The sequence below is a fragment of the Sturnira hondurensis genome, unplaced genomic scaffold, assembly GCF_014824575.4.
Source record: "Sturnira hondurensis isolate 20B ecotype Veracruz unplaced genomic scaffold, ASM1482457v3 Scaffold0020119, whole genome shotgun sequence".
NCBI classification, from domain to species: Eukaryota; Metazoa; Chordata; class Mammalia; order Chiroptera; family Phyllostomidae; genus Sturnira; species Sturnira hondurensis.
This window is the reverse complement of record NW_028092750.1, coordinates 5409126-5539645: the sequence shown is the minus strand read 5'-3', so window position 1 is coordinate 5539645 and position 130520 is coordinate 5409126. Positions and strand designations below refer to the sequence as shown.

The following is a 130520-nucleotide window of genomic DNA, read 5'->3' as shown; positions in this document are numbered from 1 at the left end:
AAACTAAAAAAGCAGAATTTCAGGTCATATGTCCTCAAAGACAACCACTATTTTGGTAAAAACAGTCTTGCGCACTTGCACGGAGCATATCTATATATATTCTTCAAAAGAGAATCATGTGCTCTGGCCAGTGCAGCTCAGTGGACAGAGCCGCGTCCCGTGACTGAACGCCTGCGGGTTTGATTCTCAGGGCATGTGCCTGGGTTGTGGGTTCACCCCTGGTCCAGGTGTGAGCGTGTGTGACCCACCCTGGTCTGGACACATGATCCCCGGCCTGGATCCCTGGCCTGGGTACATAGGAAGGCAACCAGTCAATGCTCTCTCCTATCAAGGTTTCTCTTCCTTCCTCTCCCCTTTCATCTCTCCCTCCCTCTCTCCCTTTCTCTCTGTATCTAAAAAAGCAAAGGAACATGTCCTTGGGTGCAGATAAAAAAAAGAACATCATGTTACATAAACCCTGCTGCAACCTGCTTTCTTTTCCCTATATAACACCTTTTTATTTCATAAGCATGGGATCACTTTTCTTTTAAAATTTAATGACCTACTGTGGACCTTCTAAACCACGCAGATGTCTGCCAGTTCCTTCTGGGTTGTGACACGCACTATTCCGTGGTGGGTGGACCGCCATTTTTCGGACCACTGTGGACGGAGAACATCACAGCCCGCAGCGAACAGTGACACGTGATACATTTTTACCGCTGGAGCTTCTGTTTCAGTTGGGTAAGTCGGTAACAGTCGAGGCCACCAGTCGCTTTTCTTGTTAACTCCTCCCCCTTCATCCAGGGGCCATGATCTGAGTTTAGTAACCAGTTCCCTCTTACAGGACATTGTAGTCGCTTCTCACGTATTATAGTTACATGAGGTATTTCCAAGTCTTATTAGTGGATTTCAACTGGGGGTGATTCGGTCCCTCAGCGAGATTGGCCGATGTCTGGAGACCTTCCTGGCGACCATGACTTGGGTGGGTGCTATTGTTACCGAGTGGAGTTAGGATGCAGCTAAGCACCCTGCAGGGCAGAGTGGCCCTGAAGCCCCCAGCGCCCGCGTCGAGAATCTCTGCGCCTAATACCACTCAGCCTCTTGGGGACATGGGCCTCTAGAAGGGTCTTCTTCGTGACATGAAGTGGCTTCCTTTGCTTCAAAATGTCTCTGATTAAAATATAAATTCTCACCCTCTGCCTCCAGACTGAAGGGGTTAGAAGCTTATTGGTGGTGCCCGGGAATCTGAATTTCATTTCGAATGCCCCACCCTCACATCTAATTATCCAACTCAGACCTTTCCTTTTCTCCCTTACCCTCCAGGACAGCCGCATTCTTCCTTCTGTAATGTTCCACATATATACTGTTTTAATGTTACTTTTAATTGAAAAATGATTCATGTTCATGGAAAAAACCTTCAGTTGGTCCATTGGCTTACTGTCTTAGCTTGCTGTGGCTGCACAAACAAACTCCCACAAACTTAGTGACTTAACGCACACTTATTTTCACATGGTTCTGGAGGCCAGAAGTCTGAGATCACTGCTGCTGGGCTGTAGTCACGGTGTCAGCTGGGCCGGCTCCTCTGGGAAGGCCCAGGGGAGAATGGGCATCCCTGCCTTTTCCAGCTCCCGAGTACTGACTGTTGGCGTTCCTCGGCTCGTGACCCCTTCCTGCATCACTCTGACCTCTTGCTTCCACTCTCAAACCTACTCTTTTTTTTTTTATATAAATCCTCACCTGAGGACATTTTTTCATTGCTTATAGAGAGGAAGGGAGAGAGAGAAACATCGATGAGAGAGAAGCATCGATTGGTTGACTTCTGTATGCACCTGGACTGAGGATTGTAGGAGCCCAGACTGGGGATCATATGCACTTGGACTGGGGATTGAACCCACAACCTCTCAGCTATGGGACAATGTTCCAACCAACTGAGCCACACTGGCCAAGGCTGCCAGGGCATCATATACATTTCCTCCACTCCTCTTGTAAGGACCCTTGTGATTGATTACATTTAGGGCCAATATAATAATCCAGAATAATCTCTGTGTCATCTCAAGATCCTTAATTTAGTCCCAGGTACAAAGTTCCTTTATGCCATTGAAAGTAACATTTACAGGTTCTGGACCATAGGACACGGGTCTCTTGGACCACAAAATATGGGTGTACTGTATAGTCTACCACGTTCACCCCTTAACATAGCTACAATTGTCTGGCTCCATGGATGTATCATCATTTATTATGTGTCATAACATAGTTATGCCAGGAGAGGGAAACCACTTTGAGATCTATTAACAGGAAAGGGGTTAATATAGGAAATTTGCAAGGACTCAGTTCTGCCATTGTAGCATGAAAGCAGCCACAGACTGAACTGAATGAATAAGTGGGTGTGGTTTTGAGTTAATAACATGTCATTCATAAAATCATGCAGTGAGCCAGGTGTCACGCAGGGCCTTCGCTTGTGAGGTTCTGGTACAGAAGAGCAGGCCCAGAGCTGGTCCTATAGGAATGACTTTGTAGAACTGGCTCTTCGAGGGAACTGATGCTCCACAGTCACAGAAGGTGTGAAGTCAGGGGGGCGCTTGAAACCTCCAGCTTCAGGCACATACGCCACATCTTTGATTCAAGAATAGGATCCAGCCCCGGCTGGTGTAGCTCAGTGGACTGAGCACGGGCCTGTGAAGCAAAGGGTCCCCGCTTCAATTCCCAGTCAGGGCACGTGCCTGGGTTGCAGACCAGGTCCCCAGTAGGGGACACATGAGAGGCAAACACACATTGATGTTTCTCTCCCACTCTTTCTCCTTCCCTCCCCATCTCTCTAAAAATAAATAAATATTTAAAAAAAGAATAGGATCGAGACTTCCGCCAAGATGGAGGCATAGGTGGAAACACTGTGCCTTCTCCCACAACCAAGTTTGAACACAACAAAGGTTTGGAGAACTAAGACACACCCAAAGACCAGAAAACAGAATTATACGGAAGTCCGACAACTACGAACCTTCAACGGGGATGGTAAGAGAGGCGGAGCCAGCAGCAGAGCTGGGTCGGGCAGGACAGATCCCCTGACCTAGGCACGGAGGCAGCCCGGAACCAGTCGGGGTGTGGGGCAGACTGACCGCGGTCGCACATTCGCGTGCAGTGAGACGGACCACACAGGCCCCAGGGGGCGAACCCAGTGGTGGAGGGCTGATGGCGGTGGCACACTCGCGTGCAGTGGAACAAAACGTGTGGGCCTGGTGACGGTGGTGGCTGTGGTGGTGGCTGTGGCGCCGGGGCCGCGGCGGCAGGTGGCAGACAGGAAGCCATTGTCCCTCTTTGACCCCGCCCCCACATACAACGTCACAACCCAGCGACTTAGTTGCCCTGTTCTAGTGAACACTTTAGGGCTCTGATCCTGCTACGGAACAGGCATGAACAGCCCAAAAGATGGTGCAAGAAGAACTCAAAGTCCCAGAGCCAATAACTCTAAGCGACCGAGAAATTGCCAGCCTCTCAGAAGCACAATTCAAGACACTATTTATCAGGATGCTCACAGAACTGGTAGATTATAGTCACAAATTAGAGGAACATAGTCACAAATTAGAGGAACATATGAAGGCTAAACTAATTGAAATGAAGGGAGATGCACAGGAAACCAATAGTGATGGAAAGGAAACTGGGACTCAAATCAATGGAATGGACCAGAAGGAAGAACAAAACATCCCACCAGAAGGAATGAAGAAATGAGAATTCAAAAAAATGAGGAGAGGCTTAGGAACCTCCAGGACATCTTTAAACGTTCCAACATCTGGATTATAGGGGTACCAGAAGGGGGAAAGAAACAGCCACGAGTGGAAAACGTATTTGAACAAATAATAAAGGAGAACTTCACCAGTCTGGCAAAGGAAATAGACTTCCAGGAAATCCAGGAAGCTCAGAGAGTGCCAAAGAAGTTGGACCCAAGAAGGAACACACCAAGGCACATCATAATTACATTAGCCAAGACTAAAATGAAGGAGAGAATCCTAGAAGCATCAAGGGATAAGGGGACAGTCACCTACAAAGGAGCACCCATCAGACTGTCAGCGGATTTCTCAAAAGAGATCTTCCAGGCAAGAAGGGGCTGGAAAGAAGTATTCCAAGTCATGAAATCCAAAGACCTACAGCCAAGATTGCTTTATCCAGCAAAACTTTCATTTAGAATGGAAGGACAGATAAAGTGCTTCTCAGATAAGGTCAAGTTCAAGGAGTTCATCATCACCAAGACCTTATTATATGAAATGCTAAAGGGACTTATATAAGAAAAAGAAGATGAAAAATATTAACAGTGAAAGGACAGCAAACACACAGTTATTAACAACCACACCTAAAACAAAAGCAAACCAAGAGGACAGCTAGATCAGGAGTAGAACCATAGAAATGAAGAACACATGGAGGGTTAGAAACAGGGGGGTGGGAGGGAGAGAAGGGGGGAGAAGGCACAGAAAATAGCAGAGATGGTAGGTAGAAAATAGATAGGGGGAGGGCGAGAATAGTGGGGGAAATATAGAATCTAAAGAACTTGAGACACCTGGTTATAAGCTAAGGGGGGGGGGAGAATGGTGGGGGAGGGAGTGTGCGGGTGGAGGGGAATGAAGGGGGGGAATAGAACAACTGTAATGGTATAATCAATAAAACATATTTAAAAAAAAGAGTAGGATCCACACTGCTTTTCAATGCCCACCAAGGTTGGCTGCTGGCAGAGCGAAGGGCAGAAAAAACCAAGATAAGGACAGTTCCTTCTTTCTTCTAAAGTCCCACTGGTGCCCCCTGCTGGTGGACCCAAACAGGAGCCTGGCACGCTGGAAGTCTGAGAGCGTGACAGCAGCTTTGCAGCCTCCGCCTGGAAAGGGCTTGGGTGGGGACGTGGGCTGCTGCCTACCCACCACTTCCTTCTCGTTTATTACTGCACAGTGCGGGGATGGTGAGAATAACTGTGTAATTGTGGGATGCATAATCATAGAAACTATTATATGTAATTGCAGGATTAGGAGCAGAGTAATTATTATGCAGTGTAACAAATTACGTAATGAGATGTAAGTTTACAGAGATCACGAATCACATAATTGTGTTACACCCTCCAGGAAACTGAGTGGCGTTGTCTTGGCGATACTGGCGCGTGGCTTAGTGGAAAGGCATGAACGCAGGGAGGTGGGGTGAGGGTAGATTAAGGGGCGGGGTTGAGAATGGGAGAGTGGGGCGAGGCTGGGGCTGAGGGTTCCGGTGACAGTGGAGGGTGGGGTGAGCAGGAGGATGGTGCTGGAGTTAGCCTAACACTGAGAGAGGTGAGGCGAGGAAGCAGAAGAAGAATTGATTAGGCCAAGGGGTGGACAGATTATGGTCCATGGACCAAGTCTGGCCAGACACGGGTTTTCGTTGTTGTTTTTAAATTGAAGTCAAGTTCAGATAAAATAAAATTATCCATATTCAAGTGTACAATCTCACGGCATTTAGTATGTTAATGTTGTTCCACCAGTAGCCCTATCCAATTCCAGAACATTCATCTCCCCCAACTGAAACTCTGTCCCCATTAAACACTAACTCCCACCCCGACTTTCGTTCCACGTTCCGTTTCAGTGAATCTGACTCCTCTACAGACCTTACAGAAGTGGAATCACACAGCATTTGTCTTTTTGTGTCTGGCTTATTTCTCTCAGCATAACATCTTCAATATTTATCATTCTGTAGTGTGTGTCAGAAGGTCCTTCCTCCTTAAGGCTGAATAACATTCCACTGTATGGATGAACCACATTTCATTTACCACTCATTCGTCAGGGGACATTCGGGTTGCTTCCACCTTTTGGCTGTTGTGACTAGTGCTGCTATGAACACGGGTGTGAAAGTGCCTCTTTGATACTCTGCTTTCATCGTTTCCCAGAAGCAGAATTGCCGGGTCACGTGGTAATTCTATTCTTAATTCTGGAGGCACTGCAAACCGTTTCCCACAGCAGCGGCGCTGTTTTACAGTCCCATTCACGGTGCAGGAGGGTTCTGATGGCTCCACGTCCTTGCTAACGCTTAACAAAAATAGTAGCCATCCTAATGGGTGTGAAGTGGAATCCTCAATGTTTTAATCCTTAGCTTCATGATTATTATTATTTTTAAATTTTCATTTTATTTTTAATCCTCACCCAAGAATGTGCTGATTGATTTCAGACAGAGAGAAAGGGAGAGAGACGGAAAGAGAGAGAAACATCGATTGGTTGCCTCCTGTATGTGCCCCAACCGGGGATTGAATCTGCATTCTGGGTATGTGCCCTGACTGGGAATCGAACCTGCAACATTTGGGTGTTTGAAACAACCCTCCAATTAACTGTCCCACCAGGCCAGGGCTATTTTTTTATTCATCACACTTATGTATCCTTAAATTATGTCTGTGGGTGTATCTTGTGGGTGTAAATATGCAGAGCCAGTTTTTGAGCTTTATAAATGTGCGGTCATGTTCTCTGACACCTTCTGGGACTTCCTGTTTTCACTTACTATCACACTCGTAAGATTCATTTGTGCCAGTTGTTGGGGGAAGAACCTCACTCACAGAGAGTGCAGACACACCTGCTGCTGGTCCGCAGGTGCAACGCTGAGACTCAGAGGGTCAGAGCAAGATGGTTTGTTTCTCACAGCCGGGCAAGCAGCGGGTGCCTCGGTCTCCAAGCTCCACCGGCGGCGTGACAGACCCTACACACGGAGGGACACAGGGCCAAGGGCTGACCACGAGCAGCAAACGAGCCAGTTGCCCTCTGCCAGGGGTGAGTAGTTACACCGCAGTCACACTGCGCGGCCCGCGTGTCTCACTAGGGAAACGACTGGGTCTCAGCAGAAAGATAAGGGCTTCGGTCTGGCACAGCCACCAAGGACAGTCAGTCCAAGGCAAGGACACGCAGGGCCCTGGCAGGCTGCCCCTCTTGGCATCATGCAAACAGCTGTGGTTCATCTATTTTTATTTTAATTTTAAAAAAGATTTTACTTATTGTTAAAGATTTCATTTATTTATTTTAGAGAAGGGAAGAGAGGGAGAGAAACATCAATGTGCAGTTGCCTCTCATGGGTCCCTTGTTGGGGACCTGACCTGTATGTAACCCAGGTACGTGTCCTGCCTGGGAATCGAGCTGGTGACATTGGTTTGCAGGAGCTGAACAACACCAGCCAGGGCTATGTATTTATTTTTAGAGGGAGATGAAGGGAGGGAGGAAGAAAGAGAAAGAGAAACATCAACGTGCGGTTGCTCTCATGCTCCCCCAACACCTGGGACCCGGCCTGCAACCCAGGCATGTGCCCTGACTGGGAATCAAACCGGTGACCCTGTGGTTCACAGGCCAGCACTCAATCCACTGAGCTATGCTAGCCAGGGCTATAGTTCATTTATTTTATTTATTTTTTAAAAACTTAAAAAAATATATTTATTTATCTATCTTTAGAGGGGAAGGGGAGAGGAAGAGAAACATCAATGTATGGTTGCTTCCTGTGCATCCCCTGCTGGGAACTGGCCCCTGCCAGGAAGTGGCCTGCAACCCAGGCATGTGCCCTGACTGGGAATCGAACCGCAATCGTCTGGTTCGCAGGCCCGCGCTCAATCCACTGAGCTACACCAGCCAGGGCAGTTCATTTATTTTTATGGCTGTATAATATTCTTGTGTGAAAATACCTTGACACTGAGGCTGTTCCCAGGTTTTCTGCCCACATGCAAGTCTTCGGAGTGGAATTGCTTAGTCATACGTGACCCCTCTGGTTTAGCCGCTATTGTTCCACTTTTAGCCCTTTTTGCTTTTATTTGCAACTGAAAGTACTCATGGAACTCACTCCCAGTGGTGGATCCCATGGCATGGCTCTGGCCACTGTAATACAGAAACAGCCCAGATCTTCAGAGGAGAGTCCCCGAATTTACTGTGAAACCCTGAGCTGAGTGAGACTCAGTTTCTGCTCCCTGGTGGGATGGAAGATCAAAACAGAAATTAAATTTCGCTGTAGAAAAATGAAGTTTCCATCCTTTGCATCTCCAAGTTAATGAAATGAGGTTCTCATCTGCTGCATCCAAACAAAACAAAATGAAAAACCCCAGACACGGATTTGGGGGGAGTGCCCCTCGCTTTTTCATTCTTTTTTTCCCACCCCTTCCCACCCTGCTTTTTCATTCTTCTTTGTTTGAGCTAAGAGCACCCGCTGCTCTTTGTCCCGGATTCACGTTCTGACTCCACCCCTTCCACAAACATCTCACCCTTTCTGGGACTGTTTTCCTGCTCTGTGAACTGGGGCAATGTTACTTGTGGATAGGTCGGTTTGTGGGCAGAAAGCATGTTCAAGTCTGCACATAGCAAGTGCTAGGTGAGTATTTGTGCATTTCCGGGAAGGCAAAGCCACCACCATGGATCTGAAGCTGGGTGCTTTTTCTTTTTTCTTTTTTAATATTTGCTGTTAATAAAATATTTTTACAGAGACCAAAAAGTCAGAATAGTGCAAAACATCTCAACATCATGCATTCATGACCACTTTCCATAGTTTTAAACGTTTGTTCCAAGTCACATATTTACAGAGAAATGGGGGCACTTGTGCAGGTGCTGGGCTGATGGGATGGAACTAAAAGTGTTTTGGCTTCACATCTGCACTCACATGCTGAGGGAAAGGTATGGAGAGGAAGAACCTCTCTGGACCAGGTGGCAGGTTTCAAGGTCGGAGGGGCAGGGCCAGGGGTGGGGCCTGAGCGCACCCCATTGTGTGGCTGGGGATGCGTGGGGAACCCGACGCCTGTGACCTGTGCCTCGAAAGAGCCACTATGGCTGGGTAGTGGTGAGGGGATGGGAGTGGGTCTTACTCAACACTGTCAACTTGATTTCTTTCTAAAAAAAAAAAAAGCAACACGTCAGCAAAGATGACTTTGGTCCCTAACAGTTCATAGGAAAGGATGTTCAGGGGACAGATGGGGTGGTGCTACAAACCAGGTCCCCAGCCAGTTCCTCTGCACCCAGACAGCAGAGTCTGGGGTGACTCCAGGATGTCCCTGCTCTGCCCCTCCCTCAGTGTCCCCATCTGTAAGATGGACAGCGCAGGGGTGGGGGTCAGGGACAGTAAGGTCTCTGAGGTCCCAAGGATTTCTAGTTGGGTGTTAAGTATTTTTTGCATCTCTGATGGGGGCATGGTGAGGTTTCAGGCTCTGGTGCCTGGGTCAGAGGGATTGGGGACATGGCCAGGTACCTCCTCATTTTGGGTAAATCCTTCTAGGTGAGACTAGTGACAGCCAGAATGGGTCCCTCTTCCTTCTAGGTCCCCAATTTTGCCATTTCTCCTGTCCCTCTCCATCTCTGAGTCTCTCCATCTCATGGTCTCTGTTCCCATTGAGGTGTGATCAAACTCTCCCGATTTCTTATCTTCTCTCTCCCTCCTTCTCTTTTTGTTGGTGTGCTTATTCTGCCTCTGGCTCTCCTGGGGAGGGGACTGGCTCTGTCAAAGATGATCCTCAATGTCACACTCCTCTACTTCACCAGGGGCCCACTCTACTTCATTCTTTCCATGACGCATGGAAAACTGGGGCCAGTTCCTCACAGGCCCGTGGCAACCCTGAGACCCCAGCAGGGTTCAGAATCCTGGCCACCCCAGGTGAGGCGGCAAAAGCTTAGAGGTGTCATCCCAGGTCCGGCATGGCATACACTTGCTGGGTGGCCTTAGGGAAAGCCCTGCTCTCTTTGAGCGTTGTTGTTCCAGTACTGAAACTTCCTGATTTCAAATCCTTTCAGCTTCTTGGATGCGTCTCCTGTCTCTTCCATGTCCTTTCTTGTCCTCTCTCCTGTCTTGTGACTCTGTCACAGTGTGGCTGGAATACCTCCTTTGTGCTCAGATCTGTGTGGGAAGGGAAGGCTGACAGGGATGGTCATGGACAGATAATGCATGTGGATGCGTGTGTACAGAGATGTCTCCCATGACATAATCAATCCATACTGTTTCCTCTGTGCTCCGCCTGTGTGGGCCTTGAGAGGCCTCAGACCAAAGTCTGGGGAAAACAGACTGTCACAGATACCTCCAGTCCCATGGCTCCTAGGACAGAGAGTGGGGAAGCCCTGAGGGGAGCAGTGACAATTTTCTGCCGGAGGAGATACTTGTGATGAGTTTTAAGGGATGAGAGAGTTCCCATGGAAAAGAGGGAGGCAACTTCCAAAGCACATGCCTGGGGTGGTGCTGGAGAACCCTACGTCCTCCCCTCTAGAGTTTCTGGTCTCTTCCTGTTCTTTCCTGTCTGGAGAATTCCGGGAGAGGAAGAAATGGGGGGTGGGTCTGGGTCCAGGGAATCCCAAATCCTTACTTATTGTTGAGGGGAGGTCAAGAGTTCTCAGGGAACCCCCATAGCGTCCTAGTGGAAAGGGCTGAGGGCAGCCAGAGGTGAGAGGGGACAGTAGGACCCTTGGCCCAAGGCCCCAATCTCTTGTATGGTTGAGGGAGGTCCCCTATAGGGGGTTAGCAGCAATTGGGAGCACTGTTGGGTCATCTGATCTCAGCCCACCCTTGGATGTGGCACACAGGACAAAGGGAGTGGGGCCAAGGCATGGCATTGGGACTCACAGCAACTCTCGGGGCCTCAGTTTAGCCATCTGTCAACTGGGTGAACTGAACTCTATGATATGAGGACTAGGCATGGCCAAGTGGGATTGAGGTGAAAAAAACCCATAGGTTAATGAGGGTGCCCCAGAGCCGTTCCCTGGGCCCCCAGGGTTTGGGCGCCCAAGGGCGCATGTGCTTTTGAAATCCCATCTTAGGCCCTCTCCCCTGTTTATTTTTTGCACGAACATAAAAAGGGACTCGGGTATTCCGAGTCCCTCCAGCTACTGTCCTAGTCCCTCCAGCCCCTAACACCACCCCAGACCACCCCCACACCTTGCCCAGGGCCTGCCCCTCGAGGGAGCTTAGAGTTCCATACTTGGCAATTGGTCTTGAGCCCCAGGGGTTGGGGACCCATCTTATGGCTTTTCCATGGGACAGGAGGCAGGGGACCAGAGCCGAGGGACCTGGCCTCCTCCATAAGGGGCGGGATTCTCCCATCCTAGCGTAGGCGCTGCGGGCATTGCTTCAAGGAGGCGATGTGGCTTTTTCCTTCCCCGCGCCCTAGCGCATGGCCTCCCGAGGGGGCGGAGCATCACCCATTCACAAGTCCCCAGAGCAAGAAGCTAAGCCAAGGGCGCAGGTGCAGATCGCCCCCTGCGCAGAACCGGAGACTTGCACTCAGAAAGGTCCCGCCCCGCCTTCCCTGCACAGGCGCAGTGCTGCCCACATGCATGCTCCCAGCGCTAGGGCGCAGGCGCAGCACCGCCTTCCTCAGCAGAGCGCGTGTCCGACTTGAGCTTGACGAACTCCTTGGCTACTTCGTCGTTGCTGCGCTGCGATAGGATACGCAGCACCGTGAGGCCCGTGTCGTCCATGTGGATGCGTCGGCCGAGGGGCAACCAGCAAGCGACGCTCCCGCGCTGGACCAGCTCACGTAACTGCAGCACGGCCAGCCCCACTGTGCGGTCCTCACGAGCAAAGCAGTAGTCTTTGACGCACACCTGCAGCTCATAGCACTCAGGGCCCGCTTCCGCACTCAGCGTGCTGCGGAGAGCAAGAAACCAGGGTAGGTCCCACGCACCGGCCAGCCCCGCCCCACACTAGCCCCTCCCACCTGTCCAGCCAAGTGGCCCAGTCTACCATGCCCAGCAACACCTATGTGCAATCCTTCCATTTTCATACCCTCCTAACTCTAGGCCTGCCAGCCCCTGCCTCAAATGACTGGCCCCACAGCCCTTCACAGGGTCATGTCCACATCAGCTGACACCACCTCCACCAAGGAATGTCCCTGTCATGTCTCTCTTCCCTTCGTTCTGCTCTACATCCAACAACACCCTACCAGCCTGGCCAAATCATGTTCCTACCACAGGTAATCCTTACCCCAGAACCCCCTGGCTAGGCCATGCTTCCACCACTGTGATAACCGACATCCACACCTTTAATCCGCTGAGCTGCTGCCCTCACTAACCTGCTGCGCCAGCTGTTACACCCAGAAGCTCCCCACCAAGCTCCCACCTGAACAGTTTTCTCCTCTTGATGTGGCCCCTCCCCATGCTCCCTAGCTGACTCCTTTTATCTCCAAGATGCTCTCCAGACCTGCTCCTGCCTGATGTCTCACCACAACTCCCCCTGCCCTGAGGCTCCATCCCTAGTGAAGCTGGGATCCTGCTGCTCATGCGACTTGCCCTGACACAAGCCGATCAAGGGCCCCTCAGCTTGGCCAAACTCACACCACTCTTCCACATCCTCCTCTCAGGCTTCACTCATAGCCCTTAAGTATTCCAGCCCACCCCAGGAGGCATATGCCCCCCTTCAGACCTGTTCTTGCTCCTAAGCATTGTGTCAGGTGACTTATTATTACTCCAAAGTCCTCTGGCCCTCTTCTAAGGGTGGTCCTTCAGGAGCCCCTACCTCTCCCCAGCTCTGATGCCTTCTGCACTTCTGTCCTCCAAGAACAGCCCCCAACATTTCCCTGCCCTATGAGGTTCACACCTCACCCAAAAATCCATCCATGTAACTCCATGCCCTCTGTACACCCTGATCAGATTTATTTATGGCCCCCAGGGTCTGTGCTCTCTAGATGCCTGATGCCTTGACCAAGCTCACAGCTGCTGACCAGGAAGCCTATCCAGATGTGACCCCACACACCTCAATAACATGCACCCCCATACCTTGAACCAAGCTACACTCCACTCCTGTCCCCGGCAGCAGACCCCTCAGATGATCTGCCCCAACAGACCTGACAAGACTCACTGCTGACTCCATGAATCCTCGTCTCCCACATCTCTTCCCGCACGCATCATGACCCCACAAGCACCTTTACTAGAGTCTCCAGCCCCAGAAATGGCCCTGACCAACACATCCCTCTGCCCACACTTCCCCTCACCTTCCCAAGCCCTTGTCATGATGTTATATCACATTTGATGCCACTCCCCCAGACCTGCCTGCCCCCAAGGTAGTCAACTCCATTCTGGTGTCCCCCTCTCATTCCTGCAACCAGGAACCACTGGCTCATCAGACATCCCTCCTGCCTAGTGGGCTGAATTAACCCAGCAAATGCCTGCTCCCCAGAGCTCCGCAGACTCACAACTGGAAGCTCTCATTGTACTTGGGAGCCCAGCTGTTGTTCTTGGATTTGGTCGCAAACTTGCGTTTCTTGTCACTGAGATGGGGCCCAATGATGTTGACCTCAATGAATGGACGGAAAATGCCAGAAGTCTGCCACTTGAGGTCATTGGCAGCCACCACTATTGGAAGAAGAGGAGGGGAAGATTGGTCAGATTCCCTCATAATAGGGTTGTGGTTTTCAGAGCCTGTCTTTAGGACTACATTTCCCAGCATGCTTCTGAAGCTAAGTGTGGCTATGTGACTAAGCTCTGGCCAATGAGATGTGAGAGAAAGGGACTGTACAACTTTCTTGTGGCTTAAAAGGGAAAATGCCTTAAACTTTTTCCTCCAGCTGCAGGTTAGGATACTGGTCAGCCAGAGTTCTTTGGGACCCTATAGAGGAGGAAAATAACAGTTTTTCTCGAATCATAAGACACACCTAGGTTTTAGAGGAAAATAGGAAAAAAAGTTTGGAGCAAAAAATGTGGTAAACTATTTAATAACAAAGAACACATTATTTCACCAATGTAAACATAAAGCAACACTTGGACTATAAGACCAACCCCCATTTCCTCCCAAATTTGGGGGGTGCATCTTATAGTCCAAAAATACGGTACATGAGGGATGAAAGTGCCCCAAAGATGGCAGAGACCTGGATGGATCCCTAATCCTGTGATGTCTCAGCTTCAGCTCTGGGCTGATTGTCATTGGGAGTCACCTTAGAGAAAAATGTATTCTATCTGTTTAAGCCACTGTTACTCTGGGCTTTGGCTAAAATAGCCCTACCTGTGTTCTAATTTACACAAATAAAAGCCAATGAAAGAATAGCAGAGCTGAGAGATGGAAAAAGAAGAAATGATTCCTGTAACACTTTGTACCCCTGGATTCAGCCATGCCTGAAGGTGTTTACTTCTGGAATTTTCAGTTTTATCAACTTTCTTTTTCGATGGAAAAAGTTTTTCTTGCTAGAGCCAAGAGTTTGGTTTCTGTTTAAGAATCTAGTACATCCTGGCTGAGGCACTCCCCCTCCCATCTCAGGCTGCTCACCTTTCACTGTGACCTTGTGTTCACCGGTTCCTGGATGAGTGAAGAGCTCAACATGGAGGGAGACTTCACCTACAGGGTCTTCCACACCAGAGCCTGGGTGGGGCAGGGGAGGACGCTTGGTGTCAGCTCCATTCTTTCCCACCCACCAGAAGGGACTTGGACTGCCTCCCACCTACCACGTGCTGGCAGCACCAGGTCAACAGCCGTGACAGGGTGGCACCAAGGATTGGCTGGGGTGGTAGGTGCTGTTGGGGAGTCAAGAATCCAGGGCTCAGGCCTTTCACTGCCTTGCTCTGTGATCTCAGGTAGATCTCTGAACTTCTCTGAGCCTAATGTGACTGCTCTCCATTTTTGTCTTTCGACTGACCATCGTGAGGTCAAAACTCAGTCTTCGTCTAATACATCATCTCAGCAGCATCCAACACTCTGGCTTCCTCTGCCTTAGTTTCTCCTCTTGGCTACAACCATGCCACACTCTCTGAGTTCTCATCCTACACACTAGTCACTCCTTACCCTCTTTTTTCACTTCCTCCTCCTCTGTCAATTCTCAAACTGTTGGGGTATCCTGTACCCTAGGCCTTAACCCCCTTCCTTGTCTTCAGTTCCTCCCTAAGTACTGGAACATTAGAAGAGCCCACCAGCTCTACCTTCAAAGTACGTCCAGCGTGTCACCTACCCTCCAGCCTCCAGTCTTCGTCCTGGCCCAGCCCCCCTCATCACACTCCTGGACCATTGCAGTAGACCCCTCCCTGTCTTCCTGCATCCTCCTCTGAGCTGCTCTCAATACGCCAGAGAGAAACCCCATTAAGTTAGATCACATCCCTTCTTCGTTCAAAACCCTCCCATGTCACCTGGAAGTAATCAAGTCCTTTTTGTGACCTGCAATGTCCCTCCTGATATATCTTGCTATTACCTCTATTGCCTCACTTCCCTCCACTCTGACACTTGCTAACTCTGCTCCAACCACAGGGACTTCCTTTTATTTTCCCTGCCCCCACACCATCCCTCTTCTAATCAACAATGCCAGGCTTCCACTGAGAAATACTCCCACCCTCAATGCAGACCTTGTGGCTCCCCAAACAGAGCATTCCTTGCCCATGCTGCACTGATTGGCTGAGGGATGGTCATGTGACTCAAGCCGGGCCAGTAGGAGTTGGCTCTGGGGCTTTGGCTGTAAGTGTTAAGAGAAGATCTTTCTGTCTCTCTGATGCTAAGCTGCCAAGGCTGTTTCTGCCCCATGAGGGGAGAGGCTACCCAACAGAGGTCTCAGAAGAGACCAGTGACCACTGGCATTGTCAAAGACTCTGGATCCAGCTATTCCTGATACTAACAAACCCCTAATCTTTTAGTTCCACAGCTAACAAATTTCTCTGCTTGAGTCAGTGTGAGGTGCGCTTCTGTGTCTGGCCAGCATAAGCATCCTGATTGGTTTTGCTGAGGATCATTGAAGGGCAGCTTAAAAAGTTCTGTCCCCATCACTCCCTCCCTCTGTGACTTTGAGAAGGGCATCCTGTAGGGCCTGGGGACCTGTGACTGCCAGCACGCCCAACCAGGCCCCTCCTTGACCCCCCAGGAAGCACCCCACCCTGGAGCACCCCATGCATGGGGGAGGAACAGGAGGAAAATTGGGAGTGGGGGTGGGGAAGGAGAATGGGTCAGTCCAAGGTTAATTCCAGGTCACTTGCTTGGGGAAGGAAGTGACTGAGGCTCAGGGGGCATAGAAGCCTGCAGACCCCCAGCACCCCAGTACTGGGGCGTGCACCCCCATCTTCACTGCTACCCCAGGCCACTTTCCTTATCATTTCAGGCTCTCACCCCATCCTCCCCCCACCAGTCACATGCTCAGCCTCACCTTCCCCCCCCCAGGCTGATGCTTCATTGCAAGCTCAATCCGGGCCAGAATTAGGGTGCCAGAGGGGAGTCAGATGGTGGTGGGAGAGGTGAGGGGTCAGACCAAGGCCAAAGCTAGTAAGAAGGGGGAGGGGGCAGTGCTGTGCACTCCCCTCCCGTGGTTTGCTGGCTCCAAGAGGAAGGGTCATTTCTGGGCCTCTCTGTGCTTCTCTCAACACCTCCCTCCCCCCACAAGCCTTGGCTTCCCCCACAGGGGAAGGTTCCTGGGCTAGTGGTTTCTCCTTTGTGACTCAGGGTCCTCATTTATAGACTGATGGACCCCCTTGCAGGGCAGCTGGAAGGAATCTGTAAGAATCCTTGAGAAGTGTTTGGCACAAGGGTTCGTTCATAGTTAGAACCTGAAAAAAAGTTTCCTATGCTAGGAAAAGTGAGAGCAAGTATAACAACCACAACAACAACTACACATTGCTATGAGCTATTAAATGTCAGAAACTGCCCTAAATTTAATTCATCACATCCTATGAAGATCCTTGACTGTCTCCAGTTTAGAGATGACAAAAATGAGGCTCAGGGGTGCTGTCCCTTGCCCTGGGTGCCCAGCCACTGAGTGGCAGAGCTGGGATCTGGCTTAAGAGATACACTTAGGGAGAAATGGATGCCAACTTAAATCGCTTCTCCTTCCCCACGTGGAACCAGCAAGCCGTCCTTCCCCCTTGTCCACCTTGGTCCCCATAGCCGATCCAGCCCAGAGGTGGCCCGGGGCGTGGAGGTGGAAGGACGGGCCTTTTACTAGCCGGGGCTGGGAAGGGCGCAGGCACCAGGCACCGGGCACCGGGCGCGGGCGGGCGGCGGAGGCACGTACCCTTCTCAGGATAAATGTCTTCACTAAGGGTAAACCTAGTCCCTTTTCCACCATGGACTAATCGGGGGGGAGGGGGAGAAAGGAGGGAAGGGGGCAGAGACGAGCAATCCGGGGGCGAAGATGGAGGGCGAGTGTGCGTGGGGTGAGCAAGGGAGGCGTGGAGGGGGCGGCGAGTGAGAGGGAGGAGAGACAAGAGAGAGAGAAACGTCAGCTGCAGACGGACAGATGGACAGCTTCCCACACCGGGGGACACCAGGGACATCAAAAGCAGCAGTGTGGACTGGGCACGAAGCTGAACGTAGAGGCCTGACGTCCAGGGAGGGCCAGGGCTGACTGGGGTGGGGAAAGGTGCCCCCGGACCCATAGGGCTTTGCTCCCTCCACCCTAGCCATTCCCTCCACTGCTGGACTTCAGTCTGGGTCAGCGGCCAAAGTTCTCTCCCTTGTTCGCACAATTAGAGCCATTTTGAAAAGTGGGGGGGGGGGTCCCTGGGGAGGGGAACTAGTTGTATCCCCCAGCCCCAACTGCGGTGTGCGAACTCAGAGAGGGACTGGAGACAGGCAAGAGAAGAGAGAATTAAAGAAATGGGAACTTCCTCTCCCTACAACCTCTCTAGTGGGGTCCTACCCATCCCTGGGGTTGTCAATCATTCCTCAGCCCCAGACAATACAGAAGTCCCCTCCTCCCCTTCAACCTTTCATCCAGAGGTCCCTTCCCTGCAGCTGCCAATCACTCAGCAGCCACCCGGAAGTCAGAAGTCCCGCCCATGCCAGAGCTGTCAATCACTTTAGACGCCCCCCACTGTAGAGATCCCGCCCCCAAAGCTGTCAACCTTGTGTTCAGGTCGCGCCCCTAGAATCTGTCAATCACCTTGGTCTTTGACATCAGAGGTCCCTCCCCAGAGCTTTCAATCACCTCCTGGTCCTATGATGTCACAGATTTTCCCAGACGTCAATCATCTCCTGGCCTGGTGATATAAGAGATCCCACCCCCACAAGCTGTGGATTTCATTGGTCGGTGACATCAAGCAGTTCACAAGCGCCAAGGAGCTGTTAATTTGCCGTGATATCACAGAAGAGATAGGCCACTGGCAACTCGTGGCTGGGCTAGGCTGCCCTGTGGGAGGGTGGGTGTTCGCCTGGTGCTGCCCTAGGGCCCCTTACCCTGGGCTGCCTGTGTCTGCACGAAGGTCTTAATGAGCAGGTCAGTGGCCTGCGTGTAGAGGGACAGGGCGTAGCGCAGGGACTGCAGGTCTGGGCTCTTCTCCAAGAAGGTCTTCTTGAGGCCCACACCGCCCGCGTGGAAGTATTGCTGTGGGCACAGGGTGGGGAAGGTGAGGCCAGAGGGCACCCCTGTCAACTCATTGTGGTGGGCCCCCACGCTCTGTCCTCCATCCCTCTGCCCTCTGCAGTGATGGAGGGGTGATCTGGTGGTCTCCAAAACACCCAAGTCTAGTGCTGCTGCTACCTACCTTCACTGCTGCCCCAGACCCTCTAGTGGGCTCCCAACACTCTCAGAATAACACTCATGCCTCCAACCCCTCACTCGGCCCATTGTGGCTCTAACCAGGCAACACCCCTGCCTTCTCTCGAGCTGTCTTCCCTAGAACAAGCCTGCCTCAGGGCCTTTGCACTTACTATGCTCGCTGGTGGTGAGGCCCTCTCTGCCCCTACCCTGGCCCTTAGTCTTACCTGGCTCCTTGTCTCTCTTTGATCAAGGTTTCAAGGAGCCTTCCATGACCCCTGCTCTTTAATATGTTGCCCAACTCCATTTCAACAAAACATTTTTTTCAGAGTAGTTTTCATGCTTTTCATTTCATGGAGACCACAGCCCCTTTCATCCCTCCACATTCTTGCATGGGCTGGGCCTAGAACGCTGTTAGCTTTGCCTTGTGAACTCCTATGCATTCCTCAAAACCCACCTTCCACATGCCTTCTTCCACAAAGTCCTTGCTGCCCCCTCCCTGGGCTACCCCATCTTCTATCCTTCCCTCTACCACACTCTGACCCCACAGGGCTGGGGACGTCTGTACCCACCTGTGCCCCCCAGCCTGGGGCTCCTCTGGGCCTTGCCAGAGGGTAGTGTTTATAAATTGAATGAGTTAAGGTGGGTTCCAACCTAGGTCCATGTCCAGGTCAGCCACACCTTCAGCCTGCCCCACCTGGTATAGGTATGGGTGGAGCATCTCACCTTGATGGTGTCCAGGGCCAGCTCGACGACTGCACACTGTTTTGGGGTCAAGCTCTTGGCTTCCTCTCGTACCATGTGGTCCTGGATGGATGAAGAGAAGGGCCAGGTGGGTGGAGCAAGCCCTTCATTAGGAATCTGCCAATCTATGGTAGAATCCTTATAAAACTGTGAGGAATTAGATAGTGGGTCTGCCTTTTCATCATGGTGTCCCCAGCACCCAGCAAGTAACTGGCACACAGCAGGTGCTCAATAAATATTGTTGACTAAATTATTTGCACCCTTGCAAGATCAATCTACATCTGAAGTTGAACCATGTACATCTTTCCAATACACCAGAACAGATAAATCGTGCTTAAGCCAGTCTGAGTAGTATTCCTGCCCCATGAACCTGCAAAGCACGTCACCGTTCTGAGGCTTCTCCCCAAGGAATCCTCCCTGATTCCCTGCCCCCACCCCTGGCCTCACCTTGAGCTTAGACAGTTGCCCCAGCTCCTTGGCTGCATTGAAGATCATCTGGGTTCCCTGTGGGTAGCAACAGACACAGCCTGGTGAGGGAGGGGGTCCAGCCCAGTCCCCAAGCCCCTGCTGACACCTTAGCCCTGGACATCTTGGTTCTTGTCCAAAGGCTCTGGGCAAGGCAATAGGTGTGTCCTGGAGACAGGTCTGGAGCCTCCCAGGAAGTGCTGAGAGGTGGTGACTTTGTCCCCAGAAATCCCTGTCCGATGGGGATGTTATCCACCCTCCCACCTCCACCAGGACCCCAGGTTTTGGGGACAGAGAAGAGAAACAGAGAGAGAGAGAGAGAGAGAGAGAGAGAGAGAAGGGGAGGAGCTGTGAGGGGCGGTGGGTGGGGGGAGCTCCAGATGGTGTTTGTAGGTGTGGGTGGGCCTTGCCAGCCCAAAGTCAGAGGGTCTTGAGGAAACCATGGGATGGGCTCTAGTGAAACCCCCACTACTCACAGGACAATTCCCTCTGTGGGAGGCATTCCCCAGTAATCTGGGGGGTCTGTTAGTCTGATCTATTAAAAGAACAATCTTTCCCAACAACACACACCTCATTACCCTTCCCCCCCCTCCCCAGACACTGTCAAGATGGTGTCCTGGTTATTGTCCCAACAAGCTGAGTGGGCCTGGGTTCAAATATCAGCTCTGCTGTGTGGCCCTGGGCAAGTCACTTAACCTCTCTGAGGCTTAGTTTTGCCATCTAGATGAGGGAAATCATATCCACTTTGAAGTTTAGCTGTGACTGTGTCTTTCTTCAATGGTTATTGCTACTAGCACTTGATCTAAAGGTTACGGGCAGTGCTGGGGGAGACAGGGTCCAGGCCTGGAAGTCCCATGTCCTGACTCCTCCATCACTGTGCTGGGTGACCTGAGGTGTATCCCAGGCCCTTTCCAGGCCTCAGTTTCTTCCCCTGGCTTACATGAGCACCCCTTGGAGGATGGGGTGGGGCTGAGTATCAGTGGAATGAGCCCTGCATTACTGGGTCCTGAGCCAGTCTGGGGTCCTGGGCAGGGAGGGAGCCACTCACAGCTAGGAGATGTAGAGCTAATTACCACGGACGGTCTACCAGCTGACCCACGGAGGCAACTACTTGTGCTACCACCATTCTGGCTGTCCTCACTCCCTTATTCCTGGTCTGTGATTCCCCAAGGCTGTAGTGAGGCACAGTTACTCAGGAGACCAGCTGCTTGAGCCTCAGTTTCCCTTGCCACCCCTCCTCCCTGCCTGCTGGGCCCCCACCTGCCACCCCTCACAAGCAAGCCAGACAGACAGAGGAAGAAGAGACCGACAGATGGGTTCACAGAAAGACCCCAGACGGCACAGACCACAGGGGTGGAAGGAGGCAGGGGGTGGGGTGGGGGGTGGGGAGGAGCCAGACAGACAGTGAGGGGTCGGTCTTACATCTGAGTGGCTTGGCAGTTTCGCCCTGCCCTGTGAAGAAAATCAGGTGGAGGTCAGAGTTCAGGTGCTGGCTGGGAGGATAGTCAGTGGGATTTCCCTGCCCCCTCAAAGCATAGTCCCACCCCTCAGCCCAAGAGCTCCCTCCCAGTTCCTGGGTCTAATGGTGAGCTCCCTCCCCAGCTAAGCACTTTCTCTTGTCCCTCCGTGGGGGCTTGGGGCCAGGCTCCTGACTGCCATGCCAAGAGCCTAGAACCAGCCCATCGCCTAACACAGATGTCCCATCCCATAGTCTACTTGCCCCAGGATGGGGCACCTTGGGGAAGGGGAGGAGAGACAGAGCTTGAGGCCTATTGTCTCCCAACTCCCAAGACCTTATCCCGGCAGGCCTGACTCTAAAAGAAACATGCTAACAGGTATCACAAGTTTGCTCAACACAGGGACACTCAGGCACATCCATGAGTGTGCAGAAAGTTTATGCACACACACACCCAGGTTGACATACAAAGACACACACTGGCAGAATTCAAATGCTAAAATATACATGTGCATTCTTAAATACTTGCACGTGTGTGCACAATCATCCCCACCCCCACACCATCACCCCCTCCCACAGATGCACATGCATGTGTATGGTGCCTGGCACCTTGAACGTGGCTGGGTGAGTAGGGAAGTCCCACAATCCACATTCATAAAGTGGAGACCTGACTTGTGTGCACACAGGTGTGAGAGGTCCCACACAAGTGCACAGCAATGGCAACTGTTTGTGTGTTGCTACAGCTCCCATCTCTTTACAGTACACAACCATTAGCACACAAAAATCTGCATAAAAAACAATGCATGTCTCAGCCCAGGGCAATGGTTCAGTGTCTGGGCCCTTCTTGAAGCCACAGAATTTCAGCTGAGAGCAGGCCAGGGGCAAGCTCCTTGTGTGCTGTCCTGAGAGGGCAGGAGCCGCACGTGCACACGTCAGCTTGCACGTGCACACACACCGTAAGCCTTGTCCCTGGGGAATCACCTCATCTCTGCATCCTGGTTGTGAGGGTGCCAGTTAGGACCCCTCCTCCCCTCCTCGTGACCCTCAGCTAACCATCCTGCCCACGAACACAGATGCACACACACACACACAAGCCCAGACACTGGGGTTCAGGGCCTCAGCACCGACAAGGCCCTCATTACCTTTTCTAATCCCTTGCCATGTTTTCTCAAGAGGGTGCCCTGCAGAGACAACGTCACAGGGTGAACAGCCTGGCAAGCCATGTGGGGGGATGCGGGGTGATCACACAGGTACTCACAGGGACAGGGGTTAAGGGGCATCTGCACTGCACAGGGGCCTGGTGACTGGGTCACACGGGGATGTTTGTGTGTGTGTGTCTTAATGACCAACTGTTAAAATGTGTGAGGGAGTTGGAAAGACAAGAAAGAGAGGAGAAACAGAAATACAGAGCCAAAGAAAAAGGAGAGAAGTCGCTGCCAAAGTATAACCATTTACATTTGTTGTCTACATGAGGCACTCAGTTCTGGGGTGAACAGGAAAGCAAACAGTTCCATATTCAGACAGACCTATATTTGCATACTGACTCTGGCTTCTATTTAATATGAGAATAAATGACTCCTCCCCTGAGTCTCAGCTTTCCTCATCGGCAAAATGGGAATAATAAAATCCACCTGTCTCTAAAGGCTCATGAGGGTGAGCTGAAATTTTGTGCAGCTAAGAGAGGGTCTGGCGTACAGGGAATCATCAGTAACACAAATTCTTTTTGCTTCCTGCCCACAAGTGCATTGTCTGGTTGGGTGCGTTGCCCCCAGATGGTTACGGTTGAAGACCCACAGTGAAGCTGCCAAGAGATAAGATGAACTCCTGTAAACTTCTGACAAGATTAAATATTGTAAAAGCTTTGTATTTATCTCAAAGAGGGGGGCTCTATAGTGGTTTTACTGATTTCTGCCCTGGTATGTGTCTAAATACTACCCCCACCACCAAAACAACAGCATTAGTTCTAATTTAGTGACCGCTGCCTCCACTAGTCATGGAGATGAGCACTTTAATGAATTGTTCCATTTGGTTTTGACAACAGCACTCTGCCAGTTGCTACAATTAACTACTTTTTCCAGATAAAGAGACAGAGGTTGGAAAGTGAAGTGACTTTCCAAGGTCACAGAGAGAGAGAAAGAGAGAGCAGCTGAGCTGGGATTTGACGTCAGGTCTACCTGACACCAAATCCATCTCCCACCTGGGTGCTTGGGTTTATGAGCGGTGGGAGTGGGGTGGGTGGGAGTGGTGGAAGGCCTGCCCTGAGCAGCTGAGTTGGGTCCTGGGTGGTGAGCTCAAAGGGGACATCAGAGGGGCTGTGTTGACTTTGAACCTCCTAGTTTCTAGAAGAGATCCAGATACCCTAACAGTGTCTGAGCGTGGGCGAGGGGGAATATCCCAACTAAGAGACCAGGGCAGGTGTGAAGGTGCTAGGCCTGGGGTTTGGGAACCTGGAGGTGCTGCCACCACACTTATAATGGGGTGGGGTGGTAGGCGAGGCCTCCCTCCCTCCCAGCTCCACCCCCTCCCCATGCTCCACCCAAGACAGACACAGGCACATCTAGGCAGGAGGTGGGACAGTGTGCGGGGGCAGTAGGTGAGGAGGGGGCACTGGGTGGGGGACTGCAGCCACACGGTGAGCTGAGTCCAGACATAGAGCGGACGGACGGACAGACAGACAGAAGGGACTCTACTTACGATCATCTGTCAGCCGTGATGGGGGCCGGGTGGTAGGGAGGGGGGAATAAGTCACCATGAGTCTCCCGGGAAGGCCAGGGAGAGGGCGGAGAGGGCACTGAGGGGTGAACCCTGTGCCCTAGCCCAGCCTGGATGAGGCAGGGTCGGTTGTGGGAGGGCCAAGCCTCCTACACCATCGTTGCCTCTTGGGGAGACCCCACCCACCCTCCCCAAGCCTCCCATGTCCACCCAGGAGTGTCCTCCCACTTTGTGCTGAGCCATCAACCCACATGTCAAGGTGTCCAGGCCCCCAACGCCTCCCTGGAGGGATCCATGCCCAACCACACCCCTCCACAGATGTCATGGTTCCCCATTCCCACTGGCAGCCTAATCCCTGGGGATCACCCTCTCTAGGCTGTTCCCAAAAGGGAAACTCCTGTTCTATTCATTTTTGATCTTTGTTAAGTCCATGGTGTCTCCCTTCCTTGTCTCTTGATTGACCCCCTAAAGGGCCTCTGATAAACCCAGAGACCCCTATGACTCGTGTGTCCCATAAGTGGCCTTGAGCCCCAAGGTAACTTGTTTTCTGGATGGCCTCTGACCTTTGAATGACCCCTACTCATGTGACATTTGATGTCATTTGACTCTGCTTGACCTCTTTGTCCCTTTGATGACTTTTGACCTATGTGTAACCTCTCTGGTTTTTGGCCTCATTGATCTCTGGTGGCTTCTACAACCCTTATGACCTGGCCAACCTCTGAGTCCCAATGTCTTTAGCACCAAGCTCTCTGGGCTCCCACAGGGGAGGTGGCCCAGACACCCCCTCTGACCCCTGTGGGCCTCACCGTCTGGTCAGTGAGGGGTGGCAGGACGATAGTCTTCTCCATGGTGTTCATGACCAGCTTCCACAGCTCCTTCAGTACTCTCTTCAGCACCGTCTTCTCGCAGATTTTGGCAAAGAGAGTCAGGCTGGGGGGGAGGGGCAGGTATGAGGGAGAGCCCAGCTGGCCCTGACCTGTGGAACCAGGCCCTCCCCCTCAACACATGGGCAAGATGGGAAAGCATCCCATGGACATGCCAGAGGGCTCAGAGCCTGTGCAGGGGCCTTGGGTGGTCTGATGGAGCCACAATGCGGAGAGGAAATGGTGGCTGGAAAGCTCAACAGTGGCCGGACAGGAAAGGGCCGCCAAGTCTGGGAAGAAGGCCCAAGCCTTAGCATGAGGGCAGTGGGGAACCATGGAGCATTCAAGAGAGAGACAAAGACAGACCCTACTGTTCAAAAAAATAGAGTGGGGTAAATTAGATTAGAAGGCAGCATGGAGAATAGGGACTGTGAGGAGGCTGGGGCCATGCTCAAGAGGAAGAGCAAGCAAATTATAGGAAAAGGGCAGACTCGAGAGGGAAAACAAAGAACTCACGATTGGATGTTTGAGGCAATCTACCATGATTCATCCAGCAACTGAACCCCCCACCCGCCAAACCAACCCTCCCCCAACTTTCTTTAATGCTCCTTCCATCTATTTGTCCTCCTTTCCTTCCTTTCTTCCTCCCTCCCTCCCTCTCTTCCTTCCTTCCACACCTCCAAGTTCCTAACCATTCATCACCCATCCTTCCTTCTGCCCTCTCTCCCCCTTCCTTCCATCCATCCAGTTATTCATACAGCCAAATACTTACCTAACTATCTGCCCATTCATCCATCCATCCATTCATCTACCCATTTGTTCATCCATCCATCCTTTCATCCACCTTTCCTCCATCTAGCCTTCTAGCATTTATCTTTTAATCTACCCATCTATCCACCTGCCCAACCCTTATGTCATCCATTTATTGGTACAAATACTTACTCACCAATCCCTCCAATCATTTACCCACCCATCTTTCCATCCTTTCATTGCCTCCACCCACCCACTCATCCAAATAATTCAACTGTCACCCAGCAAGCAACTCAAGCGTTGTCCCCAGGCCTGTGCCCAGTCTCTGAGGTCCCACCCGTGGCCCCTCCCTCACCAGCCTAGTCTACCCGGCCTGGCTCACTTGCTGTCCAGCAGGTCCATGATGGGCTGCAGCACGTTGTCAGCATCCTGGGCCACGCTGCTGCAGGCACTGGCTGGCACATTGCCGGTGCCCTTCACCTGGCTAAGTATGTCGCCCATCTGTTTGACACACTCCTCAATGTGAGGCTGGAAGCTGAGGGCACAGAGGGGAGGAGCTCAGACCAGACTTCTAGACTCTAGAGAAAGGGCCAGGTGAGGCCATAAATGCTGATCTGTGGACCTTGACCTTTTATCATCAGCTTCAGGGAGCCATGGCATATAACTGAGGGGGCATTCAAAATAGCAGAATCCGGCACTGGGCTAAGACATTTACCATTTCATCGCACAGTCCTACTCAGGTGCTATTATCATCCCCACTTTACAGATGAATAAACTAAGGCTCAGAGAAGTTAAGATTCACCCAAGGCCACACAGCTAGTAAGCAGTGAAGCCATGGCTGAATGCAACTTCATCTAACTCCAAGCCTGAGGTCTTCACCACTATGTCTGCTGAGTCTCCGGACACCCCAGGCTCAGAGGTCTGGAAGCTGCCCCCTCCCCCTGCTCCCAGCCCTGGACGTGCCCCCACCTGGTAGCAAACACCCGGCTGAGTTCATCCAAGACGTTGTTAAGTTTCACCTGGAGCTCTTTTAAGATGTCACTGGCTTCAGCATCCAGCTGAGGAAGGGGAAGGAATATCCTTCAGGTCAGGTTTACAGAGCATCCACATGTCTGGGGCATTTTCCCACCCAACTCAGGGAAAGGGACCCCAAGGGGCTGGGGAGGAAACAGAGACACGAGCAGTGAAGCCGTTTGCTGGGGTTTAAGGGAGTGGCTGAGTTGGAATTCATCAGGTATGAGCTCTGGGGCCTGCAGGGGTGGGAGGGTGGTCACCCTGCTTGGCCCCACCTCACCTCCTTGCCTCCCATGGCTTCAAACATCTTCTCTAGCTGAACTCGCAGCTGCTGAGTGTTGTTCATGAGAATGCAGGGCTGGGGATGGGAACAAAGCAGGGAGTCAGGGCTCAGGACCCCTCACTAGGGTCTCTTCCACCCACCAGCAGGAACCCTGAATGGTTTCAGGGTCTGGGTCTGGAGAAAGCTGGGATCCCACAAGGTTGTCTGAGAATGGATATTCCTGCTAGTGTTGAAGAGGGTGGTCTCTGGGGACTGGCAGAGGGAAGGATGGCGCAAGGAAGGGGAGTTCTAGTCACACGCCCACGTACTCCTACATGGGCTCAAAGCTTTGCATGCTCAGGTACATACACCCCGAAGGCTTCATTTGCCACAACCAGACAATGACACACTAAAGGCATGTCCCTTCACCTCCAGATCCCCTAAGACATACACAGTTAGATGCACACAGTTGGACACACATGCAAACACAGGTCTCAGAGCCCAGGGAAGGATGGAGCCCTGGGGCTGCAGAACGGGGTTGGGAGGGAGGACAGGGGCCCCGCAGGTCACCACTTTCTCCTTCTCCTTGGAGCAGTAGGAGGCGAAGTCCTTGATGATGATGTCCGCATACTGAAGGAGCACGTTGCTGATGGTCTGGGAGGGACATGGAGGGTTATGAAGAGGGGCTGGAGCTAGATGGGCCCATCAAGAGCCACCAGTGAGATGAGGGATAAACTCAAACCCACTTCAGTGTCTAAAATGGGCCGCTGGGCTGGGTGAATTCTCTACCCAGGATGGCCATCACAATCAAGGGAGACACCACCACTTGAAGACAATTATTTTATGTAGACTCAGCTCTTTTCCAGAGCAATCAATCATCATGTTAACCCAGCCCCAGCCACGAACATTACCTGATCCCAAATCAAATCCCAATTCCTCCCTGCATTCCCCACCTTCATGCCAGCCTAGAACAAATCCAATTGAACCTAATCCCAGTCCAATGATCTCAACTGCCAAACTGCCCAGGGCCCACTCAAATTCTACATAACCCCCAACATGCACGCTAATGATCCCAAATCAAATCCCAACCCTAAAAGAAACTCTAACCCCAACCCCAATCTCAACCCCATCCCCAACCTTAACTCCAGCTCCAAACCAACTCCAACCTTAACTCCAACCCTGACCTCAACCCCAACCTTAACTCAGATGCTGTCTCCAACTTACAACTCTGACCTCTATGGGAGAAACAACCCCAATCCTGACCTCAACCCCAGCCCATGCCCTAATCCCAACCTCGACTCCAATCTCAACAACATCACCAACTCCAACCTCAACCTCAACCTCAACCCAAACCCTGTCGCCAACCACACTCCAACCTCCATGGCATGGCCAACTCCAACAGTGCTTTGGGTTGGTTTTTCCACTGGCTCCAACCCCAACCTCAGTCCCAGTGATATCACCAACCCCAACTTTAACACCAATCCCAGCCTCAACTCCTCCTTAATCTTGACCCTAAGCCTAACCCATCCCCTACCCCCAACCTCACCCGTACTCCCGCACCTTGGCAAATCGCCTCATGTAGTGCCCCACAATCTGGGGGTCAGGGCACTCGAGCTTCTTGATAATCTCAAAGCTCTGGTTAAGCTGGGAGAAGACATCCACCACGGAGCAGGAGAACAGGGCATGCTCTGAGGTCTGCTGGAACTGCAGGGGAAAGGAGGCCAGGAGAGAGAGAGGGGGGTCAGAGCCAGACAGACCCCAGAGCCCAACTCCCTACTCTCCGTGAAGAGAGCCAGAGACCAACTGTCCTGAGGTGAGATGGATAGTATGTGAAGGTTGACTTACAGTCAGACACAGAAGCCACAGGAGGTGGGCAAGTGGGGTCAGGCTTGATAAACTCACATTCATTTGTTGAATGAACAAAAGACTTTAAACACCATGAATAAGACAAAGACTGCGGACACCCTCTAGAGGCTGACCCAATGCAGTTTTTGCCCCCAAATTGTATCTCAATGGACCACAGAGGAAGTGAGTCCACTGTGGGCAGATGGGGAGCTTGGTGGTGGGTCAGCCTTCTCACCCCATCCTTCTTGTCTCGCTCCAGGGCCCCGTGCAAGAAATCTCGGGACACCTCCTCATTCTCGTCCAGCCACTGGATGACGAAAGGCTCAAACCACCTGAAATGGATAAGCAGGGTGGGACCCTGCCAACTCTTGTCCCCATAACTCTCTGCTTGAATACACCCTGTGGCCTTGGGTGGTCACTCCTCTGATCCCCTCCCCCACCAGGCCTTGGCTACTTCACCCATGAAACCGACCAAGTGACCACTGTCAGGGGAAGGCCCAGATTTGCAGGAATCATGGTTGATAAACTACCATGGGCAAATAAGTTTACTCTCTGAGATCCCAGCACAGCATAGTAGGTCCTCAGTAAATGGTGGCCACCAACCCACTCTCTACCACAGCTTGTGTGTCAGACATTCCAAGTTCAAATCCAGCTCCATCACTTATTGGATGTTGCCTTGGGCAAATCCTTCAGCATTTAACCCTATATTTTTCCATCCATAAAATGGGAATTATAATGTTCCCATCTCATAGAAGTGTCTAAAAAATTAAATGAGAATATACATGTGGGACTTCTCAGCACAGTTCCTGATATTTATGATTATTAATTGTTTGGCTATAGGAGTCTTTAGGCCAATGACCAAGAATGGAGAACACTGGGTTTGAGCCCCCCCTGTGCCCCCAGTGCCCAGGGAACACTAAGTAGGTGAGCCCTCCTCTTTGGGCCTCAGTCTAGTGTCAGCACTATAGTTCTGGCTTGGGTTCTGGGCAGGAGGCTTACGCAGGGTACTCGGGCACTCTGTCCTTGAAAGCAGGAAGCTCTGCCACATACTCATTGTAGAGCCACTTGACCTTGAAGTGGAGGTTCATGTAGTCGGCACTCTTACACAAGCGATGCTTGTCATGCTCTGGAGCAGGGAATAGAGGGGAGTGGCTCAGCCAGGAGGGTCTGCCACCCTCTGTCTCAGCAGTGCCCACTCTGGCCATCGCTGGTGTTGGAGCTCAGGCATGGTGGGGCAGGGAGCTCACAGTCTTGAAGAAGACCCTGAGACACAGCCATCTGCTGTAACCAGGCTGGGAGACGCAGGGGTGGGGGACTCACCCTCCATGGCATACTTCATATCCTGGGCAAACAGGTTCCACATCACTTCAGCACTGATTTTACCCACATTCAGCTCCTGAGGAAACCTGGCAAAAGTTAGGGAAGTATAGAAACTTGACAGAAGACAGAGAGCACAGGCTGTTTTGGCCTTCCCTGCCAAGGACAGGGAAAAGGGATCTATATTCAAGTTCCCTCATAGCCACCAACTTGCACGAGTGATGCTCGTCAAGGCTGAATGACTCTGCCTTAAGGCTCTGCTTCTCTTGAATCTCCACCCACACATCCCTCCATCCCTTAAGTTACCCCTTTACCCATCCATATACCCATCCATTCACCCACCCATCTCTTTATGTTTGCAAATTATGCTATATTTCACTTAGGCACAACCACACTCACAATTGCTCCCACATACACAACACTTTCTGTGCAATAGACATGATCACCTTTACACATAAGACAAAACTATACACACATACATGATGACCTCCAGATAATTAACTACTTAGACACACAACTCACTGGTTGAGGCAGGGAGTGTAGGAATTCTTGTCTTCCTCAATGATGGACACTATGAGAGTGATCAGCTTGGACCAGAAGTCAAGGTTCTTGATGCTGGGGCCCTGTTCCTCTGGGGGAACTTCCCCCTTCTTGGCCTGGTGGGGCAGCAGAGATGTTGGCCACAAAGGGTCAAGGGATGGGAGCTTCAGTTTTTTAAAAAAAGATTTTATTTATTTTAATCTTTAGAGGGGAAGGAAAGAGGGAGGGAAACATCAATGTATGGTTGCCTTTCATGTGTCCCCTGCTGGGAGTTGGCCTGCAGGGAACTGGCCTGCAACCCACGCATGTGCACTGACTGGGAATCGAACCTCGATTGTGTGGTTCCCAGGCCTGCACTCAATCCACTGAGCTACGCCAGCCAGGGCGGGAGCTTCAGTTTTTGACTGAGGTGCAGGAGGTTGTTGAGGAAGGGGCCCCATTAACATGAGTGTGGTTCAGGTGGGAAGTGTGCAGAGAAAGGGACGGAACTCATGTAAATGGGCTCAAGCAGGGCTCCTATCTACTCAGCTTGCGAAGCTTAACTAGACTCAGCTCATAAAATTGAATAAAACTGAATTTAGTTGAACAAACTCAAGCTCCCTAAACCAAATAAAACTGAAACTAATACAAATCATACCCACTTAGCTTAACGGATCACATTTCTCAGAGTTAATTCAGTGGAACTGAACTTGGGCCAACTACACTTCCTATAATGGAATTAAATTGGATTAAATTTAACTCAAATAAGCTGAATTGGATTTAGCCTAATCAGTCTCTCCAAGATCCACATCAACCTACATCAAAATAATAGAAAGTAATTGACCTCAACTTAACTCCACTTAATCTAACTCTACTCAGTCTAAATCAACCCAATCCAACTCTAACTGCTCAGCGCAACCTAACATACTCAGATCAGCTCAATCTAACGTTAGTCAATCAGTGGAAATGAAGGTAACTAAACTCAACCGATGAGCCCAATTGAACCCAAGTCAGTGGAAGTCAGCTGTACCTAATCCAACAACCCAGCTCATCCTGACTCAAGCCAACTCAACACAGTCAAGATCAACTTCAAGTCAATTAAACTGAATTGAAATGAATACGTTTTTACTCAATTAAATTCAACTCAATCCAATTCAGTGCTGCTCACTAATTAACCAAAAGCAATTTTAAGTCAACTGAATAAAAATAAATGGAACTAAACTGATTAGAGTTGAACTAAACTCAATTTAATTCACTTCACCTCAACACAGTTCAATTAAGAGCAACTTGATTTCAACTCAAGTCAAATGAATGTAAATGAACAGAATGAAATAAAATCGAACTAAATCTGGCTTACGTGTTACCTCCTATTAGAAGCCAAACCTGATGTAGGGGCCATCTCAGGCTAATCACTCTGGGTTGTAAATTACTAACTTCTACATCTTTCCCTCATAATAGAGCATAAGTTCACTGAAATGTTTTTGACAATCCTGGGACATTATATGCGTAGATAAACACATGTTGAAAGATCTCAAATAAATTGAGTTGAAATGACCAAAACTGTACTGTACTAAAAAATTCAATTCAATTCCAAGTTTATTGAACAGTGATTCAACTCCACACACACTGTGTTATTCCCAACTAAATTGAACTAAAATCAAATTATTAGCACCTATTGTGTATCAGGCGCTAAGTATGTAACTATATTTTATATAAAGCTTGTATCTCATTGAATCTCCTCAAACCTGAGATGTGGATTAATGACATCATTTTACAGAGGGAGATACTGAGGCTTGGAGCAGTAAAATCGCTTGGGAAAGAGCAGATTTGGGGCTCAGGCCGGGGTCAGGTGGTGTCTACTAGTCCCTTCTGCCCGATCTGGAGTTCTTACAGGGTCTGTCTGGTACTCCCGACTGTAGAGTTCATGACAGTTGTTGAAGATGTACTCATAAGTAGAGTTGAGGCAGGCTTTCACACAGTCCTTCACCACCTGGCTGGCTCGGGGCGGGCTCTGGAGTTCTTGCACCTGGAGGAAGGGAGGTGCACATGGATGGGCAAAGCGGGAACAGGAGGTGCCTAGGAAATGGCTATAAGTGGTTCTGGGTTTAAGAAAACATAACAGTGTGAAAACAGAGGGTGACTGTGAAAGGGCACTTGTCTCCAGGAGAAATGCTACTTTTAGGAGCTGAGAGTCCTGGAAAATTCTTCTCGGAGAGCTAGTAGGACTGGGTCCCTTTTCCTACCTTCATCCGAAAGAAGGTGATGCTGGTGAGAAGGTCCACAGTGGATTTGAGGTCCTGGAGTCTCTCTGGGCTGCTGGCTGGGAAGTTATTCTGTTGGAAGGGAGAAGAGAGGTGGAGTTATGGAAGAAGGTTAGGGGAGGATGGGACACAGTGTTTTAGGGGAGATGCAAGAGCCCTCAAGTTTCAGGAGGTGGACTGGGGGTCAATGAGAACACTCTGAAACAACTAGGAGGTCTTCTTGGATGCACCAAGTAGGTTGGGAAGGAACTGCTCACATACATGTATACATGTTAGAGGAACACACTCTGCATGTTAGAATGGGTCCTCCCATGGGCACATCTGCTAGAGGCTGTCCTTTATGGGCACACACATTCATGGCAGTAAGCAAGTCATCACGCACGCACTTCTCACCCGATACATGGAGAGGTCTATCCGCAGGGAGTTATGCAGTTGGTCCAGGAGCTTCACAAAGCGCTCTTTCTGGGGAAGTAGAAAAGGAGGATGGATAGAAGCAGGGACTTGGGCATTGAGTGCAGCAGCGAAAGCTGGCTGCCATATTGGCTGAGGGTTTAAGATACAGTAAAAGCATCCCATCTACCATTGAACGGCACCCTTATAATATCCATTTCCATTCTACAGAAGGGAAAACTGAGACTCAGAGAGATGTGACTGATACAACATCACACAGCAAATCAAGTCCAAATTGGAAATCTAGGAGCTGCTCAGGGTTTCACCAGCACAGGTTTGGGTTCTCCCTCATCCCCCAGCCCCTGGGACTGACCCCGAAATTGGAGGCTGCGAAGCGGTCAGAGGCAGACACGTTGGTAGAGGCGGTGGTATGCGCATAGTAGGCGTTGATGTTGGCAAGCAGGGTGCTCATGACGGCAGGCACGCCAGGACACATGTACTTGGAGGAGAGGCAGGCAAAGTGGCTGGTGGAAGGGAGTGGGAAGCACTAGTCTGGTGTCCAGCCAGGAGAGGCTGTGACCCCCCAGAATGCCTCCAAGACAGCACCGTGACTCTTCCCAACCCCCAAACAATCCCTTTCTGTCACCTGATTCTGTCCTCTGAGTTTCTCTGTCTCCTCTCCAGGTTGTCTCCCATCTGTGCCTCTAGCTCTAGCTCTCATCTCAGTCACTGCAGCTCCCAGCACTGGTACTTGCTTAACCTCCCAGAGAAATTATATAACACCCAACACACCCACTCCTTCTCTGACTCCTTTTCCTATGAGTCCCTTCCATCTCAGATCTGGCAGTATCCGCTTGGTGACCCCCCTTGCCTAGTTTCTTGCACCTCCCCTGATGTCCGCCCCAGCCTACAGCCTCACGTCATGGCTTGGTAGATGGACTCGACGCCATAGCGCATGGCAAATTCATCCACAATCTCCTGGGCTGTCTCATCATAGTAAACTTTCCAGGCATCATCACCCTTGGCATCCGGGATCTTCACAACCCCATTGTTCTGCATGTCAGTCACGAAGTGAAACAGGTTCTGTCAATACAAGGGAGAAGGTGTATCAGAGAGTGCAAGGGGCCAGAAGGGGTCAGGTCTAGGGCATCTTATATTATCTATCTGTTTATTCACCTACTCTTTCACCCATCCAGCTACCCAAAATTTCACCTATCCTTCATCCATTTCCAATAAATCATCCATCCATCCACTCATCCACCCACCTACCCATTCAACTACCCCCAAATTTATCCATCCACTAATTCACCATTCTGATAATTCAACCACACATCCATCTATTCCATACATTTACCCACAACTTAATCAGTCCATCTAACAATTCATCCTTCCACCCAATCAACCATCGATCTACTCATCCATCTGTCATCCATCTGTTGATGCATCTATTCACCCACTCACCTGTCTAACTACCCCAAATTCACTCATTACACCTCTGTACTTTCAATAGTTCATCCATACATTCATCCACTCACCCAGCTATTTTCCACCCACCCGGCCTTCCATTCATTTACCCATCTATCCATCCATTGATCCACTCACCCCTTCAACAACCCCCAAATTTATCTATTCTTCCTCCTAATAAATCAGCCATATACCCATCTATCCCATCTACTACATACAACTTAATCTGTCCAATAACCCATACATATACCCATTCAGCCATTTGTCCCCCATCAATTTATCCATCCACCCATCCATCTACCCATCTGTCCATTCATCTATTCACCCATTCATCTATCTGACTACCCTCAATTCTTCCATCCATTCACCCATACTTCCAATAGTTTAACTAGACATCCATCTGCTCATCCCTCCATCATCCATGTATTCTTTTATCTACTCAATACTCATTCATCTATTTAATTATTTATTCTCTCCAGGAGCCCCCAGGTAGCTGGAAAAGATAGACTCAGACACAAACAGCCCAACTCTGAATGTTCATGGATGGGCCAGATGGAAAACCTGGAGCTAGGTAGTGAGAGTCACCTGGAGGTCAGGGAAGGCTTCCTAGATAAGGGGGCCCTGAAGCTGGACCTTGATGGATGGGGAGGAGTTTTTCAGGCAGAGAGAGTGGCGTAAGGGACAGCCTCAGAGGCCCAGGGGAGTGTGGACGGTGTGGCAGAAAAGAGGAAGGAGCTGGGGCAGGTAGAAATGGTGAGTGGTGGCAGTGTGGGAGATCACAATGAGCTTTGAGAGCAGGTTGAGCAGTGGGCCTCACCTCATGCAGACAGGTGTACTGGACGTGGTAGGGGGCCACCTTCTCCTCGCCCTTGATCTCCACACTGATGTGTAGCCGGATGGCACCTGACACAGCAGATTTGTCAGTCCGCTTGTCTACAGGGCAGAAAGGGATGGCAGTGTCAGAACTTTCCAATCTGGCCCGGAGCTATTTTAATGTACGTATGACTGTTGCCCTCCAGACTCCCTGAAATTAAGACCTGGTGCCTCTCCTCAGATTGCTCCCTCAACTTGTGTTCCTTCCATTAGACTAGAATTCCTTAGGCCCCATCTCTCCTTTCAAACTAGGATCCCAGACCTTGCTTTCTCACTCACATTGAATTCCTGGCTCTGCATGTCCCTCCTTAGACTAGAAACCCTAAGCACTGCTTCCCTCCCACCAACTGAGTTCCCAGGCCCTGCCTCCCCAATCAGATCAAGCTCCCTAGAGTCTACTGCTCATCTTGTTATACAGGGTTGCAGTCTCCCCCAACAGAATGGGATACCCAGATTTCTTCCAACCAAACTAAGAAGTTCCTGGACTCTGCTCACCCCTCTCAGATTGGGTTCTTCCTACACCTTCAGACTAAGTTCACAGATCCTGCATCCCTCATCAGATTGGGCTCACAGATTCCACTCATCTTCTGAGACAGGGCTCGTGGGTCTACAGCTCACTTCTCGGATTAGGATGCCCAAACTATGCATATACCTCCTTTCTCAGATTGGATTCGTAAAGTTCAGTCTTCCTTCTTAGGTCGGATTCCTGGGTTTGTGCCTCTCTCTTCAGACTGCGATCCCCAGGTCTTACTCCTGCTTCCACCACAAAACCGGAATACAGAGATTCTGTCCCTCCCTCACCCTACCTAACCACGCTAAGAGTTTCCTAGGTCATCCTTGCAGCTGGGGTGCTTCCTGCTGCCATCAGATTGGGCTTCTAGACTGACTCCTCCTGACACTGTGTCTCTCCTTCCCAACTAGGTTCCCCTTTTGGCTGGCTCCCCAGGGCCTCCTCCCCACTCCCCGCAGACTCCCCCACCCCCACTCACCCAGGTTGTACCACACGTCCATCTCGCCACTGAGTGTCCGCACCTCAATGATCGTCTGCCCCAGGAAGTCGTCAGACTCCCTCTTGAACCGCTGCTTCACGCGGGATTTGATATCATCATCTTCATCCCAGACACGTACCTTGATTCGATCTGAGGAGTTGTGACATTCACTGCAAGGGGGAGGTGGGAGCAAGGGTCAGGCAGCAGCTCTGGCTCGTACTAAGGTTCCCTGTGGCTGCCCCAGAGGGAGTGCTGCATGGGATTCTGGGGATCCAGCCAGGCACTTACAAATGAAAGTTCTCCTCCCACACAGGGTTCAGGTTCCCATAGATGGTTTTCGTCCGTTTCTTGGTCTTCCCAACCTGGACAGTGACATAGGGGTCACTGGATCCCGTCTTGTCCTTTGCCTGCAGGCCCTGGGCACAGACCACTGGAAGACACATAGGACAGACATAAACGTGGCTCAAGGAAGGACGTATGCTGGAAAGAGTCAATGCCAGAGGCTCCAGGCTGCTTGCTGGGGAGGCCTGTGATATGGCCTGAGGGCGCACTGGCCTTGCTAGAGAGTTAACACCCAGGGAACCCTCAGCCAGTGAAGGATGGGAAGGTGCCCCAGAGCCACCCCTGGAGTGGGATATTCTCAGGTGTGCGCTTTACACTGAGCCCCTGAAGTTCTCCAGTGGGACTGAACCTCCATTGACTGCAAAGTCCTCTGCTCATTGGTGCCCACCTGAAGGGCATCGTCTTTCCTTGCTCCCAGACTTCTGTCTCCACCCCCCCCACCAGGGCTTCCTGGGACCACCTCCTGGACACCCACCTGCCCTGAAATCATCGTGGGGTCTGTCTCCTAAGAAATCCAAATGAGGTATGTCATGGATAAACACCACAAGGGCCCTGCCCCTAGGGTAAGACCACTCTGCAGTGGGAGTTCAATACTGCCCCCCAGTGGACCCAGGTGGGACTGAGCCCCAGGTGTCCACAGCACTGCCTGCTGTTGGCACTCTGTGCGGAGCTCCTTCTCTTCCAGTTTCACTTCCAAACTCCCACAGGGCTTCCCCGGATCACCTTCCAGATACACCATGTGCCCTCAACTCCTTTTCCTGGTGTCTGATTCTGGGGGCACTAATTAAGATGCACCCAGATAGTGTCATACACATAGTTTTGGAGGCATACATGTTAACCTGTTGACATAAATGTACACACACGTGGACATGGGAAAGACATGGATACGTTCACGTGAGCGCAGCAAAGGTAAGGAAGAGGCCTTCGAGGGAGCATAGAAGGCTGAGAAGGTCCCCCTACCCCCCACCCCTGGCGGCCTCACCAGTGATGCTGATCTTGGCCGACCATTTGGATGTGCCATCCAGCACGCTCTGCTTGACTGCCTTCATCTGCTGCGTGTGCGCGGCCTTGGTCACAGCAAAGACCTCCTGGATGAGTTCGAAGATCTCCGGCTTGTTGCGCTCCCGGATCTTCATGCGGTCCTTGAGCACCATGATGATGTTCTGCGTCCGGTCCTCAGCCCCGTGCTTGGAGCTCTTCTCCGCTGCCCCTGCGGAGGCGGACAGCCCGCACTGTCCAGGGAGCAGGCCTCACCGCAGCCAGCACCCCGACTGCCCCTCCAGAGCTCCCTGAGCAGCAGCCATGGGCTTTTGAAGCCATGGGGCTTCATGAGAATCAAAGCCAAAACCAGAGCTTCCTATTCGTTCTCTGAACCCCCCCCCCCCCCAACACACACACCCTCTGAATCCCAGGTCTCTCCAAGACCCCGCCCCTTCTCTGAACTAACCCTAACCCTACCTAACCCATTTTTTCTCCAGGGGAATGGGTGCCTCTCATTAACCCCGCCCCTTGTAGTTAAGCCAGTCCGAGTCCCCTCCCACCCTTTTTCGACTCACTTCTCCTTTCCCCTCCTCTCAACCCCATTCTTCCACCAAACGGAGTCCCGCCCGCCCCATCACCCCAACCCGCCCACAGCTCTGCCCCCTCATCATACCGCTTCCATCTCAAAAATCCCTCTCATTCTTGCCCCGCCTCCCACCCTTCCGCGGAGCTCCACCCCTTCGTCCCTGCCCCAGCCCGCGCCCGCACTCACGCTGCAGGCAGTCGGCGTTAAGCAGGTCCTGGCACTTCTCGTGGCACTTCACGCCGCACTCCGTGCAGCGCATGCCCTGCCGCGCGATGCCCCACAGCAGCCCCTCGCATTCATAGCAGTAGGTGGGCGTGGTGGCCGTCCACACCTCGAAGTTGTGCGGTGTCGTGCATGAAATGGGGTAAATTAAGGCTTGCAGGGTCTTCTTGTAAACGTGGTTTTTCTGTGAGGAGGGAGGGGGTGCGGTATGAGGAGCAGGGCCCTCACGCTGTGCAGAGTATAGTCCAGTCTCAGTCCCTCCGCCGCCCCCACGCGGTCGGAATCCACAGGTTCCTGTGTACAGAGGGTGCTAATCCAATGCTGAGCTATCCAACCCTGGGGACTGAGGAATGCCTGTCTCTAACACACCTTTTTCCCCTTCCTCTAGAAGCCCCCAGCTCAGCCCACCTTACAACCCCACGCACCAGCTCTTCGTTGTTCAAAGTGCTGGAGGCCAAGGCCGATGTGATGCCCGCTTTTCTGGACTGGACCAGGGACTGGGGCGGGGACGGCACCAACGGAGTCACGGAGTAGATTGACACCCATGGGATAGTCACCAAGAGCAGAATCCACAGCCACGGTTTGGGGCCACCAGCCACAGAGTCAAGCCAAAGTCACAATGAATAGGACACAGCAGCAGGAGAAGAACAGGTAAAGAAGTGACAGGGACTCTGGTTTAGAAGGGACCCTGAAACGTGAGCAGCCCCACACCCCTGACTCACCCATCCCCCCCCCCCCACCGGCAAGACTTGGCCATGGTCATCAGCCACACTGTGCACCAAGGCGGGGAGTCACCTGCCATCTTCCCCACCCATGGACTGCAGGACATGGCAGGGGCCCTTCTCCAAGCCCATGGGTTGGGGACCAGTTGAAAAATCCCAATGCAGGGGCCTGGGAAGGAGACTCAGGGGCCAAGTCACTATCACTCACTCACCATGGCCTGAGGCATCCATGCAGCACACAAGGTAGAAACCAGATCACGTTAGTGCCAGAGAGCACCTCGCCAGCCCCCAGCCCCAGGTCTGCCGCAGGCAGTTGTACAGGATGAGCGCTGGGGGATGGGAGGGCACAGGCACTCACCAGGTCACTCACGAGTGGGATGGGCTTCCGCTTACGAATGTCAGGCATGCTGTCAATGATGATGAGACCACCCCCTGGGCTGCAAGACACACAGAAGGACGTCAAGGGCCCAGGGAAGTTCCCCTTCCTCCAACAGACATCAGCTGGGGCAGGACATGTGATTTCCCCAGGCATTAAGAATTTAATTGTGTCCCCCTCCAAAACTATACAGTCCTAATAATATACATTAGGACTTTAAAATGTGACCTATTTGGGGAAAAGTTTACTGCAGAGGTCATTAGTTAAGATGAGGTCGTACTACAGTGGGGTGGGCCCCAGTCTAATGTGGTGGCGTCTTTATAAGAAGAGAGACACACAAGCAGAAGACAGCGGTGTGGTAATGGGGGTGGAGATCGGCGCAACGCATTTACACATGAGAACTACTGAGGCCTGCGGACAGCTCCCGAAAGCCGGAAAGGCCAGGCAGAAATTCTGCCCTATCGGTGTTGAGGGAGCGCGGCCCTGCCCACACCCTGATCTCAGACTTCTGCCTCCAGAGCTGCAAGAGAATAAATTTCTGTTGTTTTAGCTCCCTCTGTCTCCCCGTTTGTGGTCATGTGTCACAGGAAATGAAGACACCGGGCCTCATCTTCCTTGTCTGAAGATGGGGAGATGAGGCAGGCACCCATGTTTAAAAAATTTTGAATTAAGGAAACCTAAGTAATATATAAAAATATCAATGAAACCTTTCCTTATGCTCAAAATTGAAAATATATGTGTTTATTGAAAATCCAGCCTGGAAGGGGTGGTTTCAACTCCCCGGGGAATGGGGGAACCGGAAATTGTGTTCTTGTCCCTTGGCAGTTTTACCCTAGCCAGGGGATTGAACGAGCGCTGTGGCAGACGCCATGGTGACCAGTGTGAATTCCCTTTACTGAGGTGCACTCATTCCAGGGAAGGTTCAGCTGTGGCTCCTCTCCCGAAGGTTCTCACTGGCCAGTGAGAGAGGTGCCTGGCTACTAGGTATCTGGGACAAACTCTAAGGTGCAGTTCCTGCTCTAGCGCCCCCTGCAGAATCAGAGGCTCGGGGACTCCTGAACCACATCTCTGCTCAAACTGCTTCCCAGGCTTGACCCTGCCTGCCACACAGCTGTCTCCTAAGAGAGCTTCCTCCACCCACCACACACGCAGGAATCCCCATCTCAGTCTGCCTGCCACACAGCTGTCTCCTAAGAGAGCTTCCTCCACCCACCACACACGCAGGAATCCCCATCTCAGTCCCTGCTCCGGGGCTCCCCTCCCAGCACACCTGCTCATCTGGGAATCACAGCTCCTGGCTCTGTTTGCACAAAACCTACAAAGAAGTCACTCTCCTGCTGCTATTTTAAAACATGAGTGTAATTTAAGAATATCTTTTGCAACCTCATTATCCAAAGGCTGAAACCCACCCCGCCCTCGAAAATCAGTAACTTCAGAAGTTAGATGTGACAAATTGCTCCATTTAAGACAAAATGACTATTGTTAATGAAAGTACCAGCAGCCTCAGCAATAGTCCGGGAGATTTAAAAGTAGAATTGAAGCAAAAAATTCACTCCAGGCTTGCAGATAGGCTGTGCAGGAAAATGGGTTTCTCCTTTATCTCACATTTATTTTTAGGGGGAAGCACTTTTGAATTATGTGACTTAGGCAAGGCATATACGTCTCCAGACTCAGTTTTCCCATCCATAAAACAGAGTAGTGCTCCTCCATGGCTTTGTTGTGATGGCTCAACATGTTACTACCTTTTGCTCCTGAGTGTCTTTTGACAGTGGTTCCGCTGTTTCTTTCACCCATGCCCACTCTGTGCCCCATCTAAATAGAACCTGTCCCTGCCCTTGCTGGCTACAAAACACCCTGAAGCTCTGAGTTCAAAACTTCCTCCCAGCCCCAAAACTCCATTACTCACCCGCCTTTGAACCACAGGGATTTGGACATCTCTCCTTCTCCCCGGGCCTGTGGAACAGACAGTTGTGGTGAGTGTGGCTGCCCTTCCCCAGGGCCAGGCAGTCTCCACACCCACTTCTGTCTTCCCTTTTGGTTGTAAGTCAGGAAACCTGGGGACCTAGTCTTCACTGTGTCCTTCACTGTGAGCTCACTGGTTGTCTCTGGACTTTTTCATCTGCAAAATGGGAGAGAGGAGTTCTTCTCTGCCATCAGCCTTTGTGGATGTCAGTCTCCTCATCGGTCAACCTGAGGTTGTGTTAGCATCATTCCAGCAAGAGCTTATGCTTCTGTAGCCTCTGGGGATTCTCAGGGGCTGGTTCAAACACTCACAAGAACCTATCATTCCTTAAACTCCCTGNACTTCTGTCTGTGAGCTCACTAGTTGTCTCTGGACTTTTTCATCTGCAAAATGGGAGAGAGGAGTTCTTCTCTGCCATCAGCCTTTGTGGATGTCAGTCTCCTCATCGGTCAACCTGAGGTTGTGTTAGCATCATTCCAGCAAGAGCTTATGCTTCTGTAGCCTCTGGGGATTCTCAGGGGCTGGTTCAAACACTCACAAGAACCTATCATTCCTTAAACTCCCTGCAGCCTCACCTGCCTGTCTGCTTTTGTGCCCCAGGGCCCTTGCCCAAGCTGTGCCACCTGTGTATATGCCCTTCCACTTTCTGCACCCAAGAAGACTCCATTTATCATTCAGATCTCAGTGTAGACCCAGAGTCTACACCTCCCATGTCCCATGCAACTAACTAAAGGGTAGCATGGCTGAAGGGGGAATGGGTAGCACTCTCCTATGAAATGTTATTGAAGTATTTTGAATACTTTAAGTGTCACCTCCTCCAGGGAACTTTCCTTAATTGCCTTGCATTTTTTTCATGTCTCATCTATAAAACTCAGAGAGCCCACCCACATTTATTTTTCTTGTCATATCACTGGTTCCAGGACAAGGGTAATAGTTGTTGTTTTGCTTTTTTTTTCATTTAATTTGCCGATAAGAGTGAAAGTCAGTCAGTAGATTTTTTGCTGTATATTCTTTCCTACCTTTTAAATTTGGAATCATGTGAATATCTCATTTAGTAAAAAAATAAAATTCTTTTTTTAAACTAACAAGAAATTTGATTTGAAATTTTTGTGGCTCTGATACTGGATGGTTGAAAATTTTGGGAATGTGATTAGGATCTCCTCTTGCCAGCCTCATCCAAATTTGGAAGTTCTCCCTGGATAATAATACTGCTCTGTCTGCATCCCAGAGTCATTTGAATGACTGAAGGAGTAAGTTAAGGGTCTCAATCCTTCTGCGCATCTGAATGGTCATCATGTTGACCCTGACATTAATTTTGTTTCTCACTGAATTTGTTTCCTAACACTGACCTGACTCCGGACCTTTCCCAACAGTGACAGTGACACCCAATATGATCCCAAGCACTGATCTTGTCCCCTGATACCAATTCTAACTCTGACCTCTGACTGCGGCCTTAATTCTGATCTTGACCCCTATTCCTAACCTCTACCCCTATTCATGAACTTGATCCCTGACATGGCTGTAGCCATGATCTAAGTCCAGGTCATAGCTCATTTCTCCTCCCCTGCTTAGAAATATCAGGTTGGCATGGGAGAGGCTGGGCTGGATCTTGGTATGAGGGATAGAGCAGGCAGGTGTGGGTGAGACCAGAAATGGTAGAGCCAGGACAAGGGCAGGGCAGGCGAGCGTGCAGCCGGGTTGGTGTGGGCAGAGCCATGGAAGGACCAGGACATACAGAGGAACAGACATGGTAGAGGGGGTGAGGAAGTGGGCATGGCCAAGCTGCTCATGGGGCAGGGCATGGACTGGTGTGGTGGGAAGGGCTAGGAAAAGGACCAGTGTGGCAGGAGCATTAGAGGAGGGGGAAGTGGGCATGGCCAGTCTGGGCACGATCATGGATGGGATACTGGGCAAGTGTGAGCTGGCCAGGGCATTCGCTTACCTCCTGCAGCTGCAGCCGCACTTTGTTGAAGGCTCGCAGCCAGTTGGCCTTGGCCCTCGACATGGAGTCCTGACCCTCCTGGCCTTCCTCATCTTCTTGCGGCCTGAAACTGAGGCACGGGGCATCCTGAGGTTCCAGGGCCAGCTCTCCCTCCTCCCTCTGCCTTCTGAGTGATGCCTGGTCCTTCAGAGACACTAGGACCCACCTGTGCCACCCTCTGACCTGTCCCAGTACCCCTGTCCCCTTCCCACATGCCCATCACCTCTCTGACAACTTTGGGTCCCCGGACTCCCTTTTCCATCCTCCTGGCCCCCTGGCCCCTCATAAATCTATTTGCCCAGGGTCCTCCCAATGCGTTTGTGACTTCTCCAACCCCTCACAACCCCTAAGACACTCTCATGACTCAGCTTGACCTCCTCTAACTCCACTGAACCCCCTCTGACCACCTGGGCTCATCTTGATTTCGTCAGTAAACCCATGGTCCTGTGACAACTCCACCCTCCCCTCCAATTCCCTAGGTCCATGTTCACTCCATCATGGCACCACTGACCCCTGATCATGGTGACCTTGTGACAGCCCCTCAGCCCCCTCTCATTACCTCTCCTCAGCTTTGGGGGCCTCATCCCTGGGCACCCGCTCAGCTGTAGGCACCTCTTCAGGCACAGCTGGCTCGGGGGCCACTTTGGCCACAGTAGGGGCCTCAGTGGGCAAGGACGGGGCCTTGTCCTCCTTCTCTGGGGCGGCCGGCAAAAGACTGACACGCTTGAAGTCCTTGGGCTCAGCCACGGCTGCCTCCTGGTGCTCGGCATAGACACGGATGTCATCAGGCACCTCTTCTTCCTCTTCCAGCTCTTCTTCATCCTCAGGCAGCTCCTCCTCCTCTTCCTCCAGGAAGTCCTCCAGGTCCTCATCCAGCTCCTCGTCCAGCTCCTCATCCAGCTCCTCATCCAGCTCATCCTCATCCTGGTCCCAGTGTGGCGAGTCCTTGTGGTAGCTGACTGAGCTGTGGCAGGAGTGGTAGGAGTCCCGGTCCCGCTCGTCCTCCAACTCGGAGCCCTGCAGGCTCTGCTCATCCGGGTCAAAGTCCTCACTCAGCTGTGAGCTGCCCTGGCTCAGCTCCCCTGAGGAGGCATAGCGGCTGCTGCCTGTGGGGCTGAGGGGACGAGTCGGGCTCAGGGGTGGGCACAGAGCCACCGCCCAACCAGCCCCAGTCCCACAGGTCCAACACCCAGTTGTTTGCTCAGCATTGCTTGAGCACCTGCCGTGCACTGGGCCCCGCTGTAGGTGCCAGGGAAACACGGCATGAACAAAAGAGACAGAAAGCCTGCTCTTGTGGCATTTATGGTCAGGGTGGGCAGACAACAAACTAGATTAATGAACTTAGTGATCACTGATGACCTACTTTGTGTGGGCCCTGTCTGTGCTCCTCCCACGTGCTGAGGACCCTGAATCACTATCCTCACCACAGCCCCCATGGAGACCTAGGGATCCTGCGACATCACTGTGGTTGTTGTGCCTGGCGCTTGACATCTCCCACCTCAACCTGGTCCTTCCACCACTGAGCCCCCTTGTTCACCGCGGCTCAGGGCCTTTCTGCCTCCACTCCTTGCCTCAACCTCCACTCCCAGCGGCCCTGCCACAGGTCCCCTTAACTCCAGCTTGCAGACATACATAAAATTCACTCATTTCTCTGCACCCTGGGCCCTGGCCTGGTCCAGGCTCTGCCATCTCCACACGGTGCTGCCCAACATCCACTCCCATCCCCCACAGTCCCTGCTTCCCACAGAAGCCACAAGAGGGGCTTCTTTGAGTTATAAACCCAATCACATTCCACCACTGTCCAAACGCCACAAGGCCCTTTAGTGTCCTTGGAACCGAACCCATGCCATGCCCGGTATCTCATGTGGCCCAAACCCTACAACCTCCCCATCCTCACTTCCCTCTCTGTCCCTCTTTCTGTCCCCTGCTCTGGTTGCATCAACCTCCTTGCTGTTCCTCCAACAACCTAAACTTGTGCTCACTTCCAGGCCTTTGCACTTGTTGTGCCCTCTGCCAGGAACACACTTTCTCGCTTGATTTTCATCCCATTTCTGCCACTAAATGTTTGACCTTGAATATGTTATTTCATTTCCTTGGATCTAAAAAATAAAGGCTAGAGTAGATGTTCAGTGTCTTAAAAAGTTCCTCCCCAAATATTTTACCTATAAACCAGCTAAACTTTCTGCGGTATATATTAACTATAGAAAAATTCAAAATAAGGGTTGTCCAAATATCTGCCAAACATTGTATTCGTCAATGGTCAAGTCAGAGTAGGAAGCTTACGAAACTTTCCTTCAAATTACGTTTTACCCAAATTCTCACACTGTCCAACCGAATTTCCAGCAAGGATGAATGTGTTTTCTATTTATCTAAATGCCGTACAAACATTCAAGCTGTTTAATTCCATGTTGGTTATTGTTCTGTTTGGAAACCAGGACTAGGGTGGTCAGGTCAACGAGGAGGGCGGCAGGCTGGAGTTTCGGCCTCCCCGGCTCAAGGACCGGCACCCTGCCCTGGGCAGTGGTAAGGTGCACCGGGGCCAGAGGCCCACCTCCTGGGCAAGTCTGGGGACAGCCTACTTTCAAAGGGGTGGTGGCGATGGCTGGACAGAATAGGAGCACGTCCCAAGTCACTGTGCCTGCACTCACTGGCCTGGAACACAGGGTTTGGGGCAACCAGGAGGGCTGGGCAGGACCACCTGAGACCCCCAGCCAGCTGCTTGCTGGGATTTTTCCAACAGCACTGTGTCTCACACCCCCCACTAATAGTGATCTCTTGCCACCCACCCCTCCCCCGCCCAGTAAGACAGTAGATAGGGACCAGTGGCTTTTTAAAGGACTACGAGGAGCCCCCCTATTTCAGTGGGACCAATTGGGCATTTGGACTTTTCTTCTTCAGTCAAAGCAGACCCACTTTTCTTAAACTTGTAGAATTTCTTGCAAAATTTTGGGTAAAGCAAGGGCTCTAGTGCTTATATGGAAGTGTGAATGCTGCTTCTCTAGACCCGGTTACCAATACCTCAAGCTCCCTCCAGCCCCCTACTCCTCTTTTCACTCCAGGAGTCAGGGCTAGACACACACACACACACACACACGCACGCAGGCACACACGCACAGGGACCTCAGCTCCAGGGTGGCTACCTGAGGGCCTGCGGCTCGGAGAACTCCTCATAACTGTGCATGGAGTCACTGTAGGATTCCCGGGAACCCAAGGGCGGCGGACGAACAGAATACTGGTGGACTGAAGCATTGGGCTGGGATGTAGTGTAATAAGGTGGGGGGATGCTGTTGCTTGTCTCACTGCGATAGTCACTGTCACGATCATCCACTGCACTGTCAGGGTCATCATCTGGAAGAGAGAGGAGGTGAGGAGGGAGAGTGTGGAGGGACGGGCGGAGGAGAGAGAGGGGAAACAGAATACAATGGGGGCCAAAACAGGATCTTAGACAGGGGATCTTCACTGGCTGCTAATCTAAGAAGAGTAATCAGAATGAATGAAGGATATTGGGTCATGTAAATAGAGGTACAGGCTTTAGAATAAGGGAGGTGAAAACCCTGCTTTGCCTTATGTGGATCAAACTGGACCTGGAGTCTGGGGTCCAGGGTAGGTGCTACAATGTGAGGACAGTGGCAAATGGGAGGATATCTTTCAGCTCAAATGTAAGAATGGACTTTGCCAAAGTCCAGGCTCTCTGAAACCACTTTTCCCCCCAATCAGGCAGTGAGCTTTCCATAACAGGAGTCAAGCAAACACTCAAAGAAGTTGGAGGGAGATCAGAGGACAAGGCGGAGTACAAATGCCCTTTAACCCTCAGAAATCTCTTGGTATCTGAGAATGGAGACCCCAGATCCGAACCCACAAGCACAGGAACAAAGAAGGGGCTCCGACGAAGTGCCCTCTACCTCGAAGAGGACTAGGTCATTAGGTGGGCAAGTCCACCGCACAACAGAATCTACCGATAAAATGGAGCAGGGTACAGTTGCCAAACTTCAAGTGCTATGTAAAAATTAAAGGATGTTTTTAGTTTGGTTTGTTTTCCTTAGTAAAAAGAAAACAGGTGTTCTTTCTCAGTAAGAAGAAAATGGAATTGTGTCAGGGGATGTTAGATCGTTGCAGGACAGGAGAGACTATCTATTTTGAAAACAACACTTGGGTTGAAAATGGGCTGCAAAAAAAAATACCCTGATTGGGTAGCCCACGGCATCAATTTACTGGTGATTTTGAACCACCAAAGAGGTGGCTAGCCTCTTTTGATCTCTTTAAGTATTTTTTTAAGTATTTTTGCTCTAAGTATTATTTCCCAGATGTTTGCCTATTTTTGTTTCTCAGTTATTTTAACCTTCTAATTTCTTTCCAGCTAATGTCTCTCTCTCTCTCTCTCTCTCTCTCTCTATATATATATATATATATACACACACACACATATATATATCCAACAAATAGGTCCAATTCTTAAAATGTGGTAAATTTTTAAAAACCAATTCATACTTTCCCCTCAGTTATTTTGCCTTTAGAAAAACCTTAATTCGTTTTTAGCTGGCAAAGCTGGCCCTACCAAGGCAACTGTGGATCCCAGTTTCTCATTTAACTTGGGCCGCTATGACCTCCGAGCTCTCCACCCTGTCCCCGCTGCTGCACACGCGCTGTCCGTGCTGACGTTATTGACAGAGGCAGAGGCCGGATTCCACCGCTCAGGGTGGTGGGGTTCAGGGTGAAACTGTGATCCTGTAAAAGCCTGAGCTGGGGGATCTCAAACCCGGACGATCCCCCTCAAAGCTCTGGAAAATTTGTCAATGTCACCAAATTGCCCCTCTGACCAATTGGTTTTCTACCCAATTATCTGGGTCTTTGGCCAAATTGGCTTTCTCTTTACCAAACTGTTCTTGACCAAGCCAAGATGTTTTCAACAAAGTTGTAGGAGGCTGTGTGCATGTAGACCCAACTATTTTTTCCTGACCAATTGTCTGTTTTTGAGAGGCAAATTGCTTTTGAATGTGTTCTTTTCGTTTTCACCCAGACTCTGGTTTTTACCAAATTGCTGCTTCCAACTTTCAAACACATGTGTCTCCATAAAAGGTTCTGCTTTTGGCCCAGTGCTCTATGTTCTTTGCCTAGTTATCAGCTTTAGCCAAATTGGTTTTAACCAAAAACATCTCTGTTTTTGATGGTATTGTTTGCTTGTGGCAAACTGGTTGTTACCAAATCTTTTCTGCCTACTGTCTATTCTGGTCAAGTTGATTTCTGACTGACTTATTTTTGACAAGTTGTTTGGACTGAAGTACATGTAAACAGTTTCCCTGGTCCTGGAGGGAGCGGGGAGTGGAGTTTGTCCACCAGGGAGAGGGTGGGGTGGAGGAGCCCCCAGCTAGCGGAGGAGAGAGGACGTAGGGTCATATGCAGACTAAAGGACTGGATTTCTCTGGAAGAGGAAGGACATGGGAATGAGAGAACTCTTCCTTAGGGAGAGAAATGGGTATCCAAATTGGGGGGATAGCTTGTCTCCCTCCCCTGGGGGCAAATTGGAGGGAGATGTGTGAGGGGCTTTGGAGGGAGGTCTCGGCAATGATATCCACCTGGGGACCCTTGCTCTCTGCTCTGAGACTCTCTTTCTTCCCCACCCCCACCCTCGGAGTGACTTTTCCAGGTGGTGGAGGAAGATGGGAAGACAAAAAGAGGGAGGAGTCACAGGAGAGGAGATGAGGTTATACGTGGGGAGTGGGGGGACGGAGGTCACAGTGCCCAGCTGGAGACAGGCAGGTCTCCCGTCTAAATGCCCAGGCCTTCCAGCTGAACCCTTCCACCCCATTGGCAGTGCTCACTCCCCACCAGACAGAGCAGGACCCCCCAAGAGAGATGTTAATGGTTGGGGCAGGAGGGCAGGGAAGGCGCCTTGCCCCAACCATTAACATCTGGGGCCTTGTCTGGCCCCAGTGTCCCAGCCAAGGCTCCCTGCTTCCCTGCACGGTGGGGAGGTGGGGTTGCCAGGCATCCCCTCCCCATGGCCTCCCAGGATGTCGAGCTGAGTACTTACTCTGCTGCTCACCCCAGCCAAAATAACTCCAGTTGCCTACAAAGAGAAGGGGCAGAGATGGTAAAAGGGAGCAGGCAGCGAGGCACAAGGAGGGGGGCTCTGCCGTCCTCCTCATTCTCCCCATCTCCTCCCACCCAGGACCCCAGTCGCCTCCTAACCTGAGGATCTTTCCCTACGTATCTGTTTAACCACTGACACTTGTCACGCCTTCACTCACCACCATGGGAGAAAGGCGGAATATCTGTTTTTTGAGGAGGGCACAGGCTCGGCCAGGAAGTAACAAAAAGGGCATTTAGGACCAGAGTTTTCCAGCTCTGAAGTCTAGGGAAAGCACACCCCTCTCATTCCCTCCCCTATCTTGTGTGTGAGGAAAAAATATTGAATTGGAAATCTTAAATTTTGAAACACCCCTGTTGGCGGGTTTTGCTCATCCTGCTCATTGTACAGGTGAAGAAACAGGGCTCAGAGAGGTGGGAGGAGCAGCCTCAAGTCACACAGCCTCTGAGCTTCAGGGCCAGGAAGGGAACCACATCTCCCTTCATCGCTCCCAGTGCCTGGCATTGTGGGAAATGCCTCAGACCAGAAACCTGACTCCTCTGAGCCTTGGCTGACCCCTCCAAGAACGTTCCTAAAATGCTGGGAGGTGGGTCTCCATTCCCAAACTGAACCCACTCTTCATTTCAATCCACCTGCCCAGGTACTCTGTCATCTGCTCCTGCTTCCACCTCGTCTGTCCCTCCCCCACCACAACCTTCAGTGAGCCCATTCATGGGGGTAGGGGGATCATAATTCCTTCTGGGAAGTGATGGCTTCCCCCCAGGCAAGGAAGTCAAGAGACTTTCTCAGTAACATACCCCAAGTTAGGTCAGATCTGCAGTCCCCTAGCAGCTCCCCACACTAGGCCCTACCATCACCATCCTGGGCATATGGGGGTGTGAAAAACAGGTACAGGGAGACAGTGAGAGAGGAGGGAAGGGAGAAAGGGGAGATAAGGAAGAAGATGGAACTGGAGAGAGAAGCTGAAGTGCGGGGTGGAGACAAAGCGTCATGAGTTCGGGTTCTACCCTGGGACTCTGCGATCCGTCACTTCCTCCCCACTCGAGGACTCAGGAGGAACTTTTGGGAAAGAAACATGTGCTTGGCCCATGGAGAACTGGTCTGGGTGCCTCTGAGTGTCCACAGGGCCAAGGAACATAAACAATCTTGAAACCCCAGCCCGGATGGAGGGGCAGTAGGCAGAGGAACGTGATGATCATCAGCAAAGACACAGTGCAGTGGGAAGAATCCCTCAGACCTAGTTCAAATCCTGGCTTTGCCTCCTGCCGGGTGTGTGACCTTGGGCAAGTTGCTTCTCCTCCTGGGCCTCAGTTTCTTCATCTAAGGAAACAGGCGAGTGAAACAGCCTTTGTCCATCGTCCGTGCACCTATTTTACCTGTGTCGGCAGGACTGTCAGTATCCGTCTGCTCCCTCTGGCTGTGCGCTGCCTGGGGGGCCTGTGCCAGCCACACAAAAGAGCCCCTCATCTGGGTTCGATGAATAGGATTAAAGTGTCTGCAAAATGTTTTTAAGCCTCTAGATGTTCTGGGACCCCTCAAAGCAAAGGGCTGTCAGATGCACGGTTTCAAAGAGAGCAACTCCAGGGGTCAGAGAGGGACACCGGCACCCCTGCGGCCACAGAGCCAGGCAGAACTCAAACCCAAGTCCAGATCTCTTCTTCCCTCCACCACACTGTGAGCACTAACTGCCCACTCTCAGGACCCGTGCCTCTGGAGAGGAGTTGGCCTGTTACACACAACACCCACGGGTGGGGAGGGAGGTCAAGGAAGGGATGGAGAGGTACTTACAACACTGGTTGCTGGGGACGGGGAGAGGCTTGTCTTGTTCATCTTGGAATGAAAACTGAGGGGAGGGAAGGAAAGAGGGCACATCTCAGAGGGGCCAGGAGCCAGGGGACTGGGATGGTCTTCTGCTGTGTCCCATCCTGACTCCCCCGTGCCTCTCCAACCCTCTCCCTCTGGAGGAGAAAGATACAGATGTTCACAGACAGACAGAGATACATACAGAGAGGCAGGGAGACACAGATACAGAAAAAAGAAAAAGAGACACACATGAAGGAAAGAAACAGAGGCGAGAGAGACAGGATGGAGAGACAGACAGACAGAGAAATGAGGTTGGACAAAAAGTACCCACACGTGAGTACTGGCCCCTTGCCCTCCACCTCTCACTAGAGAACACTGTAGTCTTGTCAGCTATTCCTTCCCTGCCCTCACCTTTTAAAGACTGTCCTCTGGGCTACAGGGGGTCTTTGCACTGTGGGGATATAGAGCCAAGAAGATGAGGAAGGGGCGGCATGGAAGAGTGGAGGTACAGGGGCTGAGGCTTGTGGGGGATGAGAATTTTTAAGAAAGTCTGAAAGTGTGACTTGAGGAATTGAGGGCTGTGAGGCAGAGAGGGGGTGTGAGAACCGCTTCAGGGCCCCTGTATGTCCTCAAGGGCATTTGGCAAATGCAGAACCTGAGTTGATTGAAATCACCATCACATTGTTGGTAGACTGTTCCTGGCTGACATCCTGCTTGGAGACGGGATCACAGGAGTCACAGATTCAGCTGGGTTATGAAGAGTTAGAGACACAGATATAGGGAAAGACAAGCAGGGAGACAGAGAGCAGAGGACATGGGGAGATGAAAAGACAGACACAAGAAGGAAAGAGGCCCCCATGTCAATACTCACCTCATCCTGGTCCCGCATAGCATTCAGCTGCTCCAGCTTCTTGGCCCAGTAACGGGCCTCCTCCTCAGGAATGTCTGGAAGGGGAGTCCTGGCTGTAAGCCTGAAAGCTGCTGCCGTCCCCTCAGCACACACCCCGTGTATCCTGCAGGTCTACGGGGCTGGTCTCCAGTGGGTCTGGGGACAGGGTGGCAGCCCCGTCCCACCCTGCCCCAGCACTGCCTTGGGGGTGGATGGAGAATGGGAGAGAGGATGTACCCTAGCATTACAACAGTGGGGGAGCCATGAGTCTTGGAGGGACGACATGGGAGAACCAAGCTGCTTCCAGGAAAGGTGGAAAGGCCTCTTTGTGTCTCTACCTTTGTTTATCTCTGCTGTCTCTCTCTGTCTCTGTCTCTTTTCTATCCCCAGCTCACCCCTGAAGCCAAATCTCTCACCAAGGACCAGCCAGGGCAGTTCAGACCTCTGTCCCATGGATCTAGAAGCATTTGCTTCCCCCTGGTGACCTGTAAGAGCTGGAACATGCTCTATACTCAGCAGGTGCACACCTCACCTGACTCGCTGAGACCCAGAAAATCCTCTCCTCTGGGGAGAGGAAACTTTGCCCTCACAATGAGGCTTATATGGCCTACCCAGGCCTGACCATTATCCTGGGACTGGGTGAGGGTCCTGCGCCCCCCAAACTCACCTAAGGGCAGCTCAAAGCGGGTGTCAAGGAGGATGCGGTGGAAGGTGGGGTCCTTGGTGCCACAAATTTCACTGTCCGCCATGATGACCTGGGAGTCCAGAGTCAGCCACTCTCCAGGACCCTCCTGGGTATAGGGAGCAATGAAGACAGGGGTCAGGTCCAGGTCAGGTGAGGTGGATCAGGTACCTGTTAACACGAGTTGTCTCCCTCATCCCATCTCATCCCTACCCCAAGAGCCAAGGCCACACCCCCACTTTACAGATGAGGAAACTAAGACTCAGAGGGAAGAGCCCGGTCCAGGGCAACATGGGGACTTGTCCAGGGAACCCAGAGTCAAAGACCCAGAGAGAGGGCCCTGTGGAGTCAGCACGGGTAGTTACACAGCCACTCCTCCTCGCTGACAGCAACTGTGCAGTCCTAGCTTCATATAAAGGCCCTGGTGCTCCCACAATCCAGGAAGGAAATCCTTCCCCTAGTGAATGAACCAGTGCCCCTGGGTTCAGGGACACAAGCCCTTCCACAGGTGGGATCCACTCTGAACTTCAGTTTCTTTATCTCAAGTGAGAATGATGTTCTGTGGAACTTGCTTTCCACAGCCCCAGGGAGAGGCTGGTAGGGGTGAAAATAGTAATCCAGGATCCTCTGCATGTATCCAGGGGGAAGTTAGAAGGGCTTCCCAGAGGACAAGACATGGGAGCTGAGCTTAGAAGGTGATGGGAGGGACACTGGAAGCCAAGGAAACAACTTATGCAAAGGTTCAGAGGGCTTCTTTGGGGCCTGTAAGGGGTGGAGGTGGGGGTGTAGAGGGAGATAAGGCTGGCAATGTGAGCAGGTGCCATCAAGAAGGACTCCCAAGGGAGATGTGGAGAGAGGGTGGGAAACGGTCTGGGGGTAATAAGATGCTGCTGGGCTCAGCATGGGGGAATGAAATGGAAGAGGAAAAACTTAAGGTCAGGAGGCCAAGATTGTCTAGTACCTTCAGGGCTTGTGTGGCCTTCCTCTTGCACAAAGTGCTAATTACTCACAATATCCCTTCCCCTCTCTTCCATAGGAATACATTTTTAGTTGGGTGCAGGGCTATGCATCTTAAGACTATATTTCCCAGACTCCTTTGCAGCTAGTGGGGCCACATGACTAAGTTCTGGCCAATGGGATGTGGGTAAAATGCCAAGAGCAACTTCCTGGTTTGGCCCTTAACTTGGAGGGTAAACTCCATCCCTTGCCACCTTTCCCTTCCCTGGTGGAAGCGCAAATATAATGGTGGTTCTCCAGCAGCCATCCTAGGCTATGAGGTGGAAGTGCATGAAAAGAAGGGCAAATAAAATGGAAAGAGTTTAGACCCTGGTGACTTTGGAGCTGCAAATGCAGCCCCAGATGCAGACACATGAACATTGTCAGGGATGGAGGTTGATGTCCATCTTGTTTAAGCCACTGGCCTCTGAGCCCCTCCCAGGCACTGCTCCCCAACCCTCAGCCCACCACTCACTTCATTGGACTGGCGGATGGTCCGCAGGGGGATCCACACGGTGCCCACCATCGTGTCCCAGATGAGGCCCTTGTTCCACACCTCCACTGTCAGCCCTAAATCTAGGCGGTTAATCTCGCTGAGGGGAGAGAGGAGAGGGCAGGAGTAAGAGAAAGGAGACTCGGAAAAGTCAGTTCGCTCACCTTAGGACATACAGCCAACTGGAACTCAACCCTGGCCTGGGTGAGTCCTAGCCAGGAAGGTAACACAGTGATTCTCGTTTAGTGGATGGGGAACTGAGGCCAGAGGGCTACGTTACATGCTCAGGGTCTCACAGCGGAACCAGGGCTCCAAGCTGGGATGGAAGGGCTGGGACAGATATCACACACCCCCTACACCTCAACTTGCCTGGTGCCTCCTCAAACCCTCAAACCTTGAGAACGCTGGCTAAGCGAGAAAGATGCCCAAATACCCTTTGTGGCCCCGTTATCCCAGGATAAGGGCATCTGGGGTGCCTCCATCCTTCTAAGTGTCATCTCTGTCCAATCATATGGGGACATCCCTGAACATGTGAATGATCCTGTTCCCGGCAGGCCCCACACTACGTATATAGGCATATTTGGGGGGAAACCTTGGTGAATGTTTAATTCACTGAATTTACCAATTTGCCGATATATATATATATTGGCTGTAACCTAGTCATTCAGTTATTGGTTTTCAGGGAGCTGGGGACCACCTTGTCCCTCCCCACTTTACATCTTCCTCAAAATTGTAAGGCCAGCTCCTCCCTTACTTCCCCACATGCTCCTCTGCTCCAGGATCCTAACTGGGTTCTCTCACAGCTTCCAGGTCTGACAGCCCCCAGCCAGGCTCTGCTCAGGGGTGGGGGGCTGCTTGGGGCCAAATCCTAGCTCTTCCAGGCAGAGGCTATGTGACACTGAGCAGGTGGCCTCTGTTTTCTCATCTGTAAAATGAGGGTTACAGTAGTGTCCTCCTTCCCAGCGTCATGGGCAAATTGATGTAATCAAAGCCTTAGCAGAGAGCATGGCACACGTTCCCATCATCAGAGCAGGTGGGATGTACTAGGAGGGCCTGCAAGGCTCCAGGTCGAGAGGAGGTTCCAGATCATGAATTCATTCACTGATTAGGCAAATATGTATTGAGTGTCAGGCCCCGTGCGTGGTGTGGGGGTGAGAATAGCGGCAGAGACCAACCAGGCCCTACCTTCCTAGAGCTCACAGTCTGGGGTCAGGGGCCACAAATATGTCCAAAATTCACACAAATTTGACCAAATTAACAATTGGTAGAAAGGCCTGAAATGACTCTTCAACTGCAGTCTGGCAGTAGTGGTCAGGGAGGGGACACAGCTGAGACAGGAAGGATAAGAAAGACCAGCTGAGGTGTAGCTCAGTGGATTGAGCGAGGGCCTGCAAATTACACGATCTCGATTCGATTCCCAGTCAGGGCACATGCCTGGGTTGCAGGCCAGTTCCTAGCAGGGGACTCACGAGAGGCAACCACACATTGATATTTCCCTCCTTCTCTCCTTCCCTTCCCCTCTAAAGATAAATAAATAAAATCTTAAAAAAAAAAAAGACCAGCTGAGAGGGGCAAGGAGGTGGGACAAGAGCAAGTACAAAGATCCTGGGGCAGGAACAAACTGGCCACATTGGAGGAACCCTGCAGCGGTGGCTATGGCTGGGGCAGGTGAACCAGGAAAGATGGAGAGAGATACTGGTGGGAAGTCATAGGGGCCAGGCCTCTTTGGGGCTAAGGGGAGGCATGCGGTTTTTGTTCTGAGGTTGATGAGCCACAGGCAAGTTTGGAGAATGAAAGGATGTGATTTGCAGTTTTAAAAATATCCCTCTGGCTGCCTGGAGAAGAACAGATTGGGAGAGGCAGATTGCAGCAGGAGGCCCGGGTGGAGGCTGGTGGCACTGGAGACTTGGCTGGTGGCATCAGAGATAAAGGGAAGTGACTGAGTTTGGGAAGTGCTTTGGAGGCAAAGCTGATGGGTAGACATGGGGCAGAGGGAGGGGGAACGGCAGTCCCAGACGACACCCAAATGTTTGGCTCTGCCCAATGGGACCAGGTGTCAGAGGGGAGGCTGCGCAGGACCAGTCAGACTCACAACATGAAATCCTGTTCCCAGCTGGGCTGGCTGCCCCGCACAGCGATGGTCGTGCTCTTGACATTCTGCACCTTCAGGGTCACATATGTGTTGAATTTCTCTGTGGTGGTGAGAGCAGGGTTAGTGTGGGGGCTCAGGCACCCCTGGTGCCCCTTCCCAAGCTCTAGTCAGCCTGCTGTGACCCCCAAGTGCTGTGTGTGTGCTCGGCAGTGGGCGGGGGGCCCAGGTCCAACACGATGCTCTGCTTCTGTGTGTCCCTCCCACTCTCAGGCCAGTCCCCAAGGTTCCCCCTATGCCCAGTCCCTTAGAGCACAAGGAAGGGGCCTTGGTGCAGGGAGACATGGAATCTGGGGATGCCTAATCCTGCTGCTTAGAAATAACTATGTCCAACAGCCTTGATTTTTCCTCAAGCTGGAAAACTTGAGGTCCCAGATGGGAAAAAAAGTAACTATAAGAAACTCCAACACCTCTCTGAGCCTCACTTTCCTCACCTGGACCCTGATCTAAGAGTCCCCACCCTATCTCTTAAGACCCTGGGAAGGGCTATTGGCTCAGGGTGAGCCCCACCCACCGAGGGGTTTTCAGGGGACAGCTGAGGTGATTGCTGGGACCACAGCCCTGTCTGACATTCTCCATGATGCTTAGCACACACACAGCCCAAGTCCCCCACCAATGGCTCAGATCCCCCTTCCTGGTCTCTCCAAGAGATGGAGAGACAAACAGACAACATAGGACAGGACAGGTATAGAGGCCACTTACCTTGGGCACCATCAAACTTGGCTTTTTTGACTGTGGAGAGAGACAGAGATAGGGAAGGGAAATGGGGAGAGAGGCAGGGAGAAGAGAGACAGAGAGAGACATCGAAATAGAGACAGAGCAAGAATGACAGAGAGGAGATACAGAAACAGAGAAGACAGAGGCAAGGATAGAAAGCAAAAGAGATAGATACAGAAACCAAACAGGAAAAAATGAAAAGAAGATAAAGACAGAGGCAAAATTTAGAGACAGAGAGAACGAGACAAGGAGAGGAGGTAAAATAAGGAGAGAAGGGAGGCAGGGATGGGAGGGAGAGAGAGCGGCCATCAGACAGGTGAGCAGAGGCAGATCTACGGGTGGAAGGAATCTGGACCCTGGGAATAATCCATGTCCCTCCTCCCTCCTTATCAAATCCCCCTAAAGCTTCTCCCCTCCAGCTATGCCTTTACCCTTAATTGAGCAAGATTTAAAAGAAGGAGCTGGGCAGGTGGCAGAAGGGGCCTCTTACAGGAAGGCCTCCAGGATTGCCACAGAGGGAGGACAGTTGGGGAGGAGGGAAGGAGGGAGAGAGGAGAGACAGTCTCCAGTGACCCTATCCCCCTGTTAAGCTAGCAAGATTTCTCCCCCAATTGTCCAGTTCAGCCTGTCCTACCAAACACTCCCCAGGACTAGAGGAGGTATAAGAGGACATCCTGGTCCCGTCCAGGAGATTGTTAGAGCTTGTCCAGTCCCACTTACCTGTGAAAGGTGCAACCCGAATATATGTCAGGGTCCTGTGTGGTCCAGTCTCTTCAGATATCACATAACGCACAGCCCTAATGGTTCAAAACAAGTTCCCTCTTCCCTGGCTTTTCTCACAGGATAGTAAACTTTCACTTTCAGCATCTCTTGCCCCCTGCAGCTGCCCCCAACATCTTTCTCCATTGTTCATGCTCCACCTCCACCTAAAATCTGTTTCCAAACTGAGCCTCTCTCCTCCTTTCCAGTTTCTGCTACCTTTAAATTTGCAAAGGAATGTTTTTATTTGAGTAGGCAACACATGCACATTTTACAAAATCAAACTAATCCAAAAATTTTACAGTGAGAATAAGGTTCTTTCTACGCTAGCCCTCATTCTGCCTCCCAAGTGCACCCAGCATCACCAGGTACTAGACAGAGAGCCTGGCCTTGGCAGTCAGGAGCACAGGCTCGTTATTTTATTTCCTACACAAACAGTAGCATTCCACACCCTCCGTAGGCCTTGGTGTTTTTCAGTATGTTCTGAAGAGTGTGTGTAAGCAACTTAGAGGATAAATTTCTAGTAACAGAATTGTGGTTTATTCTTCCTTTGTTTTTAAGAGTCAAGTTTGGACTTTTTTCTGGGCAAATACCACAGGCTCCCATCTTGCTTATATCTCTGTCCCCATCTCTTGAATTTCTGCCATGCAAAAGCAGCTGAATGGAGCCAGTGAAGAGAGAATTCCCATGAAAGGAGGACAGGAGTGGTCCTAAATACTTGTCAGTATTGCTCGTTCCTGTTTGGGGGTAGGGCTGCTGCACAGCAGTGGGATCGACTTGCAGAAGCATTGAGTGAACTCCCCAGAGCGGCGGAGGGAGAGCGGGAATGAGTGCCTCCTTATGCCTCTGAAAGACCCAGACTTTAAATGCCAATGATTGGGCATCATACCCCACCCGGGTTTGGGTGTGGAGGTGGAGTGACCAGGGAGCTCTTGGCTGGGCGTTCGGAGAGGTGGAGTCCAGTGGAGTCAGGTTCACTTTACCACGCTGTGTGACCCTAGGCAAAGTGAACTCTCTCAAAACTTCCATCTCTGTTTCATGGTAATCCAGTCTCTCCCTGCTCTTCTAGATCTGGCTGTGTGTGTGTGTTTGTGTCTGTCTGTCTGTCTCCTTCTATATGCCCCTGTATTTTCTGTCATGGCCCTCTTCTTTTACCCAGCTTCTCAACCCTGGGGCTGAGAGAAGCTCAGGGGTCCTTAGGACTGTGTGCACCAGGAGCTCTGGCCCTCTCTCCTTGGGGTTGTTCCAGCTTGCCTGATGACTGTGAAGGGAGGGGGTGCAGGAGCAGAGAGGGGAGGGAGGATGGGAGGGAGACACATGCAGGGGCTGAGAAAGGCACACACAGAGGGACCTACGGGGGGAGGAGAGGAAAAGGAGGAAGAAGGGGGTGGAGACAACAAATCAAGAAAGTCAGACACAGAGACGCAGAGAGACAGAAGGAGAGAGACATGTAGATTTCCACTACGGAGGGCAGACAGGGGGAGAGAACTGGCAGAACCAGGAAAGAAGAGTTGGATAGAAGAAGCTGAGGCGGGTAGGTGAGAGGCCCTGGGGGATGGAGGGGGGCTGACTGGGGTCTAGCCTCACTTGACCCATGCTCCACCCTGCAGCTCCCACTGTGTCTCCTTTGTACAGATCAAGACAGGGCTCAGAGAGGCCGTCCGTCCAAAGTCTGTCCTCCATACTCTCCTGGGGGGGGGGGGGGNGGGGGGGGGGGGGGCGTGGCGCCTCTCCTTGTCTCCCTCCTCCCGTGCTGTTTCTCACCACTCGTCATTGTCTTTCTGTCTCCTTCCTTCCCTTCTGACTTTGTCTCTATCTCTCTTGTCTCCACTCCTTTGCCCTACCCACTTTCCTGCTCCCCAGGCCTCTGAGGGCCAGAGGGCAGTGGGCCTGGCTGGGGTCCACAGCAGTGGGAGACTGCTGGAGGGACCAGCTCCCACGGCAGAGGCCAGGCTCAGGCCTCCAGGTCCCTTCAGGGAGTTTAGGGTAACGATACTAATTTATGTTCTTCCTGGGGACTCAGAGAAAGGAGGGGGGACTCAGGGTGGGAGAGGGGGCTCAGACAGGAAAGGGGGATCAGGGAGGGGGCCTTAGAGTGGGGAGGAGAACTCACGGGGTAGGGAACTCACAGCAGGGTACCGGATGGTGGCAGGAGGCGGGGGACGAAGGGAAGGGGAGCCAGAGCCGACGCGCGGGGGGCGGGGAGAGCACAGCGAAAGTGGGAGGGGCTTGGAGGGAGGCGGGGGGCTCCGGGAGCGGCCGAGAGGGCTCACAAAAAGAACCAAGTCTTGTTCTCTCCCTCCTTCCCCACCCCCCACTGCCTTCCCGTCAGAACACGTCTTTCCCTCAGCAAATGATCCCGAGTCATTGTCGCCTTCGCCTCCATCACCCTCACGTACGCGCCCGCTCCCTTCCCCACCTTCTCCGGGCAATGGGGTCACTGGGGCGGAAGCGCCGCCCTGCCCCGCCCGCTCCGGGTCGCACGCAAGAGGCTATTTATAACGAGGGCACGGAGGGCGTGGGCGGCTGGGCCGCCGGGAATGGCGGGTCAGGGCGGGGCCTACTGCTGGCCCCTCCGACCAGCTGGTGAGCGACGCCGCAGAATTTGCGTGGTCGGGCCCGGTCAGCAGCGCCGCCGTCCCGGGGGGTGGGGGGCGGTCAGCACTGGCTGACTGATGTGGTTGCACAGGCGGACGACGGCTACGGCAGAAGCAGTGGAGTCAGGAGCAGGGCTCCCCTCATGGGCGCCGTCAGGCCTTGGACCTCGGTTTCTCCATCTGGGAAATGCGGAGAGGTAGAGCAAGCCGGTTCTCTTCCTCCTCTTCTAGTCTTCCCTTCTGTTCCTCCCTCTCCCCTTAATCAGTATTAGGATCAGCATTATTATACTATCATTACTACTACTATTATTAATAGTAGCATTACTATTTTTAAAGATGTTTTCATTTATTTTTAGGGAGAGGGTAAGGGAGGGAGAAAGAGAGGGAGAGAAACATCGATGTGTAGTTGCCTCTCATATGCCCCCAACTGGGGACCTGGCCTGCAACCGAGGCATGAATCCTGACTGGGAATCGAACTGGTGACCCTTTGGTTTGTAGGCCAGCGCTCAATCCACCGAGCCACACCAGCCAGGGCTCACTGCTACTTTTATTTGGCTGGATTTTAAATGTGCCCCTGGCCTGGAAGACCCTGGATTCTAATTGAGGTGGACTCCGATGTTGGGGTACTTGGTCTATGACCTGCCAGGCCTGGAGGTGGAGGTGGGAAGTGGAGGATTCCTACCCTGAAGAGAAGCGGCTCAATGTCCCCTCCCCTACAGGACATGCTTGCCAGGTGTCAGAAGTCACTACAAGGGGTGAGGGGGGAAGCCTAGAGAATTCTGAAATAAATTCTGGAACGTTTGGCAGTTTCATATGTGATGTTGATGGCGGATATGAGCTTTGTGATAAAGACACTGGCCTCGCTGGTTTGGCATCCGGGAAAGAGAACCCTTCACCTACCAAAGACAGAAACAATCCAGAACCTCCGATGTAAAAAATGCACCAAGAATCTTGACAGGGATTTCTGTCTCTTGTTTACCAGGTATCGAAACTAGGCCTGGCCTAGATAGCAGGTGCTCATTAAATAGTGTTAAATGAAGAGGTGACGTCATTTCTTCTTCCCATATCTCTGCAGTGACAGCCGCTCAGGCGCTGCCCAAGGTTCGAAATTCCTGGAGCACCCCCCCATCTCGCTGTCCACAGTGCTGAACCACCCGTCTCTCCAGCCCAAGCTGTTCACCACCTTGAACGCGCCCTCCTTGTGCTGTCCACGGTTCTGAATTCGCCTTCCTATGTACTTCCGAAGAACTTGGCATCTCTTTTGCAACCTGTGTACTCCTGAGCCCCCCACAGCCCTGAGAACGCAATTAGCGTTCAGAAAACGTCTTACCCCCGTGGGGCCCCTTCAAGAAAGCTTTTAGGTCCCATTAATAAAAACAGCATCATTGTTTTTTTTCTGTCTTTGGCTCACGCTTATTAAACTTTTCCACAGAACAAGCATTGTGCCAATGGCTCTGTGTACTTCACTTCATTGGAGAGTTCCAGGAATCCTAGGCAGTAGGAGCTATTAGTGTGCCCAATCTACAGATGGGCACATTGAGGAATAAAGAGGGTATGGGACTTGCCAGGAAGTGGTGGATTTAGTGATTCAAACCCAGACATGCTGGACTCAGAATGTCCTGGTTGGCACCTCACAGAGGAAGCCTGTTGTATGTGGGGGAAGAATGAGGTGCAGGTTATGGGAGCAGCTAAGATTACAGCCCTGAGGATGAATCAGAACCAATCCTGAAGGGCATCTTCTGAGGATGGTGACAACAAAGACAGATGCACACCCCTCCTGCATGGGTGGTATCAGAAATGGGGCAGTTAGGGGCAGAGGTATTTGTGAAGGATTTTTGGGAGAAGGGCAGGAGAATAGCCATGATAAATGGGGAGATCATGACATGTCTTTTTACTGAGTGGATGAAGAAAGAGGGCAATTCCAAGACAGATTTTCACCCCATGGAAGGGACTTGGGTGTCTCACAGGTTCTTGGAGGCTGAAAGGAGCCTCAACCTTTAACCCCCACTCCCAGTAGGCTCAGGAAGCTGCAACTCTGACTCTGTGGCATGAGGCAAATCATTGGCCCTCCATGAGCCTCAGTTTTCTTCATCTGTAAAATGGCTGTTCTGAGGTTTAAATAGGGCAATGAACACAAAAGTCCTCAATATTGCTTGTAGAATGCCGGATAGTGGTGCTTTTGATTGATTTATTATTAGTTGTAAGGCAAATGCATCCTCAAACATATTTGCTAATTTTACACAAAATTAATTCATGAAATATTTATGGAGCCTTAAAAACAATGAATGGCTTGGCAAATGCCAAGAGGTGCACAGGAAGGTCTAGAACTGAATCCACTCTGCCACAGTTTTGCCCATGTTGTTTCTCCCTTCTTCTTAGCTCTTCCCTCATCTTCTGAGACCAGGCAAATGGTGGTGGTGATGTCAGGGCAGGCTTCCCAGAGGAAAAAAATCTGCGGGTGATCCCTTCCCAGGCTCCCTCAGCCCTTCCTTCTCGTTCCCATTCTGACTGCACCAACATGAGTCCAGGAGTGTGGCTGGGTGCCAGGAACAGTGTCTGGCACATAGTAGGTGTTGAATTCATGCTTGCTGAGTCAATGTATGAATGATTGTATGAAGGAACCAGGTGAAGTTCTTGGTAGTAGCAACCTTAGGACTCTGCTAAGACCTAGCAAATGAATTAGAGGCAGGGGTATGCAGCAGTGGGACTCCACATAAATAACGAAATGAGAGGGGGTAGAGGCAAGGCCTACACAAGGTAGCCTCCAATGTGTTGGTGTGAGGTGAGCTTGCATTTATGTGTGTTTGCATGTGTATTTGCTTGTGTTACCAGGGCAGGCAAGTGTGTGTACATGGATGTGTATGTGCATTTTGGAAGGACATGTGCCATATCCCAATGCAGGTGAGGGTTTGCACATATGTGGTGAGAAGTAGGGTGTGACTGCATATGGAACTGCATATGTATGAGCTTAGGTACCTGTGGGCTTGCAGGTGATGTGTCAGATAGAAACATACATTGGTGTGTGTGTGTGATGCAGTTTTATGGCATGCATGTTTATTTACTTGCATGGGTATACACGCTTGTGTGAAGCTGTATACATAGGCATGTGCCTGTATGTGTCATCATTCACCTGTTCAAAGGGGCTGCTTTGAATGTCTAATCTAGTGTTTTCATGTGTGTGCACATAGCTTGGCATGTGCTTATGAGTATACATATATGTTCCTTATAGATTTGGGACCCTAAAATGTATATACGAGCATACACTTGCATGTTAGGCCATAAGCAGATTTTCATGAGATATGGATACTGTGAACACACATCAAACTCATGTGGATATATGTGTACATGCATGTATACACACATATGGCAGAGACCATGTCTGTGGCAGTACTGAATATATTTATGTGTGTATGTTCACATGTGAACAGACACATTGGTCCATGTGTGAAGTCACAGGAGTGTCATTTTCATGGAGCCTTGGTGGGTCCTGAGCATTTCTGTCCACATAGGGCAAGTCTGGCTAGAAAGTGCCAGCTCATGTGTGTGCATATGTGAGCCCCTGGTTGGGTGGCCAGGAATTTCCTCAATCCCAAGGATAAGCTCAGATCCATGGAAAGCCCTGTCAGCCCAGCTCCACTGCTGCCCCGCCTCCGCCTCCTCTTCTCTGCTATTCTTCCCCTCCATCATCCTGGCTTCACTGGGTCACCACCACCCCTCCTAGCATTTCCCCCTCTTCCCACTTCTCCCAGTTTCCCCCTCAGCCTCTCTCAGCATCATACTTCTCCCCTTACACCTTAGGGTTTTACCCACCCCACCTCATCCCTAGCCTTGCGCCTCCCAGCGACCACCCCTTCACCCCATGGTGACAGAATCATCCGACACAGTTCTTCCCCCAGGTATCGTTTCAGGAAGCTTCGCCCTTCTTACTGCACCCCCTTCACACCACCCCCACATCCCAGCCTCCTGTTTGCGTCAGAGTGAAGGGTGAGATTCTCCCCCTCCTCCCCAACTAGGCAAACCTTCCAAAAAACTGAGCTCCGAGGAGGATGTGAGGCAGGGTGAGGTGGGGGTGGGAAGAGCAGAAAGTCAGTCAGAACACCCGCATAGGTCCGCTTCTTCAGTGCCAGCCTCCCAAACTCCTCACTCCCCACCCCACCTCCCTCCAAGTGCTGGGCAACTTAGAAGAGGGCAGAGACCAGTGGGGAACTGAGATCTTCCCCTCCCCCTCCCCTTAGGCTTAGTCTGTATAAGTCGCTTGGCGGAGGGGGGTGCGCGGCGTGGGGACCCCTCCACCTCTCCACTTCCCTAACTCCACAGGCCAAGAGTTGGATGAGTAGATTTTGATCTTGTGGGCCCTCTGCCACCACCTGCTCCGCCCGACGGGAACGAGCTCAGGGAAAGGAGGCCCCTGTCCCTTTAAGCACCCGCGTCCACGCCCGCCCAGTCCCGCGCGATCGGCCAGGGAAAGCGCCGGAAAGCCCAGCGGAGGGGGGCAGGAGGGCGGAGCTAGGTTTGTGAATGGAACGGCAGAGGGGGAGAGGTGGGAGGGGGAGGGACGGCGGGGACGGTTTTGCGCTCCCGCGCCCGCCCCCCCAGGTCCAGGCTGAGGCAGCGGTTCCGCGCGCTCTCACGGAGGCACACAGAGACGCACACGCGCGCACCATCGCTGCCTAAGGCCTCTGGAAGCCTGACGCCTCCGACTTAGCTGACACACCTCTTCCCTCACTCCAGTCTTCTTGAAGGGAGTCGGGGTGAGGGAGGTGGACCCCAGGCCTTAAAACCCAAGGTTGAGGCCTCTATAATTCTGGTACCCCGGCTCGCCACCACCCCTGACGCCCAAGGCCTGCCAAAGCCTTACTTCTCAGCAGGAGAGCCCGGGACGCAGGGGTCCTGGCGGGCCGGCTGCTCCCCCACCCCAGCCTCCTGGGGTGAGAATGGCCATGCCCCTCCCGCGTCTCTCCCTCCTCCACCCCAATGCGGAGCACAGGCCTGGGCGTGGGCCTCGGTACAGATGGCGTTCGGGCCCCAAAATAGCTCCACCCTTTTCTCCCTCCCTCGCTTAGGCACGAAGTGGGTGAGGTGAGGAGGGGCCGGGAGGGGTGCAGGGGGCACTGCACCTCCAAGAGGTCGGCTTCCTGCAGAGAAGGCCGAATGCGCGTTTCGAGGCGCTAGCTGGGGCGGCGAGCTGGGGAGGCCTCCAGCCGATTCTCTCAGCCTCCAACTCTGGAAGCCAAAGAGTTAACTAAAAAAAACGCCTTTTAAGACCCCCAACCACGGACCTCTCAGGTCGTGGGGAGGGGTCTCCCCAGCCCCTTTCACAGTCATCCTCCACGTCCAGGGCTAGGGGGTTACTAGCCCGCTGTTGTCCCAGTGGCCAAGCCCCCGCCCCCAAGTTTCACACGGTCGGGGCTGGAAGACCCCTCCCGTGTGCGTCTCTTCGAATTCCGAACTCAGTCTGCGTCCACGAGGACACGCTGCCCAGCCCACAGAGCAGGACTCCTGCCAAGTACCCCGCAGGATTCATGCGAACTCTGCGGCTCGGCCCCTCCCACACGACCCCCTAACAGCCTGGTCTACACGGATGCCCCAGTCTAGACCGTTTCCAGATCTCTGCTGTCGTCCACGCGGACCCCCGCGTGCGACCAAGTCCACGCACGGCGAGCAGCTGCCGCCAGCACCCCTCTGAGCGCCCAGCTATGTCTACACTGATCAGGCGTCCTGTCGCGTCTACGAGGGCTACCCCCTCAAAAGTCCAGCCGCGTGCGCTCTACTCAACCGCCCCGCCTGCCCAGGAGCCCAGCCGCATCCACACGGACCCCGAAGCCAGTAGGGTCCACACCGGGCCCCCCCCTCCCCGCAGCCTCGCCTCCTACCTCCAACGCAAAGTAGAGACATGTCTCCGGGGTCGCCGGCGGACTGGCACCGTCAGGTCGGGCTCAGAGGCCGCCGGGCTGGTGCATGGCCAGGGCTGCCGCCGGCGCTCAGCTCACGCCGGGGCCCGGCCTCCGCCGCCGGCCATCTTGGTTCAGCACCGGGGGCGCGGACAGCTCCTGACGTGGAGCTGACGTGACCGCGGGGCGGAGCCCGGGGGACGCCTGATGCTGCGGGAGCGCCTACAGCTGGGGCGCCGGGGGCTCGGGCAGGGAGGGGCTTTAAAGGGTCTGAGCCGGGTTGGGGCTTCCTAACCAGAGTGACAGAGCGCTCTGCGCTACTCAGCCAGTAGATCTTTGCACATGCTCAGACTGAATCCCATCCTTGGCTTCTTTATGGAACTGGAAAACTCCTATTCATCCGTCAGTGCCCAGTGTGAACATAACCCCTCACTGGGAAGCCTTCCCTGATTCCTCCAAACTGAGCCTTTACTTTCTGGACGCCTCCAGACTCCAGCTCCTCCGCTGGTTGGGCCCTGGCACAATTCTCTGCTCACCACCCCTCCCCACACCTATAACCGGTCAGTTCCACGTGGACCAGTGCCCTGAAAACCTGTTTGCTATGTATCTCCAGTGCCTAAAACAGTGCAAGAGTTGGTGGGTGTAATAGATACACTTTTTTACTGCCATATTGCTTCGAATAAGTATACCATTGGTTATTTATCTATTATGTAGTTGGTGGACATTAAGATTGTTTCCACTGCCCCGGCCAGGTGGCTTAGTTGGTTGGAGTGTCGACCTTACACCAAAAGGTTATGGGTTCGATTCCCAGTCAGGGCACACACCTAGGTTGTGGGTTCGATCCCCCATCAAGCACCAATCAATGAGAGGTGACCAATGAATGTTTCTCTCTCTCTCTCTTCTTCTCTCTCTAAAATCAATGAACAATTCTTTGGTGACGATTTTTTGAAAAGATTGTTTCTACTAAGGGATCATTACAGCCTAAGACTTTATGATCATTCTTAGAAATATAGGCTGGTGAACATGGGTGGGGCTGGATGGTCATAGGACACCCACATGCCCAGCTTCACCAGATGACACCAATTGCTGTCCCATGTTGCTCCAGCAGTTTACACCGACCCAGCACTATATAAGCATTTGGTTGCTCCATGTCCTTGCTAACACTTTGAATTGTCCAAGTTTTTGAATTGTGCCAAAGTGGAGGGGGTGAACTCCAGTTTTGGTTTTGATTTACTTTCTGATTATTCATGGGGTGGAACTTCTATTGTGAGTATTGGTTTCTTGTTTGGGTGAAATTCCTGTTCAAGTCTTTTACCCATTTAAAAAATTTGACTCTTTTCCTATTGATTTTGTAGTTCTTCATATTTGTTTTAAGATTTTATTTATTTTTTAGAGAGAGGGGAAGGGAGGGAGAAAGAGAGGGAGAGAGATACTGATGTGCAAGAGAAACATCTATTAGTTGCCTCTCGAGCACCCCCAACCAGGGGCCTGGCCTGCAACCCAGGCATGTGCCCTGACTGGCAATCGAACCTGGGACCTTTGGGTTCACAGGCTGGTGCTCAACCCACTGAGCCACACCAGCCAGGGCTACTGTGGAAAATTTTTAGATATACAGAAAAGTTACAGAATTATAGAATAAAGGGATAGAGCATTCCTGTAAATCTTTCGCCCAGCTTCCCGTAGTGTTTACATGGGGTTGCAGGGCATATACCTCATAACGAAAACATTAGCATAAGCACTTATTATTAACTAGATAGTAGACTTTGTATTTCAGCAGGGCTTCATCTTTCTAGTCCAGGATCCAATCCAGATCCTACATTGCATTTAGTAATTTTATTTCCTTGTCCCCACCCTCTGTGATTTTCTTATCTTTACTTATTTTTCATCACTTTGACACTTTTGAAGAGTACTGGTCAGGTATTTTGTAGAAAGCCTTTCGACTTAAATTTGTCCGATATTTTCTTTGTTTTTAAAGATTTCATTTATTTATTTTTAGAGAGGGGAAGGGAGGGAGAAAGAGATGGAGAGAAACATCAGTGTGTGGTTGCCTCTGGTGCACCCAACTGGAGACCTAGCCTATGACCCTAGTATGCACATTGTATTTTGTATAAGGACTTCCTGGTTTTTTCCAGGTTCATAGATATTCTCACAGCATCTTCTACATTTTTAGAGGTTCTGTTATTTACAGTCAAATCTTGACCTCTCTTGGAACAGATTTGAGAGTGTGGAGTGAGATAAAGTCCAATTGCATATTTTTTTTTCATATGGACAAGCCATCATCCCAATAAGGAAACTGTCACGAAGCAAGTTTTCATACATGTATAATTAACAATGGGCACAGACCAGCTAAAATGTGTGCAGGGCTGTGGGATGCCTACTCCATCTGCAGGTCTGTTCCGGTTCTCTGTTCTGACCCAGGCCATCTCTCCCTGTTCTGAAGCTTTATACAATCCTTGCTGACTGCTAATGGTGCTAGTCACCCCATTTGTCCTCTTTTGGGAGTGCGCGAGTTGTTCTTCCACTTTTCTTAAGGTTGTTGGGTTGCAAGGAGAAACTTGATTGAAACTGGTGGAATTGCACTGAATTTATATACCAAATAGGGGACATTATAATCTTTTGTAGGGTTGAATCTTCCAAAGTACAAATTCAATGAATCCTTCCATTTATTTTTCTGTAAAACTTACAACTTTCTCATAAAACTCTGGCATGTCTTTGTTTTTTATTTCTAAATGCTTTGTGTATTTTATGTTATGGATATGTGGATTTTTTTGAAGATTATGTTTTTTTATCTGTTAGTTGCAGGAATGTGGAGTGCAGTTGGCTTCAGCACCTAAGAACATTTCTCATTTTTCCAATCCAATCCAATAATTGTATCTGCAGATCCTTTGATGTCATCCACTGTATCCAATGGATATCATCTGCAAATAGAAGCCCATTCATTTTTTCTTTTCCAGTCTTAAAACCTCTCATTGCTTTTTCCTGCCTTACCGCACTGGCCAGGGCCATCAATATGATCTCAGATGCCATGACAATAGGCATCCTTGCTTTGTTCCCCATCTCAAAAAGAACATTTCAGTGTTCACCATTACACATGATATCTGCTGTAGGTTTTTAATAGAGAATTAAGTTAAGGAGATCCACTTTTATTTCCAGTTTGCTAACATTTTTTCCTTTTATTGCATGTGAGTGATGAATTTTAGCAAATGCATGTCTGCTGGGGTCCAGCCTTGGCAGGTCTCAGGGTCCCCAAAGGATGGATGGCGCAGGTGATGAATGAAGAGTCAGACACCCAATTGAATGCTGGAGAACAGCAAGCCTCTGTGGGTCTGACCAAACTCTCAGAGTTTGATTTAAGAGAGTTTTTATATATATTATTACATAATATTAGAGGAACAGGTGCATGGCATGATCAGTTAAGCAGAAAAAAATCAATACAGAGGTAACTAAGAAAAGTACAGGAAATTCCAAATAATTCAGTTATATTAAACAAAGGTTATTTTGACCAGGAGAGCCATCGATCAATCAGACGATTAGAAATAGCTGTATGTACAGAGTTTTAAATGTCTTATTGATGAATAGATGTTTATTAAAGTTCTTAGAATTTGGCATGGGTCAAAAGGATACGCTACACTGAACAGTGGTTATAGAAAATTTATTACAAGGCTTTTGTGATGTCTAACTTAGCTATCTATCTTCTTGTCTAAAATCTTACTTTATGTACTTTGGATTCTAACTCCTTAGCAATTGTTTCTAGGTGCTCAGTTTGTAATAGTTAACCAGCTTCTCCTGCTTCTTTACCTGTCTAATTTTATTAATATATATTCCTGTCCAAGGTAGAGGAGGGGCTGTTACTCCATCAACTCTTAGACATTCAGGGGCTACCCCGTCAGGGGGAACTTTTGTTCTATGGCCAAGAAATCATTTTGTACAACCTCACTGGAATTCTGCGGATCACTGGACCTGAAATACAGGTGTCTAAAAATCCCACCACCTACTAATTGCAAAGACAAACATGCAGGGAGAGATAGACAGGAAATCCAGCCACAGTTGCCTCTGCTGTGCAGACGCATCTCATCCATCCCGACTGTGTCAAGGGACGGCTGCTGCTGGGCTCCCAACGCATGTCCCACATCTTTGGGACACCTAGATAACTTCATCTTTAATCTGTTAAGGTGAATTAAATCTTTCAATATGTTTAACATATGGGTCTCCACTATTCACTGTCTCTCTTACCACACCTTATCTCTCTCCTGCCAAAGCCCTTGATAAACCGATCACTCAGATCCAATTAATTTTAAAGAACCATTGCCCCATTTTGCTCCCATGAACAAGTCTCCTTATTCCAAAAGCTTTTATTTGAGCTATCTCAATCCTCCATTGATTATGCCATGCTGTCTCCATCTTTCTCCTGCCTTCCCTTTTCTGTGGCTTCCTCCTTCCCTTGCTCTCCTCCTTGTGCATCTACATTCATGCCTTTTGCAAACTCTCTCAGAAATCTTCTCTCTTGGCTTCTGATGTCTTGCTCTCTCTCCACCATCTTATAAAACCCACAGAGAAAAGTCATTGAAAGATAAGTGATGGGAAAGGGTGCACAGTTGATGAAAAGTAAAACACATATACACATGGATAAAAATACTCTCCCCAAATGCAGACACACTCCTCCTGGATGTCTGAGCTCCTGGCCATCCCCAGGGGCCTCACTGTTATCAAAATTCGCCCACCTCTTGTGCCAAGAACCACTCTGGAGACATCTGCGCTTCAGATAGGAAGGTTCCCTCTCCACAGCGTCTGCTCAGCTTTGTAATAGAGAGTGAACAGAACTTGTTCTAGAAGCCTCAGCCCAAGGCAGCCCTGCTTGGTCTTCAATATGTTCCTAATCTTTACTGTGCACATCCGGTGTTTCTGGCACTGTTTGAGGCTCCACAGAAGGAACAGATATGAATCAGATGTCAATCTATTTGTTCAGCAAGCATTTGTTGGAGCCAGAGTGTAGACAGAGCACAAAGGGCCACTTGGCTTCCAGGGCCAAAATGAAGACATCACACCCTGGGGTCTGCCCTCCATGATTGTTCCCCCCCAACTCTAGTTACTGTTATTACACAGCAAGTGACGGTGAGTGCAGGGAACATAGAGTTCAGAGCCCTTGGGACTGCCTTGTGCTCACCTTTTCTTCCGGCAGTTCTATTGTCACCGGCCTTGCCGTGGGTGCTGGGCAGAGTTGGGGGCAGGGAATACTAAAGAAGAGGAAATGGAACATGAGGTTCTCATGACTGGAGAGGGGAAGAGTACTCAGTGGTTCCTATTGGTCTATTGGGTGCTTGGCAATGTGTTGAGTGCCTGACATATGCTATCTCCCTTAAGCCCAATCTCTAAGGTCAGAGCTGGGACAAAGGAAAGAAGAGGAACTGGGAGGTGGGGCAGGAGGCTCTGACTGAGATATTGGGAAAGGATTCCTATAAGAAGGAAGCTGGAGAGTGAAGAGGTTTCAATAAATAAGGTAAAACTTGGAAGAAGGGCCTTCCAGGCAGAGGGCATGGTGAACACAATAGTCTGGTCTGGACCTCCTGATGTACCTACTTGTGACAAAGAGAAATCAACAAAAACAATCTTGGTTTATTGCCCATAAAATGGGAATAAAAAAGCAATTGTTTCCTAGAGAACTAATGGTATGAGGGCAGTGCTGACCCCTTGCAAATTTCAGGACCTGACCTGCAGGGCTGGATTGGTCTAGAGAGGGCTGATAATAAATGAGAGCAATTATACCTTGGCTTGTGTGGCTCAGTGGGTTGAGCACTAGCCTGCAAACCAAAAGGTTGCCTGTTCCATTCCGGGTCAGAACACATGGCTGGGTTGCAGGCCAGGTCCCCAGTTGGGAGCGTACAAGAGGCAAACCATTGATGTTTCTCTCTTTCTCTTTCTCTCTCCCTCCCCCTTTCTGAAAATAAATAAATAAAATCTTTATTTAAAAAGAGAGAGAAAGAGAGAGAGAGAGAGCAATTGAAATGGCCAAGAGAATGAGATGTGGTGGGACATATAGGGAAGGAAGAGCTGGGATTGGTCTAGGATGATGGGAGACGGGGCTCTGGGCTTGGAGGTCCAGAGCCCCTTTGGGGGTCTCAGCCCAAAGTCCCCAGAGTGACCAGCAGGGACAGCACTGGGCCAAGGGATGGTCCCAGGGCTGGGGACAGCTGGAGCCAGGGCCCCTATGCAAGCAAGTTATCTTCTTTTACAAATGCCTGCAGTGTGCCAGGCCCTGGGCAGAACTCTACAAATATTCACTTGTTTAATGCCCATAATCGATTTTATACCGGGTGAGGTAAAAGTAGGTTTACAATTGTATCCACTTTTGAATACAATAATAAATAAATAAATAAAATACAAGAATAAACTCTGTGACTCGTGAAACACAGGCTTTATTCTTGTATTTTATTGATTAATTATTATATTGGAAATTGGTTACAACTGTAAACCTACTGTTGCCCCACCCCATAAATAGGAAAACCGAGGACAAAGATGTTAAGTTAGCACTCTAGGTCACACAGCAGGAAAACGCTGGAGCTGGGATTCAAACCCAGCAGCACAGGTGGTCCTTTAACCCTTACATTCTACTGGTTCTTGTTCTCCCAAATCCCCTAAAATTATAGTTTTTAAAAAGCAAAAAAGAAAAAATAAGGGCTCTTCCTGTGTACCTGTTATGTGCCATCTCTCCATGTGTGTACAACCATTTCCATTTTACAGATAAGGAAACTGGAGCACAAAGGAGCGATGCTAGGAGCCAAGGTGGTGCTTTGTTCAGTGTGAGAATCCCAGGAGTGTGTAAGGCTCATTTACCATTAGGCCCTCAGGAGAGTGACCAGCTCAGGAGAGTGACCAGTGAAAACACCAAATCTCTGCTCTCTCCAACCTCCAGGTCCCTGATGCCACCGCTGCCCCTAGCCAAGCCCCTCAATGTGCCCCAGTTCAGGGCTGTACCCTCACTCATGCTACCCCTCTGAGTTCTCCCTCCCCACCCCAGAATAACTGGACACGGGGTGAACTCACACCCAGCCTGATAAGAGGGCTGAGAAGCCTCCACAAAAGGCCCTCAATTGCCCTGGCTGGTGTAGCTCAGTGAATTGAGCGTGTAGGTCGGAGAACCAGAAGATCCTGGTTCGATTCCCAGTCAAGGCACATGCCTGGGTTGCAGGCCAGTTCCCAGCAGGGGATGCATGAGAGGCAACCATATGTTGATATTTCTCTCCCTCTCTCCTTCCCTTGCCCTCTAAAAGTAAATAAATAAATAAAATCTTAAAAAAAAAAAAGAAGGGCCTCAATGATGTTTTTTTTGAACAGGAGGGAAATTGGCACATCAGAGAAGCCATTACATTTGCTCAATCTGAGTAGGCAGTTTAAGAGGCACAGCTACATTTGAACCAGGGCTTCTGCCTCTCATGCTTCTGGGACAACCATTAAGGTACTGTCAAGCAAGGCGGTGTAAGCAAGCACCTTGGAGCCCTGGGATCCCAAGCACCCCAGGGTCTTATAAAAACATCTGAGGCTCAAGATACACAAAAACTCTGGCTCCACAATGCAAAAGAAGAACAGCAATGTCCAGGTGAATCCATGTTTAATTACGTTCAGGAACAGGATGTCAACTTTATTGGGATTAACATCGATGCATCTGGGGACAGGCCTGGGAGTGGATATGCTCTTCCTGGGAAGACCCTAGCCAGCTCACAGCCAACTGCCTACTCAAGAGAGCTACCTGTGGCCAGCCCATTTCCAAAGCAAAGTGAGAAAATACAAAGAATAACCAAATGGTGAGCAGTTGGCTCATACAGGGACTGGTTCATGCTCAGCATGTTTTTAACTCATGCATTCCCCACAGCGACCCTACTAAGTGTGGGTCGCTGGGAGGCTGTTCAAACGATGGGGAAACTGAGGGGAAACTGAGGCAACGGGAGACCCTACAGCTGGGGAGGGACTCAGCTAGGGTTTGAACCCCACTGGGCTTGAGGTCTTGGTCCTTGACCCCTATGTTTTCCTCAACCTTGTGTTTCACCGCCGGGACATTAACGAGATGGGACATGTGGATACGGTGGTGACTTTCTGACTTGGTTCGGGTCTAGATATAGGGACGTGGCGCTGCCTGGGGTTTCCAGACCTGGATGAGGGTGAGAAGCCAGGCGAGGATCCATTTCGGTCTCTTCCAATCCCTGCTACAAGTCTGCAAGACATCCCCGCAGGTTATCTTCCGCTCTGACCACGCCCTGTGACTGCCTCTGATTGGATCATCTGACGGCCAATGAAAGGGCGCAGATCCAAAGCTCCGCACACAAGGTTCTTTTTGCTCTGTGATTGCCTCGCCATCCTACCACCTCTCCACCTTTCGCTCATCCTTCTCCAGACTGTTCCACCCAGGACGTCTTTAGCGGCTCTCGCACACCTCTCTAGCTGGCTTCTACATGCACTGTGCCCTCTGCCAGAAACACTCCTTCCTCTCTCTTCTGGATAAGCTGCTTTCTCTTCTGCTTTCAGCTGAAATAGCCCCTCCTCCTGCAAACGTTTCTTGACCCCGCAGGTTAGATGGAGACCTCCCTCTGGGTCCTAGACACCCCATGTTCCTTTCGTACCATTGTCATTGTCTCTTTCCCAATCAGGCTGCAAGCTCCTTAGAAACCAGGACGAGGTCTCAGAAAACATCGTCTCCTCTATGCCTGGCATATAGTAGGTGCTCCAGAATTGTATGTCGAGTGGAATAATTAACGAATCTGGTATCAAAGATTGGAGAACCCTCAGCCCTCTGGAGAGTAGTGAGGGCGCGGACTCGGGCTCACTCGCAGCTGGCCCAGCACAGCGTCTACCACACAATGTGCGCTCAATATACGTGGTAAGGAGGAGGGAAGGGATACACGTCGTTTCTTAGAATGAATGACGCGCTTAATGCTGGCTCGCGTGGTACCACTTCAGGATCCTCTGCAGCCCACAAGAACGTAAATCGGTCTTGTTTGCCACCTCCCTCTTCACTCTCTGCCTTTAGGCAGGGATGGGGCATAGCCTAGAGGAGAGGAAGGGGTGCTGCCTTGTCCTATCCTCCCTGGAGTGACCTTGAAGGGACCCCGAGAGCAGGTGACAGGAGAGGGGAGGGAATCTCGGTTTCTGTGGGTGTCTGCACTAATTGGGGGTGTGCAGGAGGGGCTGAGGACCTGGAAGAAGACTGGATTATAAACAAAACACAGCCTCTCTCCATTCACTGCCCCCCAACTGCATCCTGACAATGATATAAAATGAACTGATTGCAAGTGGGCGCTCACCCACTCTCCCAGCTCCCTCTTTTGTCTGCCCTTTAGAGTGGTGTTTAAGAGCCTAGCCCCTCAAACTGAGGGCATCTGGATTCAAATCCTGGGTCTGCCACGTGTTGTCTGCATGATCCTGGGCCCATGACTTACCCTCTCTTGTCCTCAGTTTCCCCACCTGTGCAACGGGATGGGTAATTACATGTATTAATCTTGGAAAATGCTTGAGACCAGCTCACAGTTGTTTTTACAGTTCAATTTTCATGCCCTCCTCTGCTCCCTCACCCTCCACGGCTCCCCATAACCCTCAGAATAAAATCCACACCGTTTCCTGTGTGAATTTTACCCAGGAGGCCCCATGTGTTCCAACTTCCACCAGCCCCCTTGCATCTCCCTGTCACACCATCTACCCACTCTGCGGTCTTCCTGTCATCTTCAAACACACTCAGCCTGTTCTGGCTTCAAGGGCCCTTGCACATGCTATTTCTTCCATAGGCGAAGCTTCTCCTTCTCTAGGTGCTTGTCTGTACATTGTCCCATGCCTGTGGTCAATCCTCCTCCTCTCTCAGGTCTGACTCAAGTGCTGCTTGCCCTGGGAAGTCCTCCTAGATCCCCCTAGGTCTGGTTGGGACACCCCTATTACATTCACAAGTTCTTGTTTTTTCCAAGTGCATGGTCCTCCATCCACAGACAACAAACTGAAGTTCTCCATCACCACACCACCAGGCCTATGGGCAAGTTTTTCCTGGGTATGTTTTACCATGTAACTTGCCTGTGGAAACTGAGGTTCCACTGCTGGGAGGTGGCTTGGAGCAGGTCTAAGCATCTCTTTGGGGCAGAACCATGACATCTTGGCCTTCTTTAACCCACGCAGTGTATTTCAAAGCAAAAACAGTAAGCTCCAGCTCTTTCAGCTCTGGGAGAGCAAATTGGAGCCACATGTTCCTCCCAGGGACATCCCCTGCTGGTCTCCTGAAGAACTCTCAAGTTCCTCCACCTAGGACTCCTCCAGCCTCTAATTTGCCTTCTAGTCATTAACAACCCCTTGGGGAGTCTATGTCTTGTTCTCCTTGGGACAAGGTTGCCATGAGTTTGGCTTAAAGGATTTGGCTGGAAGGTGTTTCTCAAATTAATGAATGCATCATCTGCCTGATGAACTCCTGTGTACCCTTCAAAAGGCCAACCCTAAGATCCTTTTTTCAGTATACCTTACCTCTCTCCCCGGAGAGAACCCCTTCCCTACTCCCTACTCTTCCAGTTCCAGGACCAACTCTATAGCCCAGTCCTGACTACATGAGGCTGGGGGCATCTGGGGCCAGCTGGTCTTCATGCAAGCTGGGGCCTTCTGGGGGACCAGGACTGAAACCTCTTCAGTGCACAGAAAGATCCTAGGGAAATGTTGAATGAATGGAACATCTGTTGCAAGGCCTGGAGCCAGCGGCCTTGAATTCACACCCTGGCCAAGGTGCTAGACACTGAATCCGTCCCCTGACCTCTCTGAACTTCACTTTCCCATTTATTAAGTGTGTTTACTCAGGCTCTGGGCATCAAGTTCTTGCAAGGATGAACTGAATTAACACATAAAGCATGTGGGACCTCAGGCTCCCTCCTGTCCCATGTGGGGAATGATTCAAACCAAGGCGAGCAGTTTTGTTCCTGTCTCTATAGCACCCAGAACTAGAGTGCTGCCAACACACATCCCAACGAATGCTGACCAGCAGGATTGGGTGTGGGTGTGGGGGCCAAGGAGGAAATATTCAGAATATTTAAAAGGCTGAAACCTATATACTGATGAGGACATGGGATGGCACTACCTCCCTCACAGACCACTTGGGGAAAGAGCCTGATCATTTCTTACCCTGTGACCCAGCCATTCCATCCCTGAGCATTTACTGAGGGGGAGGCAGTGGGGGTGTATTCATCAAAAGATATGTGCAAAAAAGTTCAAAAAATATTTATCCATGACACTCAAAAAATGGAAATAATAAATGTCCACCAACAGGTGAGATGGATAAATAGTGAATAATTGGTGCAATAATAAAAAAGACCAAGTATCTGCAAGAATGTGGAGAGATTGGAACCCTCATACACTGCTGGTGGGGATGTAGAATGATACAGCTGTTGTGGAAGCAATTTGGCAGCTTTTCAAAAAGCTAAACATGAAATTACCATATGATCCAGCAATTGCACTGCTAGGTACGGGTCTGAGAGAATGGAAAGCTGGTACTCAACAAGAACTGGTACACAAATTTTCAGAGCAGTCTATTCACAATAGCAAAATGGGGGAAACAACTTAAATACCAGTGGATGAATGGCTAAACACGATGTGTGGATAAACATCCATACAAAAGAAAAAGTAGTCATGCATGCTCCAACATAGATGAACCTTGAAAATATGCTGCATGAAGAAAGCCAGATCGAAATGGCCATACACTGTATGACATGTCAAGGACAAGGAAATCCATAGGGACAGAAAGTAGATTAGTGGTTGCCGGTGACTGGACGGTGCGGAGGATGAGAAGTGACTGCTGATAGGAGTGAGGTCTCCTTTTAAGGGGATGAAAGTGTTCTGCAGCTAGATATTAGTGAGGATTGCATAACATAGTGAATGTACTAAGTGTAACTGAGTTATACACTTTAAATGGTTAAAATGATAAGTTATATGTTATATGCATTTTACCACAATATAAAAATAAGAAGTGGTACCCAAGACCATTACATAGCCATGAAAAGGCTTGAACACCTGCTCTCGCCATAACAGAAGGAGCAAGAGAAGCCAGATCCAAGAGTGGAAATCCTGTGTGACCCCGTTTCTGTGAAGTTCAAAACCAGGTAAAATTCACCTATAGTGACAGAGGTCATGGCTGTGGTCACCTCGAGAAAGGAGAGAATCAACTGGAGGGTCCGAGGAACTGCCGGGGCTGGGAATGTCCTAGCTCCCAATCTGAGAGCTGTCCCCTTCTCAAGCCCCACTTGACCAAGCCCATGTTAAAAAGAGAAAAAATTACCAGGGCAAGAAAATGAGAGCATCCAGCAGCCCTGAGGACCCAGGGTTCCATTTCCTTCACAAGGCCGTCGCCTGATCCCTGGTGACTTTGAAACAGGCAAGGAGTTAGGCATGGGCAAAGGTAGAAAGGCAGTGACCTGAATCTAGTTCCTGGGATTTCATAAATGGTCCCCAGATGCTTCTTCATCTGTGGGAGATGCTCCCCACATCCCCCACACCAGATTCCCTGGTGTGGGCACACTCAGGGATGGTGAAACCTCAGGGTTCCAGGATACGAAGAACATACAAGGTCTGTGGGGGCAGCCTTCCCTCCCAATCAGACTTTCTGTTAGAGACACATCTTGACACCTCAGGGTCCTTAGGAACAATTTGAATGAATAACTCCCAGCCATGAGCAGAAAGAAGAGCAGAGATTTCAGTCAGAAGGTCCTGGGTTTGAGTCCTGACCCAATCAATAAATACACACGAAAGAAAGAATGAATGAATGAATGAATGATGTGCCAATGGGCTTTTCATCCCCTATCCACAAGCCTTTACTTACACCTCTCAGATGCCCAGCCTTATCCCATAAAGGCCAGGGCCCCAATGAGGCCTCGGCCTGGTCTGGCCTCCAACAAGCTCCCATCCTGGTGGGGAGTCAGAGCCTGACACAGACACTCACACTCTTGTGATTACTCAGAAAAATAAATTTAAAAATCATGAGCAGCCAGGGCACAGGGAAGAGAGCCAAGGGATTGGAATAGAGGAAGGATGCCAGGGCCAAAAACAGAGAGGAAGTAGAGTGCCAGAACGTTAGATGGCATGTGGCCAGTGACCGTTACACACTGACCAAGGAGGAAGTTGGGCTGAACAACTCAGATAATGAACAGCAAAGGTCACCTGTCTGCTTCCCAGACACTTTCATTTGTCTTGATTTCTTTTGTATGCCTCCAGAATTGGGAAGCTCACTCCCAGGGGAGACAGCATGGTCATAGGCAGCTGTCAAAATGATGCAATGCAATTTTTCAAATAGTGGCCGTCATAGGTAAAAGAGCTGAATGAGGTTGTTTGGGGAGGGTGGGATGCCCATGTGGGCTGGGCAGTCAGTCCCTGCTACAGCCTGGATCTGGAATCAGACCCCGCTGAATTCAACTGTCTACTCTACCACTTACCAGCCTAATGACTTTATTTCTCCAAGCCTCCGTTTTCTCTTTCCTCTGAAATGACCCTAATAACAGCATCTACCTCATACGTTTGTGCACATATTCAATGAGCTAATGGAATAAAATGCCTGGCACAGAGCCAGTGCAGAAGTGTTTTGCCCTGCTCCAGGCCCAGAGTGCTCTGGATGCATCCCAAATACACTGTACTTTGTTAACTAAAACTTCACATGTTCTCACTTCTGCTTCATGTGCTCGTGCCCCACCACCCACACCTGGCAAACTCTGACATATCCCTCAAGGCCCAGCTACAAGATGCTTTTCTTTTCTCTATTCAAGCCCTGACCTAGAGAGCTGGTAGTTCCATCTGGGCCGACTGCGATGTGAGGTGAGCTCCCCGAGGGCAGGGATTCTGATTGGCACCTGCTAGGTATGCAGCCAAAGTTTGTTGAACGGTTAGATGAAAGGATGGGTGGATGGGTGGATGCATGATGGTCGTTTGGCAGGTGCAAGGCGAAGACCCAAAGTCGGCACCAGCTTCCACGACTTCTAGGGGCCAGTAGGGGGCACAAAACGGGTGTGAGTGAGACTTCCGAGCAGGGTTGTCCTCGCTTCCGGTGAGGCCCCTTTAAGGGGCGGGGCCAGTGGGGCGGGCTCTCCCAGCTTCAGGGCGGTGCGAAGATGGCGGCAGCAGAGGCGGTGGCGGCTGCAGTGGCGGCCGGGCCCTGGGCGGCTGAAGCGCCGAGCTCATTGCTGCTCGTGGTAGGCGGCGAGTGCAGCTGCCCGGGGCTGCTGAACTACGTGCTGGAGGAACTCGAACGAGGTGGGGAGGGAGTGGGATGGCAGGGGTGGGGCGGCCGGGTGGGGGATGGGGCGTGGGCCCCGGGTCGGGGGCACTGCTGGGGCTGGGGGTGGCTGATTCCGTGAGCCGGGGCCGGGGAATCCGGGCGGGAGGTGGCGAAATTCAGCGGGCGGGGCCGGGCCCGGGCCCGGGGCCGGGCGTCCGGTAGAATGGGCGGCGAGATCCGGGGGTCGGGGCTCAGATCCCTTCACTGTTAGTCCGGCCGCTCGGGCCAAGACAGTGGGCGTTTGCCCTAGTCTGGGCTGCTCCGCCCGGACCTGGGTGCAGACCGTTGAATGGGCTCTTCCCGGCTTTGGGACCGGTGCGATTGAGCAATACGGGCGACAGCTCCGCTTCCCGCCCGCAGGGCCTGCCAAGGGGAGGGCGACGTCGCTTGGAATCCCCGGGTGTTTAGCAGCCTGGATGTCCTGGAGGGAGTAGCAGAGATGGGGAGGCCGAACCTGGAGCCCCGGGGCCCACTTTCCGTGGTTCCACGAGGAGCTGCTAATTGGGGTGTGGGCGGGTGCGGCCTATCCATGGGATTTGGCATCAGGAGAGGTGAGTCATAGGTGCACCTGCAAGGTTCAGTTAACCTGCAGCCACTTGGCACACCATACCTGGCATGCATCCCACACCGTGGCTGGAGGGCATTCATCTCTCCTATCGGCAGGGCCTGGGGTCCACCCCCTGTAAAGTGGGGCTAAGCACACTCAGTTCTGAAGGCTGGAAAATGTTCCCCGGCAGAGCACTGGGTGGGGAAAACTAGAGGCTCAGCCCTGCTGTCACAGGGCTAACAGTGTGCGTGGGGGTGGTGAGGGTTGGGGATGGACCCAAGGTGACTGAGGAGACAACCAGTTTTAAGCTTGCTTGGTGTCTGGACGTCGCAGCAGGATGCAAAAGGCAAAGGGGGCCTGCAAACAGTGGGAACAGCTGGAGCCAAGTCCCAGAGGTAGGAATGTGTCTGGTAGTGTGCAGGAGCAGAGAGACCTGTGGTGGGGCTGGGGCAGGTGCTAGAGGGGGAGAAAATGACAGAGATGATCAAGATGCAGGAGCAGGTTGAGGGGAGGGGGCTGAATTTTCCACCTCAATTCAATTCCCCTTCTCCCATTAGGCCTCAGGTCCTGGGACATTGACCCTGGCGTCTGCAGCCTGGATGAGCAGCTCAAGGTGTTTGTGTCCCGGCACTCGGCCACCTTCTCCAATATCGTAAAAGGTGAGACTGGAGACCCTGTGTGCCCCAGTTGCTCCCCTTTTGTGTCCTTTGGGCGAGTGCTCTCTGAGTGCCTAAACAGCATTAATCTACCTGAGCTCTGCTGAGTGTGGAGCAGGGGCAGACCCTGACCCAGACATATCTCCCTTGGTCATCCACAGCCCATGAGGCAGATACTCATGTTTTTGTCCTTATTTGACAGATGAGGCAGCTGATGTGTGGGGGGCAGGGGGACCTGTGATGAGGTGGCTTTTAGGAGGAGAAGCATCCAGGACTATGTTAGGTGGAGGAAAGGGCCGAGGCAAAGGGACAGGACATGTGGAAAGTGAGGGGCTGCTGGGAGAGCAGATGGAGTGTGGGCTTCGTGTGGCAGAGAATATGTCTGGTTTGTGGCAGTGACCCCTGCACAGGATTGGGTACACAACAGGTACTCAGTAGGTGGGGAGCTGAGAAAGGTGCAAGATCTGGGAGGGATTTGAGATGCCTGCGGCAGCCCCGCATAGTCTGTGGCTCCTTGGTGATTCTGTGGTAACAGAACAGCAGCTGCTGGGCGGGGCCTGGGTGTCCCTGCAGCTTCTCCACTGCAGCCAGCCCTGCAGCCCCCCTCCCCTCAGCCAGCCTTTGAGTCACCTCCAGGCTGCTGTGGGAGGGGAAGGAAGTGACCAGTCTCCTCATTGTCCCCGCAGCTCTGGGTGGTTTCCTGACCCCTCATGGATGAGGGTATTGGATATCCTGTTGGCTCTGTGTGACCTCAGTGGCCACTTCCCCTCTCTGTGCCTTGGTTTCCCCACCTGAATGGAGCAATGTCCAGGTGTGTGATAAGAAGCACACACATTAGCCCTGGAGGGTGCTTGTCTCTCTGGCGTCCAGGCCTGATGTTCCATATTGGAAGCACAACTGGGCTCCACAGAACAGACTAAGGTTGGGATCCCAGAACCAACCCCACTCCCATCTCATGGCTCATGAGGTCTCCCAGCCCTGGGCATCCTCCTACTGCCCCTCATTCTAGCCCCATCTGCCACTTCCCTGTCTCCCCACAGTCCCGCCTCAGGGCCCATGTTATTCCCTCATTGGCTCTCCTTGGACTCGGGCTCCTTGCCTATAAAATGGGGGTGACGTGGCATGCCCCACAGGGCTGACAGTTGTGAATTGGGCCTCATAAGCAGTGATGGGCTTGTCACTGCTGTTTCCAGTGGGAGTCCTGATGAGGTAGGCTTCCTGTTCTTGCCTCATCCTGACCTGTGGCACTACCAAGTAGGACAGGCTAGCTCTGCCTGGTTGGGGTTCCTGGGAAATAGATCCTGGAGGGGCTTGTGGCTACCCAGGGTCACATAGGAAGGCAGGGTTTGACCCTGGACAGCCTGACCCTACGGACATGGCCTAGCTCCCAACTCACAGGATCTAATTCTCCAACAGGCCAACGCAGCCTGCACCACCGAGGAGACACCCTGGAGACCCTGGTGCTTCTGAACCCATCAGAGAAGTCCCTATGTGATGAGGTAGGGACCAGTCAGCTCCTGGAGGGCGTGGGCTGCAGAGACCAATGCCATTCCCCATCCTGATCTCCCGTGTCCCTGACTTTGTGCTGCCTGAAGTCTTCCTCTCTGCTCCCAGCAGCAGTGCCCTCTTTCCCAGGAAGCCTTCCCCATCCCCACAAATGCCCAAGTTTGGGAGGATGGAATGGGATAGGAAAAGTCTGGAGGTGGGAGGCAGGAAGGTGAGATCTGACCGATGGTTTCAGTTTGTGTGTTCCCTCTGGCTGGCCCTACCAGTTGTCTCAATTGAGTTGTGTGTATGTTTCTTAAAGATTTATTTATTTTTAGAGAGGGAACAGGAAGGAGAAAGAGGGAGAGAAAGATCAATGTGTGGTTGCCTCTCGAGTGCCCCCTACTAGGACCTGGCCTGCAACCCAGGCATGTTCCCTGACTGGGAATTGAACCAGTGACCCTTTGGTTTGCAGACCTGCGTTTAGTCTACTGAGCTACCCCAGCCAGAGCTGAACTGACTTTTTAATACTTCTAGTTTGCAGATGTCTGTATCCTTCTCCTAATTATCTATGAGAAAGATGAACAAGATAGAGCCCCAGGACACCCCTGTAGAGAGATTCTTTTATAGGTTAATTCCTCTCATCAAAAACGCTCCCTCAAGGAGCTCAGGAGGAGACAGCCAGCCCCATGGCATTGGGGCTGGGCCATAGGGAGAGGTGGGCTTAAGGAAGCCCCGATAGGGTATAGAGGACTTTTAGGAGAAGAGGACACTGGAGCCAGGTGTTTAGGATGCGGAGTCTTGGGTGGGAGTTGGGCAGCAGGAGGCAGAGAGGCTACAATTTCTGACTTCCAGTCAAGCACTGGCCTGGCTGTGGGGTAGAGACCAGAGTAGGGTGGTTGTATATAGATTTGGGGTTGGGGGCCACCCCAAAGTGTGATGCTGGTTATGTCACCATGCAGAATAGGTCCTTTAATGTCCCCCCCCCCCCCTTCCTCAGCTCCGGAACCTCCTCCTGGACCCCGCCCCTTACAAGCTTCTGGTGCTGGCTGGGCCCTGCCTGGAGGAGACAGGGGAGCTGCTGCTCCAGACTGGGGGCTTCTCGCCTCGCCACTTCCTCCAGGTCCTGGTGGACAAAGAGGTAAGTTGCCTCCTCCCCACCCGGCCTCCTGTGGCTCTGAATCCTGGCTCGGTCCCCCAATGACCTGCTGTCTGGAGTCCTGTCATCTCCTCTATGGAAGGATGGTGCTGACATGTACCCCTGCTGTTGTCAGGGCAGTTTTATCGCCCATGATAGTGTGTGGTTCAGGGGTGGTCCTGTGGGTTAACAGATGTCCCGGAGGCTTTAAGTGGCACCCCAGCTTCACTTCCAGAGTCCTTGGTCTGGGTGGAGTGGACAAACCGGCCAGTGACCATGGGTTTCTGTTGTAGTGAGTGATGTAACCATGATGAGAGAAGAGTAGTGGAGAGGGCAGGAAAGGCTTCCCTGGAGGGAATAGCAAGTGCAAAGGCCCTGGGGCAAGGAGAGTGAGAGAAGGCAGGAAGTCGAGGGGGGCAAAGGGTGAGGCAGGACTTGGGGAGGGCTGGGTTTTTGTCCTGAGAGTGACCAGTAACCCTCACAGCCCCAGGCAGCAGGACAGGGGTATACTTGTCCAGTTTTCCCAAGGTGCTGGGTGTTGCCTGGCTCCAGGAGGCCCCTTAACCATTTTCCACCTCTGCAGATCCGGGATCTCCTGGATGCTGCACCCCCGTCTGCAAACCTGCCCAAGCTCACCATCACATGCCCAACCCTCGGAGACTGGGCCCAGCTGGCACCCGAAGTGCCTGGCCTCCAGGGTGGGCTCCAGCTGCAGCTGAACCCACCAGTGCAGCGGCCGGCCTCTGAGGGTCTACGTGAGTTCCTGGAGTATGTGGCTGAGTCCCTGGAACTGCCATCCCCCTTCGAACTGCTTGAGCCACCAGCATCTGTGGGCTTCCTCAGGCTTGCCCGGCCTTGCTGCTACATCTTCCCCGGTGGCCTCGGGGATGCCGCCTTCTTTGCCGTCAATGGCTTCACCATGCTGGTCAATGGCGGCTCAAACCCCAAGTCGAGCTTCTGGAAGCTAGTGCGGCACCTGGACCGGGTAGACGCAGTTCTGGTGACACATGCAGGCGCCGACAGCCTCCCGGGCCTCAATAGCCTGCTGCGGCGCAAGCTGGCGGAGCGTGAGGAGGCAGCAGTCGATGGGGGCTCTGGGGACGACAGGCTACGCAGGCTCATCTCGCCAGGCCTGGGCGTTGTGTTCCTCAATGCTCGAGGGGCCACTTCTCGTCTGGTGCGCGGTGAGGATGAGGCAGAGCTGGCCTGTAGCCTTCTGGCTCGGCTGGGCATAGAGCCCCTGCCCCTGAGCCGTGGGTCCATGCCAGCTGAGCCCACTGTGCTCTTTCAGAAAATGGGTGTTGGCCGGCTGGACATGTATGTGCTACATCCGCCTTCGGCTGGTGCTGAACGCACACTGGCATCTGTGTGTGCCCTGCTGGTGTGGCATCCCACAGGCCCCACTGAGAAAGTGGTGCGTGTGTTGTTCCCTGGCTGCACACCACCTGCCCGCCTCCTGGATAGCTTGGTCCGCCTCCAGCACTTGGGTTTCTTGCGGGAGCCCGTGGTAACCCCCCAAGACCTGGCAGGGCCTCGGCGCACTGAGAGCAAGGAAAGTGTGGGCTCCCGGGACAGCTTGAGGAGAGAGGGCCGGACTACACTGCCTGCCAGGCCTGCCCAGGAGCGCCCTGGGGTGGCCCGGAAGGAGCCACCACGGGCTGAGGCCCCTCGAAGGGCTGAGAAGGAAGCTAGGCAACCCCGAGAGGTGAAGAAGGACCCCAAGCCAAGCGTTCCTCGGACCCAGCCCAGGAGCCGGGAGTTGAACCGGGCATCCACTACTCTGGTCAGCAGCAAGAAGACCGGTGCCCAGGCAGCCTCTAAGCCCCGAAGAGCACCCAACAGTCACCTCCCGGGTGTCCCACTGGCAGCTAATGGGCCCCACAGTGCCCCCAGCTTCCGGTGTGGAGAGGCAAGCCCACCCACAGAGCTGTGCAGCTCTCCTGTCCCCCAGCTGGTGGCCACGCCCAGCCAAGGGAGCAGCCTGGAACTGGGGCTGAGCCCCACAGGGGAGGACAGTAGCAGCCTAAAGACTCAGGAGCAGCTGGTGGCCAGTGGCACCTCCCCACCGCACACCCCCTCACCAGCTGGAGCCCAGCAGGGCCCAGCTGAGGGCGGTAGGCAGCTGTCACTGAGCCCTTTGCGGGGTGGGGAGGTGGGCCCAGATGCCTCCCCCACAGTGACCACACCTTCCCTGCCTGCTGAGGTAGGTTCCCCACACTCTACAGAGGTGGATGAGTCCCTGTCCGTCTCTTTTGAGCAGGTGCTGCCACCACCCCCTGTCCCCATGAGTGAGGCTGGGCTGAGCCTCCCACTTCGAGGCCCCCGGGTGCGGCGCTCGGCCTCCCCACATGATGTGGACCTGTGCCTAGTGTCGCCCTGTGAGTTTGAGCACCGCAAGGCCATGCCCATGGCGCCGGCCCCCACATCCCCCGGCAGCTCCAATGACAGCAGCGCCCGGTCCCAGGAGCGGGCCGGCGCTCTGGGTGCCGAGGAGACGCCACCCACATCCGTCAGTGAGTCCCTGCCCACACTGTCTGACTCAGACCCCCTGCCTGCTGCCCCTGGCACTGCGGACTCAGATGAGGACATGGAAGGCTTTGGGGTCCCTCGCCAAAACCCGTTGCCCGACCCCCTCAAGGTTCCCCCACCGCTGCCCACCCCACCCAGTATCTGCATGGTGGACCCCGAGCTATTGCCCCCTGAACAGGCCCGGCGGACAGAGGGCCTTGGCCGTACCCGGAAGTCCCTGACCCGCCCCAACCTCAGCACTATCACCCCCAAAGCCACTCCAGTGACCACTGCCAAGACCAAGGGGCAGGCTAGTGGGAACCGGGCCAGTCGGCCACTCAGCGCCCGGAGCGAGCCCAGTGACAAGGGAGGTCGGGCACCCTTGTCCAGAAAGCCCTCAGTCCCCAAGATGACCACTCGGGGCCCATCTGGTAAGTACCTGGGGGCTGGAAACCTACAGTGGGTTACCAGCCCAAGTCCTGTCCTTAGTGCTGTGTGGCCTTAGTTATGCCTGCCACTGTCTCTGGGCCTCAGTTTCCTCAATATGGAAGCTCTGGCCTCACTGTTTAAGCACTTGGCAGTTCCCAGTTGCTCCAGCAGTGATGTCAGTGAAGTGTCAGTGAAGTGATGTCAGTGATGTCAGTCGTATGGTACCGTCATGGACCTGTTAGTAGCCACAGTGCCACAATATGTGAAAAGAAACAAGTGAAATTAATAGTATGTTTTATGTAACCATTGGTGTAGAGGTTCTTAAGATCAGGACCAGGTTGGTGATTGGCTAGGAGGATCCAGCTGTACTGGCTGCAACGTATTTGGGGGGCACAGCAGGATCCGCAGAGAATAGACTCCGGGTAGGGCCCTCTAGCTCCCTGTGCCCAGTCCTGGGCATCCCTGGGGAGCCAGGCACAAGCTTCTAGAGTCTTCTTGCTTTGGAGCCACACTCTGTGCTTAATTCCTGAGCAACAAACTGATGACGTGGGAGAAGTGGCCCATTAGAGACTCGGCTGCAGGGTTTCCGTCGGGCTGGTCACATCAGCACCTCAGCCTGGGTTGTGCCATAGTTCCAGACTCCTTGGAAAGGGGAAAGCCCATGCTTGGTCTAAGCCACGTTGGTATACGAACAGTGTGGGATTAGGGAGCCACCCTTAGGGTTTATGGAATGTTGGGAGCCCTTCTGAAAACTTCCCAGGTGCCACCCCAGGCCAGCCTGGTAAGCAGGCCTTCTTAAGGGTGGCTGTCTCTAACCTGCTGTGCCAACCTTTTCCAGTCTTTATTAAAAAATAAAACTGGTGAGATATACCGAAACTGACGTTTACCACCTTAGCATTTTTAAAAAGTGTCCAAATCATTGGCAATAAGTACATTAGTGTTGTGTGGCCACTGCCACCAACTCCAGATCTCCCTTCATTTGAGTAACTGAAACTGTCCCCATTAAATACTAACTCCCGATTTCTCCCTCCACCCCCCAGCCCCTGGCACCCACCCTCCTTTCTGTCTCTCTGAGTCTGACTCCCCTAGGGACCCCCTGGAAGTGGAATCACGTTATCTATCCTTTTGGTGACTGGCTTATTTCACTCAGCATAATGTCCTCATAGTTCACCCATGCTGTAGCAGGTGTCAGAATTTCCTTCCTTTTTAAGGCTGAATAATATTCCGCGGTGCAGACGGACCAAGCACATTTCTGTTTATTCATCCTTTCATAGCCACTTGGTCACTTCCACCTTCTGGCTGCCGTAAATAATGCTGCTCTGAACATGGATGTGCAAACATCTCTTCAAGACCCTGCTTTAAATTCCTTGAGATTAATACAAAAGTGAAATTGCTGCATTAAAATTTTTTTCAATTTGGGGTGCACACGGCTCCCAGTCTTCCTGTGAATTACAGGAACAATGGGTCAGAACAGAAGGTGACCCCACGATCTGCACAGGTAACCTCCACTGCTAGACAGTCATTACAATAAATGTTTTATAGTGTAGCTGAACTAATTACTGACAGGACAAAGGGACCAAAGGTGGTCTTATGATGAATGATTGCTTACAGCTGACACCAGCTCCTGGTTTGGTATTCTCTCAGTTGCTCTGCCATTCTGGCCGTTTACTGACAGGAATCTTTATGGCTCTATTGTATAAGCTTGTAGGACACAACTGATCAGTGATTATGAGGCTTTGGTGCTGCACTACTGGCTGAGCTAGTCAGTCAGGTTCTGAACATGGAAATTCAGAAGAAATCGGGCACACAAAGATGGAGTCAGCTTTGTTTATATCCATGTCTGTACAGAGACAGTTTTGGAAGATGCCATAGATACCAAATAGAGGATATTTAGACTCTCGATGGAAAAGATGAAATTAACAGAACAGTTTATGGTCTATGTACAGTTAATATTTTATCACTTCAATTAAGGCATAGAAGTCTTACAACCATATAGATCCTTTTACCCTTCCCTTTTATATTACAGTTATGTGAATTATGTCCACATATATTGAAAACCTGACCAGATACTGTTAAACAATTTTGCTCTCAATAGTTACACATATTTAAAAGAATTAGGAGGATACATTTACCACCCTGGCTGGTGTGGCTCAGTGGATTGAGCGTGGGCCTGCAAACCAAATGGTTACTGGTTCAGTTTCCACTCAGGACACATGCCTGGGTTGTGGGCCAGGTCACCAGTAGGGTCGCATGAGAGGCAACCACACATTGATCTTCCCCCCTCTTCTTTTCCCGTCTCTATAAATAAATAAATAGAATCTTTAAAAAAAAAGAGGATACATCTAACATTTGTTTGTCCTTCATTCCCTAAGTTTTTATTCCCCCTGCTAATGTTTCCTTTCAGACTAAAAAACCTTTCTTGAGCTCTGGCCAGGTGGCTCAGTTGATTGGAGCATCGTCCCATATGTGAAAAGTTCGCAGGTTTGATACCAGGTCAGGGGACATACCTAGGTTGTGGGTTCAGTCTCCGATGGGGGCATGTGTGGGAGGCAACCAGTCAATGTTTCTCTCTCTCTCTCTCATCCTGCCTCCCTATCTAAAAACCAATGAACATATATTTGGGTGAGGATTTAAAAAAAATTTCTTGAGCATTTCTTGTAGAGCAGGTGTGCTAACAACTCTTCATTTTCCTTCATCTGAGAATTGTCTTTGCTTTCATCTTTTGTCATTGTATATTTTCTCAGGATATATGAGTCCTTATTTCTTTGGGCACTTCACTCTTTTGATAGTGGCCATTCTAATGGGTGTGAAATGGTATCTTGTGGTTTTGATTTGTATTTCCCTGATGATTAGTGATGTTGAACGTTTTTTCATCTGCTTCTTGGCCATTTTTGTATCTTTAGAGAAACATCTACTAAGTCCTTTGCCTGTGTTTGAATGAGGTTGTTTGTGTTTTTCTTGTTGGGTTGTGAGCATTTGCTTTGCATTTTGGATATGAATCCCTTATCAAATGTGTGATTTACAATATCTTCTCCCATTCTGTGTGTTGCCTTTTTACTCTTGATAGTGACCTTTGATGCACAAAAGTTTTTACTTTTTTTAACATGAAGTTCAGTTTTTCTTTTTGTTGTTGTTGTTGCCTATGCTTTTGGTGTCATATGCAGGAAATCATTGCCAAACCCAGTGTCTTGAGACTTTTGCCTTATATTTACTTCTAAGGGTTTTATAGTTTTAGCTCTTAAATTATCTCTTTGATCAATTTTGAGTTATTTTTTAATATTTTAAAAAATATTTATTTATTTTTAGAGAGAAGGGAAGGGAAAGAAAAAGAGGGAGAGAACCATCAGTGTGCAGTTGCCTCATGCGCACCCCCTGCTGGGGACCCGGCCCAAAACCCAGGCATGTGCCCTGACTGGGGATAGAACCAGCGACCCCTTGGTTCACACACTGGCACTCAATCCACTAAGCCATACCAGCCATGGCTCAATTTTGAGTTCATTTTTAAATATGGTGTTAAACAAGGGTTCAAGTTCATGTTTTTTGCAGGTTTCCTAGCACCATTTGTTGAAAAGCCTATTCTTTCCCCTATAGAATAGTCTTGGCGCTTTTATGAAGAATCATTTAACCATATATGTGAGGGTTCATTTGAGGACTGTTTATTCTATTCCATTGATTTTTTAAAATTTTTTTTAAGATTTTATTTATTTATTTTTAGAGGGGAGAGAAAGGAGAAAGAGAGAAACATCAATGTATGGTTGCCTCTGGTGTGTCCCCCGCCGGGAACTGGCCTGCAACCCAGGCATGTGCCCTGACTGGAAATCGAACCGTGATCATGTGGTTCGCAGGCCCGCACTCAATCTACTGAGCTACACCAGCCAGGGCCTTTTTAAATTTTTTTAAAGATTTTATTTATTTATCTTTAGAGAGGAAAGGAAGGAGAGAAGGAGAGAAACATCAATGTATGGTTGCCTCTCATGAGTCCCCCACTGGGAACTGGCCCGCAACCCAGGCATGTGCCCTGACTGGGAATCGAACTGCGATCATGTGGTTCGCAGGCCTGCACTCAATCCACTGAGCTACTCCAGCCAGGGCCCATTGATTTTTTTACCTTACTAATTTGAGTCTTCTCTCTTTTTTTCTTAATCCAGCTAAGGATTTGTCAATTTTGCTAGTCTCTTCAAAAAACCGACTTTTAATTTCATTGCTTCTATGTGTTTCTATTTTCTATTTTATTGATATCTGCTCCAATCTTTATTTCCTTTCTTTTGCTAGCTTTACTTTGTTCTTTTAATAGTTCCTTGAGTTGTAAAGTTAGGTTGTTGATTTGAGATTTTTTTTAATAAAAGCTTTTAAATGTAAATTTATAACTATAATCTTCTCCTTTAGCACCATTTTCTATCAGATTCTCTCAGATTCTCTTTATCTTTGCTTTCAACAGTTTGATTGTAATGATTCTCAGGGTGTGTCTCTGAATTTGTTCTACTCGGAATTCATTAAGCGTCTTGGATGTTTATGATCATGTCTTTCATCAAATACGGGAAATTTGGGGCTCTTTTATTAAAAATTTTATTTGTTTACTCTTAGAGAGAGGAGAAAGAAGAAAGAGAGAAACATCAAGCTGTTAGAGATGCATTGATTGGTTGCCGCTCACACGCCCCTTCCTGGGGACCTGGCCTGTAACCCAGACATTGCTGTGACTGTGAATCAAACCAGCGACCTCTTGATTCACATACTGGTGCTCAATCCACTGAGCCACACCAGCCAGGGCGTGCTCTTTTTTTTTTTTTTAATCTTTCTGCCCCCTTTTCTCTTCTTGTGTCCCACAGGTTTCTTAGACTGTGTTCACTCTTTTTAATCTTTTCTTTCTGTTCTTCAGGCTGAATAACTTCCATTATCATTACACCCATATCACTGATTTTTCTGCTGTTTAAATTTTAAACAGAATCCCTCTAGTGATTTTTTTCATTTCAGTTACTTTTTTTCAGCTACAGACTTTCTTTTTGATTTTTTGGTAACTCCTCATTGATTTTCTATTTTGTTCAAACATTGTTTTCTCGATTTTTCCCCACACATCATCTGTTAGTTCTTTGACGATCTTTCACACAGTTGTTTTGAAGTCTTTGTCTAGTAAGTCTGCCATCCAGTCTTTGTCAGGGCAGTTTTTGTTGATTTCTTGTTTTTCCTTTGAATGGTTCATACTTTCCTGGTTCTTTGTGTACCTTGTGATTCTTTTTTTCCAGCCTTTTAAAAAATATATATTTTATTGATTATACCATTACAGTTGTTGTTCTATTCCCCACCCTTCATTCTTCTCCATCCTGCATACCCTACTCCCCCACCATTCTGCCCCTTTAGTTTATAACCACGTGTCTCAAGTTCATTAGATTCTATATTTCCCCTACTATTCTGGCCCTCCCCTCTATCTATTTTCTACCTACTATCTATGCTATTTTGTGTACCTTCTCGCCCCTTCTCCTCCTCCCACTCCCCTGTTGCTAACCCTCCATGTGTTCTTCATTTCTATGGTTCTGCTCCTGATCTAGCTGTCCTCTTGGTTTGCTTTTGTTTGAGGTGTGGTTGTTAATAACTGTGAGTTTGCTGTCCTTTCACTGTTAATATTTTTCATCTTCTTTTTCTTATATAAGTCCCTTTAACATTTCATATAATAAGGGCTTGGTGATGATGAACTCCTTGAATTTGATCTTCTCTGAGAAGCACTTTATCCTTCCATTCTAAATGAAAACTTTGCTGGATAGAGCAGTCTTGGATGTAGGTCTTTGGATTTCATGACTTGGAATACTTCTTTCCAGCCCCTTCTTGCCTGTAGAGTCTCTTTTGAGAAATCTACTGACAGTCTGATGAGAACTCCTTTGTAGGTGACTGTCCCCTTATCCCTTGCTGCTTCTAGGATTCTCTCCTTCATTTTAGTCTTGGCTAATGTAATTATGATATGCCTTGGTGTGTTCCTTCTTGGGTCCAACTTCTCTGGGACTCTCTGAGCTTCCTGGATTTCCTGGAAGTCTATTTCCTTTGCCAGACTGGGGAAGTTCTCCTTTATTATTTGTTCAAATAAGTTTTCCACTCGTGGCTGTTTCTTTCCCCCTTCTGGTACCCCTATAATTTGGATGTTGGAACATTACAAGATGTCCTGGAGGTTCCTAAGCCTCTCCTCAATTTTTTGAATTCTTGTTTCTTTATTCTTTTCTGTTTGGTCATATTTTTCTTCCTTCTGGTCCACTCCATTGATTTGAGTCCCAGTCTCCTTTCCATCACTATTGGTTTCCTGTGCATTTCCCTTAATTTCAATTAGTTTAGCCTTCATATGTTTCTCTAATTTGTGACTATAATCAACCAGTTCTGTGAGCATCCTGATCATCAGTGTTTTGAATTGTGCATCTGAGAGGTTGGCTATTTCCTGGTCGCTTAGAGTTATGGGCTCCGGGGCTTTGAGTTCTTCTTGAGCCATATTTTGGACTGTTCGTGCCTGTTACTTAGGAGTAGTGGAGCCCTAGGTGTTCACCAGAGCAGGGCAACTCAGTCACTGGGTTGTGATGCTGTATGTGGGGGCTGGGTTTATCTGTGAGCGTGAATGTGCAACCACACTCAGACTGCCCCGCACCCTCACTGGGTCTGTGATGCTACCCCCACTGCCTGGGCACCTGAGTTGCCTGGGTCACTTGGGTCAGGGGATCCTTCCTGTCCGACCCTGCTCCAATGCTGGCTCCGCTCCTCTTACTGGTCCCAGTTGAACGGTTCGTTGTTGTCAGACTTCCTTATAGTTCAGTTTTTCTGTTCTTTGGCTGCATCTTTGTTTACTAAACCTTTGTTGTATTCAAACTTGGTTGTGGGAGAAGGCACAGTGTTTCCACCTCCACCTTCATCTTGGTAGAAGTCTTTTTCCAGCTTTTTGAAAAAAATGTATTTTTTTGATTATGCTATTATAGTTGTCCCATTTTCCTTGCTTCACTCCCCTCTACACTGCACACCCCTTCCCACTCACATTTCCCCCCTGTAGTTCACGTCCATGGATCGTACATGTAAGTTCTTTGGCTTCTACATTTCCTATACTATTCTTACCCTCCCCCTGTCTATTTTCTACCTACTGTCTATGCTACTTATTCTCTGTACCTTTTCCCCCTGTCTCCCCCTCCCACTCCCCTGTTGATAACCTTCCATGTGATCTCCATTTCTGTGGTTCTGTTCTTGTTCTAGTTGCTTAGTTTGCTTTTGTTTTTGTTTTAGGTGTGGTTGTTAATGATTGTGAGTTTGGTGTCATTTTACTGCTCATATTTTTTATCTTTTTCTTAGATAAGTCCCTTTAACGTTTCATATATAAAAGGGCTTGGTGAAGGTGAACTCCTTGAACTTGACCTTATCTGAGAAGCACTTTATCTGCCCTTCCATTCTAAATGAAAGCTTTGCTGGATAGAGCAATCTTGGATGTAGGTCCTTGCCTTTCCTGACTTGGAATACTTCTTTTCAGGTCCTTCTTGCCTATAAGGTCTCTTTTGAGAAATCAGCTGACAGTCTGATGGGAACTCCTTTGTAGGTGACTGTCCCCTTTTCTCTTGCTGCTTCTAGAATTCTCTCCTTCATTTTCATCTTGGTTAATGTAATTCTGATGTGCCTTGGTGTATTCTTCCTTGGGTCCAACTTCTTTGTGACTTTGAGCTTCCTGGACTTCCTGAAAGTCTATTTCCTTTGTCAGAGTAGGGAAGTTTTTCTTTATTATTTGTTCAAATAACCTTTCCACTTGTTGCTCTTTCTTTTCTCTTTCTGGTACCCCTATAATTTGGATGTTGGAACATTACAAGATGTCCTGGAGGTTCCTAAGCCTCTCCTCATTTTTGGAATTCTTATTTCTTTGTTCTTTTCTGGTTGGATGTTTCTTCCTTTTGGTCTATTCCATTGATTTGAGTCCCAGTTTCCTTCCCATCACTATTGGTTCCCTGTACATTTTCCTTTATTTCACTTAGTGTAGCCTTCATTTTTTCATGTAATTTGCAACCAAATTCAACCAGTTCTGTGAGCATCCTGATCACCAGTATTTTGAACTGTTCATCTGATAGGTTGGCTATCTCTTCGTCGCTTAGTTGTGTTTTTCCTGGAGCTTTGATCTGTTCTTTTGTTCGAACCTTTTTTTTTTTTTTGGTCTTGATGTGTCTGTTTACATAGTGAGGGGTGGAGCCTTAGGTGTTCACCAGGGCGGAGCAACCCACATCCCTGGGTTGTGACGCTGTATGTGGGGAAGGGGCCTGAGAGGAAATAATAGCACTTGCTCTGTTCTCTGCCAGATTTTAGTCATTTCCCCTGCTTCCCACAAGCAAACTGGGCCCTTCTGGTGCTGGTTCCTGGGTGGATGGGCTTGTGTACATTCTGGGACCCTGTGGGTCTCTCCAACGAATTCTCCTGTGAGGCTGGGGGTCTCTCCCAGGACCTCAACCCCCACAGGTGTTTTCAATCAGTGGCGTTTTATTTCCCCACACTGGGACCCCATGTTGTGTGGTCTGTCTCGCTCCCCAGTTGTTTTCTCCCATCTGTACGCAAATGTGGGACTGTCCAGTCTGCAATCTGCCTCCTGCCCGGTGTGCCCGCTGCTGCCTTGCCTGAGTCCTCTCCGCCCAGCTGCCCATCTCTACCCCTCCTACTGGTCTGGTTTCTTCTTTAACTCCTTCGTTGTCAGACTTCCATACAGTTTGCTTTTCCGTCAGTTCTGGTGTTTTTTGGTTATTTAAATTGTTGTTGTCCTTCTTTTGGTTGTGCAAGGAGGCACAGTGTGTCTACCTATGCCTCCATCTTGGCCAGCAGTCCATGATTCTTTTTTTAACTGAACATTTGAATGTAATAATGTGGTAACTCTGGAATCCAAATGTTCCCTTCCCCAGGGTTTCCTGTATTTTTTTTAAGCGTAAAATTTTTATATTTAAAGATTAGCCAGGTAGACTCAGTTTAGATGATCCTCATTTTCTTGGCAGTGTCCAAGGCATCATAGTCAGGGGCCAGTCGGACATAAGCCTTCTTCTCCCCATCAGGCCTGATCAGGCTGTTGACCTTGGCCGAGTCAGTGTCATAGAGCTGCTTCACAGCCTGTTTGACCTGGTGCTGGTTGGCCTTGACATCCGCAGTGTACACAAGTGTATCGTTGTCTTCCGTCTTCTTCACGGCTGACTCAGGAGTCAGAGGGAACGTGATGGTGGCATAGAGGGCAAGCTTGTTACTCCTGGGGGTGCTCTTCCCATGATATTGGGGCTGCCTTTGCAGTCTCAGTGTCTTTGGCCACCAGAAGGTGGGTGACATGCAGATCTTTTTTTGTGTGTGGCTGTGGATGCCTTTCAGCACTGCTTTCTTTGCCTTCAAAGCCTTGGCTTTGGCTTTGGCTTTGGGAGGAGCGGGGGCTTCCTTCTTCTCTTTGGGTGCCACCTTGAAAAGCTCCTGTGGCTTTTTGTGTGTTCAATTACATGGGCTGTCTCTGGGATGGGGTTCAGCCCAAGATGTAAATGCAGGGTATTCTCAGCCTCTTCCTTTCTCTGGGCTTGGGGGTTACTTTCTAAGTCCTCCTGCATATATGTAGTTGCCTTTGAGTGTCCTACTCTGTAAATACCTGGCTTCCAGGAAAAGGAGGGGGTTGGGGAAGAAGAAGAGATGTGCAGTCCTTTACATCCCATGAAGTCGCTCCCGCATTAGGGGGAGGAGCTGCAGTACAATTGTCCTCTAGGTGGGGAGAGGGATTACTGGTTTTCCCACTGTCCTGTCCTCCCATAATCCTCCCACTATGTAAAGCACTTTCCCGAATGTTAGAACTCCTTCCTGCTACGTAAGGGTGATGCTTCACATGTAATCAACAACAGAAATTACTACATAATTCCGCTTCTCTTTTCCAGTCTAAGCCTGGGGAGCCTGGCATGTGTTTGACACTCCCAGCTCACTTGGCCTCCATGCACCACTTTGCAGCCCGTGGTATCCACTGCGTTGGTTAGCACAGGGCTGGAATGACCTAGGGAAGGCTGGTGAGGAGGCAGTGGCAGTGACAGCAGTGGTAAGAACTGTAGCTCATGTTTAGTAAGCACTTGCTTTTGGATCAGGCCCTATATCTGGTATATCTGGTACCTGGGGTAGTCCTGCCCTCCAGGAACTGACGGAGTCTCTGGCTTCTCTCCCCGTATGGCCTGTCCTTGGCTCCTGGACACCCTGGTCTCTCGACTCTCTTTGAGCCTCAGTGCCCACCTGAGCTATCACCTCTTGTCTTTCTTGGGCAGATTTCAAGGGAGGCACCTGATGGGCCCCTGTGACCTTTGGCAGGTTAGGGGTTCCCACCAGAGTGGCAGGGAGAGGGTGCCCCTCCCAGGGCCCATGGGAAAGGCTGGCACCCAGAAATTGGGGGTCATCTGAGGCTGTGTCTGCCAGGGCATTTGGCCTCTTTGGAAAGGCCACGGTCTTGACCCCTGAGGGTTCTGCCCCTTCATGCTATATCAGCAAACAGTGTCGTAAAGGGCCAGAGGGTTAACTTTTCAGCTTTGCAGGCCAGACCATCTCTGTCCCAAACTCAGCATCTCAGTAAGTAACTGAACAGGTGTTCCAGTAAAGCCATCTTTATAAAAGCAGGTGGTTGCCAGCCCCTCCTTTACCCCCATTTTCCAGCCTACGCACCCCTCATCTTCTCTTTGCCCCTCCAACCCTACCATTCCCGTTTCCCTTGTGCTTTCCATAGCCACAGTAGCTTTCTCTTCCTGAGGCTCCATGCAGTATCCTCACTGCCCAACTCTCTAATTTCGAGTGACAGATGCCTCTTGCCCCAGCTAGGGGTTTCGTTCATTCACAAACGCCCCCCCGCAGCCCTTTGGGCCCATGCCCTGAACTGGGCAATGTTTATGATTATAAGACATCGAGCATCTGGCAGGCTTCTTGTGCCCAGGACCTCAATCAAGTGATTATGAGTTCACTCGCCCCAAAGTGACGGCCTTGTTCCCCTGGAGCAGGCTCTGGGTCCGGGGCTGTGGTCCAGGCTCCAGGTGTAGCAGCTCCAGCTCCGTCCAGGCCTCCATGTCCTGGGTTTCCTTGCAACTCGATCCCTCTCATACTAGCTCTGGCTCTCTATCACCCTTGTGGGCAGTGATTTTTGTCTGTGTTGGTCACCACCATGTCCCCAGGATGTGTGGTACCCAAGAGGGTTTGACAAATGTCCCTTTCCTAGTTAAACATTAAACAGATGGATGCTATAGTAGCAGCAGAGCCTTTCAGGCATCCGCTGTTTTTAGGGTTCAAGTGCCCACACCTCCTCTTCTAGGAAGTCCTCTATAGTTGCTCCCTCCTTCCAGCCCTGAGGATGTCTGTGTCTGGGGACTGGCCAGGGAGGTTCCAGGCACTGAGAAGGCAGCCAGGGGTATTTGTAGGGTCCATTGAATAACTGTCCATGCCACGGAGGGCTTGTCAACCAACCACAAAACAGTGAGATCAGGCCTCCTGCTCAGAAGGGAACCATTCAGGTGAAAATAGAGCTGAGTCTCAGCCCCTTCCAGTCCTGGAGCTCACAATTAATCCCATCCCTCTTGCCCACAGGGTCAGCTAGCAGCCGGCCAGGCGGGTTGGAGGCCTCACCTGGCTCCCCTGTCTACCTTGACTTGGCCTACCTGCCCAGCGGGGGCAGCATCTGCCTGGTAAACGAGGAGTTCTTCCGGCGGGTGCGCGCTCTCTGCTATGTCATCAGCGGCCAGGACCAGCACAAGGAAGAGGGCATGCGGGCCGTCCTGGATGCTCTGCTGGCTGGCAAGCAGCAGTGGGACCGTGACCTCAAGGTGAGTGACCACCCCAGGCCTTAGACAGTCTTGGCACAGGGCAGAGACAGTGCCTCCAGGGTCTTCTTCCTGTTCAATCCACACAGAGGTGGGGATGGGGTTCAGAGACTCACCTGTGTCCTCAAGGCCACAAGGAAAGGAGGGCAAATGCAGGAGGAGTCCTCCACAGCTCTCAGAATGCTGTCCCTGTCACACCCATTTCCTCATTCATCTGCAGCAGCCTGGGTGGGGACTCAGGTGGACTGGTTTGATCATCTCTCCTGACCCCCAGTTCTTAACCACCTCATACTGTCAAGAATTGGCCAGGAGGAACAGGTGAGGTGTGCAGTACCTACACGGTTGAGAAAGAGGCCTGGCTGGGCTCATTGCCACAGGAAGCCTTGAAACAGAGCCTGGAGGGGTGAGGCAAGTTTGGGTAGAGGGAAGAGCTTCTAGGTACCTCGTTGCCACTCAGCATGTGAGTATGCAACCCGTAGCCTTGCACACACCTTGCACAGCAGCCCAGGGAGAGAGTCTAGGTGCAGGGCACAGCGTGAAGGTGGGAGTGAGCCTGGTCTGTCCAAGGAGCTGGAGGGAGGCCTGGGTGAGCCAAGAGTAGGAGGCATGGAGAGGGGCTCCCAGCTGTGGCCTGGTCTCCTGGGCTGTGAGAAGGCCTTTGGGTACCGTGGAGAACAGAAGGGATTTCAGGGACCAGCTGGCACTTGGCTGCAGACATCCAGGCGAGAGATGACAGAGGCAGAGCACATGTGGTCCAAGGAGGAGGGCCTCTGCTGCCAAAGGGCTGGGCCAGGAGGACAGAGGACACTCCCCTTCACTGCCCATCCATTTTTCCTGCCTGCAGGTGACCCTGATCCCCACCTTCGACTCAATGGCCATGCACGAGTGGTATGAGGAGACGCATGCGCGGCACCAGGCACTGGGCATCACAGTGCTGGGCAGCAACAGCACTGTGTCCATGCAGGACGAGGCCTTCCCTGCTTGCAAGGTGGAGTTCTAGCCCTGCCCCACCCCCACCCCACCCAGCCATTCAGCCCAAATCCGCCACTGTCTTGAGAATCACTGCATCAGAAATAAACTAAGTTCCCCACTCCACCGTGGCTTCGGTTTCCTCTGCCAACAGGAGACTTGGCAGCACAAGGGACAATTGCCATCATGTGAGCTCTCTGGTCAGGCATTGACGGGGGCGTGCCTCTCCAGTAGTGATTGCTGGCAGTGGCGCTTGCTGCTGACCACAGCCCTTCCCCCCACCCTGACCACTGTGAGTGGCCCATTTGCCAGACAAGGAAGGCAGCCTCTGGACTCCTTCCACACAGACCAGTCAGTAGTTGTGGTAGGATTCGAACCCTAGTCTCTGCTCCAAAGTCATGAAAGAAAAGCTGCCCTCTGTTCCTGGAGGAAGTGGATGCCCGTGCCAGAAGTCACAGCTGCAGAAAGGTCTTAAAGAAGAACCTGAAACCCACAGTTGCAAACAGCAGTTTCTTGGTGGGTGGGTTCCTACCCTTATCCCTGCATGTATGGAAGCTTCTAGATACAACTTTAGATAAGGTGCCATCCACAGTGGGTCGAATGGTGACTCCAGAAAGCACATGTTTGAATCCTGGCCCATGATACTTGGGAATGTGACTGGATGTAGAAAAATGGTATTTGCAGGTGTAATTAAGTGGAGGATCTTGAGATGAGATCATCCTATACAGAGTGGTTTAAGTCCAGTGACAGGCGTCATTGTAAGGGGCAGAGGGGGACCCAGACCCAAAGGAGGAAGCTATGTGCAGATGGAGACAGAGATCAGAGTGATGCAGCCATAAGCCGAAGAGCACCAGGGCATCCGAGGCTGGAGAAGGGAAGGAAGCCGCCTTCCCTAGAACCTCATGCAGGAACCAACCATGCTCACACCTGTGTTTTTAAGCTCCCAGTTTGTGATACTATGACAGCAGCCCCAGGACACTCACACCATCAGATGTCCTGAGTTGGTTGGCACACTGCTCTTCTCCCTGGAAACAGCGGCCCGGATCACTGTGGCCGCGTAGGTTTTGTGGCACAGATTCCCTCTGCTAGTCGCAGCCATGTCTCTTGAACGATACCGTGAGTTGGGCCGCATGAGCAGCAGACACAATTCTCACTCTCTGAGGGCTGGAAGTCTGAGATCAGGGTGCTGGCATAACGGGGCTCTGGTGAGAGCCCCTTGCTGGCTTGTGGACAGTTGCCTTCTTGCTGTGTCCTCACACGGCAGGCAAGAGAGCATGTTGTCCCGAGTTTCTTATTTATAAAGGCACTAATCCCACCCCAAGGGGCTTCACCCTCATGGCCTCATGGAATGCTGATGACCTCCCAAGGCCCCACCTCCTAACACCATTTCATTGGGGGTTTGGGCTTCAACATAGGAATTTAGGGGGACACAAACCAGCGCCATGGCAGTCAGGGGCCAGACTCACAGGGCCAGTGGCAGGTGCAGAGATCTCTACTTGGATTATGTCTTTAATAAGCCCCGAGTACTTGGTGGATCTTTCCCTGCCTTTTCCATTTCTGATGTTGCTGTGTTTCTCATTGCCCTCCCTCAGCACCCCAACTCGACAGAACTTCCACCACCTGGAGCGTTAGGTAGGGAGACAGGAAGGGGACACTAGGTGGTGAATCAGCACCAGCTCCTAAAGGCTTCTAATAGGAAGCATTTAATTGACCAAAGCAAGTCACATGACTGGCTGGCTAATCAGGAGCTGAGAGGCATGAAATTCCTCCCTTGTACCTGGAAGGAGGAGAATCAGAAATCGTGGTAAAAATCAGCTAATGACCACTGACAAGAGCCCCACAAAGTTTTGCCCTGGCCTGAGGTTGGTAAACTTTTTCTATAAAAAGATGCATTTTTTGGTGGTGTGGGCTGTACAGTCTCTGTCCAGACGATACAGCTCCGTTGTTGTAGCTGAATACATGGAAATGGCTGTGTTCCAATAAATCTTTATTTACATGGAGAGGCTGAAGGTTGTGGCCTGGGACATGACTCTGACCCTTTCCCATCTACGTACTAGAACAGCTCACAACTTGGAGTCTTCCTCCCCACCCCATCCCCCAACCCCTCTTCCCTTCTTTCTCCTCTCTCTCTCTGGGTCTCTTTTCCTCCCTCTCCGCAATCTCTTCTGCCAGCTGTCTGGCCCGACCTCTGCAGGAGCAGACACTAAAAATATCCTTGCAGCATTGAAAGTCGGCAGCGGGGTGGGGGAGGGGGACCTGGGCCTGCTCGTGAGCCAGATGTGTACCCTTGGCCCAGACACCCACTTTGCACCGCTTGCGAACCGCTGCCCCTCCCAGATACCCTGCAACCACCTGCTCTCCCCGGGTTTCTTGGTGTTGCCTCAACTTTCAGATCCCGCCTCAAGGCCTTCGCACTATTGGCATCCTCTGCTTGGAATGCCACCATCCAGCCAGTCGTCATTCAGCAATGCTGCCCTCCCTGGGCAGACAGCATTGAGAAGTGAGCCAGACATAGGAGACTGCAGCCCACAGGGCTGGGATGGGAGGGTGGCACACAGTGCTGCCAGAGGGTGGGGAGGAGCAAGCCTCGTCATGGGGAACAGAGGAGTGTGCTTGGGGAGGGGCCCACAGAGACAGGAACTGAGAGGAGACTGGTGACACCGAAGCCCATGGAACAAGGGGCAGCTGCTGCAGATCCTACAGCTGCCTGCATGCCCCACTGAGCAGTTACCAAGTTCCCCTTCTTGGAGCTGAGGGTGGGGTCCATCTGGGGAGCAGTGAATGAGGAGGCCAGATTTGGGGCACAGGTTTGGGGGGCACTGGGGAGGGGAAGGTGTGCGGCTGGGGGCTCAGGTCCATGGTGTGGCATGATCGGAGCACTTTTCTGAGATGTGAGCTCTTAGGAGGCAATGATAGGGAAGGGAGGGGTGGCTTCTCTTTGGAAGAGCAGCACAATAACCTCTCATCTTCCAAGCCCCACCTGCCAGGGCCTCTCCTCCAGGAAGCCCTCCCTGCTCTTCCTCTCATTACACCCACACCCCCAGCCCAGGCTCTCCTCTGGCTATTCCTGACCTACTCCCTTTAAAATGCAACCCTGTCTGCCCTCGTGTTTCCTGCTAGTCCACAGCCCAGATTGTTGCTGAAACAGCCACCTGCCTACACACAGTATGTGGCTTTACCTGCCTGGCACATAGGTACTCAGGAAGTGTTGGTTGTGTCCCAGCTTGGCAGCACTGCTGGGTGACCTTGTGAATGTTACTTAACCTCTCTGGGCACCCCCCAATCCCACCTGAGAAATAAGAAAATTGGCCTGTGAGCCTCTAGGTAAGGTGGCGTGGTCTGAACTGGTGTTGGTGGGACCTCTGTGTTCCCTTCCCTGGCCTGCTCAGCCCCCGGCACCACAGATGGGTCTGTTCTACGTGTTCTCCTAACACCACAGTAGCTTTGGGGATCCAAGTTCAGGGCAGGTGAGAGATTTGGCACCAGTGCACCTGGGTCAAGTCATGCCTCTGACATGTCTTCACTCTGTGACTTAAGAGAGTATGAGCCACAGTCTCCTTGCCTGTAAAACGAGAATCCTCTCCCTCTTCCCCACCTTGCCCCTGGCTCAGGCTTTGAGGGAGGCAAGTGTGGGGACCCAATGCAGTGCAGACCCCACCTGGCTGGTTCGGATGGTGCCAGGGCCCCCAAGGAGCTCCCAGCCTGTTGGGGGAGGAGGCTGAGCCTGACACAACACCCTGGGGTGAGGGTTCAGCACGGGCCAGGGCTTCCAGATAGGATCTGGAAGCTGGGATACTAGTCGGATGTGGAACTGGGAGGAGAGCGCTTCGAGCAGAAGCAAAGGTGCCGGGGTGGGGCTGATTTGTTCAGACTGCAGGGATGGGGGCAGGGCTACACTGCACAGGCCTGGAGGGCTGTGGAGAGTGACTAGAGCCTTGGCTGAGGGTGCTGGGTAGTGAGGGGATGGTTTGGAGCTGGAGAAGCAGGTGATGGGTTTCTATTCATCAAAAACTCCTGTAGCTTGGGGTTAACCTCCTAAAGCCACTCTGTGCACCTGGAATGGCAGAGTTCTCACTGTAGAGATATCTGTGTGAGCGCATGTTTAACTTTTTTAAAAATGCAAATTATTATTTTTAAATTATTTATTTATTTATTTTTAGAGCGAGGGGAAGTGGGGGAGAAAGAGAGAGAGAGAAACATTAACCAGTTGCCTCTCCCACACCCCCAACTGGGGACCTGGCTTACAACTCAGGCACCCGCCCTGACCTTTCTCAATTCCTGACCTAGGAATTGAACCGCAACCTTTTGGTTCACAGACCCATGTTCAATACTCTGAGCCACACCAGCCAGGGCTCATGTTTAACTTAATATAGGTACAGACAGTTACATGTGGAAATATTTATAGACTTGTAGATATCCACAGGTTAGTGTACACGCATACACGCCCCTGCTCTGCCAGTGGAAACCCAGCAGCAACAAGCACCCCTCCTACCCCGGTCTCAGTTTCTGACACCATTATCTGGTGAGAGGCACCAAGGCTGCTCCTGGGAGAAAAGGCTGGTTCACAGCATGAGGCAGGAAATGGATAAGATGAGCTTGGAGCGTCTTGTAGTGAGAGAGTAAGGAAGTGCTGAAAGAAAAAGGCCTGCGGTGTGATAGGGACCTGACAGCCGCTGAACGAGCTCCCAACGGCCAGAGCTGGAACAATCTGGGCAATAAAACCAGTACAATAGTATTGGGTTATAACCCCAAGTATGAAATAAATACCCACGAGTCCATACTGATGTGAATAATTGAATAGATAAATAAAGGGAAGAGGAGAGACACATTTCCCAGGCAGAGGAATCCGGAATACTTCCTGCAGATACTCCGCCCTCGAGAAGGGGGAGAAGAACTCCTTACCCTTAGGTGTGGGCTGTAAATACTGACTTCCTTCCAAAGGGGACAGCTTGGAAAAGAGGAAGACAGCAGCTTTATGGAGGAGGACCTGACAGACACCACCTCAGCCAGGGGGTCAAGGCCAACATCACAGTGAAGAGCCAGGTTGACAGCACGTGCCCTGGTCTCCATGTGACGAGAAGAGCCCTTCATATCTGTGGTTCCCCTCCCCCCACCCATTGCCCCAGTCAGTCCAGCCATGAGAGAAACACCACACACATCCCAACTGTGGCAATCATAACATACGAATATCAAATGAACATGTACACCTTAAACTGGCACAGTTATATGTCAAATATATTTCAATATATATTTTTAAAATTTAAATTCTGGCCCATCCTACAAAACACCTGATCACCCTGGCTGGTGTGGTGCAGTTGGTTGGAGCACTGGGCTGTAAACGAAGGGTGTGTTTTGATTCCCAGTCAGGGCATAGACCTACGTTGCAGGTTCCATCCCTCAGTCTGGGTGAGTGCCATCCTAGGTCCAGCTGTGAATGATCCCTGGCCCAGGCATGTACAGGAGGCAACTAATCAATGTTTCCGTCTCACACTGATGTTTCTCTCTCCCTTCCCCTCTCTCTAAAGCAATGAAATAATGTCCTCAGATGAAGGGGGAAACCCCCCCACAAATACCTGATTGATTCTCAAAACTGTCAAGGCCATCAAAACCAAGAAATTCTTGCCCTGACTGGTGTGGCTCAGTGGGTTGAGTGCCAGGCTGTGAACCAAAGGGTCACTGGTTCAATTCCTAGTCAGGGCACATGCCTGGGTTGCGGGCCAGGCCCCCAGTGGGGGACACTAGAAAGGCAACCATGCACTGATGTTTCTCTCCTTTTCTTTCTCCCTCCCTTACCCTCTCTGGAAATGAATAATAAAATCTTTTTTAAAAAATAAAAATAAAGTCTGTGTAACTGTCTCAGCCCTGAGGAGCCAAAGGAGACATGGCAACTAAAATATCACTTAGGCTCTGGTTGGTGTAGCTCAGTGGATTGAGCGCGGGCCTGCGAACCAGAGGAGCGCAGTTGGATTCCCAGTCAGGGCACATGCCTGGGTTGCAGGCCAGTTCCCGGCAGGGGACACACGATACATTGTGTGTCCTCAGCAGAGGCAACCATACATTGATATTTCTCTCCCTCTCTCCTTCCCTTCCCCTCTAAAGATAAATAAATAAAATATTTAAAAAAAATATCACTTAGGAACCTGGGACAGAAAAAATCTACCAGGGAAAACTGAGGAAATCTGAATAAACTATGGACTTTAGTTAATGCCTCGATATTGGTTTAGTAATTGTGACAAAGGTACTATGTTAATGTAAGGAGGTTGATAATAGGGAAATGATGTGACATACACAAGAACTTTCCACCCCATCTTCATGATAATACTACAAAGTAAAACTGCTCAAAATCAAACATTTATTTTTAAAAAGGTAGCTGCCATGGGGAACATGGATTGTCTGAGGCAGAAGTAACAGGAGTCCCAAGTACATAACGGATGCAGCACCCAGGCTGGAGAATACTGGGCCTGGCCCCGGGGCCACTTCCCAGCACAGGAGCGTGGACAGATCTAGGGTGTTTCAGAGACACAAGGGCGGCAGGACCAATGTGGATGATGAAGGGAGAAGACTCAGGGATTCCCAGGCCTCTGGAGAGGCTGGTGGAGGAGCAGGCCAGGGGGCACACAGATCAGCAGGGTACTGAAGTAAAGGGCTGCATGGGGTGGGGCAAGAGCTAAGTCTCATTTTGGGGGGACCCAGGTGAGAGGGGCAAGAATTTGTGACTTGACAGCATTCTTGGGGATGGTTTTCCCCACCCCAAAGGCCAGACCCTGGAGCTACTCTCAAAACGCTGCTGACTTGCTATGTGGCCTCCAGGCAAGTTCTTGCCCTCTCTAAGCCTCAGTTTCCCCATTTGTAAAACGAAGATCAATAATGTCCTGCTCACAAGCTTGTGGAGAGCATCAGATGAGCCCTGCTTAGTGCCTGGCACACAGTGGGCGCACAGTGAATTGATCGTCTCTTCTCCCTCCCACTGGGTCTCAGTTGGATGGAGCGGCGCCTGTGGCTTTAAATTATGCAGATAACCTGCAGGTGGTGGACGGGGCGGGTGGGGGTTGAGATCCAACGGAGCCAGACTCAGCCAATCAGTGCGCGGAACTGGAGGAGCTGGACGCTTACATAGCCCAATGGCTGGCTGTGCCGACTCCGAGTCCGCCCTGCCTCTGGGTGCAGTCTGGCTGGTGTTAGTGGCGGCGGGAGGGGGGCGACTCTCTCGGCCACGCCCCGGAGGCGGAGCTACACGGGGCCCCGCAGCGGCGGTGGAGGGAGGGGCGGGGCGGGCTCGGGTGTCAGGGACTGAGCCGCAGGTGGCGGCGGGCGCGGGGCTCGGCCGGAGCAAGGGAGGTGAGTGCTGTCCCCGGACTCCCACCAACCCCGCCTGGCCCTCGCAGCCCCGCGTGCGCACGCACCGTGTCCCCCAGTCCTGGTAGCCATGGGGGGCAAAGGCGCGGCGAGGCTTGGGGAGATGGCGAACAGGGGTTTGGTGGGCTGCACCGTGGGCGCCCCGGCCTCCTCCCGGTTGGTAATTAGGGGTGTGCGGTGGGAGATAGGGAACCCTGTCCTAGTCCCCATCTCCTGGCTTAAAGGCGTAGTGTACGAGGAGGCGCCTGAGACCCCTCCCCAAATCCTTTTATTCTAAGCCCGGATTTGGTTTAGGTTCTGGGGCTGCAAAGATGGGGGCGCTGTTCCCCCTCCAGCCTGGGACCCGAGATAGCTGAAGGGGAGGCCACCCCCAATTTTCCTCTTCCCAGCTGGGACCTGCAGACCCTCCTGGGACCGAAATGAGGAACCTCCTTCCCTTTTTCTCCACTGCGAACACTGCTTCAGTCCTGGTAGAGGAACTGGGGGTCCCCTGGGCCCCTCCTGTAGGCTGACTGTCCTATGCCAGCCCCCCAAGTATAGGATGGGGAACCTTTCACTGACATCCTCTTCAAGGACCCCAGGGTTGGAATTCTGAGGAGGGGATTAGTGTGGGGTCCCTTGCCTGGTGGGTCTGGCTGGCGAGGCCAGGCCTGGACCGGCCTGGAGTAGACTTGGGAGTGGTCCCTTCCTCAGTGGGGGCTGGGCAGTGAGCATCTGTTCCCGGGGATTAAAATAAATCGAGGTAAATTAGGATCATGCTGGAGACTGACTGTGAGTGGGGTGTGGAGGAGGGATGGGTGGCCCCTCCATCTGCCTGGGATTTCAGGAGTCTTCTGCCCCAGTCACAGTGGGGACCAGGAGATGGCTCTGGGTAGACTTGTCTCACTGGTGACCTTGGGCAAGTGACAGCGCCTCCCTGAGCTTTAGTTTTCTTTTTTGAAAATGGGGTTGGGGGCTTTGGAGCCTGTCTTCTAGATTCTGAAAACCATCGCCCCCATCTTCTGCCAGATCTTGACCCCACCTTTTTGCTTAAGATGTTGATGGTTTAGGGGTGAGAGAGAAATGGGTCTGAAGACCACCCCCCTCCCCCACATGCCTTGCTTGCCTCTGGGCCTCAGTTTACTGCACTGCAGAATGGGTTGATAATCACACTCTGGTATTGTTGGAAAGGCTACTCTACCCGACAGTAAATTATATCACCAGGTTGCAATGGTTGGAGCAGGGGAATCTACCACCCAGGTCTCACTGTGGGGCACGCCTGGGGCACACCCTGACCCACATACTGTCACCCACGCCAGGGGCAAGACAGTGCCTGGGCAGGGTCCCAGGCAGGAGGAGAGGCCAGGCCAGCCTGTCCCCTTTCCCTTTGAAGTTCTGTCCCTGTAGTGGGCCCAGGAGTGAACACTGCTGGGATTCCAATGCCCCAGGTTCAAATCTACCTCTCCTGTGTGTGGCTTTGGCCCTTTGCTCCTTGGTGTGTTTTTCTGTGAAATGGGCCAAATCCTTTTTAGAAGATCAAAGGAGACTGTGGGAGGACAAGAGTGCTGTAAATACAGACGTGATCATTATAATGCTAATTGCAATATTACTGATCATAAATGGGGTCACTGATGACTATGTGTGGAGATGGGAGGGGGCAGTCTGCAAGGGTGTCGCCTGCTGAGTCTCCAGCCTGACAGTCAGGTACAGTGCGTGCTCTGTGGGTGTTTGCCAAATAAAGTGATGGAGTGGGGCGGGGGCACTGGGAAGGACTGAAAAATTTCTTTGCGAGCTCAGATGCCTATTCAATGGCTCAGATCCTGTGTAACATGGGCCTGTCCTCGGTTCCCCCGTTTGACAACCAAGAGGAGGTACTGCTTCTAAGTGCCATTGTGAGAATCATGCCAGAGTGTAAATGGTCATAGCTCTGGTGGCTGAACCTGGAGGGAGGAAGCATGTGACAGCTGGTTATTGAAAAAGTATGGTCAAGAGGCTGGTCACGGGAAAGAAAAGAACTCCCCCCAACTGGCCCTACTGTGGGTGAACTGGAGTTTAGGGGGAGCAAAATGTCAGATACTGTTTTATAAAACTCAGGAGGCCCAAAGAGGTCAGGGCATCCCAAGGTCACCTAGCAGGAGGCCAGGAGCAAGAGTCCAGCCTTCTTTGCTGACTGGGCTTCTATTTGGGGCCTGGTTCCATACTAGACCAGCTGCAGGACTCCCAAGTTTTGGGTAATTGGAGCTGGGGAGGCAGGATTCATCTCCAGGAGGTGTCAGGGCTCATGTCAGACACCCTCAGGGAGGACTCTGTTCCTTCTAGCAACCAGAAGATAGGGTCATCCTGCTCGGCTGAAAACCTGCTGTTTGACCTTGGGCAAGTCCCTGTCTGTCTCTGGGCTCCGCGCTGGCATTACAGAGGCAGGGAGGCCCGGGCTCCTGCAAGTCCTGAGTTCTCTGTCAGATGCAGAGACCGCTGTATCTCCAGCACAGTACTTTTGGGTGTTGGTGAAAATGTTTTAACTTCTTTTAAAATCAGAAAGGGGAAAATGAGCTGTAGAATCAAAGAAAACATTTAAATATATGATATCAATATATCTGTCTTTATGCCAATGCAGTTGTAAATATAGTTCAAATTCTTTTCTTAATGGAGCAAGGGGCCCAGGAAGGCAAAAGTGCCTCCAGCCAGTGGCAGTTCTAATGTGGTCTTGGGTTTGAGTCTCAGCACTGCCATTCGTTAGCTGTGCGACTTTGGATGTGTGGACTCCCCTCTCTTGGCCTCGAGGTCCTCACTTGTGCGGCAGGCATCGTTGGCCCACCTCTGGATGGTGAGATGTGGAATGTTTAGCCCAGGATTGGCACTCAATTCTTGGGTTCTGTTAATTCACAATTGTCATGATTATGGTTTGTTGGCTAATAATAGCCCCAGGCCGAAGGCTGCAGGTTCAGGGGCCTCCGTTTACCCATCCATGGCCTGCTCAATTCCAGAGAGGTCCCAAGGGTGCTGCTGTGGGGGGGAAGGTGAGGTGGCGGTTGGGCGGTTGGCGGGGCGGGTGTGCTTCCTGTCCCTCACACCCACGGCCCCTGCTTGGCGGAAGTGGCAGGGGCTGTGTGGCTATCTCTGGCGCCTGCCCTGTCTGACTGGGGCCAAGCCCCACTCGCTGTCCTGTTCGGTGAGTTTGAGCCCTGCTGGGAAGTCCCTGCTGCCCCACTTTGCCCCGCTCAGGAACAGAAGGGATGCCCTTCTGCTTCCTGGGTTTCAAAAACAGCAGGTGTCACTTCCTGTGCCGGGCCAGAGCCTGAGGAAGGTGGGGAGATGCCCCTTATTACTGCTCTGAGTGGTGTGGTGGGTTGCCAGGTAGCAAAGTGGATTTGGAGACCCAGAGCCACCCACGGTGGTTCTGAACAGGAGTCCTTTGGCAGAGAGACCAGGAACAAAATCACAGTGACCTGGGGACAGTGAGTGACCAATCTGTGCCTCAATTTCCTCATTTAAAACCGGGACTGTGTCTCATGGTGTGGTTGTGAAGGTTGGATGAATGCAGGGGGTGGCCTGTGGCGGGCTGGGTGCAGCGCCACGTACATACCCGCCCTCAGTGTGTGTGGCGGGGCGGGGGGTTGTCCATTCGGAGTTATAGAAACAGTATCAAGATTCTTGGTTCCGGTGAAACTTGGGCCTGGTGGCTCCTCATCCTCTCGAGCAGCACTGTCTAGTGGAACTCTGTCTGTCTGTCCTGTATGGCAGCTGCCAGGCCCGTGTGGCGACTGAGTCTTGGAAACTAGGCTGTCACAACTGAGGAGCTGGGGGGTTAACTGTATTTAAGGTTACTTGGTTTGAAATTAAGTTGCTATGTGAGGCTAGTGGTTCCTGTCGGTCAGCATAGCTCCAAGGGACTTAGACATGCTCAGAGTCTAGATAGTGGCCAGAAACTAAGAAACGAGATTGAAATTTAAGACTTTTTCTTTTGGGGGTATCAGCCTAGCATGCCCCCTGAAGACTGGGTTTCCTTGGGGACTAAGTTGGCAACCAAAGTTTCTTAGGGGCCCCAGCATCACCCAGCACAGAGCTGTGGTTGGGAATATTTGTTGAATCAAATAATTTTTTTGCTTGGACTCCTATTCATGCCTTAAAACTCCAACATCCACACCCCCCTCCTTCAGCCCAGGCTCCCCCAGGTTTTGTTCCTCCCTTTTGCCCAGCCCTGATCCTGCAATACCAGGATATCTGTGTCCAGCTTTGTTCCCCCAGAGCGGGGCAGGGACAGGAGCGGGGGCGCTCTGCTCCTCAAGGACCAGGCCCAGGGCTGATCATCTCATAGACCCTGGCATCGTCCTGGCCATTCGGGCTCACGGTGGGTGTGGGGTGAAGTCAGGGGAGGGGGTCTTATGACAATGGATCAAGTTAAACTCACTTTCAAAATTAGGTAAACTGAGGCTCAGCAAGGGACAGCTTTGTCCAGAGTCCCAGCTCAGTCCTTTCCTGGTCCAGGGAGCTTCCCATCCTGCAGTCACCAGCCCTGGCCCTGTTGTCACTGTACCTCCTGGGCTCCCAGCTGCTGCTGAGCTGCCTTCGGAGTCATGAATTATGGATGGGGCCTGCGGGCTCCAGTGACAAGCCCAGCCTTGAGAATGTGCCAAGGACACCAATGTCCCTTCGTCACCAGACAGCTTGGCCCACCCCCTCTTCAGGGAGATCTGGGGTCCCCCAGCAAGACTCCTTCTAGGCATTCTCTCTTGTTTTGCAGATGGGGAAACTGAGGGACAGAACTGGACAGTAACTCAGACACCAGGTGAACACTGGCTTCCAGGGGGCAGGGTGGGGACCCATGGGGGCACTAATGCCAGTTGGGTTACCACGGTGAGGGGTCAGCTCTCTATTCCAGGAGTGTGCATGAGATGGACAGTGCCGTAGAGGAATTCGGGAGATCGCAAGGGACCCACGTACCCACGTGGCTAATCACAGTCCCAGTGCCCATTTCTCACTAGACCCTTTTTCCACAGGAGCTTGCCCAGTGTGGAGCTGAGTGCTCAGGTCTGGACTCAGGGTGCAAATCCACTATCCATTCCTGACTGTGTAACCTTGGCAAGTGGTTTGCCCTCTGGGGTGGGGCTGCTTCCAATCTATAAAACGGCCTAGAACTTTTCTAGGGCTCATCCATTAGACTTCCCACCAGTGAACTCCTATTTGTGCTTAAGAACCTACCTCCCTTGCCCCATCCTCTGAACTAGGTTCCCCCAGTCCCTATCCCTCCATCTAACCCTCAAGATTTGGGGCATCTATATCCAACTTGTTCCTTCTAGACTGGGAGCACCTTAGGGGCAAGGCCTTGAACTGAGTCATCACAGGAGCCCTGGCTTGCGCCCAGCCTCGGGGCTTTTGGTTCCTCTACCATCTCCTCTCCACCCCCACCCCCACCACCCCCCCGCCCCCGCCCCCAGCCTCCAGGGAGGACAGTTGGAATTTCCCCTCCTCAGGCCCAAAACAGCTATGACTTTGCAACTCAAATTTGCCTCTGTCTTTATACAGGAACTACACAGGAGCCTGCAGGGGTCTCCACAGAGGCCATCAAGATGTCATATTTTGGGGAGCATTTTTGGGTAAGTAAGACCCACTCTTATTTTGGGGGGTGCTCCTTGAAGGGCTGTGGTATGCTTTTATGATGGTGGGGGGATCTGGCAGATTATGGGCAGAATCTTAGGAAAGAGGAGCATCTTTAGGGAGTAGAAATTAAAGTGAGAAGAGTCAGGTAGGGTTTGAATTTACAGCCCCTCAGACCAAATGGGCCTTGTGACCTTGGGCAAGTCACAGCTTGAACAACAGAGACTGAGGTCAGAGTATGATGACTTACCTGAGGCCTCCCAGTGAGAAAGTTCAGGGTCATGGCTCAAACCCAGGGTCAGACTGAACTTTCAAGATCCAGTGTCATTTCAGCCAGGGGATTTCCATGTCTTCCCCATCCCTGAGAATTGGGGAGTTTCATGGCTTGACCTCTAGGGGCCACTTCACCCAATTTCCCCTCTGGGCTAGGGACCACATATCTGACACAAAGCGGGCCAAGTGAGGTGGACTTGTTTTCATTCATTCATTTATACTTTCTCTCTGGGCCACCAACACCCCATACCCTGCCAATTGTGGGGGATACTGCCCCCTCAAGAGGCTCCATCCCAGATCTGACCCCAAGGAACCCCAGTCTGGGGGACACAGAGTCAGCCAGACACTCCCAATCCTGTAGTACCTTGGGGACACCCAGAAGAGGAGCCAGGAGACAGATCCCTGTTTGCTGTGGGCTTTGAAGGCTGAGATTTTCCAGGATGTCAGCAAGGCATTCTAGGCACAGGGAACAGCCTGGACAGAAGCCCAGAGGTGTGACACTGACTGGCTAGTGGAGGGCACAGGACTCCCACCGCAAGGCCAGGCTAATGGAAAGCCACAGAGGATGTGTGAACAGGAGAGAGTTCAGGAAGGATCAGGGCAGAAAGCCCCTTCCCCAATTGCAGGCCCTGAGCTTGCAAAGAGGAAGCCCGTTGCTAAGCAACTGGTTGCACCTAGCAACGGCTGGGCTCCCTTCCTTTCTCCTCCCCAGCTGGGGCTCCTCTTACTGGCTTTGCTTTCTTAAAGGGGCACACCCCTTTACCACCTGTGGGAACCTGACCTCCACCCCCTTCCTAAGGGTCAGAGTCTCCAGATTTGCCTCTGAATGACTGACTGTGTGACCCCAGTGAGGAGCTGTCTCTCTCTGAGCCCGTTGGCAACTCTGTTTAAGGGGTTTGACAGGTTAAGGATCAGTCAGTCATGTTGCCCACGTGTTGGCTCCTAAATATATTTAAAATTTATTTTAATGGCACGAAGCACCTACATTTATTATAAATTCTTTTTAATTGCATGAGGCATGCAAGCTCACTGCAGAAAATTTAGATCAGCAAAGAGAAAATAGAAACCACCCCCAATCCTTCCCCCCACCCAAAGATAATCTGGTGCACAGTGAATAAGAGCTCCGAGTTTAGGGTTTGAATTGGACTCTGCTGGGAGTGCTTGGGCAGGTGACTTTGCATATTGAAGCCTCAGTTTCCCCATCTGGGAAAGGGGGATGAAATTCGCCCTTCCTGGGATCCAAGAAGTGGAATGTTTGTTTCATTGAATCAGTGTTTTGTTTAATCTTTTGTTTGTATTGATGGCTCTTTGCTGGGTGACGCTGGGGCTCTGGCTGGCCTGAAGGAGGCTCTAGTCAGGGGAGGTCAAGCCAGACAGGGATGCTCTAGTCCCTTTGGGCCAGAGTAGGGCTGGAGGCAGAGAGGGCACTAGGGAGCCATGGGGGGAGCATGAGCAAGAGAGGAACATGATTAAGCTGTGTTAAAAATATGTCTCTGAGACTGGTGTGGGAGCAACACTGGAGTCCAGAGGTTCTGATGAGAGATGTAGGTTTGAGACAGCCATGCTTTGGACCTTCAGCTGCCAGCCCAGCCCAAGAGAGGCAGACACAGCTGGGGGCTTTGCCAGGTCTGGGAAATGGGCCAGCAGTTGGCTCTGAGTCAGCCCCAGATGCTGGCCTAGGCGGCGGTGCCTAGCGCAGCCTCACCCGAGGATCCCCTGCACGGGGCTGGTGGGGGCTGCTAGAGCTGTTTGCTAAGCACTCACCACCATGCATGGAGCCCTGTGTCCAGCACCATACCAGCCTCATGTCACCAAAACCCTTGGCAGGTGAGTGCTGTTATTGTCCCCATTTGTCAGATGAGGAAACTGAGACCCAGAGAGGTAAAGTCACCAGCCCAAAGTGACCCAATGCATAAAAGGAGGCTTTGACTCTTGAACTTGAAAGTACAACTACAGACTTGGAAAGAGAGGAGACAGATTCCTGGGGAGAAGGGGGGATCAACGGTGAAAATTCAAGGAAGTAAGACATCTTGGGAGTTCAAGGGAGCCTGAGGGACATCTTGAAGGTCTGGTGAGGATCCTTGAGAGGTGGAAGGATGGATGGGTGGAAAGAGATGTAGCCTGGTCAGCCGGGTGGGGGAACAGTGCAGTGAGGGGAAGGTGCAGCGTGTCATCCTTTGCCGTTTTGAGGGCGAGGCCAAGAGAGAGCTGGGAGATGAGGCTAGAAAGGCAATTCCAGGCTAAGGGCTTTGGACTTCAGCAGCTGGTGGGCAGTGAGGAGCCATTCATGATTCTCGAATGAGGAATGACTGAGATCGGGGCTTGAGGCTGTCCTGGGTCTGCCCCAGTCTTGGTTTCAGTGTCTCCGTTTGTGCAGCAAGAGGGGTCATCTGGTAGTGACTTCTAGCTTTAGCCTTCAAGTTCCAGGTGACTGGGAAGGTGAACCCCACAAACTGGAGGAGGACGGAGGAAACCATTTACAGAGGGCCTGCAGAGTGCTGCTAAAGGGGTCGCTTCAGTGATTGGTATTGTCAGTGAAAGAACATCAGCTCCCTCCGTGAGCCTTTTCTTTCAGTCTGAACTACAAGACCCTATTTGGTGCTAAAATATCTCCAGTTGCTTTGGACCCCTGCTGATTTCCCAGGATGTCCTTCCATGTGACAGGGTTTGGTGGCATTAAAACGTAGCTGTGGCCTTATTTTTCTTCCTGTTCCCTTCATTATGGCTTGGGGCCCTGGTTTTCCACTTAGAAGAGTGAGAAAAGTTGCCCTTTTAAAGAAATGTCTTTGGAAAAGAAATATGACCAAACCTAAAGCAAAACATTAACTTATCCCATGGATTAGCAAAAACTAGGGTTGCCTTGGGGCATTGGGGGACCCTGATTCACCCCCATATGAGAGGTAGATGACTCCCTGCCCCCCTTTTAATGAGGGTCCACTAAAAGGGACAGTGACTGGCCCCGACCACATGGCACAGCCTTGGCCTCCTCCACTGCAGTGACCCCAGAACTGGGACGAAAGAGGTTTTGTTCAACACAGCACTTCTACCAGCAGGCACTGGGGTAGAAGCTCTGTTCCTACCAGTACCGGATAACAGCAGAATAACCCGTTTGTTCATTTATTCCACAAACCGAAATGCCTTTCTGCATCCCACCCTGACCTGGATAGTGCTAGGTCCCGAGAAAGGCGTCAGGCACAGACCTTGCGCTGGGAGGCTCAGGCGAGGAGTGCACGTGTTAAAGAGAATGGAAAACTGACTACAGTGACTTACACAACAGTGGTCGCATTGGTTCACAAAACCGAAATGTTGTGGGGGTGATGTGGCTTTCAGGGTTGGTTTGATCTGGCAGCTCGACTCAACATGCTTGCTGTTCAGACTCTCTCAGGTTCAGCTTTTCCCCAAATTTCATGGATGCTACTTGACTTCCAGTACTTCCTGTGCCCACATAAGTCCTCATTTATGGAAAAACACAGACAGAGAAAAACGGGAGAAGAGACTGATGGAGGCAGAGAGACTCAGAGAGAAAGAGATAGAGAAACAAAGACAGAAAAATAGAAACGGAGAGAGGCAACTAGTGAATGAGGACGTATCTACTTCAGCTATGGGACAAAGGTCCTAGGCTTCTCTCTGGTTAAGCCAATTTGATGCCCACTGACCAATCTGTGTGTGAAAGGGGGAGTGAACCAACCCCTACAGCCAAGGGGATGGACTTCTGCTGGTTGGCTCCTCTGTTTACACCCATGTTGCTGGGCAACCTTAATATTTTTCTGCATCCCTTTTTCAATTCCCACCTCCATTTTCTGCAGGGGGAGAAGAACCATGGCTTTGAGGTTCTGTACCACAGCGTGAAGCAGGGACCCATCTCCACCAAGGAGCTGGCGGACTTCATCCGGGAGAGGTGAGGTTCCCACACCCTACCTACCACCTGGCCTCGCTCCACAGTCTGCGCAGCCTCGCCCACCTGTGGCCTCACCCATCCTGCCTCAGAGCTACACACCATGCATCGTGCCATCAGGTCCAGATTCCTGCAGGCTCCAGGAACCAAACCTGCTTGAAGACCCCCAAATACAGTGTTTCCAACACTCTCTGTCCCATGACCCTCTGTGAACAACATTCCCCAGGTTTTCCAATGCTTCCCGCAAAGATGGTAGTGTGACCTATTCAAAGGGGAATTTTGAAAACTCAGTCTCATGCCCTAATATGATAAAAGAAAACACATGTGATAAAATAATCTACATCTCAGTATGTAAGTGTTCTGATGTTAGTATCCCAGAAAACATAATAAAGTCAAATTGCAGGTTAACCTCCTGCTCCCTGGTCACTCAGGAGTTGGCTGAATGCCTATTAAGTTTGAGCAGAGAGTTGAAAGCATTGCAACCAGGTGTTTCTCTTCGTGGCTGTCAAGTGGGACTGTCTGAGCCATATAGGACACTCTGAGCCAGTCCTCATTTTGTGGGTCTTCCACCCCCCGAAGCATCCACTCTTGCCAGTGGTGCTCCTCCGCTGCCTCATCATAAAAGGCCCCCATGGATAATTGGTTTTAACTGGGCACATTGCTGCCCCCAACACAACTGCGGTTGCAGAAGAAAATGTGAGCAAGTGTTAGGCAGGCATTTAGCAGTGTCTCTCCGGAGGGAGAAAGGGAAGATGAGTTTGTCTCCTGCAATTAAATGAGAAGAGCCATGTAAAGCGTTTACGGCACGTGCTCAAAAAATTGTTTTACTTGTTGCTGCCGCTGCTGCTGCAGCTGTTGTTAGTGAAATGTATCACTTAAGGATAAAAACTTGTCCCATGAATTTCCTGAACGCCTCCCCTGATACCGCCCTCACTAAGAGCCACTGCTCAGCTGTTTGAGATGGGGAAACTGAGGCCAAGAGGGGCAGGGCATCTCCCACGGGGGCCCAGAACCTTCCCTATCTTTTCTCTGTCCTCCTACCCAGGGCCACTATCGAGGAGACCTATTCGAAGGCGATGGCGAAACTTTCCAAGCTGGCCAGCAACGGGACCCCCCTGGGGTGAGTGGAGTAGGGGTTCCCAGGTTGTGGGGCCCTGGGGCCATCTGGAGCCCACCCTTGGGTGGGCATCTTTTCACACATATGACATATAGGGTAGGGAGTCATCCCCCACTTATGGGGCTAATTGCACAGAGGAAGGTATATCATTCATTCACTCACTATCTCATTCATTCATTTAACAAATATTTACTGAGTACCTACTGTGTGCAAGGCACTGTTCTAGGCACTGGGGACCCAGTGGCCAGCAAGACAGACAAAATCCTCAATTATCTTCATGCAGTGTCCATGTCATGTACATCTAGGACATGTGATAAGACAAATGTTAACTGCAGACATGAACAAGGTCCCTTCCCAGGGTGAAAAGTGCTGGGAAGGGAATGAAATGGGAGCATGAGGGGTTGGGCACTTCCTCTGGGGGCAAGCCCGGCTTTCATGAGCTGAGACCTTAGCAATGAGAAGGGGTCAGCCCTGAACGGGTCTCGGGGACAGAGACCCGGGCAGGCAGCTCGGCCTGGAGCAGCCATGCACTATGTATGTTCAGGGAAGAGCAAGGAGGCTGGCATGGCTGCAGGGCTGGGTGAGGTGGAGATGAGGTGGGGGGTGGTTGGGTGCAAGGGCTTGCCGCATAGGTGACTGCAAACCAAGGATGTGACATAGTCCCCTTTGCATTTGCAAAGTTCCTGTGGCTACTGTGGAGCAACATTTCTGTCAGGGGCAAAAATGGAGGCAGCGGGGAGGGAAGACGGGGGGAAGCTGGAGGGGGATTCTGTTGAGGTGGGTAGGCCCTATGAACTTGGTTTGGGCTGGTTGGGTCTTAGCCACCTTTGGGTATCAGGTGGGGCTCGGAGTCTAAAGTGAGGACTCTGGTGCCTCAGCACCTGAATTTTGATTCCAGCCCGATGTTCAGATGTTCACGTGCCGAGGGGCATTGCTTTAGTTACAGAGCCTCCTGTGCCTGTTTTGCTGGGCACAAGTCTGCCTTATATGGTCGCAGTGGGGAGTTAATATGTGTTGATGCTTAGCAGGGCCTGGCACACAGTAGGTGCCTGAGCCGATGCCAGTCATGCTGTCTGAGGGAACCCAGGGGAGTTGGGCCTGCTGGGCCCTGGGCGTGACCCTGCCCCTCTCCAGGACCTTTGCCCCACTCTGGGAGGTCTTCCGTGTCTCCTCGGACAAGCTGGCACTCTGCCACCTGGAGCTGACTCGGAAGCTGCAAGACCTCATCAAGGACGTGCTCCGCTACAGCGAGGAGCAGCTCAAGGTGCACAAGAAGGTGTGTGCCTGGTGGGGACTGCCCCGTGGGGTGGGTGGGGGACGTCCGGAGCCTGGGCCTCCCGGACCCTCCAAACCGCCAGCTCCCAGCTTGTGCTTCCCAGATTTCTGGTAATTTTGAAACAACACACCCAGAACCCCATGGATCAGGGAACAGGCAGACATTTTGGACTCGAAATCCTAGGCCAGAAGCGTCTGCACAGTGCAGCCTGTGGGCCAGCTCCAGCCCGCCCTATTTTGGTACGGCCTGTGATCTAAGAACGTTTATTACATTTTTAAATGGTGGTAGTTGTTGAAAGAGGAGTATTTTGTGAGATGTGACTATGATATGACACTCAGATTTTAGTGTCAGTAAATAAAGTTTTATTGACACACAGTCATGTCCATTTGTGTAGCATAGTGGCTGGGACTTTTTTCAACTTGAGCGTCCATGACAAAAGAATCCACTTACTGTCTGTCCCTTTACAGAAAAAGCTTACTAACCTCTACTGTAGATAATTAGAATCTACATATATTATTATTTGACATTTCTAGACTCTTTCAAACTTAGAATCTTGAAAGATTCAAGCCTTAACTAGGGGTGTCAAACTCATTTTCACCAGGGACCACATCAGCCTCGTGATTGCCTTCAAAGGGCTGAATGTAATTTGAGGACTGTATTAATGTAACTACTCCTTAACTAGGGGAATAGAGCTTGGTGCTGCCACCAGGTAGAAACAAGGTGCTGGGCCAGATAAAACAAGGTGGAGGGCGGGATTCGGCCCTCAGGCCTTGTGTTTGCCACCTGCGCCTTAGACTCTCGGGATCCCAAAATAGTTGCAGCTTGTAATTCTTGACATTTATAAAGTCCCAAATCTGGAGTTTTCAACCTTGTTTAAAAGGGAAGTTGGGCCTTGGCTGGTGTGGTTCAGTTAGTTGGGTGTCATTCTGCAAAGTGAAGGGTCTCTGGTTCAATTCCTGGTCAGGGCACATGCCTGGGTTCTGGGTTCAGTCCTGGTCAGGGCACGTACAAAAGGCAACCAATTAATGTTTCTCTCCCTCTCTTTCTCCTCCAACCCACCCTCTAAAATAAAATTAATTGATTGATTAATCAATCAATTGATCACCTTCCCTGATTCAAAGGGAAGTTGAGCCCCAGCCAAGTGGCTCAGTTGGTTGGAGTGTCATCCCATACACTAAAAGGGCAGGTTCGGTTCACTGGGCACATACCTAGGTTGCAGATTCAATTGCTGGGATCCCTTGTCAGGATACACGCAGGAGACAACTGATCTATGTTTTTCTCTCACATCCATGTTTCTCTCTCTCTCTTTCTGTCTCTCTAAAATCAATAAACAGCCCTGGCTGGTGTGATTCAGTGGATTGAGTGCCAGCCTGTGAACCAAAGGGTCACTGGTTTGATTCCCAGTCAGGGCACAGGCCTGGGTTGTGGGTCAGGTCCCCAGTGGAGGGCACGTGAGAGGCAGCCACACATTGCTGTTTCTTTCCTTTCCTTTCTCCCTCCCTTCCTCCCTCTCTAAAAACAAGTAAATAACATCTTTAAAAAGTAAGCACATCCTTGGGTAAGTATTAAAAAAATAGATAGAGGAAGGGAGTTGGTAGTAGTACTTAATACTGTACACCTACAAATGGTTAAGATGGTAAATTTTGTGTGTACTTTACCACAGTTTTTTAAAAATTGGGGACAAGAAAGTTTTGTATGGGCCGATGTGCAACAATCTTGGGAATGAACTAGGAAGTGGGAAAATCAGGGAGTTAAGGGGCGCACTGCTGCGATTTGTCGTTTAGAAAGTAGGCTAAAACAAGCACGTTTACTCGTCTGTACACCAATTATTTCTGGAGACATATCATGGTAATAATGGGGACTCCTAGGCAGAGACTGAGGAGGCTGGGGATCAGGGTGTGGGAGGTTTTAGGGAGCTCACCCCTTAAAACTTTTTGAAGTATGGGTAAATTTACCTGTTTTAAAAGTTACAGTTTTTAAAAAGATTTTATTTATTTTTAGAGAGAGGGGAAAGGAGGGAGAAAGAGAGGGAGAGAAACATCCATGTGTGGTTGCCTCTTGCGTGCCCCCGCTGGGGACCTGGCCCGCAACCCAGGCACGTGCCCTGACTGGGAATCAAACCAGAGACCCTTTGGTTCACAGGCTGGTGCTCATCTACTGACCCACACCAGCCAGGACTAAAGAGTTACAATGTTTGATGTTAAAATAATATTCAGAAAAAGTTATCTGTGGGGCCTGGAATTCCAGAGTGTTTGGGAAGCTGGGAATTTCGTGGTCTGCACCTGAGGTGTGTTCAGGTCCTGCACCCCAGCGGGGGTTTCAGGTGCCACCCATGTTCCGCCCTTCCCCACCTTCACAGTGCAAAGAGGAAGCAGTGGGCACACTGGACGCGGTGCAGGTCCTCGCAGGCGTCAGCCAGCTCCTGCCCAAGGCCCGCGAGAACTACCTGAACCGGTGCATGGACCAGGAGCGGCTGCGAAAGGAGAGCACAAGCCAGAAGGAGATAGACAAGGTGGGCCCACAGTTGCATGTCCCCGGCCGACACGGGCTCATGCCGGTCTCTGGAGTTTGCCACCAGAGTTTGCCGTGGCGCGGGGACTCCCTAATGGTAGAGTGAAAACATATCACAGAGCTATGGTGGTTGAACCCGAGTGTGGTCACCACACCCTGGGCACCCCAGGAAGTCTACCTGCGGGGGAGGGAGTGGGGGGAAGCTTCCTGAGGGTCTCCTCCCAGCCCTGTCTCTTCCCAGCCCTGTCTCCTCCCTGTGCCTTTAGGCAGAGACTAAAACCAAGAAGGCCGCAGAGGGCCTACGGCGCTCCGTGGAGAAGTACAACTGTGCACGCGCTGACTTCGAGCAGAAGATGCTGGACTCAGCCCTGGTACGAACCGGTGTCTCTGCCTTGGAGACCTCCTTGTCCTGGGGCCCACAGTGCTGTGGGCCTCAGAAGTCCAGAGCCTCCCACACCCTCGACTCCCAGGAGCCTCAGAACTAGGGGCATAAAGCCCTCAAATTCTAGAGCCAGTTAGCTCTTATTGTTGTTGTTGATATTATTATTTCAAATACATTTTTTTTGCCTTGGCTTCCTCACCTGTAAAATGGCGGCAGTCATGGTATCTGCCTCTTAGAGTTGTTGTGAAGAGTAAATGAGTGAGTCCCTGTGAAGTTTTCAGATTCGTACTCGGTGCATAGAAACTATTCTATGAGGTTCCTTTTTTTCTCATTTTTTTATCCTCACCTGAGGATTTTTTAAAATTGCTTTGGGATAGAGGAAGCAGGGGTAGGGGAGAGAGAAACATTGGTCAGTTACCTCCCATACATGTCATGACTAGGGATCGAACCCCCAGTCTAGGTACATGCCCTGACTGGGAATTGAACCCGCAACCTTTTTGGTGTACAGAGTGATGCTCCAACCAACTGAGCCACCTGGGCAGGGCTATAACATATCATTTTTATTTCTACTATTATTGACTAGGTTTTTTAACAAATAGGGCAGGATTTAGAATGTAAGAGTCCCCTACATTTCATGGTGGCTAAAAGGCCTGGGTTCTGGTCCGGCCTTCATTCCTTACTAGCTATGGGACCTGTTACAAGACAATGTACATTCTGGGTCTCTACCCACCCACAAGTAGAAACCCAGATTGAAATCTCAGGATTAGAAATGAGATTTCTTTTCAAATTTTGCAAGTGATAGAAAGTTACAAATGATAGAAAACTTCATTCAAACTGACAAGGAAGATATAGGGTCATGAAACTGCAAAGTTTGAAGGGCAGGCTCCAGGCATGGCTGACTCCAAGTGCTCAAATGGTGTTGGCAGGAAGTTGTGCCTTTACCTCTTTTGCTCTCGGGGGCTTCCCAGTCAAGCAGACATGCCCTCCTCTGTGTGTGTGTGTGTGTGTGTGTGTGTCAAAGTGGCCACCAGACACCTTGCCATGCACCCCACCAATTCACTGACTCAGGATATAAAAGTGTCTCTTCTTATAGTCCCAGCAAAAGACCCAGGGCAGACTCTCATTGGCTCTTCCCCAAACCAATCACTGATGCTAAGGGGTTGAAACATTCTAACTGATCAGGCTGAGTCCCATGGTGACTCCCTGGGGCCTCCACCTCTCCATTTGCCTCACCTCTCCTTCCTCAGCACTTCCAAGCCATGGAAGAGACCCATCTGCGGCATATGAAGGCGCTGCTGGGCTCCTACGCCCACTCGGTGGAGGACACTCATGTGCAGATTGGGCAGGTGAGTGGGGCCAGGGGTGGAGAATGAGGGTGGGGGTGCTGAGCAAGAGGGCCTTTGCCCAATTATACACTCCGCCCACCCTGCCCAGGTTCACGAGGAGTTTAAACAGAATATAGAGAACATCAGTGTGGAAATGCTGCTGAAAAAGTTTGCAGAAAGCAAGGGCACGGGCCGGGAGAAGCCTGGTGAGTCTGAGCATCTGGGGGACTGGCTGCAAGGGAAGAACAGGGTTCAAGAAGTGGAGGACTGCCCTGGGCCTCAGGTTCGCAATCAGAAAAGTGAGCTGATGACAAATCCAACTCTGCAGCCCGCAGAGGAAGAGGATTTGATGCCTGATCTTCTGTGTAAATGTCTTACAACCAGATACCAGAGGGGCCACGAATGCCAGACTCTGTTGTTCAGATTTTACCCCAAAGGAGACAATGCGAGTTTTTGAGCAAAAGACCGATTTGAAACTGACCAGATGCAGGATCCAGGAAATGTTGAAGGCAAACTGGTGGGGTCAGCCCTAGCTGGCTGGCTGGCTCAGTTGGAGCGCGGTTCTGTACACCAAAATGTTGCGGGTTCAATTTTTGGTCAGGGGAAATACGTAGGTTGCAGGTTTGATCCCCCGTTGGGGCATGTGAGGGAGGCAACCTATAGAAGTTTCTTTCTCACATTGATGTTTCTCTCTCTCTCTTTCTCTCTCTTAAATCAATTTTTTAAAAAACCCACATATCCTCAGGTGAGGATTAAAAAACTTTATGGGTCAGACCTGGGTTTGAGTCTTCCTTCCTTGCTCACTGTGTGACCGTAGATGTGAGTCTTGACTTCTCTGAGCCTCAGCTTCTTCCTCTGTAAAGTGAGGGTGATACTAATCCCAACTGATAGTGGTATGAAGGTTCAGTAACCTGATGCAGGGGAAGTGTATGCCTGGCACACAGTAGGAATTTAATAGATGCTGGTACAAAGCCTGTCCCAAAGTCAAGTCAAGCACTAAGATGTGTCCTTTCTTCCTCCTATTTCCGTGTAACTCAGCCCTGGCTCAGGTTGCCCCTCCTTGTCTGTGCCCTCACTAGAGCCCTTCACTGCTGCTCCCATACCCTCCATGGCTCCCTGCCTCCCTTAGGGGGTGTCCCATCTCCTGACCTCGCATGTGCAGCCTGGCCCACTGCATAGGTTTTTGGTCCATTCCCCAACCCAACCAAGTTCCTCCCAGAAAAGCTGGAGGAAGAGGTAACTCAGGCATCACCACTGCCCCTCCCCCCACCATTCCATCCCCAGGTGGGGCCCGGACCCTTGGCCCATCCAGCTCATGGACATCTCTGCAGCTGGTTCAGCATCTTGCTCATGCCCTACACCCCGTTGGCCTTCCAGGCCCAGGCTCCCTCTCTGCTGAGTTTCTCCATCTCTTCTCTCTCAGGGCCTTTGGACTTTGAGGCATACAGCGCAGCTGCCCTGCAGGAAGGCAAGTACGTCTGGACCTGGATGCCCAGGCTGGACTGTGCGGAGAAGGGGGGCAGAGCCGAGTGGGAAAGGAGCACCCCCAGGACTCAGCCACCCCGACCTTCTATCCTCAGCAATGAAGCGTTTGCGGGGAGCCAAGGCCTTTCGCCTCCCAGGACTGAGCCGGAGGGAGCGAGAGCCACCTGCTGTTGTGTGAGGACGCACCCCCGACCAGCCCTGGCCCAGGCCATCTGGGAAGTCCCCTGCTGAGGGTGGCCCAGCAGTGTTCTTATTCCAGGCCAGACTTGGAGGACCTCTGTCCCAGGCTAGCTCGACACCCCCTACTCAAGCTCGTCCAGAGTTCTTCCCTCTGCCAAGGCTGCCCCCGGGGCTGCCTGCCCCAGACTCACCCAGGATCACCCTGCCCAGACTGACCCATGGTCCCTGCCATTGTCAAGGCTACTCCTTCTATTTGTCCCCTTCATTCATCCCAGCGATTCTCACTTTGCCAAGATGAGCCAGGGAGCCTCCTGCCCAACTAGTACCCAATTCTACCCTATGCCCAGTCTCCTTGGCTAGCCCAGGGTCCTTGTCTTTTCAAAGGCTAGCCCCCACGTGCCATGCCTTCTCAGGCCAACCCTTCTCATCAGCCCCAGGGCTTCTGCCCTCCCACACTGTTTGAAATCAGCCCTCACTCTGCTAAGTCCAGGTCCACTGCCTCCCACCCCAGGCAAGCCGGGACCCCACCAGCTGCAGGGCCAGCTCAGGACATTACTGCAACCCAGGCCCACCCCCTCAGTTGCCATTTCCAGTGTTGGGGGCCGAGGGGACAGATGAGGTGGGGGAGCTGACACCCATATCTTTTCCCATCCACAGAGACCCCGTGGAGCCTGACACAGCGGTGAGTGCCAGTGGGGCTGGGTTGAGGCCGGGTCCAGTGGGGGGCTGCAGGGCGAAAGTGGAGCTTTCTTAGGGAAGAGCCTGACTCACCACCTGTCCCCCCAGCCCTGTCCAGAGGTGGATGAAGAAGGCTTCACTGTCCGGCCTGACGTGACCCAGAACAATATCCTTCTGGCACCCCCTGGGGGCAGTTGTTGGCACAGCAATGATCAAGTTCTGTCCACAGTGGTTTCTCTACCATTAGCAACCCTTTTGGGTACACCCTGGAGGGAGCCTCTAGTGTGGACAAAGCAAATCCAAATGCAGACACCTGACCTGGGGGGTCAGGGCTGGGCAAGAGGGAGACAGGAGGGGCTGGGTTACAATAGAGGAGTACTGAAGAGGGCTTCCTGGAGGAGGGAGCACCAGTGTTGGGGTTTAAGAGTTGAACAGGAGTTCACCGGTTAGGGCAGGACATGCTTGTGCAAAGGCTTGAGTGGGGCAGGGGGAGGGGTGAAACATGGTGTCAGGGCCAAGGGTGACACCTGGTGAGAGAGAACTCTGCAGGCTGTCATGGGGTTTGAACCAGAAGGGCCACGGTCAGGCCTGAGGGCTGACTGGCTGGAGGCCCCACAGTGGGACCTGCTTGGGCCCTTGACTGAGGCGCACGCACAGCTGAGCCCTCCCGCTTCTCGTCCAGCGACTCGGACTTTGACGACGAGGAGCCCCGAAAGTTCTACGTGCACATCAAGCCCCCCGCGGCCCGGGCCCCCGCCTGCAGCCCCGAGGCAGCTGCTGCACAGCTCAGGGCCACGGCGGGCAGCCTCATCCTCCCTCCTGGCCCGGGGGTGAGGCTCAGGGGAGGTGTGCTGGGTGGGGCTTGGGGGCTGGGTGGACGCACCCCACCTGATGCCACCCCCTTTGTCCACAGGGCACCATGAAGCGCCATTCTTCCCGTGAGTAGCTTGTCCATGGGTCTTCATTTGGGGGAGGAGAACGCTGAGGGGGCACGAGGCCCGAAGTATGGGTGTGGGTCTGAATCCCAGCTCTGCTGCGTGACTTGGGGCAGGCCACCCTGACACTCAGTCCCCTCTTCTATGAAAGGGAGTCGATAGGAGAATTCAATGGGACCCCAAGGGGTATCCCGGGAAGAAGCCCAACCCCGGAGACAGTGTGGCTCAGGTGTAAGCCCCTCCTGCCTGGTTGGGTCAGTCTGGCCAGCTGGCTGCACTGCCCTGAGCCTCAGCCTCCTGGTCTGTGGAATGGGGAGCCCTGCTGTCCGGGCGCAGGGAAGGCTCAGGGAGGCCCTTCTCTTGCAGGGGACGCTGCTGGGAAACCACAGAGGCCTCGATCTGCCCCGAGGGCCAGCAGGTGAGTCCACAAGGAAATGGCGGGGACGCAGGGTCAACCCAAGTGGGCACGCAGGGACCATCCCATCGTCTCTCTCCACCTCCCTCCCTGTGTCTGTCTCCACTTCTCTCCCCCAGGCAGAGCGTTCAGAGACACTTAGTGACTCACTCAGTGGACACGTATGCAGTGCGTGCTGTGTGCTTGTGCCACTCTGGGTCCTGGGGATACATGGGCCAGAGAGGCCTCCTTCTCTGAGTCACGTTCTAGTGGCTCAGGTTTTGTTGTTTGAGGTTTCGATTTTAAGAATAACAGAAAAGTTAGAGCACGTTCAATACTTCTAAGTGTTACAAAGAACCGAAGCAGGTGATGTGACGGAAGATGGGAGTGGTGAGGTCAGCTGGGCTGGGCATGCACGGCCTGGGCAGTTGTGGGGGACGGCTTTGAGCAGAGCCCTGAGGAGAAGCAGGAGTGGGCACAGGAGACCTGGGAGGATGGAGGCCAGACCAAGAGCAGCCTGAGCTGGAAGGACGCATGGAAACAACAGAACAGCCCTCTTGTTCGTTCGGTCCCCAGCTGCACAGAGAAGCTGCAATCAGATGAGCAGGTTTCTAAGAACCTCTTTGGGCCACCCCTAGAGTCAGCCTTTGACCACGAAGATTTTACAGGTGATGGGGGCACCAGCTTCGGGGGGTGTGAGTGTGGCCAGAGGGAGGGTGGACGGAGCCACTGCAGGGTAGGTGGCTCGGGTGAGCAGGAGGCAGGGCTGGGCTGGAGACAGGATGTGGGGGTCCTTTGTGAGTCTAAGGGGAGATCAATGGGGCCATGTCAGTGTGAGGATGGGCGGAGCCACAGTGTGTGTGGGTGGAGGCAGAGATAAGGGGAAGCCCCTAGGGAGTGGGGTTGGCAGTGGGTAGGTGGGTGGGACATGAGTGGAGGTAGAAGTGACCAGAGGGCATGGCCTAGGGTGGCAGGGTAGGCCCTGGCTTGGAGTGGGGGCGGGGCCTTTCCAGACCTGTGTGTGGCCTGCAGGAAGATGGCCCTGACTCCCTGTGGGTGGGGTCTGGAGCTGGCTGCCCCTTCTCCCCCCAGGCTCCAGCAGTCTGGGCTTTACCTCCAGCCCCTCGCCTTTCTCCTCCTCATCTCCGGAGAACGTGGAAGACTCTGGCCTGGACTCTCCGTCTCACACAGCACCAGGCCCCTTCCCTGAATCCTGGGTCCCCCGCCCAGGCACCCCACAGAGCCCACCTCCCTGCAGGGCACAGCCACCTGAGTTGAGGGGAGCACAGCCCCTGCTGTCCTCGGATTCCCCACAGCCCCTAGGCTTGGCTCCAAGCCCCTGGGGGCCGGAGGCGGTGGCTGCAGGAGGTGAGCCCAGCAGCAGGGAACTGCTGTTGGAACCGAGGACAGGGTGGATAGAGCACCTGCTGGGTCTGGGCCATGTGGGGCACAGCCCCACCCTGGCAATGACAATAATGAAATGGACATGTAACAAGGCGGGAGGTAGCAGGTAGCTGATGAGGGCTCCCAAGGGTGGGGCCTCCCTAAGGAGGGACGTGTGAGCAGAGTGAGCCCAGATAGGCAGAGGTGCTGGTGAAGCCACGTGTGTGTGGGGGAAGGGCGCTCCCAGCACAGGGCACTGCCTATGTAAAGGCAAGTGCAGCAGGACCCAGCCAGACCCCTGAGGACCAGTGGGGAGGCTGGTGTGGCTCCAACAGAGTGATGACAGGGAGCAGTGAGCCAGGAGGGAAGATGGCCCCAAGCCTTTGGCACCAGGCAGCAGAGGGAAGGAGATGGTCCAAGGCTGAGCTGAGGCAGGGCTAGAGGGCAGAGGGAGGAGGAGAGCAGGCAGGAGCAGGTTCCTGGAGGTCACGTGAGGAGAGTGGAGCTGCTTCACATGTAGAGGAACTGGGCTGTGGCCACACGAGGTCGCCAGCAGTGGTAGTGGGGTGCTTGGCATTGCCCATGGTTAGCACAAGACCCTGCCTGGTAAGAGCTGCTTCAAGGGAGGGTCCAAGGGGGTGAGTGTGGACTCGGAGTGTAGACCAGTTGAATTCTTTGAGCTTCAGTGTAAAACAGTGATTCTCAACCAGGCCGGTTCTGCCCCTAGGGGACACCCAGCAAGGTTACCACTGATATTTGATTGACTCCTCTGGGGGATGGGGACAAATTAGCATCTGGTGGGTTATGGCCATGGATACTGGTCACCACAGGGCAGCCCCATCCCAAGAAGTGATCCACAATATGAGCATGTCCGAGGTGCTGTGGAGCAACCCTGGAGGGGAGAGGAATGTGCCCTGGATGGCCGGTGGGGAGGGGGCGGGAGTGAGCAGAGCAGGGGACCCCGGGGAGGCAAGAGAGCAAGGGGAACCTGGATGTCAACGCCAGGTTAGTTAACTTACAAGGGTGGGCCTCAGATGTGGGCCAGGGTTGGAGGCCACCCATACTCGCTCTGAATGTCAGATAACAACCCTCTTCCACATCCCCCCTGTATTGGGCCTGCCTTCTGAGTATCTGGTCCTTGGCTAGCATTCTACCAGTGACAGGGAGCTCACTTCCTATTGTGCCACCAGGCTGGTGTCTGGCGGGCTGGGGGTTGTGGATGGTGCCTGGGGTATTGTCTGGTGTCTTAGTAGCCTCAGAACTTCAGACCACCAGGGGATCTCCCCACAATAGTCTGACTCCCAGTTTTTGGCTGAGTTCCAGCCCAGGGAGGCCCAGAGGCCCAGGGCAGCATCTCAGCCATGTGTTTGTCACACTCACTCCCCAGAGCCAAGGCCTGTACCTGCCGACCTTACAGCCATGGAAGGCCTGGCCGCCCCACCCAGGAGGCCCCGCT

At 51.6% G+C, this 130520-nt stretch overlaps 4 protein-coding genes and 2 long non-coding RNA genes across 19 annotated transcripts in view; 3 read left to right on the top strand and 3 right to left on the bottom strand.

Annotated features, from left to right (window-relative positions):
* Positions 1 to 8829: 8829 nt before the first annotated feature.
* LOC118975080 (uncharacterized) lies at positions 8830 to 11104 on the bottom strand. The gene is made up of 2 exons (XR_005064002.1): positions 10983 to 11104; positions 8830 to 9510 (listed from the first exon to the last, which is right to left on the bottom strand). It is a non-coding gene; the product is annotated as an uncharacterized LOC118975080 (long non-coding RNA).
* A 6-nt stretch (positions 11105 to 11110) lies between these two features.
* On the bottom strand, positions 11111 to 66636 carry UNC13A (unc-13 homolog A). Of its 7 annotated transcripts, none has more exons than XM_037028734.1 (45): positions 66493 to 66636; positions 57249 to 57278; positions 56490 to 56589; positions 54380 to 54497; positions 52894 to 53017; positions 52209 to 52282; positions 51323 to 51377; positions 49478 to 49513; positions 46587 to 46794; positions 44006 to 44560; positions 43408 to 43516; positions 41409 to 41455; positions 39485 to 39563; positions 39339 to 39344; positions 38830 to 38901; positions 38369 to 38588; positions 37598 to 37825; positions 36562 to 36703; positions 36274 to 36443; positions 35229 to 35344; positions 33867 to 34030; positions 33321 to 33471; positions 32951 to 33019; positions 32540 to 32629; positions 32188 to 32322; positions 30300 to 30433; positions 29781 to 29866; positions 29460 to 29586; positions 28696 to 28792; positions 28176 to 28319; positions 27186 to 27269; positions 26634 to 26711; positions 26309 to 26397; positions 25722 to 25874; positions 24533 to 24656; positions 23709 to 23714; positions 22157 to 22195; positions 20981 to 21010; positions 19541 to 19597; positions 19076 to 19156; positions 18049 to 18196; positions 16886 to 16942; positions 14173 to 14265; positions 13106 to 13265; positions 11111 to 11562 (listed from the first exon to the last, which is right to left on the bottom strand). In XM_037028734.1, the coding sequence occupies exons 1-45, from the start codon at positions 66512 to 66514 to the stop codon at positions 11262 to 11264; spliced, it is 5208 nt and encodes a 1735-aa protein (XP_036884629.1). In that variant the 5' UTR covers positions 66515 to 66636; the 3' UTR covers positions 11111 to 11261. The 7 variants fall into 7 exon arrangements, 6 of the variants coding, with proteins under 6 accessions (XP_036884629.1, XP_036884630.1, XP_036884631.1 ...); XM_037028735.1 differs by having other exon boundaries at positions 27189 to 27269; XM_037028736.1 differs by lacking the exon at positions 16886 to 16942.
* Positions 60340 to 62013, top strand: LOC118975079 (uncharacterized). 2 transcript variants are annotated; one of them, XR_005064001.1, is made up of 3 exons: positions 60340 to 60608; positions 61339 to 61601; positions 61695 to 62013. It is a non-coding gene; the product is annotated as an uncharacterized LOC118975079 (long non-coding RNA). The 2 variants fall into 2 exon arrangements; XR_005064000.1 differs by lacking the exons at positions 60340 to 60608; positions 61339 to 61601 and adding an exon at positions 60623 to 60816.
* Positions 66637 to 80600: 13964 nt separating the features above from the next.
* On the top strand, positions 80601 to 102363 carry MAP1S (microtubule associated protein 1S). The gene is made up of 7 exons (XM_037028679.1): positions 80601 to 80754; positions 81884 to 81985; positions 83399 to 83481; positions 84468 to 84608; positions 85189 to 87544; positions 99099 to 99334; positions 100176 to 102363. The coding sequence occupies exons 1-7, from the start codon at positions 80613 to 80615 to the stop codon at positions 100329 to 100331; spliced, it is 3216 nt and encodes a 1071-aa protein (XP_036884574.1). The 5' UTR covers positions 80601 to 80612; the 3' UTR covers positions 100332 to 102363.
* LOC118975031 (60S ribosomal protein L23a-like) lies at positions 96470 to 96986 on the bottom strand (the record flags this gene model as incomplete). Its single annotated transcript, XM_037028661.1, has 1 exon — positions 96470 to 96986. A coding segment is annotated over one exon (495 nt), but the record flags the coding sequence as incomplete, so codon positions are not given.
* Positions 102364 to 107564: 5201 nt separating the features above from the next.
* The window catches only part of FCHO1 (FCH and mu domain containing endocytic adaptor 1), a 23618-nt gene continuing 662 nt past the window's right edge, over positions 107565 to 130520 (top strand). The window contains exons 1-22 of one of the 7 annotated variants that reach the window (XM_037028965.1): positions 110720 to 110804; positions 110990 to 111090; positions 112377 to 112421; positions 112633 to 112663; positions 113155 to 113229; positions 117310 to 117401; positions 118444 to 118518; positions 119650 to 119791; positions 122151 to 122303; positions 122569 to 122673; positions 123932 to 124030; positions 124119 to 124215; positions 125433 to 125477; positions 125590 to 125668; positions 126332 to 126353; positions 126458 to 126518; positions 127004 to 127182; positions 127266 to 127290; positions 127654 to 127705; positions 128258 to 128349; positions 128774 to 129049; positions 130452 to 130520. The exon at positions 130452 to 130520 is cut by the window's right edge and continues 44 nt beyond it. In XM_037028965.1, coding sequence (XP_036884860.1) covers positions 113203 to 113229; positions 117310 to 117401; positions 118444 to 118518; positions 119650 to 119791; positions 122151 to 122303; positions 122569 to 122673; positions 123932 to 124030; positions 124119 to 124215; positions 125433 to 125477; positions 125590 to 125668; positions 126332 to 126353; positions 126458 to 126518; positions 127004 to 127182; positions 127266 to 127290; positions 127654 to 127705; positions 128258 to 128349; positions 128774 to 129049; positions 130452 to 130520 — 1690 coding nt within the window. In that variant the 5' untranslated portion in view covers positions 110720 to 110804; positions 110990 to 111090; positions 112377 to 112421; positions 112633 to 112663; positions 113155 to 113202. Of the gene's footprint in view, positions 107639 to 110719; positions 110805 to 110989; positions 111091 to 112376; positions 112422 to 112632; positions 112715 to 113154; positions 113230 to 117309; positions 117402 to 118443; positions 118519 to 119649; positions 119792 to 122150; positions 122304 to 122568; positions 122674 to 123931; positions 124031 to 124118; positions 124216 to 125432; positions 125478 to 125589; positions 125669 to 126331; positions 126357 to 126457; positions 126519 to 127003; positions 127183 to 127265; positions 127291 to 127653; positions 127706 to 128257; positions 128350 to 128773; positions 129050 to 130451 lie in introns of those variants that run through there. The other 6 variants (XM_037028964.1, XM_037028959.1, XM_037028963.1 and 3 more) reach the window with 6 other exon arrangements.

What these genes read in the sequence shown, in the direction of transcription:
- UNC13A (XM_037028734.1), bottom strand. Translation starts at nt 66,514, where the DNA reads ATGTCTCTACTTTGCGTTGGAG. An exon ending in TCGCAGCCTCCAATTTCGGG is followed by an intron (nt 33,020 to 33,320) that starts GTCAGTCCCAGG and finishes CTACTTCCCCAG; the next exon opens with AAAGAGCGCTTTGTGAAGCT. An exon ending in GGCAACTGTCTAAGCTCAAG is followed by an intron (nt 19,157 to 19,540) that starts GTGAGGCCAGGG and finishes TCATCCATCCAG; the next exon opens with GACCACATGGTACGAGAGGA.
- MAP1S (XM_037028679.1), top strand. Translation starts at nt 80,613, where the DNA reads ATGGCGGCAGCAGAGGCGGTGGCGGCTGCAGTGGCGGCCGGGCCCTGG. An exon ending in GACCACTCGGGGCCCATCTG is followed by an intron (nt 87,545 to 99,098) that starts GTAAGTACCTGG and finishes TCTTGCCCACAG; the next exon opens with GGTCAGCTAGCAGCCGGCCA. An exon ending in AGTGGGACCGTGACCTCAAG is followed by an intron (nt 99,335 to 100,175) that starts GTGAGTGACCAC and finishes TCCTGCCTGCAG; the next exon opens with GTGACCCTGATCCCCACCTT.